Genomic DNA, 141,598 nt, shown 5'->3' with positions numbered 1-141,598 from the left:
TGATATTATTTTTTTCTAATTTTTGCATAATTTTAAGTAACTTATCTCTTTTTTTAATTTATACTGGGAGATAACTAACACCGTTTGGATTTAAAAAGTGTTTCATCTCATCTCATCTCATAATTACAACTTTCTCAAACTTCCACACAAAATAGAATAAACAATTCAATTTTTTCAAATCCCAAAACAACAATAATATTAAAAAATAATATTTTAATAATATTTTTTTTTATAATTTTCATCTAAAACCATCTCATCTCATCTCTGAATCCAAACCAGCGAGAATGAAAAAAAGGGGTATTGGCTTTATTATTTGAACTGAAGGTTAGTTTGAAGAAATTATTTCACCTTTGTGCCGAGCCTCTGTCTGAACTGATATATAACTAGAAGGTCATCTGGCTCGAAGTCGTTGCAAGCTTCTTGAAAATGGGACAACTTTCGTTTTATGCTTGAAAACTGATTAAATTAGCCCTAATGGGCTCGTGTATAACTACTGTTTTGGTAATTGACCGTTTGTTTTTAAATAAACTATTTCCTTCACCTCCAGCTGAGGAAAAAAAGAAAAAGAAAAAGGCGTGATTTAACAAACGTGCTCTACGTTTCTGAAGTTATTCAAATGCTGCTGGACATTTATATTAATACAAGTGCAATATAATTCTTAAATAATAACACAAATTTCTCTGCCATTCTGTTAGCTCAAGTTGACTGATGCAGCTAATCCAAAAATTGTAGTAACACGCTGAGTACCTTCCCATGATGCAGAAAAGCCAGAAATGTTTCAAGCCAAGGCTAGCCAGCAAGTGGGTTAGCATGTATTGTGACGCGATTGAGTCTGATCTCTGCTAGTGGCCGATCTCCCGGACCCGTTTGAGTCTGCGCAAAACCAAGTTTTAACTCAGTAATGCCACATTTTTCGTATTTGGAGACGCAAGCTATTACAGTACAGATCCTAGATAGTTCGTACAGCCTTTAACCAATATCTATGTTGCCAGAAACTTTACTTCCTACCAAATAGCAAAAAAAGTATTATTTGCTTAGGGAGCGCAATAATGTACCTTTTCCATTAGATCAAGGACTTCAAACCCATGAATCACTTTACCAAAGACAGTGTACACCCCATTCAGATGAGGCTGCTTCGCATATGTTAAGAAGAACTGGCTTCCATTAGTATTGGGGCCACTATTGGCCATTGAAAGTATCCCCCTTGCGTTGTGCTGGAAAATAGTTAGAAAGAAGGGGACATCTTATGCTTAAACATCAAGAATAAAGTATCTTCAAAACTAAAAACTCAATTGTGAATATCCCATGCAACAGTGTGGGGATATCCGCTATTAGGAGATGATAAGAACTGTGCTTGTGGGCACACACGTTCACATGGAAAGTGTAGAGAGTAAAGAACACAACCAGTAGTGATTTAATAAGAAAGTGGAGAATGCACCTGTGCAACCGAAGTAGCCAAAAGGTTCACCCAAATACTACAATCAACAATCTAAGACTACAGACAGCTCAATAGCATAAATGTGCTATTATCCCCAACAAATCATCCGTACCGGACAACGAGGGGCTGGGTTCCAAACGAAACTACTTCCATAAGGTTGGCAAAATAATGTTGGAAGTTCTGGATTAGGGTCACGTTTATTATGGTACAGCTAAAATCTTGCAGCCAGAAAAGAGACGGAAAAAGGGCGCAAAAATTGAGAATTACTAGACCCAAAAGTTATTATTCAATATTCATAGTCACAAAGAGCAACTCCACAGCAAACTAGACTATGGATCTTGCTGAAGCATATCGTGCCACTAATCATGTTGTCATAATTCAAGGAGAAGATTATGTCGCTAGTCCTCTACGAATAACAATACCATTTACTAACCAGGTTAAGATCGTGGAGTACTTTAGCTATAGTTTTGGTTTTGTGAATAAATTCAACGATCTTGCATTAATATAGCCGTTGCAAATATACAAACCAAAAATGGCGGACCCAGAAAACCAATAAAATTTTCCATTAACCTGATGTGGTATACCTGGGCTATGCCTATCTTTATATCAATAAAATTACCGTGACCTAACTATACCTCGTACATTAGACTAATTTACCTTGAGAGATTCTCTTATCTCGTCGCTGAACTTCTTCCCCCATATACTGGTTCCCCCTTGCCTGTACCTGTTGGGTCTCCACCTTGAATCATAAAACCTTTGATATTTCGGTGAAATATGGTCCCATCGTAATAACCGCTTGCACATAGAGCCAGAAAATTCTGCATTTGAATGAACCATGGCTACGTCACTACTAAAAACAGCTGCTTTTTAATGATCAGCCTAAGTTTTGTTTGAAAGGCTAAGGTATGCCGATTTGAAATCCTTCTGATGAGCTGTGAGAGGGAAAAGAACTTATCATACCTTTAATTATTGTTTTACAAACGACCAAAGTATTTACAACAATACCTTTTTAAGTCAAACGAGCTATGAGACTAATGAAGTGGATGAAGATGATAAGAAAATGCACCATGATACAGAGCAAACAATCAATATGAAGAAAATTACAGCGTAAAAGAAAGCCTGTAACTGGAGTGAGAATATCTAAATTCTGGAGGTGGGAGGAACTTACCTCGGCGGCCTTGGGGACCTCGTCGCAGAAAATCTCACACTTGATGTCACCGAGATTCGTGTGCAGCGTGACCGACTGGGAAACCCCAAGGAACAAAGAAAAAAAGGCAACAGCGTGAATAATCACGGTTTAATTCGTAAACTGAAGGTGTTCGATGAAAGTACGCAAAGAAAGACTAACCATTATGTTTCGCGCAAGTTGCGTGCTTTTCTAATTCGTCTTTACAGCGTCTAAATTTCGAGGGCTTTACAGAATTTGACGAGCTTTTTGTTCGACCGAGATCCTTTCAGAAGGTTAGGCACCGCATTGGCGCATTCTATTTTCAATGGGTGAGAGAGACTGCGAAACTAGTTACTAGCATACGCAACTAATAAAATAAAATAAATAACTAATCATTGGGTTGCCTTGATCCATGTCGTTTGAGTAGCCCATATGGAAGTTTTCGGGCTAGTCGATGAGGAAGTAGTTTTGGGCCAAGCAGTGAGCATGTCATTTTACCACCCATTAATAATTTAATACGCATGCCGTCACGTTTATAGGCTCCCAAAACACAAAGCAGTTTGGATAATGATGAGTTTATTATTATTTTACTACTTTATTATTATTTTATAGTGTATTTAAAATTTTTATTTTTATTATTTTTTTAACATCCTTAATCAAAATTAAAAAAAATATACAAATTCACTAATAGTCACTTTATTAACCATTAAATAAAAAAAATAAAAAAAATAATAAATAAATGGTAGGAAATAATAAGCCTATCATTATCAATTATCACGGACAGGTCTCTAAAGGATGTTAAAGGCCATAATAATAATGAAAATAATCTACTCAACGTCCTTACACTATATATTTAATTTTATCTTTTTTACGTTTTTTTCTCAGTATAAGGCCTAGGCTGCTGAGTATGACAATAATAATTAATAGAAACGAGTGTGGGTGGGGCAAGCAATCCACCAAGAAGATATGGTTCCCTTGAAATTCAAATTGGAAGATGCTGGCTATTTCACCTAGGAACTCTGGAGTTTTTTATTTGGAGACAAGATTCAAATCTATGCCCCAAAGCCACCACATATTTATGGTCCCAGCTCCCATTATACTTGTCCTGCCCCCACCCCCCCCCCCCCCCCCCCCCCCCCCCCCCCCCCCCCCCCCCCCCCCCCCCCCCAGCTCTCTAACTGCTTGCTGAACACTAATGGCCAAGTTCATAAATGATAGCGGGTCCAATGGTTGTTGAGGTAAATTACGGTGCTTCGGTGCTTTATGTCTTTTAACTCTCTCTGATGAACCTTTTTATTTTCCTTCAAGGATTGAAGGCATGTGAAAGTATGGAAACCGTGATGGCCCCTAAAGCACTCAAAACGGCATATTCCCTCTCCCTATTGCCACGTCTTAAAGTTGCACGAAAGGCCTGCACGGACACCACAATTGTTGAGGAAATTTGCGGACTGCGTCTGTAACATATACTCTATTACTTTATTCACATTTTATTTTATTTATTTATTTCTTTTCTTAGTACATTCACATTTTTCACAAGTTTGAAGGGTAAGATGAGAATTTTATATTTTATTTGAGAGTTTAAAATATTATATTTTAATATTATTATTGTATTGAGATTTGAAAAATATGAATTGAGATTTAAAAAAGTTGAATTGTTTATTATATTTTGTATATGAATTTGTAAAAAGTGTAATGATAAGATGAGGTCATATTAAAATTTTATGTCTCATCCTATCCTCCAAACCTGCCCGCAAAACCAAACTCATCTTATCTTTTTCTATTGTCTTGATTAATGTAATAGATAGAAGTAATTTTATATATCGACCTACATGTATTTTGTCCGCATGCACCCAAGATAGATTCATTCAGCCTTCAGAATTCATAAAAAAGTGTACTTTTATAAATTCATAATTTGTGTTGGGCTTATGATAATTTCTTTTTTTATTTTATTTTTTGTGCGTCATGCAAGCCACTACAGAATCATCCAAAGCTCTAAAAATATGATTTCAATTATTATGCTCTACAAAACTACGACTCTCTTGACCCATCGCTGGCTCGCAACGAAGTCGGGAAAGGACCCCAAGGGCCAACACCGCCCTGATGCGGTCAAACAGCTCAAGTAAGGAAGGCCACAGCTGTATATGACACGACACTACCCATATGCTTTTGGCTTCCCAACAACGTGAAACCATGACTGCGTGTCTAAATGACATTTAGATTAAGAAAAATGTAAAGGAAGGTGATTTCGTGTACGCCTTGCGGACGAATATGTACTTGACATTCCAGGTCATAAGTTAAGAGAAAGTTGCGGGGGGAGGAAAATTTTTGTCAAAACCGTGCGTTCGTTATTTTTGTGAAACAATGCGAGAAAAGCCTTCATCCCCTTCACGTTCTTTTATTTGCATTTTGGTGTTTGGAAATTTGGTGGATTTTTCTAGAATTTAAAATCCTAACTACAGATTTTTTGCAAGGTTTGCAACGTTTTCTTTTCCTTCTCGGTCATTCTCAATCTTTACCCCTTCCTAAAGGATCTCATGGATTGTTAAAACCGGACTTCAACCATTGCTCTGTGGTCGGTATTGTTGGCCTCAGTCTTCTCGCTTGTTTGGGTGAAGATAAATCCTTTTGTAGGCGGTGCTGATACCTCAACCGTTGCCCAAAGCTACATTTCTATAGATTGTTAGGTATCTCTTTTTCTCTATTGATGCTTCCCAGGATTTTCCATCCAATATGATGATGATTTTGATTGCAACTTATTAAAGTGGGAATCATGCTTAGCTCTTTGGTGAGTGTTCCAGACATATTGATGTAAGTTTTGGACAAATACGAATTGATCTTTTGAGTGTTGGATAATCTATTTGTGAATTGAGAAAAATATTTTCTTTCGTGAGTTGAAACTCTATAGAGAATGAGATGTCAGGAAAACACCTGTCGAAAAAAAAGAAAATAACGCAACGAACGCAGTAAGATCCAAATCTCCAACATCCTCGCCTTCTACGGCTATGGCGTCATCCGTGACCCTTCTTTCCTGGCCGTCGATATCCTTCCCTGCTGGAATCTTCGCCTCGTGATGATTATTAGGTTTCAGATTGTCTATATCATTGCAGTTTCGACACCAAGGCTGTGCTGGCAAAGTCGCCCGTGTAAAGTCATTCCACGATCCAATCCCTACGATGTTTGAGCTCGCCACCGAAGTCCAAAGTCACCACTGTTATGGCAGTGTCAACATCAACACGTCAACCCATATCTGGTAAAGGGAATGGAGACAACTAGCTTAGGAGAGACGATGTACAAAATGCCAAAATCCTGTAGCATTTTTTTTAATAATATAAAACAAGCCACGTGCAGCGTGCACAAGGGGTGCCCAAAGTTGTCTGTATGTACTGTTTAGATTATCATCAACGTTCTCGAAACATCCATCCCCTCCCTTGCCACAAAGTTACAAATACCAACATCAAAACAGTGGTCCTCCCCCCAATGGTCGGATCTAGCTCCGCTCTTTGATTGTTAGAACATCAACAAAATCACAGGTATTTTAAATGGAAGCACGCGTAGCACCCGATAATTTCACAATCTCCTAAAATAAAACAAATCAAATACACCAACAAAAATGAAAAAAAGGCTGAACAAATGCAACATTCACACCTCAACACCCAGTGGCTGCTAAAATACGCAACTAGCTCACTTTACCCCTACCTTCCTTCACCCATTAATCAAATAAATTTAAGCGGTAAAAAGAAAAAACTCCTAGCAAAATAAAAACACAAAATTTCAGACCCTCCGAATTTACCATTTAGGACAAGACAATGGGTGAAAGTACAGTGATGGATAGAGTGATCAGTACTGCCACCAATGCAGATCCCTTAACGTGACCAGCTCCGTTATTTGAGGTGCTGTTCTGCGACTTATGAGAAGGCGCGTCTACCGGAGCACCTCCCGGTGTCTCTGTCTGTGGGGCAGGGGGAGATGCCGACAACGGCAACGGCGCCTCAGTCACCGGAGAAGGTGCCACAACCGGCACGGGGCTCGGAGACGTCGGTGATGGTGCCGGTGCTGGAGAAGGTGATTTCCCGAACAATTCGGTTGGAAGAAGCACGCTATCCACGCTGAAGATCACCAAAGGCGTTGCGTCGAGCACCGTTTCAGCAACTCTGGACGAGTCGACTCCAGTGTGAAGCGTGACCGAGTCACCAGCTAATGTAACGGTCAGGTCATACTTTAAGGCACCATTAGTTGCTAATGTAGTTAGGATCCTTGGTGGTCTTCAGCGCCCCCTCGTACATTTTGATCACACCGTTGGCAACAATTAATGATGCAAAAGTTTTGCAACCAGCCTTTTCAAGTGCAGCCGTGATGTTTACGTCCGAAGCCGATGGAGCCGGTGCCGTCAGGAGCCCCGGCGAGTCGATGAAGGAGCTGATCTCAAGGACGGAGATGTTGTAGGCGATTTGCTTGATGGACTTGGTGTAGATGGAGTTGAGCTTGGAGCCCGGAGCAACGGAATCGAAGCCGACCTTGCCACCCCGGAGATCGGTAATGTTCACAAAACCCAAATTCCCTGGGACATTTCCGGTAGTTTGGTAGAGAGTGGTAGTGAGGGTGGAACCCTTGGAGATTTGATGGAGCTTAGGTGGGTCATAGTAATCAAGGAGGACAAGGAGGCGGAGTGTGTTCTTGATAACGGAGAGGGGGTGTTTGGAGTGAGGGCGGACATGGCCCCATTGTTCAGGATAAGGACGGTGATCGTTTGGCGGGTGTTGATGTCGTCGGCGAGCTTTGTTTGGGTCAAGAATTTGTTGTAGTCGGAGTATTCCGGGAAACTAGAGAGAATCTCGGTGATATTGTGGGCCAAAACGGAGGCGGTGAGGGCAGTAAGAGCGAGAAACAGGAAGATAGGCAGTAAGGCGGCCATGGTTGGAAGTTAGGAAGCAGGACTGAAGAAAGAGCTGGTAGAGTAAGAAGAGAGTGAATCAGTGAATGAGTAGGAGCAGGTATTAAAGAGAGGGAGAGCTAACTAAGGTCAAGAGTTGTTTGTTAACCATGGTTGAGGGAGGGTTAACCAGGGTGAGGTGGCGGCTAGGAGGTGGCCATGTGAGAGGAGGCAGCAGAGTTTGTTCACAGCTGTAAATGAAAAGGGCGTTGTGTGGCATATGTTCTTTGCTAATTGCATTGCCGCTACCCTGCTACTTTGTCTCTTGAGTGGAATTTACGGAAATGGGCCTTTCTTTTTTCTTTTGATTTATGACATGAAAAAGGAAAGAGGAGTTACGATGAAGATGGTCGGGTGCTGTGTAACGGTTATAGAGAAAGCCCAGATCGAGAGTTTAAGGAACGTTGGGTGGGGCCGGGGCTCAGTAAGTTGTGGTTTTCAAAACTTTTACCTCCGTGCGTACTTGCATAAATGTGGGAGATTGATAATCAAATTGGCCTATTGATTACACGAAGAAATTTCCAGTCGTGTACTATACAATCATCGTATAACTTTTGCGAAAAAAATATATAAGAATTATAGGAAAAAATATTAATTTTTTAATAATATAGTTTACTTTTTTTAAAAATAATTATACGATATTTGTATATTTCACGATTGTCCATTACTCACTATCTTCTAACCTTTGTGATAATTTTGAATCAATTATTGCCTAAAATTGGCACAACAAACCAGAAGAGGAGAAATAATTATTCTTAGCTTGTTATAACGATCTGGACCTTGATTGGTGTCGTGTTGAGCCCCCGATAGTGATCCGGTGTGGCTGTATGGTATTCGTGTGCACGTCCATGTCAGTGAACAGTAAAATAAGTATTAGAAAAATAAAGAGAGGAAGACACAGATTTAGGTGGTTCGGCACTATGTCTATGACCAAAGGGGTTCGGCCTTTCGAGGAGAGGATAGTCTACTATAATATGCTTGTTTTACAGTCTCGCATAGTATCTCATCCTCACTGTACAATGGATATCGAAGATATATCTCTGGTGGAGACCTCATCGCTGGAACTCATGTTGTGAGGTTGAAGAAGCCCCTGTCGAAGTTGTGCCAAAAGTCCTTGAATTCCTTTGGTTCCCCCCTTTTATCTTTTGTCCCCTATTGCTTTATGTCACTTTCCCCCTCTTCCTCGTGACATTTTTCACTCTCTAAGCCTTTTGTCCATTCAATCTCTCATCTTATTCTTCCCTCCTGACTAATCCTCTATATTGGGTTGAACCTAGGAAATATCATAGGTCTGTTAAATTTTATCTTTTACAGTTGTCCACAATTTTTAAGAGCAATTTGTTCCAACAAAAACTTTGAAAATCTTTAAAGATAAAATATGCAATCGAAATAATCTGTCAAAGTCCATAGAGAAATAAATTCCAGGCGCAGATTCCTAGTTATTTGTTCCTATCGCATTAAGCAGTAAAGATTTTTTAGCGCGGGAGAAAGCTTGACTGCGTGGACTGCGAGTGTGGGGCTAGTCTTGGCTAGGTGAGCAGGAGATAGGCTCAACTGCATAGAGTGTGAACATGTAGCTCGTCTTGGAAAGGTGAGCAAGAGATAGACTCAACCGCATAGAGTGCGAGGGCGGAGCTCGTCTTGGCGAGATGAGCGAGAGATAAGCTCGACAACATAGAGTGTGAGCACAGAGCTCATCTTGGTTGCCATGATGGTTCTTTGGCGTGATAGTTGCCGTAGGTTCTACTTGCCATGAGGAACCAATAGGGCTTGTGATGGCTCATGATGGTTGCATGGTATCGGCTTGATGCAGTGGCGTCAAGGGATGGATAGTTGCACATGGTGGCGCTGCAAAGAAACACGTGAAGGCCTTCGGACATGGGGTAGTTTTGAGGCTTCAACTCAGTGTCATAGTGGAGGAGTCGTGTGGCGTGGCTCTATTTTTTGTTGTATAAGAATGGAGGCTATGTTGGTACACATGTGCTAGTTTTGGTGGTGGAAGCTTGAACATGGGACTGTGAGTTCACATTTCACATTCGTGGAGGAAAGAGGTAGCTGGGCGTGAGGGAGGAGAGAGAGATCTTCCGTGCATATACCGGTTATTATCCCCACAGTGGCATGAGGAGTTGCCTCAATGAAGGAGAGTAAGAGAGAAAAAGAAAGATTGGGAGAGAGAGAGTTGTGCGTGTCGATCGGTCGATGGTTGGAAGGGAATAGAGTTATTGAGGGAGGGTCTGCAATTGAGATAGATAGATAATGTTTCAATGTGGATCGGACGTGGGACGGTTACAATGTGATCGTCATAACGTGATTGCTGATGAATGATTGCTAGAGAGAGAGATTAAAATACTTAAATACATTTATGCTATTAATAATTAAATTTAATCACACAAATAATAACAATAATGATAATGTTAAAATTTACAAAATGTTATTGATAGAATTTAATTAGTAATATATTAACAACAAAAATATTTTTGATAATATTTTAAAATTTAAATAAATAAATATAGGGTCTAATTTAGACTCAATATGATACAACCTAAATAAATAATAGTCCATCAGCTTATTTAAAATTGACCCATTAAATCTAATTTAGGCTCAATAAAATTATCTATATCTCAACTTTAAAAATATTACGCCAGATAGTTACAATAAACTTGTAAGCCCATGGAAATAAATGACTAATAATCAATAGAGAATATTGAAACGCAAAAAATCACTTAAGTAATAACCACCTAACATCACAAACATTAAAAAAAAAAAATAAGAGAGACAGAATTAATAAAAATGAAGAGTGATATCTGCAGTTTAGGTATTATCATCTTTGAACCCATCACGAGCATCTACCCTCGACAAAACTTGATGGAATATATAAAACAAATCATACCACGTAAATCTCACTAAATCTCTCCGGAGTCCGGAGACTTCCTTCCATTAATGCCACAAACAAGCATTTAAAGTCGGCTCGCTCAGTCATAAAATTTAAGAATAAAACATACTTACATCGAAATAAAATGCATATAACAAATTTTGAATTCTTGACATCAATGATGGTGACGAGGAAACAGAGTTTCGATCGACACTCGGCAGAGAGAGGGAGGCTAGGATTTCTTCAAAGACACAAAGAGAGAGAGAGAGAGAGGGGGTCATGAAGGGATTTCGTGATGTAGATTTTAATCTCTGTGTCAAAACGACGTCGTTTTGGGGAAGTTGTTTTTTTAAAAAACATGGGTACCAGGTGTAACTGGATTTTGCCATGCAGGTATTGGCCCAAAACCCGTAACCGGAACTCGATTATCGAGGTTTCAAACCGGGTTGAAAAAAAATTTGGCCTGGATGAATAGGCCTAACACCTCTGTAGGCTAGGATGACTCTTTCTCCCATTCCATTTTGTGGTGCAATTTTTTGTTGTAACATACCATGTCTAGTATGGTTTTCATTTATGTGTGGTTTTGATAGTGAGTTGAGATAGTATGAGATGAGTTAAAATGAAAGTTGAAAGTTGAAAGTTGAAAGCTAAATAAAATATTGTTAGAATATTATTATTTATTATTATTGTTGTTTTGATATTTGAAAAAGTTGAGCTGTTTATTATATTTTTTATGAGAATTTAAAAAAGTTGTAATGATTAGATAAGATAAAATGAGTCTTGTATCCAAACGAGACCTAACAAATATAAAACGTATATATAAAATTATATATATACGCGGGTTTGAAAATATTATTTAAAACTATTTTCATATAGAGAGATGTGGGTCACATATAAAATTATTTAAAACGTATTGTATTAACAAATGTCTGAAAATAACAAAATTTAAAGTAAAGACTAGCATTATATTTATTTCAATTGCAATCTAATCTTATACAGTTTAAAAGATGGATGTTACGTTAAAGGGCTGTAACCTGATTGACATAATTCTCAATCTCTAAAATAGAGATTTAAAATTCGAAACTCCTCTCCCACTACAAAAAAAAAAAAAAAAAAAAAAGAAAAAGAAAAAGAAAAAGGACGTTACACTTGAAACTTGCAGCAAAGATCGCTCCTTGTGACCAATCACACACTGTTTGGGATGGGCCTTAGACTAGCAAATTAGCAATTATACAGATGGGCCTTGCACGGATTTTTGAATTCCAGAAAAAATCTAGGGCCATCCCGTAGCAGTACTTAGTACGGACAATCTGCGGGCCCTAATAGGGCCCCTCCTTTCAGTGAATCATGTACAAGTGGGTCTCACTAGTGAAGTATCTGACTTCAGCCCGTAGCGGAGAGCCCGTTGATGTGTCCTCCTCACTCCTCCGTCTTAGACTGTTACCGGACAAGAACCCTGACATATCTTCGGTTATCCCTAGCCGCTATAGTTGTTGGTGTGTTTATAACACACTTGTCTCATTGGGAAAGTACCACTCATTTTTAAGAGATGAGATAAGATTTTATTTTATTTATTTTATTTTTCTTAAATCAAGTTAATTTCATTAAACAGAAAAAGTGATACATGAGAAGGGGAGGGGTAGGGTTTCCTAACAATCACCCAAAAGTAATAGAAAACAGTATAAAGTGGTGATACATGATAAGGGATGGGATTTATTTGACACTAATTTCTTGATCCCTATCCCTGTTCTACAATATGACGATGTTTTATAGAAAGACGAAAATGTCTTCGCAAAAAAGCGAACAATAGAACTACTATTGGTGACGGTAGTTCCTCCGCTGGAAGAGGTGAAGGTGGCGGGTGCACTGTCACATATTATCTGGAGTTGATTTTTTTAGAGGTCCACGATTCCTCTTACAAGGTCATTAGTTAAAGAAAGTGGTAACATATAATAGCCAGAATCCAAGCCAAGTCGGCGGCAACAAACCAACATAGGTGGTGGTAAGGCCACCTAAAGAGGTGAATGGATGAGCAAATCTGAAGGACTTAGTCATTTGAAGCTAATGGGGCTGCGCATGGCCGCCAAAGCCATTTTGGTATGCAACTGCAATTATGAAACCCACACGGCTATGGCCGCACGTGTATCGAATGCTCGTGCATTGAAGATTGCCGATTAGAGAGGCTGAATTGGTGTCGCGTGTTGGTCGGAGGTTGCCGAAAGGCAATAAATTGGGGAGGATCAGGGCTAAGGAGAGAAAACTAGAGGAAAAGTTAGGAAAAAAAAATACAAACAACAAACCATATACATTGAAAAGCCTCTGTGGCTGGTTAGGGGAGGAGGTGGTCGGAGCCTAAGCTTCGAACCCTCCACCCAGGAAAAATGAAGGGTCTGTAAACTTTAGAGAGAAAGAGAAGTATGAGAGAAAAAAAAAAAGAGAATCGTGGAATACTCTTTTATTTTTTTATTTTTTCTAGGGATGAGATAAGATTAATAAAAATTATATCAAATAATTATATTTTAATAATATTTTATTTAACTTTTAATTTTTATCTTATTAATCAGAGATGAGATAAGATTAATAAGATAAAAGTTAAATAAAATATTATTAAAATATAATTATTTAATATAATTATTATTTTAAAATTTTAAAAAGTTAAATTATTTATTATATTTTCTATAAAAGTTTAAAAAAATTATAATAATTAGATGAGATGAAATAATTTGTAAAAACAAATTAGGCCTGACTACCCCTCTTTTGATTTTTTTTTATTTTTATCATAATAAGCATGTGTTATATGAATGATCGATAGAACAACCTAATTAATTTAACATGAATAAAATAAAAATAATTTAAAATATATATTGATTGTGGCGTGAGATACTGAAAAGCATAATACATATTTAAAAAAAAAATTATAGTATGACATATAATCATCGCTCATTTATATTAGTTTTATTTTTTAATAATTAAAAAGTTAATTATTAAAAAATTTAAATTTAAATTTTATATTCATGAAAGATATTTAAAAGATAAATAAAAAATAAATTATTTATATTATTGTACATATGGAGTGCACCTAACATTTCCTTTTTGTTTTTTTAAAATTTTCTTTTCGGCTGAAGAGAGAGAGAGAGAGAGAAAAAAGAAAGAAAAATATAAAAACAAAAAGAGGTAGAACTAGAAGGCTGAGAACGTCAGAGTTTCTGTCGCTCTGACACCCACTTTAATCTCACGTTCTCTCTCACAGACTGATCAGACCAGGTGAGAGAGAGTTTTCTTGCTTTTGGATGATTGAATTTGAGCTTGGCACGTCAACGTGCCTCAGTTCCTTCTCTCCGGCCCTTAACTTTTTTGGGCTTTTTTGGCTCTTCAATTTTTTTCCTGTTGTCTCTGTCTCTCTCTCCCCAACTCCGCGCTCTCGATTTGCTTCCTTTTGAAGCTCATGTGAAATGGAAGCTCTACCTTTTCAATGCGTACCTTCTTCCCATTCTGGTTCTCTCTCTCTCTGCGTCTATTTTCTCTTGGCTTTATTTAATTTTTTGTTTTTGAGGTTCATAAACTTTGTTTTTCTGTTGGGTAATTTGAATGGTGTATGGCTACTGTGGATAAAAATATGTGATGTGAAGGGAGAGGAGGAGGTGGAGGTGGTGCTGGACCCCAGAGGATGATTGACGAGGAGGAATCGACGGTGGAGGTTGAAGAGAAGAGGAAGTGTCGGGCGGTGAAGGAAGCACAACCACCGTGGATCAAGCTGGGCCTGGGGATTGGTTCAAACTCTGCTACTGCCGCTTCTGCACAGAACCCCGTGACTGAACACGGAAAGCCTGTGGTGTTGACGCCAGCCCAGTTGCATGAGCTTCAAGGACAGTCCTTCATCTACAAGCACTTAGAGGCTGGTCTTCCTGTTCCTCTTCACCTCCTCGTTCCCATTTGGAAGAGTGTAGCTAGCTGTTTCGGGCCCTCTATTTATAAGCTATACCCTAGCTGTAAGTCTTATTTTTCTTCCTTTCAATTGCTTCGTAGCTTATTTTGTGGTAATTTTTATACGCATTTCCTTCTTCTTTAAGCCCCTGCATTTAAACGGATAGTAATCTGATCTGTTTAGAATTCATAAGGCTTGTTCATCAAAAAAGTTGGTGAAAACTACTTTTAGGCTTGGAGTTGAACCGGGTTTCTATCACATGAGACGGGTTTTATTTTATTAGACTAGAAATTAATGGATTTATTAGGATTCGCTTATTTCGTTTTCTTTCAATAGATTTTTCAGTATATTTTAGCTGTGATTATTTTTTAAATGCATGTGTGCGTGCGCTGTATTTGAGTTGAGTTTTAACTTTTTATACCTTATGATAAACCCTGATTTTTCCTGGGAAGGTTTGTTTAGAACATGTTGCATGGATATTGTTTATCTGAACAGTAGCGTGGCTAAACTTAAAATTTGGGATGGGTTTATTTGAGATAGGATGATCTTCTTTTTTTAATGGGCATGACATCGAATGATCACTCTTTGTTTCTTTGAACTTAATTGAGAGACATTGATCTTTGGAATGATGTATTTCTGTCTGTTGAAGAAAGTTCTCGGGCTATAAATTTTTAAATTGGTTTTTGTCAATTAGGTATTAAGTTGTTCTAGAAAATGTCAGTTGAAAGATTATGATCGGCTTTTGTTTCTTTTGGTTGATTTTGTTCAGTTATAGGTTATTTTAGTCCTCAGGGGTTTGACTATAGGACCATGATGGATCCTGAACCAGGAAGGTGTAGAAGAACTGATGGGAAGAAATGGAGATGTGGGAAGGATGTGGTGCCGGATCAGAAATACTGTGAGCGCCACATGCACAGAGGCCGTCAGCGTTCAAGAAAGCCTGTGGAAGCTATTGAAATTTCATCTCCAGATTCAGTGCCATCTGGCAGTGGCTGGTCAAATGACAAATTAGGGGAGTCAAACCCAAATCATGCCACTTCAGCCACTATAGGACTTCAACTCATGACCCAATCCAGCCATGATCTGACTACCATAACCCATAGCAGCATTACTGGAAGCAAAAAATATGCGAGTTGCGACGCTATCACCACCAGAACCCCATCCCTGCCGTTGCAGTGACCATGACCTCCATACCTGCCACTGTGGCCATGGGAACCACCACTACCCTTGCCACTGTATCCACCTTCACTGCTAATGTCAACCAAAAGATTGAACACATTTCTGAAAGCAAAGACAGAAGTGGCAACGATGCAGTTTACAATACCACCATGAAAAGCAAGAGCAACAGGGTTATATCACCGGGATTGGGCTTCTCACCGAAGAGTGTTCTTCAAGGTAATATTAGTAAGATCAGAGCACTTTTGTCATCTGATTCATCAACTTCTTTTTGTGATCGGAGGGGTAAGTTAAGATCAAATCAATTATGATGAAATAGTTAATGAGTAGAATTTTTGCCCAATGGTCTTGGAACTGTGTCACTTGATATTAACAAATATTGTGTGCTTTTGAAGTTAAACCAGGATTAGATGCTGATGCTTTATCCTAGACAATTAAGTTTGGAGGCATGAGGGTTAATAACTCATGTATTATTATTTTCAGTTCAAACTTGCAACAGCCAATGCTTCGGAGTTCAAAATGGCATTGAACTCGAACCAGGGCGGTGTAGAAGAACAGATGGGAAAAAGTGGCGGTGCAGCAGGGATGTTGTTCCTGATCGGAAGTATTGTGTACAGCACATGCACAGGGGTGCCAAAATGCGCTTGGCAGCCTCCCAAGCAATTTATGTTCCCGCTACTTCCAGTTCTACAAGTCAAAGAGCTTCACCATCTCTCCGGATAAACATACCCAAGAAAGCAAAATTTCCATCTCCGAACACAGATCTTTCCATCTCAATCCAAGCAAGCCCTCAGCCGATGCTTGATGAAAAAAGTGCCTCCATCAGTAGCAGTGACACTACTACTACGGACACCAGCATCACTGCCAATGAATACGGTTATGTTTCGGCATGAAATGTTGTCTAGAAGACCAACCCTGTAAACTTCCAAGCGCTTTTGTAACATTTCGAGCGGCTGAGAGACCAGTTTTGATGCACCGTTTCACTATTTTGTTAAATGGAAGCATTGTGTTTGACTTCGCTGTTTTGGTTTGGATGAGAAATTAGAGCAGGAATTGCATGAACTCTTACTTCGGTTGTAGGTTTGGATCATGGCAATTCTGAAGCGAATGTTTGGGAAATTCATTGAAAAAAAGAACCAGGAAAAGAAGATGGCGTCGCCCGGACTCGAACCGGAGACCTTCAGTGTGTTAGACTGACGTGATAACCAACTACACCACGACACCTTTTGACGAGAAACGGCAAGCTTATAATATACATTGTTTTTTCTTGCTTTCGGCTTTTTTGTTTTGGTTTCGCATTATTCTCAATTTCTCATGAAAATGAGCCCCAAAGTTATTTTTGCATTTCGTCTTTTTTTTCTCGATTAAGCCCAAAATCCCAATCTTGCTTATTTTGCAAATAAATCTAGATATTTGCATTATTAAAAAATGATAGTTATAATCGTGAATGTGCAAATACCGTATAATAACTTTGAAAAAAATAAATAAATACAAGACCCACAAAAAATAATAATTTTTTAATAATAAATCTCACTCTTTTTTAAAGCGATTGCATAGTACTTACATACTCTATGATTGCATATAGTATTACTTAAAATGGGAGAAAGAAATGCTAGGGCTACCACATCGTGTACTTCATAGTGCTCCGATCAAAGGCCTACTAACCATTAGAAGTTGGAACTATTTTGTAAACCAACAAAGAGAAAAATAAAGTTTGGGACAGCCATTACAACATTAATCTAGTATAGATACCAAGATACCAGCGGCCTTGCAGCTGGATGGCATTTGCCTCCCTCTCACTGAGGCCCCTACCCCTAACTCCCAACAAAAAGTTAATCTACTGAATAGATCCGAAACTCACGCAGGCAGTGCCTTCAAACATGCTGTAATTAAGTTTCTATACTTGAATCCATAGTCGCAACCTAAGATGAACAAGACAGTGAACATATTCTCACATAAAAATGGCCTATGTTGGCATATTGGAGGTTACAATGATGAACTCTAGAAAAGTTGCTTCATTTCGCCAAAAATTTCACCATCAGAAGCATATTTCAACCATGTGAATCCCTCAAAGCCATGGCAGAGTCAGATCTGAATTAAATTCCTACTTATTGCAAATACCTTCAGGATCTGCATTCTTGATTATCCAAGAATGCTCCATGATCTTCTGAAGAGAGAGCCTTTTTGAGGAGTCTTTCACCAGAAGCTGCACATATTTTTAGATTACAAATTCAGGAAGGCAACTAACTCTATTCACTGACAGCATTACTTTATACTCAGATATCAATATGAAAAAAGCCATGAACAAACTTACCCGAAGAATGAGATCCTTGGCTTCGGCAGAAACATGAGGGGTGGAAGGGAAGATCAGATCAACCTTCACTATCCTGGGTTAAAGCCAAATACAATGAAACTACCTACATGTAACACGGTTCATGATATTTTCATCCACACTAATCATTGTAAATCTACCGTACCTTTTAAAGGTATCACTCTGACTCTCAGCCTCAAATGGAGGGACACCATAAAGGAACTCATAACAAAGGATACCCAGAGTCCAGTTATCAACTGCGTAGTCATGAGCTTTGTTCTCCACCATTTCTGGTGCTAAATAATCCAAAGTTCCACACATGGTGTGTCTCTTGCTTCTTGACTGTACAGACCATCCAAAGTCTGCAATTTTCAGTCGACCCTACGTTATAACATAACTAAGTTAAAAAAGTTTTCTGTAATATGTTTCATGCACAGATATAGCAAAAATTATGTTCAATTTTTTGAAACCACTCATTGACAAGTTTCTTTTACATAAATCTGAAACTTTTGAAAAAACAGTCCATGGAAGTTGGTCCACAAGCAAGCGCCAAATTATTTAGAATTAGAATTTAGTAGCCCTTGTGGATTCTCCGGAATCTGTTGTCAAGCTCACACCGCACGACGGGAGTTTGATAGCTCCTACTGTAGGGTTAAGGTCCAGATAGTCCCTACTGCAGTTGTATTTATTGAAATGGAAGCTTTTGGCAAAGCATAGGATAAACCTAAAATATTCATATGCCTAATTGGGGTTGAGGTCCATACAGATGGACATTTTTTTAATAGAATTTAGCATCGCTGGAATTTGGCTAATCTTTTGAGCCAAAAATCCAGGAAGTTTTAAGAAAGCAATAGAAAACTCCTACATCTCTGAAATTAACTGCCGAGATTTTGGAGTAAACTTGTCAAGTATGGCTAATACAATTTAAACCAGCAAGGAGTTTCCGCGGAAGGTCACCTATCAAAAGCCAAAGTTCTTAGAGATTTGAAAAAAAAAAAAAAAAAAAAACTATTAAGACACCAAGCTTCGTTTATGACGCACCAGCAAAAGTCAAAAGACCCTTTTGCATATTCAACACAAATCTAGGAAAAATAATAGGTTCGTAGGTAGAACACAACATAATTATAGAAAACAAAGAGAAAGGTGTCACTAGGAGTTTTAGCATACCTCGTGATCAAGCAACAGATTTTCAGGCTTGATGTCCCTATGAATCACATGCTTCTCATGACAATACGCCAATGCTTGTGTGAGGCTTGAAATGTACTAAAATTAGAAAAGGGATACCCGTAAGGATGTTTTTTTTGGGATGAAGTAGTTGAGACCGAAAAGTTTGTGTACTAAATTTCAAAAGAGAAAGAAACAGCATAAAAAACACAGAAATATATATACATATTTTTTATAACCGTGAATGTCTGGTCCAGCTTGCGCACACCTTGACTAATCTCATGGGACCCTGAAGTTAACGACTAGATAAACCTCCGGTGGCCCTAAGGGACTCGAACTGGTGACGGGAGCAAACCCAAGTACGCATAACCAGAAAGCATCAGATGTCTAGTTGAAGCAAATCACAGCAACACCAGGTTACAATGAAACTGCGAAACCTATTTCTCCCTTTTCCTTCAGCAGATAGATCACGATCAAACTTCAGAAACTTATAGGGGTCCTAAATAGAAGAAAACAGGTTCTAGAATCTTCATTATCGGGGCTCTCCACAAAGTAGATCTCCATATGTTAATTCTACCTTTTATTTTATTTTCTTCTTTCCTAAATTTCTCAGCTACCAACCAGAGTGTAAGTGTTTACAGGGAAAAAAAACTTGCACAGAGAGAGAGAGAGAGAGAGAGAGAGAGAGAGAGAGAGAGAGAGAGAGAGAGAGAGAGAGAGAGGGAGGATTACGGTGGCAGCTTGATTCTCGCTGAGATGGCCACTTTTCCTGAGCTTCCCATAAAGCTCGCCGCCATGAGCATATTCGAGTATCAAGAAAATGCGTTCAGCATCGTGGAACCACCCATAGAGTCGCAGTATATTTTGGTGCCGAAGGCTGGTCTGAATCTCCATTTCTCTCCTCAGCTGGTGCTGAATTCGATACTTCTCTATTTGTTCCTTGAATATCACCTTCAACGCCACTATGTATTTGCTCTATAACGTTGGGGGAAAAAAACAGAGAGAGATTTCAAATACAAGAAGATAACTTTAGGTCGCGAGTTTTGAAAATTGAAACTACTTACCTTCGCTTCTCTAGCGAGATAGACCCGGCCGAATTTTCCCTTTCCGAGGGGTTTTCCGATCTCGAAGTCTTGCAAGGACCATTGCTTCTTCGGATTCGCTTCTGGTGCTTGGGTGCTGTGAGGACTCATTCGTTTGATATTCTGGAAAAAAGAGGGCTTACCTTCCGATGGAAATCGAAAGTGCGAGACGACTCAGACGAGAGAGAGAAAGAGGGAAATTTGGGGCGAGATCAAGAGGGAAATTTTCGCGTTTGAAAGCTCTCGAGGGATTTTTAAACAAGATAACGGCTAACGAGCTTTACGGAAATTTGAATTTCGGCCGAAACGCAGAGTGCTGGGCCACGGCCCACCTTCTTCATACAGCCCAACATTCTGATTTTGCTAAGACAATAAATTGTCAATAAAAAAGAATAGAAAATTCTTCTTGCAATCGAGTTTGCGTACCAAATCACATACTGATGTTAATGTATAAAGAATCAATTTAATAAAACGGTATAAATTGAAGATGGAAATAACTTTTGTGAGACAGAAGACTTTCTTCTTCTCTCAATTTTTTTTCTTTTATTTTTCCTTTTAATAAAGAAGGTAATATCAGTGAGGTCGCGGTTTGGGGCGCTAAACCACTGGTAACTAATAAGGCTAAAAAAATTTTATTCATTTTTCAACACTAATTTAGGAATGTTTGTACTTGGTTATGAGAATGTTTCTTTTTTCTTTTTTACGAATATTGACTTCATTAATTTATTAGATAAAAGTTACATCCATAATCGGATACATACAGGAAAATTCTCAAATCACAAATCAATTACTACATTTGGAGCTCCACTAGTACACAAATTCCTTTGTGACTGATATGGTCTTAACTACTGATGAAGCTTTCTATAGAAAAAACCGTCTAAGAGATAACACTTTGCCTAAAATAGAAATTCATACCCCACCATCCATAAGAGGAGATAATAGAGATTCATACCCCACCATCCATAAGAGGAGATAACTTAATCTCTACGGACAAAACATCTAAGAGATTATCTTCTTCTTTTTTTTTTTATTTTTTTTTTTATTTTTAACTAAACAAAAGGAAACAACAATGAAAATAGAAAGATATATGTGAAAATGATGAATTATAGTTTAGATCTACTCTGATAGACTTTGAAATCAGCCATAAAAGTCAGATTTGAACGATCTGATCCGATGATCCGCCAATATCTTCCCAACGATTGGCCTAGGAAGTATCTTGTGCTGCTTGTGCTTCATCAAAGGCAAAGGTACTATAGAGAATTGTAGATCTGTCTTTTCAATCTCGAAAGAAACAAAATAAATTCAGAAAAGAAGAGAAATGAGTGAAGGAGAGGGAGAAAATGAGGGAATGAGGGATAGTAATACGAGGGAAAGAGGGGGGAAATGAAAAGAGGAGGGAAGAGGAAGCCCTCCTCCTCTTAACGATTTGGAGAATTTATATGGATGAGGTTGGTTGTAGTTTGGTTATGAGAATGTTTCTAAAGATTGCTTTTTTAATATTTGTGAAAGTGATAAAAAATCCATTACAAGTATATTTGGATCGAGAAAAATTTTGAGAGATGCTTTAATTAAGATTGGAAAATGTGGTGGGTATATTAAACATATATTTTTAAAGATTTTGAAAAACTCTTTGCTCCCAATTATGACATTAATCACACGAAAATGTAAATTGAGACCAGATTAGGATTAGATTTAAATGTTATGTTCCTCGAGTCCTCTTGCGTCGGAATATATTAAAGATATTAGTGCAGGCAATTCGACTAATGCTCTTTCAGTAGTTACCCTGCACACCCACCTCTAGTGTTGTCCATTAAAAGAAAACAGCACCATTACAATAAATAGCACTTATGTGCAGAAGAATACAAATGATTCGAGTTATATTTGTAGAGTTCAGGTTGCGAGGAGGAGTGACATTTACATTTTACAGTGTAGTTGCACTATAATTTTGCTTCTTTTCTTCTTTTTTTGTTTGAAGTTCACTGCAAAACAGCTTGCTTTGAATCGTTAGAATCTTAATACGAATTCAATTAGATCCATACTCCTGGTTCCATTGTTCAAGCTCTTCATACTTGCTTTTGTTTAAGCTTGGTCTAATGACAGTCATTGCCTTCTGAAAATCTTCATATCTCAGCGGTCTTACCTGATAAAACAAATTTGTTGACATTAAAATGCTTGACATGATTTCTAAAGATATGTATTCTAAAGGACTGCTTACAATGCAGGTCCAAGAATCTTTTACCAACAAGTAATCTTTTCATACACAAGATAGAGAGAATTCTGGAACCCAAAAAATTTCGCATTTTCATTTATCAAATGCCGCCTTTGCAAAGCTTCTAACTCAGAAAGCTAGAACAAGAGGGATTCTGACGAACCACAACATCCATAAAAACTTGCATCATAAAAAGTATGACAAAATCTCTAAGCTGCATTGGTAACTGTTGAAAACTGCCTTCTGATTCCCCAAAACACTTGCCAATAATTAATTTTCACAGATCCAAGTCATAGAAGAGCTGGTTAACAGAGTAGAAATAGGGTTACAATCATGTTCTAGTTAGATTACCTGATTTTCCTTGACAGTTAGAATGTTCGCACCTAGCTCTCTGATTGGCATCATTGCAGCTTCTTCACATAAGGCTTGTAGATCACTTCCAGAATATCCTGTACATCAAGAACAGCAGTTCCTAAGTTTAATTGGACTAGAAACGTTGTTTTGGATTCAGTTCCACAACATCTCTTAGTGACATAAGTGCATTGGCTGCAAACCAGTAGCCATTCCAAGCACAGAGCCGCCAAGGTTTGAAGAGACACCAAAGGGATAAGTTTTTAGCCAGATTAGTATGCCAAAGTCATTTTTCCAATTCATGCACAAAGGAAAAGATTAAAAGAACGAAAGGCACTTCTTCAGAAGCTATGATCTGGACAGTTATCTTACTTTCTGTCTCTCTTGCAAGCCTTTCTAGATCTCCACCTGTCAAAAACATAGAAAAACAGATGATCATGCAATTCATAGTGCGTTACAGTTAAAGGGCTACTAACAACAATTCACAATCACAAGAGTGATGCTTGCCCAATGCAACTTTTCGTGCAATATTAAATGAGATAACATGTTTCAGTACGATCATAATGTGTGGAAGACACAAAATCACGACGGGTCAAACAAAGAAAAAGGATCAAGTCGTCAATAAATGTAACAACTGAGCCTCAACAAAACCTCAACAACTGAAGAGCAGAACATATGGTACAATGTAATGAACCCAAGTAAATTGGGCCGAGCTTGATGGGCGTCCAAATTAGTTGTTACTTTTTATTGTATTTGAGTTGTTAATCTGTTTAGTGGCACATGGGCTTAGTTGGTTATGGTCAATTAGAGGTGTTGGCTCAAGTATATGTAGTGGGGAGTCCTCGTGGGAGGGCATCTTGAATCTGGAATATATTTGTGTTGATCATTTCTGTAATGGAGGTTGGGTCCCTCGAAGAACCCGTAGCTATGAATCAGTGGCTCTTCTGAGCTTTTTATCAAACAGCTTGTGTGCCCTCTGTTTCATTACTGCAATCGTAACAATTCATCTCCTCCACATTCCTTATTACAACAACAAACATCATTCCATTACACAGCAGCAGCCATCCCATTTCCTCATCTCCTTCCTTACAATAACATATACAAGGAGGTTCATAACATACAAATTATCTCCTCAGAACTAGAATAACTAATCATCTTAAAAAACATTTGTCCATCTAAGTAAATCCCTTTGTGTGCCAAGATTCAAGAACTGCTAGCTAGCTAAATATAAAACCTGATAACAACGTGTCAGAGTTAAGGGACGGGCTGAATGTAGCGAATGATGATTTATTTAACCACTAAAATGACAAAATAGGGCCAATAGTATTTCTTATGGGACTCGTTTCAAACTTCCATAAAACATCTACTACTACACTTACTTAGCAATTTGGGCAACCTTTTTTCTATAAGTTTAGCATAACCCATAATTATTGAAAACATTTAAGAGAGATTTGGATAGTGAGTTGAGATGAGATGAGATGAGTTAAGATGAAAGTTGAATAAAATATTGTTAGAATATTATTTTTTAATATTATTATTGGTTTGAGATTTGAAAAAATTGAATTGTTTATTGTATTTTGTGTGGGAATTTGAGAAAGTTGTAATGATGAGATGAGATGAAATGCTTTTTGCATTTAAAGCTCAACAAGCTTACATATATTTGGCCATAATCAAAGATACCAATGAATTTAAAAACCATGAAAAAGAGCACAGCAACTATAAGTAGCCCTATAACTTAAAGCATATTGATCAGCAGTATGGGAGCAATCAATTCAAACTGGGGCTTTAAGATACTATACTACTACAAGAGTATATTCTTACTGGGTAAGGAAAACGCCTGGCCCTTGAGTTTGTTCTTAAGAAGTAGTCTCCTCACATTTTCATCTGGTAAAGGTACATATATTCTCTTCACCTGGTTCAGGGTTCACATTAAGCACAGTCAAAAAATTGAAAATAAAATTTTAACTAAGTTCCCAATGCTATAAACATTGTGAAAGTTTTCAACAAGAAGCAATTGAGAACAACTTATTTTTAATATACCACGCTAGCTACTTGCCATGTCATATCTTTCTTCAAATTATAATCTTTTTGAAATTTAATACATAAATAATGAACATTGATGAACATGCAGGGAACTAAGTATGGTCATCACGAAGGTGCCTGGGGCTCTCGGCAATTTCAAAAGGCGCAGACCTGGTGTTTCACAATTTGGGAAGAACTTATGTTCATTTAATTGACATGGCAAAACAAAAAAAAGAAGATAATGGCATTTGAGATGTGAATCTAGGTGAAATCTGAAAATGCCAGATAGATGCAAGGCTCTCCATCTGCCATCCTTGCATCTCCATCAGCCATCCAGTTTACCTAGACACTTGGTACAAATTTCCTTTCCTTTTAGTCTCAGCACCCATATCTTCACTTCACTCTTTTTTCACTTGCAAGTCTGTTCCCACAATTATATAGCAATGAGGCCCCAAGTTAACAAAGGGCTAGGAAGTGGTAGCACGAAGAAAAGCGTGGTTAAAAATGAAACAGATTTCACATCGAGTCACATTAAGGCTAAATCTGATCACAATGCTTCCTTTACATACGAATATTTCAATATTTCACTATAGATATGGAAAAATAAAACAGTAAAGTATTAACCATCATTTGTATGATATTTTTCCTTGAAAGTAAATTCTATAAGCATCTCGCAATCTTAAGTTCCCAGAAAATTGAATTTCTGGACATTAATGCGATAATAGACTAACCAATCTCCTAAGAACAGCATCATCCAGTTCTTGTGGCTTGTTTGTAGCACCTGCATGGGCATAAAAGCAGAGAGAATTTCAGCAAGAAAATGGAACATTAGATATGCGATCCAACAAATTACACCAACATAAAGTAGAACCAAGTAGGGACGCCAAAAGAAGTGTCCACGATGTGGGCATGATGGTTTACCATTGAATAAGAGACGTGGATCAAGAAAGAGTATCATTGTAGAAAAAGATACACGAAACTGACCCTAAGTAGTCAGGATAAGACTCGGCTACATTAGATATGGAGCTCACCAATGACAATTATGGCGTCATTAGGATTAGAGGTCACCCCATCAAACTGTATTAGAAACTCCGACTTTAACCTTCGGCTTGCATCATTCTCATTAGCCTGCCTTGCTGACAGGATACTATCAATCTGTTAACAATTAAAAAAAAATAAGGTTAATCAATTACAACTTAGACAAATAGACACCCACTGGGGCACAGGGGAGAAAACAAAAATGGAAAAAAAAAAAAGAGAATAAATGAGGTTGAATAAAGAATAATAGGAAATCTTAGCCTACTAAGAACAAACATTACAATGTCAGTCACAAGGAAGAAGGTTGAAGGACCAACAACACCATTAGTGCTGGTGGTGGTCATGGTGGAGTTGCGGGGGCAAAAACATATGTGATGGTTGCATGTACAATATACAATCAATTACATTTATTTCAAGAATATATTTATTAAGATTGGTATATCAAATGTCGGCTTGAGTTTCAAACAAATATTACCAGATCTTAGTTCCTCAAATTGTTTTTACAACATTTAACAATTTAAAAGGTGATTGGAAACAGCAGCAAAATGCAATGTTTGTGCAGTTCCCTAATCAAATACACAAATCTACTTTGGGTGTGGAAGATATAGAATACTTCACAACAAATTAGCTATATGAAAAAGAAGTATGGTTTCTAATAGATTTGACCCTCACAATGTAGCAAACAGAGAAAATAACATACTTCATCGATGAAAATTACAGATGGCTGTCTGGATTTAGCCACCATGAAGAGAGCCCGAACAAGTTTCTCAGCTTCACCAACCTATTCAAGTATAAATAAAACTTCTAAGATCTTCTTCAACAATGAAAATAACAAAAAAAAAAAGAAAAAAAAGAATAATAACCAGCACAATCTTTCAAAACAAAATGATACCAAGGACAGAGACACACCCATTTTGATGTCAAGGAAGAAGCAGATACATTAAAAAATGTTGCCTCAGACTCTGAAGCGACTGCTTTGGCAAGCATGGTCTTCCCATTCCCCGGGGGACCAAAAAGAAGCAAACCTGTAACAACATCAAAATTTGTTTCACGAAGCATATTTTTGGAGTGCTGGAATATCACCGATTTGTAGGAAAAAAAGTACTCCAAAGCAATACCTCTGGCTGGCCTCCGAAGACCAGTGAATAAGTCTCTTCTTTTCGTTGGTAAGATAACCATTTCCATTAAAGTTTGCTTTGCCTTCTCAAGGCCAGCTGAAAACAAACTTAGACGAGTCACTCTGTTAATTAATGCATTAAATGGCAAGCAAAGCAACAAAAAATGAGAGAAATAGCATAAAATAATTGCTCACCAACATCTTCCCATTTAACAGAAGGACTTCTATCCACTATTGTAGTATTTATCATTTCAACCAATTTTGCTTCACTACCAGTGTTAGATTCTTGCATAGTTTTTGGGCTTACAACTTTATCTGTCTGATTTCTCATCACTGGTTTGCCAATTCTAGAGCCACGGGACTTTTGTAACATATCATTTCTAGCATTTATTGTTGCTGGCATAACTGCAGCTGTTTGAGCTTGAGTTAAGGTGCTCTGAAAGAAAATAAAAAATAAAAAGCGCATAGGTGATATTCAACATCGGAAAAATAGAGAAAAAAAACATACAGAATATATATAAAGCGGCAGTCCTCCGTTCAAAATGTTCTAAAAAGGGTTCTTGAAGAAGGAAAAACAGTGAGGCTAGCTGAAATAAAAATACATACCTTACTTGTGGATGTACCACCTGAAATGAGAAGGGGAAACAAAAAGGGAAAAGAAAGTATAAGCACTGTCTAGAAATCCATATCAGTGTTTTTTTATTATCCCAACAATTAGTCATATCAGTATGAGATATGAACCTGCACGCCTACTCAAAGCTTTTAACCTTTCCGAAACCTGACCCTGCCATTTTGATATTTTTTGACGATAGGATTTCACCTTCTCTTGTTCACTGTCACAAAGACAGATTTAAATTGTTAATGTAAAAAATAACGTGTTGGCTTATGATGAAGCATGATTTTCCATACGTTCCATAAGCATACTTCCATCTACTTGGCTCCCCAAGCCAATCCCCCCCCCCCCCCCCCCCCCCCCCCCCCCCCCCCCCCCCCCCCCACAACAGACGGATGCTGTCTTTACTGCTTGTATTGCATGTAAGACCCGGTCTTTGCATCATTCGACAGCTAACCTGTTGATAACCTCTAGTTTCTACCTTCCTACAATCTACATTTAATTATCAACAAATAGTTTCCAGAATATGCAGCAGCAAGACCTACAATGGAAAAAAGGGGGCCAGAAGATCATAAATACCACCTCAAAATATCTAATAAGTTCTGCCACCTTAGACTCAAATTGCAAACAATATATGAGTGCCCTTATCATTTGTTCCTATAGTCAGCTAAGCAGAAGCGAAGCTCAGAGAACTCCCATCCAGATAGCATTTACCTGATCAGTCGTCGAGTATACATGGGGAAAACCAATTAGTTAAGTTTATAACTAAAATAACCCTATCGAGTGGATCTTTCGTTATCCTTAAACACAGAAGCATAAGGTACATATCAAACCAGTATTCCAATTTGTTTTCATTATTCAATTTTCTCGGTATCCACAGAATCTAAACCAAAGGACCAGCAACAGTTGCTGGTCCACCTTTCACAAACCAATACGAAATATCACCCACCACTTCATCCGCTAGAAGACTACCAACAAAGAAGCAGACCATTAATTAATAGCATTTTTCTCCCACCTCGAGCTAATATAAGAAGGCGCACTAGTCGAACTAGCTTCGACGAGGATCCGCTGGGCGTTCTTGTAGTGAATAATGGCGTCGTCGACTAAGCCCCACTCTTCGGCCCTAACGGCCTTGGAGATCTCTTCCTTTGCCAAGTCGAAGTATCCTTTGAGCTTGTATGCTACGCGCTCGTTCGAAACCGACGATCCAGCTACACCATCCATGGTGGAAGAAGAATTGGGAGGGCCGGAGTTTGGTTCAGAACCATAGGTTGAGCTAAAGATTGAGCCAAGAGAGTCGATAAGTCCCTTGAGGATACTCATGTCTGAGAACAAAGGAAAATTGACGGGATCAGAAAGAAAAAGCGAGAGAGAGAGAGAGAGAGAGAGAGAGAGAGAGAGAGAGAGAGATTTCTCACCATTCTTTCATGTGTGGCAATTTTCTGGGAAAATCATCGAACGGAATGGTTAAAGCGGCTTTGGAAACACGAATTGAACAACACAATTTGAAGGAAAGTCGTTACGTACTCTTCGTAACTGCGATCAAATTCGTGCTGCCCAAAGCAATTTTTTGAAAATGAATTTCTTTTAGGGAAAGTGTTTCTCTAGGGGGATTTGCTACGCACTCATGTAACGCGCTCGCTCGTTCATACCTTACCAATATTAAATGTAAGGTATTTTTTTAATTATTTTTATAATAAAAAAATTATATGAATGTTTTTTTTTTTTTTAAAACAAAATTATATGAATGTTGGTTTGCAGTTTGGTGTGTTAAATTATCTAGCAAATCTCTCTTGTTACGAACTGCTTTAGCAAATCCTCTTAAAAAAGAAAAAAAGACTGCACGCAAATTCAGTTATTAAGACGAGCTTTGTGGCCGACTCAACTAGTTCTAGCGGCGATGAAGTTGTGAAATCGACCCATTTAGCTTAACAATCCGTGCATTGAAACGTGGAACGCGAGAGAAAATATGCACATCAGCCTATAGTACACCATGTGCTGAGTTTAAAAAAATAAAAAAAATTTCATGTGAGGTGTGCGGAGCCGCACTCGGAACACAATCCGCCTCAATACTGTCGAATGTGATTTTCTTTTTAAATTGGTGAGCACACCATCACATATCACTTAAAAATAAAAATATTCAATTTGTATTTATAAGATTCAGATTTTAAATTTCATCTTTTCAATCAAATTATATTAAGTAAACACTTTATTATATATGTTATATACACTAACTTGAAAATATAAATTAAAAAAGAAAAATGATATTTACAGTCGTATAATATATGAGTCATGCAATCATTTAAAAAAAAAATGAATAAATACGATACTCACAGGAAATAAACTAATTTTTTAATAATAGATCACATTTTTTTTTCAAATGTAATTTAACTTTGAGTTGTTCTACACCCACAAGCCGATAAATTCTCCCAAGAATGTCAAATGACTTTTTTTTTTTCCATACATTTTTTTACGCCTTTAAATATTTAAAAAAAATCACAATATCATTTAAAAATATTTAAATAGAAAAGAAAAGAAAAATCGATATAACTCTCGAGATTCAGATTGCATTTAAGTAATGAAATGATCTTAAATATTCTGTAAATAATAATAAAAAAATAATAATAAAATATTAAATAATAGTAAATAATAATAAAAATTAATAAAAATAAAATATTATAAAAATATTTAACTACTTAAACTAGCCCTCAATCTCGATAGCCAAAGCATTCTTTTAACTTCAATCAGAACTTGTAAGTCTTGCCTTTTACATGGGTCAAATCCACCAAAAATAAAAAAGAAATTATAAAATAAAAAAATGATGGCTGTCCACCTTCCATGCCGTATCATCATTCTACCATTATCGATCCTTTAAGTCCACCTTCCGTGTTGTAGGATTCATTAATTTGATTTGACTCCTCCAGTTGGGTTCTTAAGTTGTAGATATTTTTTTAGACTTTGACTGCACAACTTCTACTACATTCTATATTCTATATTTTTTTAAAATTTAAAATTTTTAAATTTTTAATATTTTTTTTAAATATTTTTTGAGTTTATTTTTTTAAATTATTTCAAATTTTTTATTGATTATTTATATAATAAATATTTGATAAAATAAAAAAAATAATAAAACTTTAAAAAAATGTAAAATGTAGAGTGTGAAGATTTATTCATTTATTTATGATTGGGTATTTGGATATTCTATTCTATCTAATCTGGGCCCAACTTTAAAGAGAATAACAAATTAGTCTTCAAGATGCAACAATTGGCTGGGGCTTTCACCCATTTTATTCGGATCACCTCGAGAGTTGCGAGAACCCAATCAGTCTTCGTGACCTTTTTCTCACCTTTCAACGTATCTAGTTTATTTTTGAAAAATGCTAGAGAATCTGATTTAGACTCTTTTTTTTTTTTTTTTTTTTTGCCCGATTGGGCAATTTTTTTTAGTTTTTTTTATTTAGTGATAAAAAAATATTATTTAATATTATTGTGAATTTTTTATTTTTTTAAAAATATTGAAAAGTGTTAAAAAAATAATGTGAGGAAAAAAAAAACTTTCACTTTATTTTTTTAACACTTTTAAATATTATTAAAAAAATAAGAAAATTCATAATAATATTAAATAATATTTTTGTAATTATTAAGTAAAAAAAAACTAAAAATTAAAATAAAATGCTCAATCAGACAAAAAAAACAGGAGCCCAAATCAGACTCCTTAGTATTAGGCTTTATTTTTACGATGAAATGAGATAAATTAAAATAATTAAAAATAAAATAAAATATTATTAAAAAATATATTTTTTTAATATTATTTTATTTTAATATTTAAATTGTTTATTAACAAACGAGGCATTAACAATCAGCAAAACAGTGTTGAAAAAAAAAAGGGACAAGAGTTTAGAAAAATTTGTGCAAACCCTGTGAAAAAAGTGGGATGATTTTACTTTTTTTCTAAAACTCGTATGAAACTTATACGCTCCAGAAGTTGTAAGACTTTACGAAGGTGACTCAGGAACTCGCAATTTCCACGTATATGTTGACCGGAATGGGTTTTTATGGGTTCGACTAGTTTTAATTTTTTGGTTTTATAATTTATGTCGAAAAGATTTGACACAAAGTCGTTGTAGTATAGTGGTAAGTATTCCCGCCTGTCACGCGGGTGACCCGGGTTCGATCCCCGGCAACGGCGTTCTATTTTTGCACACAGCCTGCTCGAACAAATGTCTAGAGTCTCTAGACACCAAGTTATTCCTTCCAAATTTATAGACCTTGATGATTATGGACTGGATGTGTTCCTGAAGACAGAGGAAACACTTGGATTGGGAATTGGCGCAATTTTATTTCTATTTCATTCCTCCAAATTATCCTTCTACCCAAACACGGCCTCCTGGCAAACTTTTAGTGCAGTTGAGAAACTTACCGAGGAGAGATCGGGAATGCACAATGTTTTTAACTTCTGCAGAGAGTGTTTGTTCTTAGTGCACGTCAAAGATATGCCGTTAGTTACCCGAAATTTTCCAGTTCTTTATGATACAACACATTAGGTTGTGGTCGAATTGAATATCGGTATAAATGATGTCTGATGGGTGAACGTTAATCCCATCGAAAAGTTCTATTTATCATTTTCTATACCATAAACCAACATGTGATTTGTCATTTTTGTCATTATATTTAAAAATTCTAATCCAACCACATAGTCATCATGTTGTCTCTATCGCATACATATATTTCTGTGAAGTGTTGTTTGTACACATTTATGAATAAGAGCATTTTCCTCTTGTCACTACGGTGAGTTGATAGCAACAATTTATATTTATAATGATAATAATACATTGGACAATGCTGTATAAAACAATTAATGGGTTTGATCATGACTTTCTCAATCCTCATGAAGAACTCAAGGACTCGTTCCTTTCCTTAGCCTTGCCTGCTGACATATAACAGATGACCGTGATTGGTTTATAGCCATTGAATTAACGATGATTAACAAGTTTAACCAATCAAGTCCTTTGCTTACAAAATGAATCCTACATGTAATTGCTTACCCTTTAAGTATTAGAAAGAGACTTCCTTATCTATATATATGTGTCAGAGATTCATATTGTGTATATATGTGAATAGCTACAAACGTCCCCTGAGCCACAAAACCAAAGATGGACATCCTTTCCGCTGTCTTGACTTTCATAGCCTTTTCGCTACTCTTTGTCATCCTAACCTTATCCGTTCTCCTGATCAGAACCTTCACCGGAAAATCCGTCACGAACCAGAACTACCCTCCCGTGCATGGTACTATCTTCCATCAGCTCTTATACTTCAACAAACTCTACGACCACCAAACAGAATCTGCCAAAAAACAGCGGACCTTCCGGCTCCTCACTCCTGGACAAAGCGAGATATACACGACGGACATACGAAATATCGAGCATATACTAAAAACCAACTTCGACAAGTACTCGAAAGGCGAGCATAATCAGGATATTAGCACTGATCTCTTTGGCCAGGGGATATTCATTGTGGACGGGGAGAAGTGGCGGCAGCAGAGGAAGCTTGCGAGCTTTGAGTTCTCCACGAGAGTGCTTAGAGATTTTAGCTGTTCTGTGTTCAAAAGAAATGCTTCTAAGTTGGTCAGAGCTGTTTCTAAGTTATCGGATGCTGGCCTTTCCTTTGATATGCAGGTTAGTGACTTGAAAAGCATGCAATATTACTGCAGGAGGATGAACAAAGGATGTCGAAAATAGCCTTTCGACTGAAACGCATGTGACACGAAGTCCTATGATTAATTCATGTTGTTCTAATATGGTTTCTTTTTAATTTGTATGTAGGACATACTAATGAGATGCACTTTGGATTCCATATTCAAAGTAGGGTTTGGGGTAGAACTAAATTGCTTGGAGGGGTCGAGCAAGGAGGGAATTGCATTCATGAAGGCTTTTGATGATTCAAATGCTTTGGTCTATTGGCGCTATGTCGATCCATTCTGGAAGTTGAAGAGGTTTCTTAACGTTGGGTGCGAGGCGGTCCTTAAGAAGAACATCAAAATTATCAACGATTTTGTGCACGAAGTGATTAGGACCAAGAGGAGACTGCTGGCAGTGCAACGAGATTGCGTGAGTTTCAAAGTTTCAACACTTCCATTTTTCAATTTCTGGAAATATTTGTTCCTGTGAGAAGTATTAGTTTGAAATTAACCTTCCAATTTGGTACAACAAGATCATGTGCTTTTGGTAATCAGGGAATGTTGATTTTAGTTTAATCTTGAAAACTTGTTTGCTGATTTCCAGGATGAAAAGGAGGACATGCTTTCAAGGTTCTTGGTGGAGAGCACAAGGCAACCAGAGATAATGAATGATCAATATCTAAGTGACATAATTCTGAATTTCATGATAGCCGGCAAAGATACGAGTGCAAATACTCTCTCATGGTTCATCTTTATGCTTTGCAAGAACCCTCTAATCCAAGAAAAAATTGCACAAGAAGTGAGAGATGTCACTGGTAGCCATGGCGAAGGAGCTAATGTGGATGAGTTCGCGGCGAATATAACTGATACAACACTGGATCATATGCATTATCTTCATGCCGCATTGACAGAGACCTTGAGGTTATACCCTGCAGTTCCAGTGGTAATTAACCCGAAAAGTTAAAACTTTATTCATTTTTAGTGTTAGGCACCAATTTTACTACCTGCTACTACTTGTTTAATTAATATACAGTTTGGTTACAGGTTTCTATACAAATTTCCTTTGCCTTTCCTTGTTTTCTTCCCCTCACCTGCTAATCAGCTTGAACATTGCACTTCATGTCAGTCATTATATGACTTGAATCCCTTATAATTCTTATCCAAATATTAGACTTGAAGTAAGAGAAATATAGATAAATGAAGTAGGACCCACAATATTTTATAATTGTCTGAGTGAATTTCTCAGACAGTTTTAAATCTTAATATATGTTGTACGGTCTACTTCATGTGTCTATTTCTCCTCCATTTAGGCTTTAAAGTAGATATGAATGTTATACCTTTGTATAGTTGGTAACGAGGTCTCTTTGGTGTATTTGAAGGATGGAAGGTGTACAAAAATGGATGACACACTTCCTGATGGATATAGACTAAGAAAAGGGGATGGGGTATATTACATGGCCTATGCAATGGGCAGGATGCCTTATATTTGGGGAGAAGATGCAGAGGAGTTCCGACCTGAAAGATGGCTCGAAAATGGGATCTTTCAACCCGAATCACCGTTCAAATTCATAGCATTTCATGTATGTATCATCTTTATATAAGTTATTGCAGATGATGAACATGTCTGTCTATCCAACAACAATCTCTAATGCTTTTTCACCCATGCTTTTGATGTGTAGGCCGGTCCTCGAATGTGTCTAGGGAAGGACTTTGCTTACAGGCAGATGAAAATAGTTTCTATTGCTCTTCTCCGCTTCTTCCGATTCAAACTAGCTGATGCTACCAAAAATGTTACCTACAGGACGATGTTCACACTTCACATTGATGGAGGCCTCCCTGTTTGTGCAATTTCTAGGACAGAATAGTGAACTCTTGTTTATGTACTCCCTTATCTTTAGCTGCGTAACAATAATTGAATTTTACGTAATATAATTTGATTTATAAGATTTAAATTTTAAAATTTATCTTTCAAATCAAATTATATCACGTAGATGGTAGGTAGTGTAGAGACTTTAAAATATAGTTATTTCTTACAATAATATGGGAGAACTAAGATGTTGGAATTATTCTATTTTATCTGTGTTTATTTATTGGCTTTATTAATTTGTGAAAAAGAGTGAAAAGATTATGAAAAATATTAGAATTTACAGTACAATGCATTATTATTGTCAGCAAATCAAGTCTCCATTAAGTTATTAACAGCTTTCAACAAGAAGATAACGAGTTGGAGTGGACGGTAGGGATTATTGACTCCTAGATTATTCTATTAAATATTTATATTTATAAGTCTCTATCTTTTATCCTAATGAAATGAAAGGTGCAGTGCAGTCACAACCGTCAACGGCACGTTTCTAAGAATAGAGGTCCTACTCTGCGGTCTGCAGTTGCCTGCTCATTATGCTGTCTAGTATAAATTATATATATATTTTTTATATATTTTTAAATATTTAAAAAAAATAAAAAAAATATAAATATATTAATAATTACTTCCTTAATTATTAAAAAAATTAAATATATAAATGATCAAAATAAAAGAATAAATTGAGAAGATATAATAGCATTATTTTTCTAAAAAAATAGGTTATGCCCATTGGTAATAAAATGCAATTTGAGGCTATCCCGATTTATAGAAAATGACATTTACCAAATCATTGTATAATTTTTACACAATTATTTATTAAAACTCTTATTATTTTTCAGATTTCAAATTCATCAAAATTAAATAACTTTAATAAATCATTGTGCACTAATTATTTTTTCTTATTTATTACTTATCAAACATAATAATATAATTGTTAATATGATATATTTTAAATAAGAATATTACTACATATATTTATAATTTTTTCTATACTTTTTCTTATAATACTCATTTTAATAGTTTTTTTTAAATTAAATTTTAAATTTTAAATTTCATAATTTTCAATATATTAATAAGTAGATTTAATATTTTTTTTAAATAATTATCGTTTAAGTGATATCTCTACGTTAAAAAATAATCTGAAGAGAAGTTACTGTTACGAGACACACCATTGCATGAAGCAAACCACTTTTCTGTAATCTAAGGATGACATGACATGTTCACTAATCTAATTCTACAGTACGGATATTAGCTTTGTAAACGAAAACCTTTCATCATTGATCGGCAACTTCCCTCTTCAGGCACACTTCGAGTACTCCCACGATACGACCTCCCTCCGGCTCCATCCATGGATTTCCTCTCGAATCCCATGGCCATGTCCTCCGCCGCTTTGGCTATTATCGTTTCTTTCCTGGGTGTCCAGATTCTAGCAAGGAAAATGAAGAAAGATAAGAGAAAGAAGAAGTACCATCCTATTGCTGGAACCACATTTAACCAGCTCCTCAACTTCCATAGGTTGCACCACTATATGACTGACCTTGCCGGAAAGTACAGGACATACAGGCTTCTAAGCCCTTTTAGGAACGAGATTTACACTGCGGACCCAGCAAATGTCGAGTACATACTCAAAACTAATTTCGACAATTATGGCAAGGTATATCCCTTATCTCTAGCTAGTTCAGAATCCAGAACATCCTAATATGAAGATTCTTTCTTTTTAGTCTTTATTTTTATTTTGGAGAGTTATGACTCAGAATATCTAGAAAAAATTATAGATCATGTAATCTGAAAGGAATAAGAATGATTCGGAAAATTAATTTACACCAAAATCAATTTTCCAAGCAAATTAGTGTGAATTCTTCTAGGTCCACTTCTGGTAAATTATTTTAGTTTCGAGTCAAATCTAGTTTTTGGTAGGCGTTTTCCTCGAGCACTGAGTATCTTGTACTATGGTTTCTACGAGGATTGAATTTCAATTTTTTGGGAAAAGGCCCAAACCATGAAGTAAATTATTAGGATTGAAGACTTGTTTGTTTTGTTCCTTGAAACCTTGTGCAGGGATGTTATAACTACGTCATGCTGAAGGACCTTCTAGGAGATGGGATTTTCACAGTCGATGGTGACAAGTGGCGCCAACAGAGGAAGATATCAAGTCATGAGTTCTCCACAAGGGTGTTAAGGGACTTTAGCAGTGAGATCTTCAGGAAAAGTGCTGTAAAACTGGCTCAAATAGTGTCTGAAGCAGCAACTAACAACCAGATCATCGATCTTCAAGTGAGTTTTGGACATGTCAATGTTCACGAAATGACTAATTCCATATGATGTTACATGTTGACTAGTTCTAATTATTCATGTAGGATCTATTGATGAAATCAATCCTGGATTCACTGTTCCAAGTTGCATTTGGAATCGAGTTAGACAGCATGTGTGGATCAAATGAAGAAGGAAGGAATTTCAGCAATGCGTTTGATGATTCAAGCTCAATGACCCTTTTTCGTTACGTAGATATCTTTTGGAGAATCAAGAAGTTTCTAAATATTGGATCAGAGGCCACCTTAAAGAAAAGTACCAAAATTGTTAATGATTTTGTGTTTAAGCTGATACACAACAAGATTGAGCAAATGAAGAACTCAAAGGATGAATCTTCCGTGAGTGACAATGGCTAAGAGTTTCTATCTTTAATTGATTGTCCAGCCATGAGTTAAATTTCTCATAGCGTGTGCAATGCAGATAAAGAGAGAAGACATCTTGTCAAGATTTCTACGAGTGACAGAGAATGATCCGACATACTTGAGAGATATAATTCTTAACTTCATCATAGCTGGCAAAGACACGACTGCAGCCACCATTGCTTGGTTTATTTACATGCTCTGTAAGCATCCTGCCGTGCAAGAAAAAATTGTAAAAGAAGTGAAGGAAGCTACCACCAATAAAGATATCTCAAACTATGCTGATTTTGCTGCCGCTATTAGTGAAGAAGCTCTAGAAAAGATGAATTTTCTACATGCGGCAATTACTGAAACTCTCAGACTCTATCCTGCAGTTCCCGTGGTAATGAGAATATCAACTATATGAATCATAACCACTAAATGGTTGTGTCTATAAATACTACCACAAATGCTCTTTTCTGGTATAATTTCTCTTTGAAATCAGTATGTGAGTGGTGATAGAGTGAGATTTACCATTGTTTTTGTTGAGAATAACTGTAGATCTAAGACTAACTCGAAGTATAGTAGCGGAACTAAACGAAAGAAATTGATGACAATCACACAGAAAGAACACCAAGAATTAAGTGGTTCGAGTCAAAATGAGCCTACGTCCACTGGTGGGGTCGGTATCGAAGATTTCACTATCAACAGAGATGGAGTACAAATGAATACAACAAAACTTCACAAGGAAGTTATCTCTCAAACTCACTCTAGACTTCTCTCTCAAGAAAACACTTAAAACAAGACAAAATGATTTCTGAAGTCTATCTCAAAGAAGTGGGCGCCGTTTGATATTTATAGGAAAAGTGAGAATTCACTTTTGTGAACATTGGCTCGAGCGAACGTCGAGCGAGTGTCGAGCGAGTGTCGAGTGAGTGTCGAGCGAGCGTAGATTTTCTGCACTTCGCTCAAGCCAACAATTGTGCGAGAGTCGAGCGAAGCTCTCTGCCTGAACTCGCTCGAGCTGGGTGTCGAGCGAGGGTCGAGCGAAGCTTTCTGACTTGGATATTGCTCGAGCTGAATGTCGAGCGATGCTTGAGCGAAGCTCTCTGTCTGAATTCGCTCGAGCTGAGTGTCGAGCGAAGCTCTTTGTCTGACTTCGCTCGAGCTGAGTGAACCTCCGCTCGAGCGAACATACGACACAGGCACTGTTCAATCTGAATTCAAGCCACCTCTTAACAAATCTCCACCTTGGCTTGAACTCTGCCAAAACACAAAAAAACCTCCGACCACAAAACCAATCCCCACCACCAAATCCCTTAAGGGAATAACAAAATGCGAACACCAATCAAATCCAAACAAAGTTTGAACTTGTATGCAGCAACTGGCTTAGTCATCATATCTGCTGGATTCTCTGTAGTAGCAATCTTCAGAATCTGTATAGCACCCTCTATAACAATCTCTCTGAGAAAATGGTACCTGACATCAATGTGCTTCGTTCTCTCATGATACATTTGATTTTTGGTCAAATGTATTGCACTCTGACTGTCACAGAATACTGAGATCCCATCTTGTTGTAAACCCAAATCATTGACCAAGCCTTTCAACCAAATGGCCTTCTTAACAGCCTCTGCTGCTACCATGTACTCTGCCTCGGTAGTTGATAAAGCAACAGTGGATTGCAGTGTTGCTTTCCAACTAATAGCTGACCCACACAGAGTGAAAACATAACCTGTCAATGATCTTCTCTTATCTAAGTCTCCAGCATAATCAGAATCAACAAAACCAGTAACTTTGGAACTGAGATCGACATCTCTATCAAATATTAACCCAAAGTTCAGGGTTCCCCTCAGATACCTGAGTATCTTTTTCACAGCCTGCCAATGAGTCTTACCCGGATTAGCCATATACCTGCTAACTACGCTCACGGCCTGTGAAATGTCTGGGCGGGTGCAAACCATTGCATACATGATGCTGCCAACTGCACTTGAATAAGGAACACTAGCCATGAACTGTTCCTCTTCATCTGTCTGAGGAGATAGGCAAGCTGAAAGCTTAAAGTGCGTAGCAAGTGGTGTACTTACTGGTTTGAAATCAAACATCCCAAATCTCTGAAGCACTTTCTTAATGTACTTTCCTTGGGACAAGTACAACTTTCTAGCTTTCCTATCTTTGAAGATTTCCATTCCCAAAATCTTATTCGCAGCACCTAAGTCTTTCATTTCAAACTCATTTCTGAGTTGGGTCTTTAACAAACCTATGTCAGATATGCTTCTAGCAGCAATAAGCATATCATCAACATATAATGGCAAATAAATGAAAGACTTATCAAATAATTCCTTATGATAAACACAACTATCATAGTTACTTCTCAAATAACCATGATCAATCATGAAGGAATCAAACTGCTTATACCATTGCCTTGGCGACTGCTTCAAACCATATAAAGACTTCTTCAATCTGCACACATGATCTTCCTTGTTTTCAACAATGAATCCCTCTGGTTGATGCATATAAATGGTCTCTTCAAGTTCACCATGTAGGAACGCTGTTTTAACATCAAGTTGTTGTAGCTCTAAGTCATACAATGCTACTAAAGCAAGTAGTAATCTGATCGAACTGTGTTTCACCACTGGAGAGAAGACTTCAGTGAAGTCGATGCCTTCTCTCTGACTGAAGCCCTTAGCAACTAAGCGTGCCTTGTATCTTGCATCTGTATCACCCTGGATTCCCTCTTTTCTTTTGAAGACCCATTTGCAGCCAACAGTCTTCACCTTCTTTGGCAACAGAACCAAATCCCATGTTTGGTTTTTGTGAAGAGACTCAATCTCTTCAGTCATAGCTGCGCACCACTGTGCAGATTCTGCGCTCTTGACAGCTTCTGAATAACTGGAAGGCTCCTGACCAACAATATTCTCTGCCGTAGTAAGAGCATACATCACCATATCTGCATGAGCATATCTCTGAGGTGGTCTAATCTGCCTCCTCTGTCTACCAGTCGCTATACTGTAGTCTTGCTCACCTTGTGCGCCGCTACTCGAATCAGAATCATGCTCATCTACAATAGCATGATCTTGGGCGCCACTGGGCAGCCCTTGTGGTGCTTCCACCTGAAACTCCACCTGCTTTCTAACATCCTGTTCTTGTCCTGTAGACTCAGTAATTTCCTTTCTCGGACTAAGCATGGATTTTTCATCAAAAGTGATATCCCTACTGATCACAAACTTGGGTGATTTAGGATCAGTACACCACAACCTGAATCCCTTCACCCCACTGGCATACCCAATGAATATGCCCTTCTTTGCCCTTGGCTCAAGTTTTCCATCATTAACATGGAAATATGCAGGACAACCAAAAACTTTCAAATTTGAATAATCAGCAGGAGTATCAAACCATACCTCATTCGGAGTCTTCAAACCAATCGCTGTGGCTGGAGAACGATTGACCAAGTAACAGGCTGTGTTGATTGCTTCAGCCCAGAAATCCTTAGCCAAGCCTGCATTAGAAAGCATGCTGCGAGCTCTCTCCAAGAGAGTCCTGTTCATCCGTTCAGCTATCCCATTTTGCTGTGGAGTATGTCTAACTGTACGATGTCTGGCAATACCCTCATTTCTGCAGAATTCATCAAACTCACCTCCGCAAAACTCCATACCATTGTCAGTGCGAAGTCGCTTGATTTTCTTGCCCGTCTGATTTTCAATCAAAGCTTTCCACTGTTTGAAGTTAACAAATACATCACTTTTCTGCTTCAAAAAGTAAACCCAAACCTTCCGTGAGAAATCATCAATGAACGTAAGCAAATATTGAGCTCTACCTTTTGACGGGACGGAAGATGGGCCCCAAAGATCAGAATGAATATAGTCCACAGAACTTTTGGTTCTGTGAACCCCTGTAGAGAACTGAACCCTGCACTGTTTGCCAAACACACAGTGTTCACAGAAATCCAGTTTCCCTATCTTCTGATTACATAGCAAACCCTGCTTACTCAAAATTGACATTCCCTTTTCACTCATATGACCCAAACGCATATGCCACAAACGAGTGACATCTGAATCTGGATCATCTGAAACTGACACTGCAGCTGCACCTGTCACTGTAGAGCCCTGAAGGAAATAAAGACCATTTGTCTTATCTCCTTTCATCACAACCATAGAGCCCTTACTGACTCTGATAGCTCCACCTTCACCAGTGTACTTGTAGTCCAGAGAACCAAGAGTACCCAAAGAAATAAGATTCTTTTTCAACTCTAGAATGTGTCGAACATTAGACAATGTCCGGACAATTCCATCAAACATCTTAATTCTGACTGAACCAATTCCAGCAATTTTGCAACCCATATCATTCTCTAACAAAACGGAGCCTCCGATGACCGATTCATAGTTAGTGAACCAGTCCCTCTTGGGACACATATGGAAAGTGCAAGCTGAGTCCATGACCCACTTGTCACTAAAGCGACTATTGGAGTCGCTAATTGCTAGAACAAGATCTAGGTCGTTAGGCCTATCATCAGCAACACTAACGGCATTAGATGAACTAGTGCCGTCCTCTCTGTTTTTCAGTTTTGGACACTCGTTCTTGTAGTGGCCAAACTTATGGCAGTAATGACATTTGATGCTTTTCTTACTAACCGTTGTTTGTGAACTGCCCCTGGATTTCCCCTTATTCTTCTCTAAACCCCTGTCATTCGATCTTCCCCTGCTTGAGGACCCCTTAACAAACAAGCCACTAGCTTGTTCATTAGTGTTCTTCACACTCAATTTATTCCTCAACTCCTTAGAATTCAAAGCAGACTTTACATCTACCAAGGAAATTGTATTTCTACCATACAACATGGAATTCACAAAGTTCTCAAAAGATGTGGGTAATGAACATAAAATAATTAACGCATGATCTTCTTCTTCAAGCTTAATATCTATGTTCCTCAGATCCATAATGATTTTATTAAATTCATCTAGGTGTTCAGAAATAAGAGTACCTTCCTTCATTTTGAGAGTGTATAACCGTTGTTTCAAATACAACCGGTTAGTGAGAGATCTCTTCATGTACAGATTCTCAAGTGCCGACCAGAGACTAGTTGCAGTCTCCTCGTCAGCAACCTCTCTTAAAACTCCATCAGATAGTGACAAAAGAATAGTACTGTGTACCTTTTCTTCTTCTTCTTTCGAAGGAGCTGGAGAATCGTCAGATACCGACACTTCTAATACTTTTGACAAGCCCTATTGTCGCAGTAAAGCCTTCATCTTGATGCGCCATAAACTGAAACTGTTCTGACCGTCAAATTTCTCCACTTCGAACTTAGCCATAGCCATCCCTCCAGATCACCCTGAGCCAAGCTCTGATACCAGTTTGTTGGGAATAACTGTAGATCTAAGACTAACTCGAAGTATAGTAGCGGAACTAAACGAAAGAAATTGATGACAATCACACAGAAAGAACACCAAGAATTAAGTGGTTTGACTCAAAATGAGCCTACGTCCACTGGTGGGGTCGGTATCGAAGATTTCACTATCAACAGAGATGGAGTACAGATGAATACAACAAAACTTCACAAGGAAGTTATCTCTCAAACTCACTCTAGACTTCTCTCTCAAGAAAACACTTAAAACAAGACAAAATGATTTCTGAAGTCTATCTCAAAGAAGTGGGCGCCGTTTGATATTTATAGGAAAAGTGAGAATTCACTTTTGTGAACATTGGCTCGAGCGAACGTCGAGCGAGTGTCGAGTGAGCGTAGATTTTCTGCACTTCGCTCAAGCCAACAGTTGTGTGAGAGTCAAGCGAAGCTCTCTGCCTGAACTCGCTTGAGCTGGGTGTCGAGCGAGGGTCGAGCGAAGCTCTCTGACTTGGATATTGCTCGAGCTGAATGTCGAGCGATGCTTGAGCGAAGCTCTCTGTCTGAATTCGCTCGAGCTGAGTGTCGAGCGAATGTCGAGCGAAGCTCTCTGTCTGACTTCGCTCGAGCTGAGTGAACCTCCGCTCGAGCGAACCTACGACACAGGCACTGTTCAATCTGAATTTAAGCCACCTCTTAACAGTTTTTGGATTTCTACAACAGCAAGTTAATTACAATTGTTTCCCAACTTCTGAGAGCTGCTATTCCCTGTGGTTTTAGCATTATCCAAGCCTAACCCCCCCTTTTTTTTTTTTGCTTACAGGATGCAAAGATTTGCTTTTCTGATGATACTCTACCAGATGGCTACAATGTGAAGAAAGGAGATATGGTAGCTTACCAACCTTATGCAATGGGCAGGATGAAATTCATATGGGGTGATGATGCCCTGGAATTCAAACCAGAGAGATGGCTCAATGAGGATGGAATTTTCCAACCAGAGAGCCCTTTCAAGTTTACGGCCTTTCAGGTTAGCATAAACTCAGTTGGGATATTCTGTTAAGCCACTGATTCTCCCAAAAACTTAATAGTGGGTGGATTTAATCATTTGAATTATATTCCCTAAGGAAATATAATTCAATCAGCACACAAACCTAAGGAAATGAAATTGACATTGAAAATGATTTCATGAGACCAGTGAGGTTTTTAAATAAAATTGGAGTTTTGAAGGGGAAAAAAAAAAAAAAAAAAATCTTCTACAGCTTTTCCATTTCGAGAAGTTTATGCTTCAAGCTCATCTTCATTACAGGCATGTCTTTTGACCTTTTGGAAATATGTTGAAATGCCTTTGAAGTAACAGTAGATGCCAACATATTGACCTTTTTTTATGCGAACCCACATTTTTCTGTAGAAACCTTTACTATGCTTGTGAAGAGAATCTAAACAAAATTTCTACCGGTTCACAGGCAGGCCCACGAATCTGTCTTGGAAAAGAGTTTGCCTACAGGAATATGAAGATCTTCTCGGCTGTCTTGTTAGGCTGTTTCCAGTTCAAAATGAGTGATGAAAATAAAACAGTCAATTACAGGACAATGATCAATCTTCACATCGATGGAGGTCTTGACGTTCGCGCCTTCCACAGAAATGGAAATTAGCTCGGTAAGCAGAGAAATAAAAACTTTTCAATTATGTGAGAAGCATCATCTGTCTAAAATGCCCGATTGAAAGAGAGAAAATATAGCGTATATGCAAAGAATAACAATGCTAGGTAGGAGCTTGTTGTATTGATAAGTTTTACTCGTTTCTTCTTAAATAATGATGTTATATAGGTGTATGCATTATTGAAGGCTAGGGCTAAGAAACTGATGCTACAAATTTAGTTTTTGTCTTGGCTGTCATTGATAACAAAAATCAAGAGGCACAGACCCACTGACCATAATCACGAAGAACAATGATGGGATGATATGCATTACGCTGAAACCAAATAGCGGTACTGAGAGAAAAATGGAGGAAGCTGAACCTGGGTTCTGAGGCCCAGTTTAGGCATGAGGCCCATCCTCGTTGGGTAGGCTTGGACTTTACAATTCAGGCCTGACTTACCGGACCAGTCCTCACGCCTTGCAAAGAATTATGCCACAATTACCATTTCTCTCTTGGGAAAAAAAGGAAAGCAAATTGATTATTCAGCTTCATTCGGTAATTATATAAAAAATTTTAATGTATTATCTCCCTATCTTACTGTGTTGATCTGAAATTATTCATCAATCTGCTATATAAAAAAATGAGAAATGATTGATCTAATGGGACAATGCCACACCAACACGTGTGATAAGAATAGGATGGAGACACAGACACGTGTGAGATACGATTTTAATCAAATTATTATTTTCTTTCATTTTTAATCAAATGGAAACATATGGTCCATAGCTGAAAAAAGAAAAAACCACCCACCTCCCACTGAAGTTCAAGAGGAAAAGATCAGACACCACTTGACAGTTAAAGACTGGTGGTCTATTCGTGAAAGCTATTCAATTCTCCGTCAACGGAATTAATGGGTTTGAAGAAGCTTCGATGGTAAGGAATACAAAGAACCTGTATCACGATATTTTCATTCCGATTTTCTACCAAAAAAGTCGACGGACAAAAATGAACAGCTCTGATGTCAAAAGCTTTAGAGCTCACAAATCTCAATGACAGCGTACTTTTTATTCAACCGAATAATAAACTAAAAACAAAGCCTGCAGTAAATCTAATAACCTGGCACTCTCTCTCTTCTGCATATTCTGGTATTCTAATTTTAAGGTTACACCCACATAGACAGCTTCAAAACTAGGTCATGAAATTGACTTGATTTTGAGCAAGGCAGCCAACATATGTCCCTTGCAATATCTGTCCAGGTGGCATAATAGTATTCACTTTTGTCTCCTGTGTTCCTTTTTCCGGTGAGGTGACTCCAAAAAATTCAATGGCCTACAGCTACGACTTCATAAGAGGGCTGAGCCCATCGCCTTCCCAACCAAGCTTGAGCATGTGATCCAACACTTTCAAACTCAACTGCAAGCGAACAGCAAAAGAGTCATCACAAGGTTTGGAATCGGAAATATGCATTTTAAATCATAATCATCAGCCCTTGGCCATTGTTAGCGATTAAAACCTGTTTTATATTAAAAGAGAGATTTTCTTTTGCCAGCAAAATGTTAATTCTTCTCTTCAAATCTAGTTTTAGAAAGCTAAATATTAATTTTAACTAAACAACTTTACCTGAAACAGGAAAGTTATCTGATAGAGTAAATCAATGTGCAATTATGAGAATCAGACTATAATGGAACAGAAGTAAGAAACCAAACAGAGTGATCTGTTACTAGACTCAATTAAGCAAATAAAAGAAGATTTAACAGAACAATTGAGGATGCGTTTATCCCATCAACTAGTGCAATTGGGGGGGGGGGGGGGGGGGGGGGGGGGGGGGGGGGGGGGGGGGGGGGGGGGGGTGTCAAAGAAATTTACAAGCTCAAACAGTACATATTGCTCTGGGAATTTCTTTCTGAGTAAGTACTCTGTGATTTTTTAAGCAATAACAAAATCATACAAATGTACAATGAATAGACCCCAAATACAAAGAGTAACGGAACATTTAACTTACAGCTGGATCGGTGAATACTATCAACTGTCTATCTGCAGTTGACACCAAAAGATTTGTGTTATCCTTGTTTAGAGCCAGGGCAGTAATATCTTGTCCTTCTCCCAGCTTCATTATATGAGATACCTGAAGGATCAAGTAATTGCCTGTTAGTGGGGCAGGAGCAAACCAACTTATGACACCATGTTAAATATCACTAACTTGCATAGTGATGCTTCTGACATGCTGGCTGTAAGACACGTGCAAGATGTAAACCAAGAGCAGAACAGAGAAGAAGAATGCACAAGAGGTAAAGACTGAGCACAACAGAGAGGATAAAGATCCCGAGCCATTATGTTCTGTTTCGTCACACGAATATTATAAATATTTGCAGAAATCCAATGTAGAAGCAACCTAAGTTTTATGCAAACTAGATCTCAACCCATCGTATTGCATGGAAGAAAAAGATTGAAAACTTCAACAATTTAGTGGAGTTCCTGTATCTCAACAACACCCAGCACCTAAAAGTACCAACCAGGTTTCAAGTAACATGAGCTACCTATGTGGTTACTACTGGTAGTATATAGAAGGACAAAATGATGGATACTAGACCCAAATCCTGGTGCACTTCCCCTAAGGTCTCCTGTCAAATTCCCCCAGAAGAATTGGGTTATGGTTGAGCCAAGTCCACTTTTCCTTTTAAGGAAGCAATATAGGATGGATGTTTCCATGAGCAGTAAGAAGCAGATCTCCCCTTATTTTGGGAGAGCTGGTGGCCGCAAGTGAATTCTTTCAAGGCAAGGGGCAGCCTGATTTGACATTGTTGTTTACTCAGATTATTTTCAAACGTTCCTTATGTACTAACCAGTGAAATATTTTATCTATGTCTCATACCTTAAGAGTATGCAGATCCAGGAAGCAAATTGAAGGTGATGGAATATACAATCTGTTATTTTTTGCAGTTTCATCTGAGTCTAGATCAAGGTCTTCAGTCCCAGGCTTCTTTAACTTCAAATCCCAGCTATCGTTTTCCAAACATGAGTTCATTCCAATTAAAGCACTCTCCCCGTCCACAGAAATTTCCATGCAACAGACACTGCCAGAGAAACGAAGGGGTGCTTTGGCAATCAAAACCCCATTAAGAGAGAATGTACTGAGAGTTTCTTGTGATTTATTCCAAGCCATTACAACCCCCTTGGATGAAAGGCAGACAGCGTGGGCCTCCACGCCTGCCAGCCTTCTCATCAAACGACCCCTTCTTATAGAATGCAAAAGAACATCTGAAGAAGGGGAGCATGAAACAACAACTCCAAGATCTGAGCTGACACAACAACTGAGTATTTCCCTGTGGTGGCCGCGAAGAACATGCAGGGGACCTTCGATACAACGCCTCCGGCTTTTGTCTGACAACGTGCTTGATAGAGTAGTACTGCCGGTTGATGTCGGTGTGCCTGTCCCAGTGGAAGACTCCGATATGTTGCTTGAATGAGAAGTAAATACTCTATGTATTCTCCAAAGTAATACTGTCGTGTCCCTGGATCCAGTCACAAGGTAATTGCTATCAGGTGACAGACCAAGGCAAGTGACTGGAGCACAGTGCCCATGTGCTGTTTCTAAGGTTTTTGCTCCATCTGATGAAATTAGGTGAATACTATTATCCGCGTGTCCACCTAGTTACAAAACAAAAAGTACAGAACAGGATATCAGTTAATCCAGAAGTAAAAGGGCAAATACTTACCTCAGTCATCACATTCAATGGTGACCCGGGGGGGGGGGGGGGGGGGGGGGGGATCAGCTAAAAGACAATGCACCTTCTCAAGTAATTTGGTTACACAGAAGTAGAAAGAAAGATTGATAACATGATATGATGCACATCTAGTGACTTTATGATATGATGCACTTCTGGTGACTTAAAGATTGATAATGTGATATGCTGTTACTTTTTTTCTAGGAGATAAGTTTTCCAGCTCCGACCGGGTATTATCAATGAAAAATTCCATTGATAAAACAAGTACTACCTATTAATCATGAATAACTTACTGCTCCAATCAGTTTTCCCCATCTTTCTGGTAACACAACAAAGCACATTGTGGTATCAATAGTTTTAGTCAACCTTGGATCATCTAATAGGGATTTCATATTCTTCAGACTCCCGGTGCCGTGAGCGATAGAAATGCCTTTTTATATAGATGAAAGGTGTGCACGAGAGAAACTCAATCTTCTAAAATCAACACAAATGGTGCAGATATTCCTAGGTGTTAGAAAACATTAAAATCATGATTGGCTTTTTCTAGATAGGAACAGAGAGAACCGAGAACAGAATGAGTAGCAAGGTTGTAAAAGCAAGATCATACCATTAGATTAAATATGTACCAACAAATACTCAAGGAATACCTTGGGAAAGTGTCTATTTGGCAATGAATTGATCTTCATCAAGTCAGGGACTTCTCATGGGAAAGGGAAGCACTATACTTGATACGTTAAATTCCCACATACGTAGCTAAAGGAAGAAACACGAAAGCTATAGATGCTTACCAGTAATAATTTCTTTGTCACATGTAATTGCAACAATAGCTGAGCTTCTGATCCCAGATGTAGCAAATGCTAGAGCTTGGGGAAATTGCCACTCATCAGCCCCAGATCCAGCTGGTCCTTTAAACATGCGCATAAGTGTTCCACCAGTGGAGCTTGCTGAGGCCCTTCCATGTTGAAAGAGGAATGGTGTACCCTGGCCATCAGGGGTGTTGGGCTGCCACTTGTGCTGTGCAATGTGTGCTGCTGGTGCATTGATGTCAACAATTACAACAGAATCTGAAGAAGCATGAATGGCAGCCGCAGGTAGATTGCAGCGTTCGGGTGCTGGAACTACATATGGTTTGACTTCGTTTGGATTGCGAAAGATGGTCTGACAAGCGAAATTAAAATCCATATTATTTTTCATCAGATAACTGGACACCCTGACAGCAAAAGCGTCAATATTTCTTTTTATAAGTAAAAAATTATATATATCAAAAGGAGAAACCAAGTACATTGAATGTAAACAAGAAAACACCTTGCCCAAAATGACCCAAAAAGCCCCTAATGACCCAAAAAGTCTGTGGAAAAACAACCCAAAATACACCAGACTCGACCCCAACCCCTTGTTTCCTGTAGAACTAAAACTCTACCCGAACACCCAATCCCAACCCCTTGATTCGGGGGTCTTCACAATGCCCTCCCTTTAGACTTCCCTCTAGTTGAAGTCTATGCGAGTTAAAGTGAAAGGGTGCCATTGATATTAAGGATATGGTTACTATCCTTATACAAGCCATTTTAATCTGGTCAGTGCAGACAAGTTGGTGACCTTTACCCATTTCCAGAGGCAAAACTCGCATCAATTGTAGGCTATTGGTGAAAAGCGAGCGCTTCTGATGGTAAATTGTTTTGCTAACCAGCATGTAATTGATCACCAGAAACTCTTTACTTCATCTCCTAGATGGTCACTGTTAAATGAATATGTCTACAAAATCCTCATCACAATGCTCTTCTTCTTATGAACTCGCATCACATAGAGCTCTTGCTTGTAATGTAAAAGAAGATTTCATATTTTCTCCCATTCCTTGATCAGGAGAGCTCTTGCTTGTCTACATTCTAAGACAGGTTTCACGCACTCCCATTGTTGGCTGACCTTGTCGTACATCTACACTAGACTTATCTGATCACATGCACTTGCTCTGGCTTCTAAACTTAAGAAAATTTGAGGCCCCGTTTGGTTGCAAGACTCAGCTGAGATCAACTCAATTCAGTCTAATTTTAAGTTGAGTCTAATATCAAAACACCCAACTCTCAAATTACTAAACCCATCTCAACTCAAAACCTCCTTACACATGGGACCCACAACCTTTTTTAACTCAACATATCTTTATATGTAGGACCCACAACCCTTTTCAATTTTCCATAAATCGTACTAAACTCATCTTAACATCCAAACACATTTTAGATAGGCCCCAAATAACTCTACCTACTCAACTCACTACTATTCATAAAAAACTCAACTCAGCTCAACATCCAAACGTAGCCTGAAATAGTTTTAGGGGGCACATCCCCCCTATATTGTTAGCTAAATCAAACTGTCTCTACCCCCTCACATTGGGATTCACTCTGTGAATCCTTGTCAATTAATTGAGGCCATTCTAACTAATCCAAAATCACATACACTATCTTCTCCCAATTTAACCGATCATTCTTTGCTATTTCTATACGTTATTTTAAGCTTCCATCAACTTTTTTTTTTGTTTATTTGAGATGAGGAGCTTCCAGCACCCTCTTTTCACACCACTTAAATTAAATCATTCTCTCACACGTGCATTAATCGATGCTTGTTACACGACCAAAATATCCTACATGGCCCTCCTCTGCCTTTGAACAGATTACTTTATTTCTAACCCTTTCTAATATTGTCACGCATCCATCATCTTTTGCTCAGTAACACATCCATGTGAACATTCTCATTTCAGCTACGCGCATCTTCTATTGTTTCTTAACACCCAACATTCTATACTGTAGAACAACAGGTTTTCATAGTTTTTCCTTCAACTTAATAGGTATTCCATAGCCACATAATCCTCCAGATACACTTCTCTGCTTTGTCACTCCATTATTATTCTATGGGCTACATCCTTCCCAGTTTCTCCATCCTTGAACTTTTGATCCTAAATACAGATCTTGTTCTTTGGTATCTATTAACCATCAACTAATACTCCTATCCCTCCCTCCATCTCAATTTCTACTTTACTTTTACACTTGCAATATTTAGTTTTAGTCTTATGTAGCCTAAAACCTTTAATAGAAAACATCTTTTCAAACTTCCCATCAGTTAACACAAATCATCTGCAAATCCACCACCAAAGCTCATCTTGATCCATGACCAACGTAATGAGATAATGACTTCATGCAAATCCTTGACGTAAACCTACCGGTATAGGAAATTCATGATACCTACATCCGTTCTTACACCAATTACTAATCCATTAGAGGAGCTCTTCTCCTTTTCAAATCTACTCTTTATCTCCCTCGGTACCTTATGATACACTTGCTCTACATCAATAAAAACCATGTGAAGATCTTCCTCATTTCTCTAAATTGCAGGCCATCCTGGCAAAAACTAAAACTGTTGCTTCATGCCTTGAACCATGGTCAATCACTCACAAAGTTTAGTGCGGACACTCATAACCTTAATCCCACCTGGGTTTGGAACTATCACGAAATGCATAAAACTCAACCAAGAATAAATGAGTACAAGTAATGCCGTAAAAACCTAGGTGGCAGATATGGAATGCTCTGATAAAATTCTTTGATGACCTGAAAGCTCACCAAGGCAGGGCCCTTAATGATGTGGAATGCTCTGAGAAAATTAAGCAATAACATGCAGCACGGATATAGAACTCTATCAAACCTAAGATTATCAAGGTTCAGCCAAATGAAACTGATTATTACCTGCAAGTGAAGAACATCAGCTAATGGCAACTTCTTCAAGTGGGGGACAGTCAAAAGTTGGGATGGGGTTTGTCCAAAGTATGCGATCTGGTCTTGTGTAGCACGCTGTTGTACCTTTTGTGGGTACAAAGGGAACAAAAATACAAAGAGATAAGTAAGAATTTGCCCAATGTAAGACAAATTAAGGCAGCAAAGTTGACTTACTGGGTCCAAAATCTTATCAATATCAACTGTTCCTTCATAGGTGATGTAAAAAAACACATTATTTGCCAATATAGCTTCTTTGCCTCGTTGCTTATACCTGAACATTCCAATCCAATGAAGTAAAAACCAGCTGAAAAGAAAAGCCTCACAGTTGACTTGAACTAAACTGTTTCTAACATTGCTACCGTTAGTCACAAGCATATAAACATTACAAATGAAAGAATAGAGCACAATTTTGCAGAAAACTATAATTTTACTTGATAAAAAGGTGAAACTTACCCAAATAAAAGATCAATCCACTCATGTAAATGAGCAGATACATGCTCACTCTCAAGAGCCATCCGATGCTTATGAATGAAATCAATTGGATTTGCAGCCCAAGGAGGAAGTTTAACAGAATCTGATAAGGTAAATATTAATCACAATAGATCTTTCAACTTCAGTTTGGTGCCCATCAAGGTTTATCTCAATTCATAAAACAAAGAAATTTCAGGAGCATACCAAGCTGTCCACCTAATTGTGTTGTACCAAAATCAATTGCATTTTCATTGGTCAAGATCTCAGGAAGGTAGAACAGCTCAGGAACCTAAGGTACAAAGAAAAGAAGAACAATCAGTCCAAAACTCATAGCTACTATAGGTGATTGACAATGCAAATGTAGATGAGAGCAGATGAAGACTCTAACTGATGGAAAAAAAGTGATGCTTCATAGTAATGGTCAGACACATACCAATTCCTTCACATCACTCATATCCTCAAGAACTCCATTCCATGTAGCAGCAATATCTGAAAACATCCTATCTGCATGATCAAATTTGCCGCCTTGCAATTGAATCGAGAGAGTTGTAAATGGTTCAACTCTAACAAGGTAATATAAAACCTGTAAAACCAACAACGAGAGTCACATAGAAGTGTCATCACAGTGTCTACCAATAATAAAGATATTCACCCAATACTTACTAAATTTGATTGGCACATAAAAAAAAAAAAAAAATTGTATAAATAATTATCAGAAATGTCATGAGTGCAATTTTTTATCAGGCAATTGTCAATTTTCCAGACATCCAAACCATCAAAAAAGAAAAAGGTGCACTACTTTGAAATGAAGTTGACATCTGCAATACGAGGAAATAGCAACTCCGGAAAGCAAACTAGCATAAATCATCTGAACTTTTAGCAAGAAAAGCTTGAGTTACTTTCAAATTCAAGATTTAACACAATTAATACAAATCTAGCAAAATAAAATCTAGGGTAGATTTCGAATTTTCAGTGTAGATAGCCCAACTACCGAAAAAAAAGAAGAAAAGGTGGATCAATTTGAAATAAGGTTGAGATATGCGTTTTGGGAGAATGGCAATGTACAATTGGTTAAAAATATCATTTGATATAAGGGAAAATGAAATTTTGCACCCTTGAACTACCACCATTTATTTAATTTTGCACCTTTAGTTAGGATTGTGCCATGTCCTCTCTTTCAGCGAGCTTAACAGTTAGATCTAAACTGAGGGTCAAATTGCCAAAATTTGATAATTTCATATGCAAATTTATCCTAGATAGAATTGTATCTAGGATAAAGACAATTGTATTTACAGGTAAAATAAAGGGAGTGGAAAATATAGTTTCTCCTAGATATAATGTAATGCAGACGACATATGTACAATGTCAGCGGGAATGTAGTTTTCAGTGTACATATTTTAGTCATACCTTGCTTATTCAGAACATATTTTATATTCCTTATTTAGACAATATTTCCTAGTTGTAAATAGCTTGGTCACAGCCTTATTTCATTTCATGTAAACTTTTAGCTAGAAAAACTCAAGATACTCTCAAACTCAAGGGTTACCATAAATTTTTTTTTCTTTATAAGTAAACGATTGTATTGATGATAAGCATAGCCCCAAGTACACAAGAAGGATACAAGAGATAAGACCTATCTAGGTCGCAGCAACTCAGGGGTTAGCATATTTCGGATCCTAAAATCAAAGAGCACAAATTTCCCATACATAAATAAGAGAAGTTCTAATTATTGTTAACGCATGATATACAGTAGCAACATTTTGAGATTAAAAGTTCTACAAAAACGTCCGAGAAACAGATAAACTAAAGAGATTAACAAATTCAGTGATAGAAGGTGCACAGCTGTCAGTCTCTCAACTTGAGACAATTATAACATACACAAGAACATGTAAATGAACTTTTAAAAATATAACATAAGGGAACACCTACTGTTCCAGCACTCGAGTAGTGTGAACCGTAATGGAATTTGGGGATGGTGGGATCCTCAAAACTAGAATATCTCTCTTGGAATTTTCTAAGACGATCAGGATTCAATGCACCAACAGGCTGCAAGAATATGAGGCTTTAATGACAGCAGAAAAGATGAAATTCGAGAATGATTTAAGAATATATTCAGATGATACCACCTTTGAAAGATCTCGATAAGAAGAAGGATCATCAAGATCCAAATTCTTTGAACTGTAGTCAGAAATTATCCAAGGGAAAACTGGATACTGCAGGAAACAAAAGAAAATTAGAAATAGATCTAGAGAATTTCTCCATATAACATAAAAAAGTTTGGAGAAAAATCCACCTGTGTGATGTCATTATAACTACGCCCAGCCAACGTATTTAGCTGCATTAGATATTCAAAATTGCCGATCTGCACAAGAGTTTTGCTTCTACAAATTATAACTCCCATCTCTATATGGTGCATATTAAACTCAAACTTGAGAACATGTAGGCACTGAAAATATATAACTGCAAACAAGATTCATACCTCCCACCTTGCCCAACGTTCCATGAGCTGAGTTCTTTTCAGGAGTTGGTCAGGTCTCTAGAACAAATAAATAATTGCATTAGTCCTTGGCTTTAAACAACACAGATGAAGATGAAGATGAATTCGATGCACTCGTAAAAAAAAACACAGATGAAGAGGAAAAAAGTGTTGTATGAATCCAGAATTAAAATTCCTCATACACATTAGATCACACCAGGTGTAAAACTCACAATCGGATTAAATGTACTCCAAATGCCTGTCATGTACATAAAATAGTATATTGATGGATGCTGATCCATAAACTCATGATTCATATGAAATTATCATAAAACTTTAGTTTGAGCACTATCTGGATGGGAAAGCTCTATATTTTGAACTATTTTGATGTTTGGTGAATTTGGCATGCATGAGAGGATATTTAGTCCAACACTGATTGACCAGATGTGGTTCCCAGACAAAGTTACAGTTGGTGCAAACCTGAGTCGCCAGATATATATTGTTCAAATGAGGAGGACGTGCTTGAACAATAGCTCGATATGCATTTCTTCGGCCCTCAACACTCTAATAAGAAAAGAATAACCGGGGAAGAAACAAGAAAAAATATCAACAACAGGTTGATTAGCAGGCAGTTTGAAAGAATCAAAACCATCAAAATGCTTTAATTTACATAGGCACAAAGCAAACGAAATGAAGATGCATATTTCAGACAAATATACCCCGAAATCAAAAAAGAAATTTGAGCGGTCAACCATAAACAGTTCCAAAGCACTCCTCCTTAGAAGATATCTGTGAGAAAAATATCCAAGTCAAAAGAGACGGAGAGCAGAAAATGAAACAAACCAATATCAAATAACAAAACATCAGGCTGAGAGGCAATGGCTACATTGTATCATACACAACCATACATAAAATAATACAAGAACAGACAGCTTTTGAGGCATAAGTGAGCAAACAACTTTTGTGGCATAAGCAGCTTAATACCTTTGGTATTGAATAACTATCACGACATATCACACAACAGTAAGTTCTCACCATTTCTCAGTCTAGTCCATTGTTTGGTGCTTAAGGACTACAGGTAAAAGAGAATTGAACTTAGATAGTTTTGGTACATAACCATCCAATCCTTCAAAATATCCAATCTTGGAAAGAGACAAATTGTGAAAGTTCTTTTATAAGCAAAACTAAGTTCAAGAACAGCAAATATAGTAATGAAAACATAGGGCTTTTAGTTAATGAATTTTTTTATAGTATTAGTTCATGAGAATTTTTTAGTTTAGTTTTCTCGTTTTAGGTGAAGACTGTTCATTAGCACATTATACTGTCCACAGTGGAAAATATTTTCTGGAAACAGAGATGAAAGAAGGATCAGTTTTAACCATTCTCAAAACTCAGAACATTCTGCCCAAAAGAAAGAAAAAGTTAGAGCATGGCATCTAGAAAATTTGAAAGACACAGTGAAAGGAGGCACTAAAGTGGATTGTTCCAATTTTTGCCAACGAAATGCGCTTTTTTGGAAACTACAATGAAATCATAAATACTTTTCAGATAATTCTCACCGAAAATTAAGAGCATTCGATGTTCAGGAACCAAAGGCCAATCCTTCTGAATTTTTAAATTTTTCTATACCCAGTTCCCCAGTGACAAACATTTTTGGTAACCTAGATTTTTATTTAGTTCCCTAATGATAAGCATAATCTATCATGTGTTACATATGGCTAAAACTAAATAATAAGCTGCATTATTCCACTTTTTTGTAATTTTCTAAGAACCATGGCTAATGCAAATGCTTAACTTATAATATTAAACAGCAAACAAAGCGACTTATTGAAGTCTTGCTTTTACTGCTGCTATGTCGGGAGTTACTCCACGTATTGCTTGATGTAAAACAGATAGTGGATTCGTTTGTCTTTTGTTGAATCTTTTTCATAGCTCGATAGATATTTTGATAAGCCAATGATTTTTTTCCGTGTTTCAGAATACGGTTAACCAACATGTTAACTAATCGATCCCGATAAATTGGATCGGATTTTGCAGTTTTTTCTTCTGCAGTACCTCGACGTGACATGAGCGTGAAAGGGGTTCAACAGTTCAGAAATTATCATGCTCAATTTACTTCATTGCCAATAAGAAAAAATATGAAAGTAAAATAAAACCAGCACAAAAATATTGTGACTTCACCTTCTACTATACATTTGATGAAGAGATGAGATCAACCAGCTATGATCCTTTTCTTGGTCTCTCAATGCCGAACTGCATTCAGACCCATCTGCTGTAGTGTTGCTCTCACTATTATCAACCATAAAATTTATTCTCCTATTTGTTACCTGACAGGACACATTAGTGTCTGTGCTTAGTAAAAGTTATAAAGAATAATTATGACCAGTCAAATTTATTGGGACAATTATAGGACTGAAATATTGATATCAGTTTCCCATTCTCATGATTCTAAACAACAATAATACAATACAAAGTGAAATAACATAATACCAATCTATTGGAGTCAGAAAAAGGGTTTGGCAATCATCACCGAGCAGGAAATATATTAAAATAAAAGAATAAATTAATAAGAGTGCAATGTCTCCACTAAAATGGGACAGATAAAGAAGGGTTACCGATAATGCATTCTGGTTTTGCAAGTTGGACATGAGAGAGGGAGGTTCTTAAACTAATATCTTTCAATGCAAACCAGATTTGGGTCTATAAGTAAATTTTAAGTTTAAAAAAATGGCCACCATGAGCATTTGAACTCTATATCAGCACAGGACCAGACCGTAACCGAACATTAGAAAATAGGTACCAAACACCACCATTGTTCAAAGCACTAAGGGCTCATTGACTTGATACAAAAATAAATTAAAAGAGACAATGAAACAATTTGAAGTTGACCCTTGCACAAAAATGGAATGGTGGATTTTTTGCCAATCTAAAAAATTTCCTTGGTTCTAACTTCTTGCATATACTTCTCGGACATTGATATGAAAAGCCACAAAAACATTTAGTATGTACTATCCGCATATGACAGGAAAAATATCATATTATGTAACAAAAAAAAAAAATCATATTATGTAAATAAAAGGAATGTCAACCTTAAGCTCATGTAACTTACTTGAAATGTCCCTTGTATAACTCTCAATGGCCGGACCATTGATGAGGAAAGCTCAAGAACAATTCTTTCATCAAGTTCACTGGGAACATACCCAGGTACAACTGCTGATGAACTTTGGACCAAGTCTTGGTGGTCAAAAGCAAGTTGACTCTTACTCTCTAGAGATGCCTGCAGGGTTTGCTCAGCTGTTCCAGAAGGTCTTGGCTGATTATCTGCACTTTGTTCTGTTTCATGGGCCCTCCTGACATCCAACTCATCAATTTCCACTTGTTCATCTTCTTCATTGACAGGCTCCATTGAAATGGCCTCAGCGGCCAGAATAGGAGCATTTGATGAATTTAGGACGTTCTGTTCATCCTGTTTCATTGCAATATGATCCTCATAATTGGCAGTGACACCAAAGTGATCAGACCCTTTATAGTTCCTCCTCAAACAAGGTCTCATCCTTGAAGAAGTTTCCATTAAGTCTAGCTTCCAAAAAACCTACAGATTCACAATATTTCCTTTCAGATATTATTTTCTATATTATCAGCCAACTGGTCATAAATGATACGCCAGGTGTAAGGCCATCAAATCATGAGAAACTAGTACAAATGCAGAAACCACTTAAGAATGGAGTTAACAGAAATAGTTTATCTCACAACATACACGCGCAGGGCTGCATAAATGATCCCCAAAAGATCCAAAGAGACATTTCATATCTATTAAGCAATAGACAAGTTTGCACCATGCACGAATTCCAGTTGATAAATGATGACGGGCTACTACATCAACTTGTGCACGCCTATCAATCTGGAGAATCAGAAAAAAATGATAAATCTGGTAATGCTTCCCACATCAATACAGATAAAACAAGGACAAGCACTACTCAAACCTCTGATCGTTGCATGTTCCTTGCTAGAGCAAAGCTTGCAACAAGGACAGCTATAAATTTGTAGGAAAGAGCATTAAAATCTTTCCCATAAACTGATCTTGTATCAACTGGTTGCAAACATTCCATCCAGGCAACTCCCATGGCTTCACAGACATTCCATCTCTTCACACGTTCCATGTCACTGGCATTCCTTCGTTGTGCAGAAGTGGCCATTGCCACAGCACTAAGACCCCTTCCAGAACCAATCTTTGCATTGCGTTCAAGATCACGTGCAGCAACCAAGGCAGCCGCTTTTGCAGCAGCTTTGTCCTTAGCATGATCAGGTGATTTGTTAGGCATCTCCAAAGGTTTTTGAAAGCTGGAAAATGTATGTAGCCTAACTGTTTTCCTCTCAAGCAGTGAGGAGTCACGCCTAAGCTGTGAAGATGTTGCAGGAACTGAAATTTCACCACCAGAAGCACCAGCAGCGATCATTGCCAATGCCATTGCAGCGGGAGGTGATGCAAAAGCAGCAGCCCAAGCTGGAGATATCATGGCAAGAGCAGCCTGCAAGGAATAAAAACTATACATCTCAAAAGATATTTCTGATAGGTAAAAACAACAATCAGACCAGGATTGAAACCAAAATGTCATCCTCGACCTCATATTTATTAGGGCAGGGAGGACACGCCACTTGATCCACAGACCAATGCCAATACATACATATCAAGAAGCAGCAACCTAAAAAGCGTATAAAGAAAAAGTATAGAGCATACCAGGATACTATTAATAATTTAATACAAAAAAGAACTAACAAAAGGGCATGAAAAACAATCCTCTATTTTAACTTCTAAAATTCCAAACTTTGAGTGCATGAAAGTGTATACGAAAAATGCAGTCTTCTGGAATCTAAAAGCGGGTTGCCTAAAATGCTATGAGAAACTGCCAAAATCTTTTTGTTAATAAGTAAAGCACTTTTATGAAAAAGTGCAAGGGGGGAAACCCTTGTATAAGTCACGAGTGTGACATTTATGCATCTTTATACCCATGTCATTGCAGTCCATAATACCTGAGAACAGAATAACCCGGTTTGGGGGGGGGTAAAGAGTCAAGGGGTCCTGCTTGTACTACCGCCAAACGGAACTTATTCACATCAATTTTTTTATCAGTAAAACTTATTCGCATCAATTTTCTTGATCGGTAAAACTTATTCACATCAATAGACGTGGAATGGAACCTTTCCAGGAAAATAGAATGATACTCAAAACTTTGAGTTGTGTCTACTACGGGTACGAAATGAGCAGAGTATGTCAATATCAATGAACAGACAGCATCTTTTCACAGAACAAATGTTGACAAATGAAAAGGAGTGCCAGGGCAACCATTCACTAGTCTTTTACGGCCAGACAAATGGTGTAGCCAGAAAGCAGAAATATAAGAAGGATAGCCGTTGAAAACCTCTATTGGCAGGGCATCAGCAGCCAAAGCACGGTCATCAACAATAAGAGGATTCAAACCATCAGCAGTTGCAAGTTCATGAATACCAGCCAAAAGTGGCCGCCACCTCCTCAGAATGCCAACAAATGGCGGTAAAATAGCCTCAAGGTACCACTTGCGAAGAGGCTTTCCGTCCCTACCAACAGCATGCCATACCTGCAACATACATGCTCAAGAATCAAGGCAGAAATAGCCCCCATGTCTCTTGATTTAAGTGGAAGGAAAGCAATAAACCTTCTATTATGATCTCATTGAAACATCCCAGGAGGGGAAAAAAACATATCACTCAAATAAAAAAATGCAACGAGCTATGAAAACATGAAAATGGCACTATAGCATGTCAAAATTAATTCCCCACTGAACTAACCTCAGAATAAAGAACACAAGATGCTACCAACACTCTTTGTCTCTTGGAATCGGAAATTGGCATGTTTAGGACGGGTGAAAGCACACTGTACATCAATGATATGTATTAGTCTACTGCAATGAAAGAAAGCTTGGAACAGCAGGATAACCAAAGAAATTACACTGAAGCTACCATAAATACAAAACTCATGTAAAGCCAATCATAGACGGACTTTATTCACCATAACAGCTACGCATTTTTATTTTGTTCGTGGGAAGCCAAGAAAAAAATATGTTCGTGTGAAAACTCAATGGAACAGGAGGATAAAAACCCAATTTCATCAGTGGATTACCAGATGGCTTATTTGAGTCTTAAGAACCTAACTAAACCCTTACATTACTTTCCAACTTGGTGCCATATATGGTGTTCACAAAAGTATAATTTTGGTATCAAATTGAATAAAAAGATTCAGGAAGAAGGAAAACAACCTTAAGGGCATAATTGTAGCCAAATGCTCATCAAACTGTCTGGAATTGAATTGAAAGCATTATGGCCATCTAAATAGAGAAAAAGTAATCCTTACCCAAAAAGGAATTGGAATCATTAGGGCCAACCTAAATGTCTATTGCAAACCCACCAAAATCTTGCTCTTTCAAGAGCTCTATAGAAATACCAAGTTGGGGGTGTTACCAAAATCTTGCTCTTTCAAGAGCTCTGTAGAAATAACAACTTAGGGGTGGTAAGTGGTAACACAAGTTTGAAGGCACCATTGTAAATTGGGTAGGTACATCTTTGGTCAGGATATGGTATAAAAGTAGATTTTACACACTCCAATCACACGCCACAATATCATGATTCTTTTTTTTTTATATATATATAATTAATAAGAGATTTTATTACCAAGAATAGGCACAATCCAAGTTCACATGAAGTATACAAAGGAAATACCTACTACACTCTAGAAGCAGGAAAAAGACTAAAACAGATTCAGCACATTATCATCATCCCTTACAAAAATCCTAGCCCACAAACACAAAGTAGAAAAGAAAAAATTCTGAAGTTCTCCGAGAGTACGTTCTTTGTCTTCAAAACATCTCTCATTCCTTTCCAGCCAAATACACCACATTAAACACAATTGAATCATATTCCATCTGGGAGCTACACATTTCCTTCCCTCAAAACCTCTCCAACATGCAAGAAGATCCACAACTTCCTTTGGCATCACCCAATATAAACATGTCCGCCTCAAAACCTCATACCATAAAGACTTTGCCACCTCACAATGAAGAAAGAGATGATTTACAGAGTCACCATCCTTCTTGCACATGGCACACCAATCAGCAATGCACATACCACGTTTTCTAAGGTTATCCGTGGTCAAAACTTTCCCTAGAGCAACCACCCAACTGAAAAACGCCATCTTAGTAGGAGCCTTCACGCTCCAAATGGTTTTCCAAGGGAAAGCACAACCAAAATGACAAGTCAGCAGCTTATAAAAAGAACTAACAAAAAAATACCATCCCATAAAAAAAAAAGATAAGCCTACGGAGAGAGAAACCCTATGGCACCCAAACCTGCCGCCACCCTTCACCCACCCTAGACCGGCAAGTGACACCTCACCACTGGCACAGACAAGGCCGACGGGCATGGGCGACTTCACTGAGGGCCGTCTGGCGTAGGTCCTCCCTTCGGCAACCTGGACATTCGCAAGATTCTCTCTCTGTCTCTCTCAAAGTCGACATCAATCATCGAACCTGTGCCTCCACCACGACCACCGCCACAGACAAGACCGACGGGCTCTAGTGACTCCATTGAGGGCCCACCGATGTCGATCCCCCTCCGGCGACCGAGATTTTGATCTGCATTTTATTTTCATCAGCACAGATTTCGTGTAGTACCTATTCTGATCTGCTTTTTATTTTCGTATAACATCTTTTTCCTTGAGATGACAAAGCAAGATGATCCTGGGAGATGATCTTGTGATTTCGGATCAGACAATGACGACGCACGATGTGGATTCGTCTCAAATGGAAGGTGAGAGCTGGTTGAAGGTGGAATAAAAAACTTTCGTTTTTACGAAAGAGGGAGGAAATAGTTTTTGCATCAATGAACGTAGTAAAAGGATGGCTAAGTTCATGTGTCTAGGTGCAACAGCAGCTTTGTGGGTGGCTAAGTGGATAGAGGATTGTTTGGAACTCAACTGTCATAAAGGATTCTTCAGGGAGCTAAGGATGGGTAATGAAGTTCTCATCATTCAACATCATATTAACGCAAGGGGCAACTTTCTGCAACTCTCAGAATTCCGGAATAGAAAGAGGAAAGGTTTGTTGGTGATTCTAGAAGGCACAAATGGCATTGGATGGAAAGGTTTTCTGCAGTCCATTCGAAGCGTTACTGGGTCCAAAGCCGTTATTCTGAAGCATGCAAATAGAGGGGAGTTTGTTGATGGAAAGACGGTGGGAAGGCTTTCCTCGGTCAAAGGTGCCTCGTACGCTTCAGTGTTGAGGTCACTAGTGAGTAGTCCAACCAAGAATAGCTCCGCGGCAGAAGGAAAGGATAAGGCACTTGTAGGAGACAAAGGCTGTCAGGTGACATTGGGAGAAGTGGAAGGGGTATTGTGGGCTGTCAAAGCTCAATTGAAGGGAGTTATGGAGTATGTGAGTAATCTCATGATTAAAGTGGATAAAGGGTTGGACCTAGTCGTGGGTTTGGGTGGTGGGTCGAAAACGGACAAGGGGGGGTGGGGGGTAGACCCTATGGGTTTGAAGGCCTTACGTGTGCGGGCAAAGGGCGTTTCGACGCCGTCACAGATAGGGTTGTTGGACGCCGACATCACTGTTCATGTCAATGTCACTCAGGACATCGGTAGCTTGTCGTCTGACTACCCTCAGTCACCAGTTGCTAATGGGGTTGGTACTTTTTTCCAGGGTTCACTTTCAGTTGAAGATGGGGTCCTTCTAGGGTCTTGAGTAATTTGGAAGAAACTGACGAGCTCTTTTAGAAGATGAAAATGAGATAACAAAAGGTAGTGCTTCCCTTACTTGTTCTATGCCTCCTGAGGGAGCAGTAGAGTTTGACAAAGTGGCACAAAAAGGATCGTTGGGGGTTGTAGCACATACAAGCAATGTCCTCATCGATGGAGAGGAGGAACCTTTAATGGTGAAAGCAACAATGAACAGCAACCATATAGTTGTTGAGGAGGTTCAGGATTTGAATGCAAGATATGGCTGGAAGGAAATTATGGGTTTGTTGTTGGTGCCTTGTGAGGAGGAATGTCTAGGGTCGAGAGTGCAGTTGGGTACTGTGTCTAGGGATAATGTTGTTCCCCTGGTTTCTCTTCCTCCGATAAACAATATAACGTGTTCACCATCGGATTGGGTTCTGCATAAGGTAAACAAGATTCAGCATATCATGGGGCTTTCACGTGGAGGATGTGAAAACCAATTTAAAGCACTACTCACTGCGATTGAGACTAACTACTCGCTTGAAACCAAATCATGTTTTCAGAAAAGCATGGAGTTAAAAGCGTCTTTCTTGGGCAATCAACTACGACGCTAAGAGTTGTAGCTCAAGTCGAGGGAAGACTAAAGGGAAGGCATTATGAAGACGTTCTCGTAGAGGGAGTTTCGGGTGAAGTATTAGTCTTACGGGAAACAAGGGGTTGGGGTTGGGGGGGTGTTCTATTCCAATTCGGGCTTCGTGTATTTTGGGTAGTTTTTCACAGGCTTTCTAGATCATTAGGAGCTCTCTAGTATGGGCTAGGTGTTTTCTTGTATACGTCTAGTGTACTAGGTTACTCCTATTGATATATATATAATATTTTTACTTATTAAAATAAGAAAAAAAAACTAACAGAAAACCTGGACTTTCCAGCATTGTCCCACAATAAACTGTCCTCTCTTCCCTGCATCACTTTTGAATTATAAATTCTTCCCAAGAAATCAGAAACATCATTCACTTCCCGATCATTTACCTCTATGATAAAATTAACATTCCATAGAATATTATTATCCGTATGTTGGAAATAATCTGCCACAGCAGCATTTTGATCCCTTGCAATCCTAAAAAGAGAGGGAAAATCAGATTTGAGAGCTGATTCCCCACACCAAATATCATGCCAAAAAAGAATCATCTTCCCTTCCCCCACTTTAAATGTAATATGTTTCGAAAACTCCCCACAACCTTTCCTAACAAACTTCCATAAACTCACCCCATACGCTCCTCTAACTTCATTAGAACACCAATCCCCCCCCCCCCCCCCCCCCCCTCCACCCTCTCCCATATTTTACAGCAACAACATTCTTCCATAAAGCATCTCTCTCTAAATTATATCTCCAAAGCCATTTTCCAAGAAGTGCTTTGTTAAACATTCACAAATTTCTCACCCCCAATCCTCCATAAGAAATTGGTTGACAATCTTGTTTCAACTAACCAAATGAAACTTTTTCTCCTCTCTTATACCTCCCCATAAGAAATTGCGATAAATTTTTTCAATTCTTTTCGCAACCCCTGCTACCAAAGGGAAAAGTGAAAGAAAATACGTGGGAAGCTTAAACAGCATACTCTTTATCAAAGTAATTCGTCCCCCTTTAGACAAGTATAGCTTTTTCCATCCAGCCAACCTTATCTCGATCTTCTCAATCACCCTTTCCCATATGGAAACAAATTTGTGAGAGACACCCAACGAAGACCAAGATACTTCAGTGGCAACGAAGAAATCTTACACTCCAAAATATTAGCCAAATCTGAAATATTGGCTACTGCATCCACTGGAACAATTTCAGACTTGTTAAGATTAATCCTTAGACCTAAGACAACTTCAAAACATAACAACAATACTCTCAAACATCGAAGATGTTCTTGATTAGGCTCATAGAAAATTAAAGTGTCATTGGCAAAGAAAAGATGAGATAATTTAATGCTATTCCAATCCTCATTTCCCACCTCAAAACCCGACAAGAAGCTTCCTTCTACCGCCACTTCAATCATTCTACTCGACACATCCATAACAAGAACAAAAAGAAAGGGAGATAGCGGATTTCCTTGTCTTAAACCACGAGAGCTATTAAAAAATCCAACCGGGGTACCATTCACCAAAATAGAAAATCGCGCCGTCGAAATGCAATGTTTGATCCACATACACCATTTCTCTCCAAAACCATACCTCCCAAGTAAGTACAAAAGGAAATCACAACAAACATGGTCATATGCCTTTTCCATGTCCAATTTGATCAAAATTCCAGATTCATTTAATCTAATTCTGCTATCCACAAATTCATTAGCAACTTAGACCGAATCAAGAATTTGTCGCCCCCTTACAAAAGCATTTTGAGATTTCAAAATAATTTTTCCCAACACCACACTCATACGATTAGCTAACACCTTAGAAATGATCTTATATACCCCATTCACCAAACTAAGAGGCCAAAAATCCCGCATCTCCACAGCCCCTACCTTCTTGGGAATAAGAGCAATAAATGTAGCATTGAAGCTTTTCTCAAATTTCGTAAATGTATAAAATTCAAGAAAAACCTTCATAATATCATCCCGCACTATTTCCCAACAAGCTTGAAAGAAAGCCATTGAGAAACCATCCAGTCCCGGAGCCTTGTCCCTTGCCATTCCTCTAACCAAATCAAGAACTTCATCCTCTTCAAAAGCTCTCTCTAACCAATATGCACTAATTTGGTCAATGGAGTCAAATAACAGTCCATCAAGCTTTGGTCTCCACGAGTATTCTTCCCTAAACAGCTTCTCATAAAAATTCACAATGTGATCCTTAATGACCTCTTGATCTGAAAGGATGTTATCACCATCATGAATAGCCTCAATTGCATTATTCTTCGATGAAAGTTCGCCATGCGATGAAAAAATTTCGAACACTTGTCACCTTCCTTCAGCCAAAGGACCCAAGATTTTTGCCTCCATGAGATTTCCTCCATTAAAGTGATCTTTTCGAATTCATCCACCACCGCTTTTTTCTCTCCAAATCCTCACTGGATATATCCCCCATCAACTCCCTTTCCTCCAAACTCAGCAACTGTTGCATCAAAAGTTTCCTTTTATTTTCTGTATTTCCAAACTCCTCCACATTCCACTTCTTCAAATCTTTTTTTAAAGCTTTAAGTTTACTAGCCAGCACAAAGCTCGAGGTACCAGAAAAAGAGTACGAAGATCACCACGACCTCACCCTATCCACTAAACCTTCATCCTCCAACCACATATTCTCAAATTTAAAGTACCTATGCCCTCTCACAATGCCCCCCACATTCCGACATTATAGGATAATGGTCAGAACATATTCTCGATAACTTTTTCTGGCTCAAATCAGGAAAGTGAACTTCCCACGAAGCCGAAACCAGAAACATGTCCAGCCTAGACCATGCTCTTCCATTGGACCATGTAAAACCCCCACCAACCATTGGTAAATCGATCAAATCCAGCTCAAAAATAGATCTGAAAAAGTATTCATGGCCTGAGAGAAATAATTATCCCCCACTCGCTCACTAGGAAACCTTGTAATGTTGAAATCCCCACCAAAGCACCAAGGAACATCCCAACAGTAGCTAACCCCCGCCATTTCCTCCCATAACATCCTTCTAATATTATCCACATTAGGATTGTAAAGTGTAAACCCCCCCCCCCAAAAAAAACCCATTCATATCCATCATCCACACTCTTGAATCGACAATAATACCACCCTCCTATTCAATGCCACCATAAATTCTCCCACATAATAATCTATCATATCCACTACCCTCCTATCCCACATAACAATAATACCACCCGAAGCCCCTTTCAAGACTAAATCAACCCATCCCACACTATGACAACTCCATAAACTGTTAATGATTGTTTGATTAGCCATTTTCAGCTTAGTTTCTTAAAAACAAATAACATCGGTCCTCCACTTACGAATCAAATTCTTTAATCGAAGACGTTTTCTATAGTTGTTCAGCCCCTCACATTCCAAGATATAATCGTTGGTTTCATGGTTGACTATAGACAACCCTCTCCTTGCCTTTATCTCTAAAGGCACTTCCACCCTTTGAGTTGTAATTTATAGAACATGATAATCTTTTCAATTCCCTCTCCTTCTTAGCAGCAGATCTAGCCAAAAGAGGTTGACCAGCCTCTATAGCTATTAAAAGTGCTCTAAACTGTTCCTCAAAGCCGATACAAGATTCCCACACATTCCTTAATTTCATCCACTTTCCTCAACACCCAATCAGATGAATTATTGGGCCAAACAATTTCAAGGTGGATAGAACTCAACGGATCAGGATCCAAGTCATCATCAGACTCCCTCAACTCCCATGACTCACTTGCCTCAGCTTCCTCCTCCCCACCAAGAACCATCTGCGTCTCAGCATTAAACATTTGGGTACAAGGGACCCCAGAAGCATACTCCACGATAGTCCCAAAGACATTACCACTCAGATCCACTTCTCCCGTTACATCCTCCACTTCCACCCCCTCAGACACCTGCTCAGAACCTCCAGAACACAACTCAATAGAATCCAAAGGCTGCTGAGAAGAAAATCTCCCATTGTCGAGAGGATAAACTCCCTTCAAAACCTCGAGCTGAGATGAAATCGACAATCCCCCCTTCGCCGGAGTTAGACTCACCACCGGAGAACCCCCAGAAGATTCGACAACCACCATCGACCCTTTCTGTGTTGAACTCACCCCCATCTGAGCCATCGAGGGTTTGATCTGTGCCTTCTCAGATTTTCAATTCTCAGATCTGTATAAATGGAGATTCGTTGTTGGTTGAGCCACCGTCGGAACCACTCGACGACTCGCCTACCATCGTCGACCTAGATGACAAAGTGCTAGACAGAGCCACCGAGCCCTTGGGCTGGGCCTCCTTGCCACTCGGGCTGTTGGGCTTCTATTTCTCATGTAAAGGCTTTTCCCTCCATTGATCCTGTCTGATAACTAGGCCTCGATCCAGTCCATTAGCCTTCTTATCATTATAACATTTAGGCCCACTCCACTACTTCAGCTTCCTTTTTCCCTCTTCCTTATCCACAACAGAAAGGCCCAAACCAATAAACAAACCCAGCCCTTCATCTACCTTCTTCAACAATGACTCCATCCTACCTATTAACTCTGCCCTTACGTGCCATAGATCCCTTCAACTTCTCCAAATTTTTGCAGCGCCTCTAAAGACCAACCACTCTTTCTTCCATCAATCTGCTTCCACCACAAAGCTTCATTTCTTTTGCTACCATCCAGCACCTACTCATCCTTCCTGATTTTGCAATTGCCAATTAACTATTGAGGACCAGAAACCTCCTGCCTAGAATTCATTAAAGCCGACAGGTAAGAAGTATCACGATGATGATTAACACCTTTAAAAGATGTATCCGAAATCACCTTCTTCCCTTTGATATCCCTCTCACCACCCCCATTCAAAGAAACAACTCTGTTACCAGGAGCTGAAACAGAGTTTCTATAATCTATCATCTCTCTCACTATTCTTACAAAACCTGCCCAGCCACACCCTTTCCTCCCTTCTGGAATCACAATGATACCCTTCCCTATACCAGTACCAAACTCAGTCAGCTTCACAAACCTCCCAAACTCATTCAAACTCATTCTGACGTCTTTGGACCATAAAAATTCTATGACCCTCCCTTTTTGTCTGAAAAGATTCCTTTTTGCCCAATAACCTCAACCAATCCTCCACAACCTTTGCCATCCAAACAACCATTCCTCCATTGAGAAAAAGGAACTTAGACAACTTCCTGCTCCTCTCAATAATACAAAAAAAGTTTCCACCTTTCCTACTAATCACGAACCTCTTCGCTTCAACCAAAAACTACACTCCATCTTCAACTAACTATTAGTAAAATTAAAGAAGAAAAAAGAAATTGAAATAGGAGAACGATAACAGAAAGATTAAGGATCATCCCTGGCAAGAAGCACCAGGAATGGAATATGAAAGGTCATACTGAGAGAGGAGAAAATTAGACTGCTATAATTTAAAAAAGTAAAGAGTACAATATCATGATTCTATCAATCCTACAATGAACTAAACTACCCTGACTTAAATTTTTGTAAAAGGAAAATTCTAAAACCCCAAAATATGAGCCTTAAAACTCTTAGAAACCTTTTATAAGTAAAAATATTATATATATATCAAAAGGAGTAACCAAGTACACTGAATGTATACAAGAGACAAAAAAAAAACTCTTAGAAACCTTAATGTTGATTGTCTTAAGAAAATTTGTCACTATTCCGGCTGTCACTCGAGGTGGTGACCACCACCCCAAGAGGATGCCAGAGTTCCGGCGGAATCCGGTGGCCGGCAGCCACCATTAATTTAGAAAAAAAATTACATGTTTTGATTGTGTGTGGGTGGGTGAGTGTATTTTAGTTACGATGAAAAAGCTAATGGGACAGATTTTGGTTGGAGGGTATAAAATCCCTTTTACATCCTGATTTTCTATTTTTCCTTGTAAAAAAAAAAAAAAAAAAAAAACCAAACCTTTTATCTATTGTAGATTTTTCAGACTTCACCTTCATCACGTAGGATCATCCAAACCTCAAAGCTTTCAAAAATAAATCTCCACATTACAGATATTACAATAGTGCATTTATCTATTTTTTGTAATAACTTTAAAAAAAAAAAAAAAAAAAAAAGATATTACAAAGGTATAGGTATGCCTAGATCTTTACCATGGTAGATTTACTAGGATGTCAAAAATCAGGAAACTCATTGGTTCTAAGCATTTTTTATCAACAACGATATTCTGCTTAATGTGGTTAATTTACCTCCACAACAAAGCTGAGCGCGGTTTCCTTCCTTCTGGCATGCCTTCCTCTACGCCTACATTCCTCATAAGCATAGTGTCTTCGCCATCATCTTCTTCCCTCATTGAAAGAAGCACCATCCGGAGCATGCACAAGAAAGGTTGGTCACTGTCCAGTAACTGGTAAAGCAATGTCATTCCTCCCATTCCAGTACCAGATCCCCCACCAATACCAAGACCACCACCAAGTCCAGACTCATCTAACAATAAAGCTTGAAGCATTGCAACAGACTTCTTTACAAGAGGAAGTTCAATCCAGCTTCCATTTGCATCTTTTTCCAGAGCAGATTTCCAAAATTCCCAGCCACTGCCACCACCACCAAAGACAGTTTCATTTGAAGGAAGGCCAACACCATACCATAATCGGCTCCTGTATTTCCAACCCTCAGCTACATCCGTAGCACAACTGCCGTACGACACAAAAGCACATGCAACAGACTCATAAGGCTCAGCTGCTGCCGCTGCAGTAAGGCGTTCCATCACTACTGCAGAAATTTGCCCATTTGCATCAGCCATTGAAGCAAGGACCTGATTAATATTAAAAAAAAAAAAAAAAACCCTCAGCCCTATGAATAAAGAAGTTACTATTCTGATAGAGGAACAAAACAGAGTGATAAGAAACTAGACTACAAAATTCAAACTGATATGATAACCTACTCAAGAAAAGCAAGCTGAATAAGAATAAAACTCAGACAATAATGACAAAATAACATTCAGAAGTAAAGCATAAGAATAAAACATTTCAGCAGCTAAGAATCATGGACCCAGGTGACATGCGAACAACACATTGATAGCTTAAGGGGGATCATTGCAAATTGGGTAGTAATTGAGTGAGCGTGAGTATCTAAAATATAAAAGGTACATAAAAGAGTTCTACCAATGCCTGACTATGTTATATACATTGGTATATTGATAAGAATCATCGATATAATTAACTATTCTCGTTGTGGTTGTATGTGTAAGATGTGGTGTTGGGACAAGTGCATACGTACATCAAGAGGGAGCCCCCCAGTATCACTAGATGATCTGCGATTGCCCGTAGCTTCTAACGATTCTCTGCCAGTTGTATTTGATGAATTTGAGTGGTTATTCAAAGGAGACACAAGAGAAAGTGGAGATGCAGAACCATCTGAAGCACGTGAAGCGCGGGAGAGTTTGCTCTGTAACCGTAAATGATCCTCAACAAGCATTAGTATAACTATTGCATTCTCAACCAGAGCCACGGAAAGTTGAGCAGCATTCTCTGCTTCTGCTTTAGCATCTTTTGGTGACAATCCCTCAGCTGCAACACCAGCAGCAGCAGCTGCAATAACTTGAGTCTGCTGTGAAAGAAAAACTGGATGTAGAAATTATAGCAGATTTTCAATTCTTTTTTTTATATATAGGTAAGCAAGAACTTTTATTGATAGCAGATTTCACTTCAATTAAACTAGAAACCACAAAAGCTCACAAGAGCTTTCAAAGAACATTAAGAGAGATGACTGCTAGTCATAAGTAGCTCCAATTTCCCCTTAAATTACCCGATGTGCACTTGCAGGAAACTCCTTGCCAAGGGCTTGTGCACCCCCGGGGTTAGTTGAGATGCTGTTCTCGAGCACCCGGTGCCAATAATAATAAAAAAATAAAAAATAAAAAAAGGTAGCTCATATGGTGACGGAATGACAAGAGGGGTAGGGAGAGAATAATGAGATATGATGTAATATGCCCCATTCATGATTAAGATTTTAAGCATATAAGGGGTACATTTGAACTACACAGCCCTTTTCTAGAAATGTTCAATAATTAGTGTAATAACAGAGAAGACATTAATATCAGACAGACTGACAAAAGATCTACAAAAATTAATAAAATGCATAACACCTGACATCATGTTGCTAACAAATGAGGGGAACTTAATATGCATAACAAAGGTTACCTGAACCTGTAGTTCTCTTGCAGCAAAGTCCAGCAAGCCACTCAACAGCCTTCTTTTAAATATAGGCAATGATTCTTCGCGTCTTTAAAAGTTGAAGAAGATAACCAAAAGTTGGTTGACAAATTATTAGAGTTCCAAGATGAAAGAAAAACATTAACTGTTGCTGAAATTTTTTAATTCAAATATATATTATAAATTAGCCTCTGTGAAATTCATTTGTATGCTTTATATAGTTTTTTGCTAGACAACTAGAAAACGATCAATCATTTTATTCTGAAGCAAGCCAACCAAAAGAAGCATTTAAGTTGGAAAAACCTCATGAAAGTTAATATCAGAATGATAGAGAAATATTCCAATAGTCTTTGACAGACCACGAGTTAAGGCACAGGACTCTGTAAATATCAAGCTAACCATAAATCCTAAATATGATAGAAAATTACAGTTCTAAGGGCCGCTCTGTATTGTCCTATTTTTCTGTTCAATCAGTTCTGCAAAGCCATTTTCACCATTTTGCTGTGTCTCAATCCAGCACCTAAAGTCAGATACCAATGCACGTGTTTGTATTTGTTTTGATTTATTATAATAGTATTTTTTATAAATAATAGAGAATGAGCCAATGCAAGTGAAACCAGGTGATTTCAACACATCAGCAGACAATGAACAGACTTCAAATGTTCCAAAAAAAAAAATTTATTTTTATTCCACACCCAAAACCCTCCACTTTCCCAGTTGAACCTTAAACAGCAACCAATACCTCTTCAAAACAAAGAGGGGAAAAAAGAGACAAAAATCTTGTCGACTATGGAGTCAAGGGAGTCAAGAAACAGTGTAATCATGGTTATGATCTCCATACAAAACTTGTGTGCGTGTTGGTGTGGAAAAGCATCTCGCTAACTATGGAGTCAAGAGAGTCAAGAAACAAAAGCAGAGTAAAACAAAGGGAACAAAACAGAAAAGTAAAATATTTACTGAAAAAATACTAGACAAAGTTTGCAGAACGGGCCAGAGATAAATAATAGTACCTGATCCGCTGGTCTCCCGTGCTAGATCCACCCACAATAGAAAGCCATTCTGCACAATGAATTGTAGCTTCAATATCCTGTAAAAAGGAAGTAATAACCAAACCATATAAATGAAACTGGCCTGTTAAGAGAGTAAGGAAGCAAAATCTAATGAAGATGATAATAACCCAACTCCAAATTAAATGCAAAGAACATGGCATGTTCAATCTACCATATTACAAAACGGCATCATATCGAAGTCATTAATATAATAACAACAGAACCGATAAGCATGAGCATCACTCAAAATCAACGGAATTGATAAGAAAATACTAGTGAAATAACCTTCCATCCATCCTTCTGGCGCATTGAATGCTCTAACATGATAATCAAGAAGTTGTGTATGATGTCCTCTATGTCTCCTAAGCTTGTAGAATTAGAGTTTTTGGCTGCAAGCATCTGTAAAACAGTACAGTTAGAATCTATAAAACAAGGATTGGTTCATATTGGCATATTTCAACAAACAAGATCAGGCATCACCACTAAAAACTAATATTTCCGTATCCTAACTAGATGTCATGTTTTGCACTTTATTTGTGTGACTAAAACATTTGAGGTCTTAAAAACAAAGAAGATAGTTCAAACCGAAGTCTTCTTGTATCACCTCATAATTAGAGATAAGAATTTCCAGAATCCATTCTGGCCATTCTTCCATTTTTGTCAAACTGCTTCTATTTTCAGGATGACTGCAAGCCAAAAACAGAAGATCCTGAAACCATATAAACGACTAGCTTAGAGCTAAAATAAAGTATCAAAGAAGAGCCAAAATCCAGAGAAGCAAAAAAGCAAACAATAACAGCAAGAATTTTTTTTTTATAAGTAATAAGAGGATAGCAGCAAGAAATGTTAAAGAATATAATTCAAATTATTAAATTCATCATTTCCCATCAACTTAAGCTTTGGGACAAATAGAATTTAACATGGTATCAAAACAGAAGTCATAAATTTGATCGAACTCTGACTTCACACTTCACCTGCCACTTCAATTAAATATTTCCATGTGTTGGACCCACTAGTTAGAGAATATAATTTTTTTTACAAGTAGTTAGAGAATATAATTTATACAATTAAATTAATATTTCCTATTAGTTTAAACTCTCGGGACAAATGGTGACTTAAGAAGAAATTCAAGCAATTAATACTTGTTGTAAATGGATCACAAATGCAAGCCATGAACTAAATTTCATGAAAGTGTTGCCGAGAAAGGTAAGAAGATCGGAGAGTCCGTTGAGGAAACGTCGAATCATAGTCATGTTTTAGACCTCTAAGGGCAGCATTTTTTGTATGGACAGCTTCTTTGGGGAATATCCTCACTCTAGATAACTTGAGGAAACGTCGAATCATAGTTATGGATTGGTGTTGTATGTGCAAGAAGAGCAGAGAGTCTATTGACCATCTACTACTTTATTGTGAGATTGCCATGACTTAGTGGAATGAAGTCTTGATGGGATTAGCTTGGATGATGCCGAGAAGGGTAAGCGACTTCCTAGCTTCTTGGAGAGGCATTGGGGGCAACTCTCAAATTGCATCAATATGGAAGATGGTTCCAATATGCTTATGGTGGTGCATTTGGAGAGGGAGAGAAATGAAAGAAGTTTTGAAGATTAAGAGCGGTCAACGGATGAGCTTAGAAACCTATTATTCAATACTTTACTCCATTGTTCGATTGTAATTGATTTTCATGGCATGACCTTTCATGAATTCCTTGTATCACTAAACTAGCACGCTCAGGCGTTGCTCTTGTATATGTCCCGTATACTTGGGCTCTTGCCTACTCTTTTGATCAATAAGATTTTGTTTACCGATAAAAAAAAATAATGAAAGTGTTAATCTTTATAGCAATTGACAGTGCACCATAAACGACCTCCAACACTTGGCTGGAAGCAAATATGTGTGCATACTACTATTGGACGAAAAAGAAAAGCCTCAGTCTAATATAGAGGATATAACCTCCAATGATCTCCTTTACAATGAACAGCCATTAACTAATTTTCATGTTAGTTCAACCCATCTGGCAATCCTTTCTATGCTTCCAAGATTTAAGCAAATTGAAAATCTTATAATCTCAATATTATTGAAGTCTAATGACCTCCCTCAAAAATCTGAAAGTACTCTGATTCTCACTTCACTCGACAGACATCCGAAAACAAGGCCATAAATAATAGATTGCATCAAAATCTGCAAGCATAATTCATGCAAGTGGTAAAGTTTTTTCTCTTTTCAATACAATTTTGATAGGTGAAAAAAAGAATCTATAAGTTGAAGTGCAAGAAACAAGAAAAAGTACCTGTAGAGCTCGAATTTGCAAGCTCCTAGATGCATATGGAAGTGAACGCAAAAGAACCAACAAAATTTGTGAATGTTCAAAGCGATGACCAGAATCATAAAAGTTCAGCCCATCATCGGTTGAAGAAGCATTAATCTGAAACAAAAATAAACCAGGAAAAAGTAACCAGATTGTTACTTTCAAAGATAAACCTGCATAGCTCATAAAGCATAGATAATCCCCCCCCCCCCAACCCGAAAGTGATTTTTCAATGGTGTTACAAGAGACCCTCAAAAGAACTTCTATCAAGCACAATGAAATTGTGTGGACATAATCTCAACACCGAAGATTGCATTACTAACACAACTAACCCTTCGAAATTAAAAGGTCCTTAAGAAAGATGGAGAGCAAGAATTGCATTTGTAAATCAATTATCCATCCAAAACCCAATCCATACAGAAAGCATAACAATAACTTGAAACAAAATGCAACTTAAAAACTTATTTAGAAAAATGCGGAATACTATGATGGCAACTCCTGCAGCCAATAATAAAATATAAGGAAAGCAAAATTTCAGGACTGCAATTGTATTAACCATAATGCAAACTATCATCCAGATGTAATTCATCCAATTGAATACTAAATTTACAGCTAAAGGTACGGTGCACGGGACCGGGGTTTACTCTGCAGGGGTGGGTCCGAAGGGCCCTGCCTTGGAGAGGTTCCCCGAAATTACAAAAAAAAAAAAAAAAAAAAAAAAAAAAAAAAAAAAAAAAAAGAAAAAGAAGAAGAAGTTATCTTGATATAAATGGCACCGTAAGGGTTCAGCAAAGACTCGAGCTAGAGCCATGGTAAATGACACCATAACCTTATCAAAAGCATTAATTTTCAAACAGGGAAGAACATGGATATGCAAATAATATCATGTGGACCAAACAATGGAAAGTGAAGACCATGAGAACTTTCATTGTAATATAAAGAATACTACAGCATTAGGAATATGAATATCACGTACACATTCCTACCTACATACATGATACCTGATTACAAGAGAGACAGCGAGCAAGAGAGAGAGAGAGTATCTCTCATGCTAGGTCAATGACATATTACCAAATAAATATATATAACAAAAATAACAAAAACCATAGGAACAATTGCATATTTGGATTTTGTTTGAACCATGATTGTCAGTATTGAACATGATCAAATACAAAATAATCAGTGAGGGAAAAAAACAAGTTAAAGCCATACCGAAGCCCCCAGTAAAGCTGTGTATACATTGCTGGTCATGAGCCTATTTGGTGCCGCTTGGAAAGCTTTCTGTAAAGCATAAAATAGAAGCGAAACTTTATCATCAAACATAGTATTTCCATCATGCAGCCCACTACCGAAAAGGTGGTTTGTTATCTCCGTCGAAGCACCTGAACCAAATTTCAGATGCCCGGATGCTACTAAAGCACCTAAGAGCCCTATGATCCCAACAACAATCCCATCGGTTTTGTCAACATTGTAAACATTATTTCTAGCATTGTCAGCACTAATAGATAGACTTATACCACCCAAATCCTTAATAAAAACATTCTCAGAAGCAGAGGTCATCCTTTCGATTTTCATATCAGGGGAAAAAGCAATAGGGCTGATACCACTTTTGAGAGGTTGAGAGCCATAATCTTTCTCATCTGAAACAGGTTCCTTATCCTCTGTGGGTTCCACATCATCCCAAGTTCTCTCAAGAACCCCACTACCACAATCAAGTTCAGGTCTATGGACCGGCAGACTTTCATCACTCTCAGTCATGCTTTCGAATGCACTAGAGTCACCAGCTTTAGCTTCCCGTTGCAGCAGAACAAGAAGTGTCTCTATCCCACCACATGCAAGGAAGGCCTCTGCAAATGTTTGAGCTCGAGATGTATTCGGCTGTACTACCAACCGATACATCAGATGCAATACCCTAGCAACCTGGATGAGGAATATAGGAGTCACTTCAAAGTTGAATAAATAAGATAGTTCATACAGATACTTTTTTTATGAGTAAAAATTTTTTGATAATAAGGATAGGCAATAACCCAAGTGCACGGGACATGTACAAAAGCATCACCTATACATGATCATACAGATACTTCAGACAGATTCCTTTCGAATTTCATCATGAACTGAACACAACCCATATTCGTGAGGACAAGTAGTGGACAATTTGTTACTCATCACTGCCTAGTTCTAAAAAGAAAAGGCAACAAAACACAGATTACAGAGACTCCAACCATGCAAAAGTAGAACTCTTTCTAAGAAATATAATCAGAGTCTATCAGCAGCAAATTCCCCATACAGATAGAGGCGCCTATCAAAAAGATACTCCGAAGGCTTCGGGATCGAGGTATCATTAGCCGAAGAAGCTAGTCCACGCTATTTGGATGGATATGAGTAAGTGCCGGCAGTCTCGGGATCGAGGTATCATTAGCCGAAGAAGCTAGTCCACGCTATTTGGATGGATATGAGTAAGTGCCGGCAGTCTCGCCTTCCTTTCTGAGTGTACAAGAGCAAGTCTCCGTGCTACTTTCTCAACAACAAAAAATGTTCTTTGACAAGGTAACTAGATTAACCTATTGACGTAGTTTTCAACAGTCAGTTTAGCACTGTGTTACACAGAATAGTTGTCCTTTCTTTAGCAGCAATGAAAATAACAGTCTTTGTAAAATGCATATAACTTTGATCTGTTTTCTCTAACAACAACGAAAAACTTCGCCACAATCACTAAACTCATTCTGTTTATTTTACTAAAATCTACAGCATATTCTGCTAAATGGTCAGAGGTTCTGGCCAACAAATCAGAAGCACGGCTTTTAACGTTTGGACCATTGAGGCTTTTCAATGTTAAAAATGACTGGGTGGCCACCATATGAAGCAATTGGTCGAGAGCTTCTACATTAACTTTAAAGAGACAACTCATGCAACAGTTAAGAAAGAAGATTATTTGAACCAAGACTACAAAGCCCCTTCATATTGTTCTATAATTTGTATTTCAAATGAAAAATAAGAGGTAATCAGGCAGCACAGAAGGAGAAAGGAAGTACATTTATGAAATTAAGATCAAATTGTCAAATAAATTCTTGCAATCAGATGTATTCTTTTTCATCTCAATTATCTGAAGGAAAAATCTAATTATAAGCGATTATGCGCACTAATACGCGCACCCATTCAATATGATTAGTCAGAAAATAGATTTTATTGAAAACAGTGCTAATTTGAATTTAGAATATGAAGGCAACAACATTAATACGCAAATTGGTACGCAAACTTGCTTGTACATAGCAAAACTCTTATCTGAATCACAGCTTTGGCTTAGAACTCTTTCTACTTCACACGGAAAATCTTATAATCTAACAACACAATTGAAAGATACAAGAAAAATTTGAAAATTAAATGTTGAATGGTTCGTGTATGTCTATCTCTTCATACTAGAATGTATACATACTTCACACATAAAAGATTTAGCAATTTTTTTATATGTTTTTTTTATCAGTAATTTTTTTATATGTAAAATTTAACAAATTTGCAATCAATATAATTTATTATCTCAATTAACTAACTCACTATTTTGGCTCAGAACTCTTTTTCAAATTCCTGCGCAAAATCTTAATCTAACACAATTAGAAGATACACGGGAAAATAGCAATTGCGTAAGACAACAATCATTTACAGAAAAAAAAAAAAAAAAGAAAAAAAGAAAACTAATGCTAAATGCAATTGATGCAAAAAAATAAAAAAATAAATAAGGCAGGGAACTCATGTACACACAATATATATAGATACACAATTGTGAGTTGATATGTGCATGTACCATCAGAAAGGCCTTATAATGATATTATCAAACCCATGTCAATACATAGTTTTTTATGTCTAAAACTCGCAAAGAAATATATCATTAGCATTTCAAAACGAATAACAAAAGACCCTGCAAAAGCAAAAGTCAACAATACTTAAACAAAACAGAGAAGAAAAACAGAGATTAACAGCATCAAGCAACGGCCACCCCAACATGAATCCTACTAGAGCAAAATAATCTTCCAAATTCAAATGTTACCTGATTGGGTTGTGGGCAGTCAACCAAGAACCCTAGCAAACAACGGACATCATCCGAAGCCATAGAAATAGGTGCTGCTCCAACTAGAAGTTCAATAATCACTAGGAGCTCATCAACCAAAGCATTCACTTCACCAACTGGACGCGTTGCATCATCTAGAGAAAAAGTATTCACCGAGTCCTTTTCAGAAATCGTCCAATAGCATCTTCTGCAGTTATCTAGAAGCATCTGAATGGCATTTGCATCTCTCATTACTGATGACTCTGTGAATACCATGTCTGCAAGGGATGATAGAAGCTTCTTTTGCAGTCCATAGTTACATAAGCTCCAAATTTTCAGATCCAATAGCAGCATGCTGAAAAGCTGCACTTTGAGAGCATGATTAATCTTTTGAGATTGGCAAAGGGAGACAATGGCTGCAACTAGTTCCTCATTTCCAACACCATCAGGCTTTCCAGCATCAAGAAAAGATAAAGTCTGCAAAAGATAATTCAAGATTCTTGACAGAACCTCAGGCCCTCGGGTACGACACAGCTCTTCATTGTTCCAAGGGTGATGGACAGCCATAGAAATAATACGGAATATTGGGGCAGCAAGAGTAGCAGTGGCCAATGAAAAGGGAAGATTCCCCGGTCGTGGATCTAGGCTATCTTTATCAACATCACTTACCGTCAGTGGAAGCAAAGACATGGGGCCACCGTAGGCCAAGGCCCACAAAGCCTCCACTGGTCGCATTCGTGTAGCAACATGGACTTGCCCAAGAACCTCGGCTGGTCGTCGAAGGATGCCTGAATCATCACTAATGGATAATTTAGAAGGAATTCACAAGCAGGCTAGCACAAGGCACAGCACAAGAAATTTCATATTCCTTAAAAGTAAGAAAAGTATATGACAAATATTTGTGTGTGCATACATAAACGCTAAGGGTTTACTTGATTTATACACATTATTAAAAGTATTTCTACGGATTCATGCATCAATTCCCTAACAAGCACCAAATGATATCTGAAAGCTATGTATACTTCTGTATAACATCCACAAACTTGATCATTCTGTTATAACTTCTATAGTTATCTCTCAATCTTTTTTTTTTATCGGTTATAGTTATCTCTCAATCTTCTCAATAGATAATTCCCTAACTTGAGACCTTTTTTTATATTTCCCTTAAACCCCTCTCTGCATATGTAGGGTTGAAAAATAATCTTCAAAAAGTAATTGCTCTGCAAAATATATTCGTCTCGTGCTAGCGATATGTAAGGTCAAAAAGAGCACTAGACATCAAAATCACCACAAAAAGGTTGATATTCCATGCTAGAAAGCAAGAAACAAGTAAGAAAATAACTTTATTTCCTGAAAATTTGCCAAATCTAAACACCAATCTGATTACCATCCTCGCAAGGACCAATCAAATAAGCATTTGAACTACGACTTGATTAAACATTATCCATGATATAGAACTAATTCAAATAATTTTTCTGATAAGTAGAACTAATTCAACTATCATCCATAAATTCCACCAAATAAGCATTTGAACCCATCTTCTTCAATGTCTTGCAAAGACCAATCTTCCTTGATGTCAACTTTGATAAGCCCTTTTAGAAAACAACTTTTTCCCTAAATGCACTACAACTTGATCATCTTTTTTTTTGACAAGGAATCCCGGAGACCATGCAAACGCAACCTCTTTTACCCGGTTAAAACCCCGGACCCATATAACATATCCCCATCACACGGTAAATCATCGGCTTTCTACCGATGGGACATGGCCTTAGAAATTGTTTGCACCCAAGGGTTCAAACCCTAGACCTGGAGGGAGCATACTACCAAGATCAAGGCTCTTACCACTTAAGCCAAACCCTAGGGTTTACTACAACTCGATCAGATCAGCTTTCACGCTCTTTAAAGAGCAAATGTTGGTCAACCCCTTTAGGAAGCACCTCCTTCCCTAAATGTACTACAAATAACCTTCCTCACTCTTTGAAAAACCATAGAAATACACGTAAAACCGAAAAAATAAAGAATTCTGCACTGAACCATGTATAATATCAACGCTAACGAAAAAACTAACTTCTTCTCCAAGCATTTTTAGCCATTTACAAAACATTAGAATTGAGTAAAACAACTATTGTGTTGGATAAGGTCGATTAACAACATGGTAGAATAATAACTTCTTTGGTAAGCAATAAAACCCCATTCAACTAAAAATGAAAAATATACACGAGCAACATTGTAAGAACTAGTTAAAATAATACTGTAAGATTTAAAGGGAAACAATCTTATGGTATGAAACCTTACACCATGTTTGGTTAACAATGTTTTCAAAAAAAATTCATAAAAGTTTTCAACTTTAAACATATTTCAATCTCAAAAAAAAATTACAAAAAGTAAAAAACACAAAAAGAAATTTTTGATAAGTAAAAAAGTAAAAAACACAAAAATCAAAACAACTTTTACAAAAACTACTCTAAAAAAATTATATTCAAACTTTTCTACTCTACCTATCCACTTTCAGAAACCCCAATACAAAACATATTCAAAAAAACAATATTCAAATATTCTTATCTACTACCACAAAACCCAATAAACAATATATCTCAAAAAAATTCTCAAGAATCCTCAAACATTCTAAAAATTTTACTTAACCAAATATACCCTTCTTCTCCCAGCCCCCACCCACCTCTCTCCCTGGCCCAATAGTAATTTACTGATGCTGCCCCCAATGCACATGCATCTGTACAGGTAAAAATCTACTATTTTGAGTACCCTGTATAAGGTACCAATGGCTTGCTATGCAGATGTAAATTTCACTGTTTATATTTAACGTGGTGTTATTCAAGATTTTGTTAAATAACATAGAAATTATTTAACCTGCAGCACCAGATGGAGAAGCATCTGGACAGAATCTCCCACTCAGCAAGCTGGGGTGATAGAGAAGGTGAATGTATCCACCAATTTCTGCATCCAAAAGGGAACTTTCCTCTGCCATGCTTTGGACATGGTCATTTGTCGCTAACCATGGTAATCCTGCTCCATTACCAAAAGAAGGCAGCACATCCCCTCCTCTAGAAGCTAAACGTGCCATCCTTTCTGGACCAATTGGCTCCTTGAAGATATAAATAGGCCCCATTTCAGCAAATAAAGGGCACTGACGACGCCGACGTTGTAAACCAGCAATAGTAGGAGGGGGGTTAGTACCAATACAACAAAATGCAAGTGATTTGGATATCCGAGGGAAATCAAAAGGACGACTTTCATAGAGGGCTCCATCAATATACAGTCTCAGTTCACTCTCTGATTTCCCAAGTAGCCCATGCCTGCAAGTATGCTCCAGTCCAATAAAGTACCAGCACTGCGGCTTAAACGCATGAGTAAAATGCAAAGAAGCCTTCTTTCCCTTTCCACTACCACATTCAACCACTAAAAACTGTGCATGAAAGTATGCCTCTACCCCCTGACTATCAGCAGATAAGAAACTGAAAAGCCGCGGCATGTGTGCCGTGCCTTCACCAGCAAGTGCACTAGCAGCAGCAGCAGCTGACATAGCTGATGATTTTCCAGACTTGGCTGCTGCGGCAGCAGCGATTGCAGCAGCAGCAGTGGCGGTATTCAACGTGTCTGCAAATGATTCGATATAGATCCACGTTGCAAATGCATAACCATTGGTGAATGGCCAACGACTCTCACCTGGTCCAAGCAAACCAGAGCTTTCACCATCAAACTCAAATGTACGCGCTGGCCCCCTTGACTCCTTTCCACCCATTGCTTTCTCCAGTGAAAGCATTAAGTGAGTAGCCCATACAGTGGTAAGTGTTCTTGTAATGACTCTCAACCATCCATGCAAATCAACAACACTAAGAGAATGCCCAGCTAAGTATTGGATGCAGTAGCATAAAGGAGTTCCATCCCATTTCATTTTCTCGGTTGAACCAACCTCCTTCACAAAAATACTCTCTGCCGAGCTTAGAAGAACTCCTAACAAACCAGCCATAGAGCACATTGCTCTGTTTCTAGTGCAAGCCTGTAATATAGCAAGCAATCCTCTAACCATCCGTGTCCTAGGTGACATGCTAACCTTGCTATCACCTGCACAAGGAAGCGAAGGAATGAGATCACCTGCCACTATGGCAGCCCGAGAGTTTAGCATAACACTAGGAGGGTTGTTGTCCTCATCCTCTTCAAAACTTTCAACACCACCCATTGTTGCGAGAAGCGAATCAACTACCAGGAAAGCAATTCCGTCCATTTCATCCCCACTTCCAAAATTCTCCTCACCACTTACAATATTCTTTAATTTTTCCAGACTTTCAGGCTTCCCCATAATTGTGGAATCAACTAAATGCAACAACTCAGGAGAGACGTTAGGCATAACAGCTTTTGGTCTGGGCTTTGGCGGTGAATTCATGGGAGAATATACCGCATCCATGTATCCAGAAGAATCAAGACTAGTCGACGAGGAAGATTGCTTTATTGATTGAGTTAATTGTTTCTCTCGCCCAGGGCCAGATATAGTGTGATCATCTTTCATCTCAGAAACTGCAGAAAAATTAGTTTCTACCCCGAATGTTCCTGATAATCGAGATGCATCTTCAAATTGATCAGATGAGCTTTTCACATTATCTGAATTTGAAGACCAGTTTGAATCAACATCAACGCCCTGAGATTCACCAGCAAACTTCTCATGATCCTTCAAAGATACTTGTTCGAACTGTTCTTCATCTACAACTGTAGTCACAGAATCAACTCCATGCACGTCTACATTTTTATCTCCAATCTCAGTGTCAATGCCAGGGTCGGCATTGCTATTTTCTTGATAAGACGATCCCATACTTTCCTGCATGCCGCTGACAACTTCATGACCATCTGAATCCTTCATGGAAATTTCCATAAATTCTTTTGTTTCTTCTTCTTCTTCCATATTAGTGTTGCTTCAAAACTCTAGCAAATACTGGCTCAAACAATTACATACCGAGTTACCTACAAATATTAGAACAAACACTAGATAAATATAGTCATCACCAATTCGAAAGAACAATCCGAGTTAAATATGGTCGTAACTAATTCAAACTAGTGAAATAAACAGAATGTGCCCGTTGTAACAATTTAAAACTAGTGATTAATCACAAAATGTAGGTAATGGATCATGAAAGTAGTCTTTTAGTTAAAGTATTTAATAGGTAAGGGGTAATTCCTCTAAATATGATCGATGAATGCTGCAGTAATTCCAAGACGACACCAGAAGCAACTCCATGTAAATTTAACGAAGCCTTCAGGAATTGAAAATTAACCAACTGATCCAACAAACTACAAGAAAAACCCCTAGAAGAAACCACATTCGTTAATGGAATGCAAGAAAAAGAAACAGATAGGATCTATGGCCCAGCTAAGTGGGGCTTTCCATTTTCTAAGACCCATAACCCAGAAGTAGACTATTCAACACATCATACTCTGCTCCTTGCCAAGGATTTCTCAGGAACCAAACGAAAGGGAGTATTAAAGACAAAAAAACATAGATCAACAATCGCGTACAGGCAAACAAGTGTACATCGAGATACATATCCAATTACCAAAACCACAAGAGATCACATCGCGTTAAAGAATAGATCAATGCAGCAAATGGATCTGGCGCATGAGACCGGCTTACATTGATCGATGGGCAATTCCACAATGAATAAGATCGGATCGAGCTTTTTGAAATTAAAGAATGGAGAGAGAAGAGTGGATGAAATTACTACCTCGAGAAATGGATCCCAAAAGAATTGAGTCGGGTTCGAGTACGTCTTGGTTTTGCAACGAGAATCTTATTGAAATCGGAAAAAGTGATTAAAATAACGAATGAACGGAGAGGGATGGGGATAGAGAGGGAGAGGGATGGATTGAGAAGGGGGAAGAGGGACGGGGAGGGGAGGGGAGGGGAGGGGAGAGGAGAAGAGAGAGAAGAGGCGAATTGGGCGCGAGAGAGAATGAGAACGGTGGAGGTGGATTCAGGAACTTAATAGGCCAAAGGACTGTTGCTTTTGCTTTGCCCAGTCAATTTTTTATTATATACAGTACCGTGGCAACCATGCTGAATGGTAATTTAACCACTTCACACGACACGATTAGTTTTTGTCCGTTGCACCCTGAGGGTCTTTTTCTTTCTTTCTTCTTTTTTTTTCTTTTTTACAATTGGCTTGCAAGCCAAGACACAATGGCATCGCGAGTAAGCTCAACAACACCACTGGTGTATTTGGTTTTTTATATAATAGTAGTACTCATCTTGATCAAAAAAAAAAAAAAAAACTCAACAACACCACAATGACTGTGGGGTTGTTTCGATTTGTGGGATTGTTTGCATTAGCTTTCATTTTTTCTCATTTTATTTTATTTAATTATTATAATTTTTTTAAATTTTTATATAAAATATAATAAATAATTTTATTTTTTTAAATCATAAAAAAAATATTCTAACAATATTTTATTCAACTTTTACTTATCAAAAAAAAATATTTTATTTATCTTTTAATTTTCATCTTATCTCGTCTAAACTCACTATTCAAACCTCTCGAATAACTCAAAACCATCAAACAAAAAAAAAAAAGGGACACACAAAATATACCCTATGTTTTATTTATAATTCTATAAATATTGCAAATGGCCTCCTAAAAAAATTTACGATTCCCTTATGTTCTTTAAAATTTTATAAAATTTAAATATACCTAAAAATGTCTTTCTTCAATTTTTTTTTCTATAGTTCTGAAATTTTTTATAATTTCTATATATTATTTATTTTCAAAGATGTGGCCTCACCAAAACTAAATTTAGAAAAAATAATAAACTTATTAATATTGATCTCCAAGTTTTTTTTGTTATACAATATTAAATTTCTTAGTATGGAATCTAAAGTGAAAATATAAGAAAATCATTTAAGCTGGTTGATGATTTACATGAAAAATAATTGAGAAGTTTTATCCTTTAAACTTTATTGAGTAAAAAAAAATTATTTAAAATCTCAATTATAGCATTATATACTTAATGTGATACAAAAATATTTAGATTTTGCATGAAACCTGATAAACTAGCTTATATAGTAAAATGAAAGATGACATTTTAAAATATCATTTGATAGTTTCTACGAAAAAAATAAATTTTAAATATTTCATTATAAAAATAATAATAGATTAATATTATTCCATGAAACATTATTGTGAGAATTTGAAACATATATTAAATTGTGTTTTTTAAAATTTTATTTATGGATATATGTAACAAATTATTGAAATCTAATTTTATATATAATTAGATTTTTATGATTTTTCAGTTTCTTTTTATTTTATATAAATATGTCACATAATACCTTATAAAAGTTTCTGGTTCCGCGACTGTCTCCAGGCATGGCTAAAGAAGCATTGCAGAAAAACGACCAGGCCTTCTCCAGCCGAGCTATCCCGGACACAGCCCGAGCATTCAACCACGACAAATTTTCAATGGCGTGGCTACCCGGGTCGCCTCAGTGGAGGAAGCTCAGGAAATTTTCAGCCATGCAAATGTTTGTACCGCAACGCCTTGATGTAACAGAATCCATTCGACTGGAAAAGGTGCAAGAAATACTAAACAATGTTGAAGAAAGTTGCAGAAATGGTCAAGCGGTAGATATTGGTCGAGCAGCCTTCACAACAGTGCTTAATGCCATATCAAACACTTTTTTCTCCGCCAACTTGGCCCAGTACTATAGTTCAAATTTGTCTCAGGAGTTCGAGGATCTTGTATGCGGAACTTAGGAAGAAGTCGGAAGGACTAACATTGTAGACTATCTCCCAGCACTACGTTTACTTGATCCACAAGGTGCACGTCGAAGGATGACAAATCGTTTCGGGAAATTTTTTTGTATTTTGGATGGCATCATCAACGAACGACGACTAGTGCAATTAAAAGCCTCGTCGGGGGAATCTCTAAGGCGGGCAACGATGCATTGATTCCCTCCTCAGTCTTATTAGACGAAGACAAGGCAGAATTGAGTTGCGACGATATCAAATACTTGATTATGGTGATTGACTTCCTTCCTTAATCTTTCCTTCATAATGCATATATAGTTCTCATCTCTTCCGATTATGTTTTGGCCATAAGAAAATAAAACTAAATTCGTATTTATGGAATGTTAATTTATTCAATATCTCACTTGGTATTTTTTTTTTATTTTTGTTATATACAGTTATTTTTATATAATTCTTTCACACTCCATTAATGTAATTAGTAAGAGAAGTTATTTATATTAAAAATAATACGCAGTCAATCACATTAGTATAATGTGTAAAGAGTACGTAAAAGTGATTGTACATAAATTTTTTTTTTTTTATAAGAGAAGTACTACAGCCACAAAGAAATTTCATAAAAATAAATTCATAAATTGACGTAGGTTGTTGTGATACATTATATCTACTTTATAATTAAAGAAGTTTAAAAATCTAACATAACTCATAAAACCACGTCAATTTGTCGGTTTATTTTTTGTGAAATTTATTGTCAATCTCGTTTGTTTTCACGGATGAGATGAGATGAATTAAAATAAAAGTTAAAAGTTAAATAAAATATTGTTATAATATATATTTTTAATATTATTTTTATTTTGAGATTTGAAAAAATTGAATTGTTTATTTAATTTTGTGTGAGAATTTGAGAAATTTGTAATGATTAGATGAGATGAATTGAAAATAGTTGTAAAAACAAACAAAACAAATTGCCCCTATGTACTTCTATTGTATAGCTTCTCTCTCTTTTTGGAGTGTACTTCTTAATTCATCTCCCATGCTACTTTTTACTAGGATTTATTTGTTGGGGGCATCGACACAACATCAAGCACGGTGGAGTGGGCAATGGCAGAATTACTACACAATCCTGAAAAAATGGCAAAAGCCCGAGCAGAGATTGCTGAAGTCATTGGAAAGGATGGAGTTGTTCAAGAATTAGACATGTCAAAGTTCACTTATCTACAAGCGATAGTGAAAGAATCCCTTCGTTTGCACCCACCAGGCCCTTTCCTAATTCCCCACAAGGCCGAGACAGATGTAGAAATGTGTGGTTTCATTGTGCCAAAGAATGCACATATACTGGTAAATATATGGGCAGTGGGACGAGATCCAAACACATGGCCAAATCCAACTATGTTTCTGCCTGAAAGGTTTCTAGAGAAGGGCAACATCAACTATAAAGGCAAAGATTTCGAGCTCATTCATTTTGGAGCTGGAAGAAGGATGTGCCCTGGATTGCCTTTCGTTAACAGGATGGTGCCCTTAATGCTGGCCTCTTTTATCCACCAATTTCATTGGAAGCGTGCGGATGATATGAAGCCAGAAGATATGGACATGAATGAGACGTTTGGACTAAGCTTACACAAGACAGAGCCCCTCAGAGCTATTCCCAGCAGCTCTGTAAATACAATCGTTGTGGGTTTGAACGCAATAATAGCAATTATTAGGGCTTTACAAAAAACGTTAGAACCCGGCCCGTCCGTGCAGCCCGACCCGACCCGACCAAAAAAGATGGTTGAAGTAAGTTGCGGGTCGAACCCGCTGAAACTGATATTATCAGAAATCTCAAAATAAACTTAAGTCATTTAACCATTTGAATCCCGCAGAACTCTCCAGAAACACTTTCTCACACTTTCCTATCTGCCAAACAGCCACCTATTCCCATGGCCTTACTTCAGATCTTCTCTTTTTTCAAGTACTTCGACAGCCTCACCGTCGTGGCCATTTCGTTATGCACTGCCATAGTCTACGAGGCTATCTCCTGGCTCCTCATCTAACGCATCAACTCCTACAAGTCGAGGCCTTCAATTGACAAGGCTACCAAGAAGCTGGAGACAATGAAAACTGAGAGTCTCAAGGAGTCAAGCCGCGACCTCTCCCTTTTCAAGTTTAAGTCCGGCGTCGTTGTCGCCCTTGTCCTCTTCGTCTTCTTCGGTCTTAGGGTTTTCACCACCACACAGTGCTAGCTCCGGCCTTTTCCCCATGCCAGATTCCAAAACCAATTGACTTGGTTCACTGCTACTCTTCCTTTAAATTCACATTATGATTGTTATGTTCTAGATCATACGGAGTAAGGTTTTGATCGAATTGTATAGGGATAGTGGGATTTGTAATTTTTGCCTAATTTTGCATTTATCCATGGATTCTCGAGAAAATGAGCTATGTTTGTATTGGATGATGCTGGGTTTTGATCGGATTGTATACGGATAGTGGAATTTATAAGGTGTTTTTTTGGATATATTTGTACACGATTTGGGTTCCTATTACATGCTTCCAATCTCGGGTCGAGTCAGCCCATATCGGATTCGTTTGTTCTTGAGGCGGGTCGGGTCGGGCTCATATATGAGGGTTGATCGGGTTGCAACCCTAGCAATTATCATGAACTTGTTCTATAAAGATCTTTAACATAATTATAGGTAGTTCTTATCTTTTTAATCCAACATTACAAAATTTGCTGTGAACTTGTTCCACAACTTTTGCAGGAAAAATAATTGTCGAGAAACGAGGGGTATTATTATGAAAATAGATGGAGATAAGTTCAAATATTCATCGTCGGATTTCAAGCAGGTCAACTCCGCGACACCAACGTGTTTATTGTGGGGACGGACCTCATTTTTGGTAATAAAAGAAGGGTTATTTAAACCAATGACCATATTTTCTGCTTCGAACACAGTCATGAAGAAGACATTAGAGCACAAGAGCTGCAAACTTCATTTAAATACGTGAACACGTTTACTCGAACATTCACAACAGGCCACGAGCCTCCGGACAACATTAATAAAATCAAAGTTCCAACCTCTACTCCACCTGACGAGCGTCTTCATCGTTGCTTTCTTGTTGAGTTAGTAGCATCGTGTCAAGTATAACTTTGCTATAACGATGTGGATTAAGATCGCGTAGAATTTTCTTATTCTAAGTACTTTTTATGATTCGAAGAGAATAAGACTTTAATCTACTGATCCCACATTTTTAAATATTTTGTAGATAATATAATTTAATTCTTAAACTAGTGTGTAGAACATAATATTCATATCACTTAAGTAATAAAATTTGATTTGTAATATTCAGATTTTAAAATTTATCTTTCAAATCAAACTATGACATATAAGCACTTTAATAGACGTGTTCTATATACTAGTTTAAGAATATAATTTTTTCAATATTAAATTAGAATAATTATAATCATAGATTTAATTTTTTATTATATTATAAACAAATATATATATATATATATATACATGTCAAATACTTAGATCTGAAATTGTAAAAAATCTTGAGTTATGTACAATTTGTTGCCAAATAATAAAAAGAAATTAAAAAATAGACATAATTAGTGAATTATAAACTATTTGATCCTATAAAATTCATGGTTATTCCAAAGGAGTATGTCGATTATTGTTTGACTAACAAGAAATATTAGGATAAAAAATTCTGTTGTCAGCCTGTCACTAGTTGTGCAGGAGGAAAAAAAAAAACATATTTACGAAGTCTTTAACTACTAAAGTGGTTTGCAAAAGAACTCAAAGGTTGCATGTCAAAAACAAAAACAAACAACCGGACCACCCACCCCTTTAAATCAAAGTAGAAGTCATCAGGCCTCCGGGCACCCAGACAGCCTTACGGCAATGGCGACGGCGACCTTGGGGAATCTGACGGCCATCATTGCGCTTCTAATAACAGCCGCTACAGCAGCATCGGACGCCCCTCCTGGCACCGGGTACACCAATCATACCGTGGGCGGCGCCGCCGGATGGTTCTTCAACGGCACCGCCAACACTTCCGCCACCAACTACTCCTCTTGGGCCGCCACCCTCACCTTCAATCTCGGAGACTTTCTCAGTAAGCTCCGTACTCGACTCACACGGTTCATTGTTTCTCTTTTTGGAGGATGCGACGATGATTAGGGTTTAGGTCTGCTGGTCCCATTTTAGTTCAATCTACATTCTCAAAAACAATTGAATTTCCTCGATTGTCTCACTAAACAAATGCTTCTGTACTTCAATTTCCACTGACTCTTTTGCCAATCAATCAATTAATTCTTACGCTTTCTTATTGTTTTTCTGTAGTTTTCAATACCAATTCGAACACGACGGTGATCCAGACATACAACGATACTACCTACTTGAGCTGCTCCGTGGATGATGCAGAGGACGATGATACCTCCCAGTACAACGGAGGCAGCACGCAGTTCGGAGACAAGATGACCGTGGCGGTGCCGTTGACCATCGAGGGCCCCAACTACTACTTCTCCGGCGCCAACGACGGCGTCCAATGCCAGCAGGGCATGGCCTTCGAGATCCAGGTGAAACACGGCCTCGGCTTACCGTCCAGCCTCAACCAGCCGCCTCCGCCGCCGTACATAGAGCCTCCTGGTCCCGACTCAGTTCAGTCGCCACCGGTCAGCGACTCCCAGAACGGCGCCTTTAGAGGTGGCGCTAACGTGGGCGGTGTGTTATGTCCACTTCTCGCCGTGTCTGTTCTGTTCTAAATATCCTACTCGGCTGGAAGGTTGGGCCGGTTGGGATAGGGATGGTATTTTGCATGTTTGTGCTAGTTCGATAAAATCACGTCGGCCGGGGCGGTTTCGGTAACTTGGTCTTGGGCGTAAAGGAGAACATTTCCACGGATGAGCATGTTCTGGACGGCTTACATTTTCTTTTTCCTTTTATATTCCTATACTTGCTGGATTATAAAACAAACTTCCCGCGTTGAGAGGGAAGAATGATTGGACCTGATCTATTTTATTTTTCGTTTATTATTGATTTTATTTTTTTGGAAAAAATTTGTTCCAAGTTGCAAACTTTAATACATAAACTTTTCGTATGCTATTGCAAATTCTTTTTCTTTTTTTTAACATTTTGATCGCCTTTCGTTAAAAATGAGAAAGGAATCGAGAGTGGTGGTGCATAGCATTCCTTGAAACCCAAGGCTAAGATTGCCTCGTAGTCTTTTGACTGCCCAGATTTTTAGAAAAAAAGAAAAGAAAGAAAGGCCTTTTTGTGCAAAATGGATATCAATTGCAGATCTGTAATGGGTCAAACCAGCTGGTGCATAATTGATATTAGATAAAAGAAAAATACTTGTTGCAACTATCTGGTACAAAGCAAATGTGGTTAATGTGAATATACTTGATAAGAGAGAGATGAGAATAGCTGAGGAGAGAGAGACCGAGCTGATAAAAGAGAAAAACTTAACTTATGAGAAAGAGATCGAGCTGATGAGAGAGGAAGAATTCATTTTAAATCTGATGTGACATGGACGATTGCACGTCAATTGTATCTATCGACTATATATAAAAGAACTGCAGATAAAATGGCAACAGACATGATTATAATTATTATCAGTTCAAGAGTATCCTCCAGAGAGAGCACTTCAGTCTGTACATTGAATTCGGAATGAGAGGTGCAAAATGTGTGGTTCGAGCAATGCCTTTCGATTTGGCTCTATTTTTTCTCATTCCTTTCGTGTCCATGTACTTGTAGTAATAGTAATGATAATAATTAATGAAAACAAAAGAGCATCTTCACAAAAAAATAAAAAATGCCTAAAATATAATAATATTATTGAATGAAATAAATTTAGACAGACGTTAAATTTTTTATTTTAAGAAAAATTATCATCATTTATTTATCAAAAAAACTTATCTCTATGACCGAATACGTGCAAAGATATCCTCATATCAACTATTACTTTATAAATCAAATAGTGCATTTGAAGTTCTACTAGTATACTGTTTTCTTTTTGTGACTGGTCTAGTTTTCACTACTGTTGATATTCTTTACAGATAAACGTCCAAGAGACAGCATTTTGCCTAAACAGAGACTCAATCTCACTCTTTATAGAAAGAAAATACTCAATCTTTATAGACAAACGTTCAAAAGATTTTTTTTAAAATTTTTATATACTAAACAATAAAAAAAGCGGTAAGAAATATGCGAAAATAGACAAATTACAATTAAACTAATTTTGATAGACTTAAGAATCTGTGCCGATGTGTAAAGGCAACACATTTATCTTTTTTTAGCCACAAAAGTCATGATAGCGGTTTCAGTGATCTAGTGCATGTGGTGAGAAAAGCTGCAGAAAGTGATGGCACGTGAGGATTATGCATAATGATTTTTACAAAATTGCCACTATCCTCTGAAAGATCTGCAACCTGATAATTTTTTTGTGCTGCACATGTATCTTGAGAGTTGTCGAAAAATTATAAATTTATCTTTTTCAACCTTAAAGGAAATAAAATAAATTAAGAAAATAAAACTACCTTAATAAACAAAGTAGGTAGATGGAGAAACGAGGAAATGAGAGAGAGAAAGAGGAGGAGGCACTTCGGCAAAAATAAAATTTGGAGGCTTTTTATGAGGAGTATTGATACACATAATATATTTCACAACAATATTGTAAGATAAGAATATTTTTGTAAAATAATGTTATTTTTATAAAGTGTTTTATAAAATCATCATTTATTTAATATATTATTGTAAAATATATTGTGAAAAATATTATGTATAAATGATTTTCCTTTTATGAGAGAGAATTTGCCTTGTCGAGAGAGAGAGAGATCCGGAAGACGTTAACTTTTATATAATTTCTAATGGTTCATAAAAAAACTTGAGTTATGATATAAAGTCTTGCATTAAAAAAAAATAATGCAATAATGGATAGAATTTTCTTTAAAATATTATGAAACTTTAAGAAGTAATCGTCTCATTCACGACTACAAGGACGTTAAGAATATCCACAGAACGTGAACGGCCGGAGGTATGCAATCAAACAAAATTCTTTAACAAAGATTGTAACGTATAGCTTGAATTCAATGCTTCGATTCATTTTGTTTGGAATATTGGGGGAGGATATTCGGTTGCCGAGACGATAGCTCCCAATGCGTACGAGACCAGAATACTTGGAAAAATGAAACCGACCCTTTCTACAGAGAGAAACTCACACGATACGAGCATTTTTAACTTGTAGAATCTAGAGCGAGAAAGTCACGCACTGGGTTCGCTTCCAATCGTACGTGTTCCAAGTCTTTCTTTTCCTTATCTATTCCCTATCTTATTACTCTGTAAGTCTCTCTCTCTCTCTCTCTCTCTCTCTCTCGTTTTTGTTGTGGAAATATCGGGTTTGGATTTTTAGTGATTTAATTATTTATTGGCGAATTGTTTGTTTGGAATTTGGAAAAAAGAAAAAAAGAAAAATGGGGCTGATTTCGGGGATTTTCATGGGGATGATATTCGGGATTGCATTGATGGCCGGATGGAAACATATGATGCGGTACAGAAGCACCAAGCGAGTTGCTAAGGTATGCTAATTACCAATAGTTGGAAATATTCAAAGTTTTCAAATATTCGGAAAGCTTACGCGAAAGACCAGTGGATAACAATTCAAATATATCTTGAAATGATTATTTTGTGATGCGTAAATTAGTACAAAATATGGGCAATCCTTGTTACTTCTGGTTTGAGATACATTTTCAGGTGTATGCATTGTAATTATCATTTTACTACTCAATGTAAAAGATACATGTGCTTGATTTGTGGTTGTAAAAGTATTTTAACCTGCAGTCAGTGTAATTCCTTGATAATACACGCAAGAAGCCAATTCTTTGCTGACTCCATGCCGAGCCTAACCTCAGGCCTGTTTATGAGAGCCAGTTGGATAAGCATATTTACTATTTAGACCTGTGGGAGTTGGCATTTCATACCTGTGCTTTGAGCCTTTGATGTATTGGATATCATTTCACTTGGTGTAATAATCTTCGATATGATTCTTTTCTTTTGTAGGCTGTCGATATAAAACTTCTTGGATCTCTTAATCGAGATGACTTAAGGAAAATTTGCGGTGAAAATTTTCCGGAATGGATATCTTTCCCCGTTTTTGAACAGGTCGGTTCTTTTTATATGTATATTTTTCATCATTTTGATTATTCCATTGTCTACCAAGGCTTGAAATATTTTTTCAACTTCTTTTTTCTTTTATATAATGAACAGAGATGACACAAGAAATCATATGATTTGCTTTTATTTGGCACGTGTCTGTGCAATTTGGTGCTTACCATGCTAGGCAGTGTGTTCATTTGTGAATTTATTATAGGGTGGCTCAATGTTATGCAAATTTCTTTGTGTTATTGGTCTACTTATGCTATACTTTGTGGCATGTTCAGGTGAAATGGCTGAACAAGCAACTGAGCAAATTGTGGCCATTTGTTGCAGATGTAAGCCTCTTTTCTTGCCAATATACTCAGATAAAATGCATATTACTGTAGCAAGTTCTTCTAGGATACTTTTTCTTGGTCAGAAGGTAAAACAACCAAGCAGATGTTAAGTTTGGCACCATTGCTGCACTTTGTTCCCTTCATTGCTGTTAGCATGGTGGCAGTGAATTTGCTATTGCAGAATATATCTTTAAGTCTCCATTTGTCTTGACTGAAATTTTCTTGGAATTATTTGATTTTCAGTTTGATCAAGTTAGGTTTTCCAAAATGAAGTATGTATTGTTTTATACTAATTATAATATTTTTTATTAGGCTCCATAGTCACATATCCCTTGGATCAAATGAGGCTTTATAGAAGTATGTTTGGGGAAAGGTTTTGTGAAAACCTCAAAATTTGAAGATGCTTGTAGAAGCTTGAGTTATAAAATCCAACATTTCTTTTTAACTTGTCATGGTGCAACCTAGTAGTCAAAGGGCAGGTTTGGAATGAGCTGTAGACTCAGACATCTTCGGTTCAATTCTGCCCTAGGGATTCCTCTGGACTACCTGATACACAGCTCTAGCAGTTGGTGTCGTGTATTCGAGGTTTACTACCTAGGGTTGGGTTCATAGGACCCTGCCTGGTGAGGTTCCATGTCATAATAAATAAAATGAAATCCACCATTTGTTTGAAGATTTAGATGTAGAAGTGAAAAGAAAATGCAAATCTTGTAAACAAAAGCCAAGCCATTGGTAGAAGGTCACTTTCAATGGTCCTAGGATAGAGGAGGAGGCCATCATGAAGTGGGGAGGGAGATATTATGTATTGCTGAGGAAAAGAGAACAGATAAAATTCAGCAACTATAGTGGAGGCTTTATTTATGAATTATTGTGGATTTTTTATTCTCAGGCAGCTGAAATGGTGATAAAAGAATCTGTTGAGCCACTTCTGGAGGAATACCGACCACCTGGAATTACTTCGCTAAAGTTCAGCAAATTGTCTCTCGGTAATGTGGCACCCAAAATTGAAGGTATGAACCGTTAATTAGCTTTTAGATCAGGCCGCAAATTGCTTGCCCCTCATTCAGTTTAATAAAAATTAAATCTTCATTTACTAATGAACCTTTAAGATGGGTATTTCTCATCTCACAAATTCAATGTAGAAAACCCACTTTCATGTTTGTTTTTGCTCCCACCACCTATCTTGTTGCCCATTTCTTTTCTTCCATGTGTTTTCCATTTGCTTAAAACGTTTTTACTCCGATTGTCGAACTCAGCCAGAGGTGGCTTTAAAGTAAGGGGAATTATGGAGTATGATGAATTATTTGCTAGGCAAGGCCAGAACAAGTAAGATAAAAATGTTTGCATGAAGAGCAAGTGCTTTTTTGATTAAATGGGCCAATTTTAACAAGAAAAATCTATTCGTTAGATCAAAGACCATGATTTCCCAAGAATGCATTATCTTGTATGGTACATTTTAATCTTTTGTAGGAAATTATGCCTCAAGGATCTATAGTCCTTGAAATATATTGTTTTTAAGATACACTTACAGTTTTTAGGGTATTCATGATATGCATGTTTTTTTATTTCTTATGATAAATGGCGGGCTTTTTTTCAATTATGTTTTAGTTCTCCTAAATTTCTTTTCTTGAAGTACTAAATTTTCATCGGCCAAGTGGCTTTTATATTACATTTGCCAATTGTAACTAAATTGCTACTATTTTCCCATATATTTATTTCAATAAGTATTGTCAGCATATATTTCCTGATCTCTTTAAATTGTTCAAGGTAGTTGTTAGACTTTTATCGTCCATATAACATAAAAATTCAATCCGTATTATACATTTTTTCCATGTTATGTGCCTGCACAATTGCTTAATTTGATGCAGGTATTCGTGTTCAGAGTCTTAAGGAAGGCCAAATTACAATGGATATTGATTTCCGTTGGGGTGGTGATCCAAGCATCATTTTAGGCGCTGAAGCTGCTCTTGTTGCTTCAATACCCATTCAGGTTGGTACATCAAGCACTTTGAACTGTATCTTTTGATTGCATATTGGTTTATGTTTACAGCATTATGTTTACTTATATAAAAAAATTGTTTATAGCAAATGAATTTATGGAATATGAGAGTATTGAATTAAGTTACTGTTATGATACCACCTGCCACAGCTGAAGGATCTTCAGGTTTTCACTGTTGTTCGTGTTATCTTCCAACTTGCTGAAGAGATACCTTGTATTTCTGCTGTTGTTGTTGCCCTACTTTCAGAGGTACTTCGGTGAAGATTCTTGCAAATATACATGGTTTTGTTAAATTGTTCTTGGCTTACTATATTCGTGCTTTACTCTGGTTCGTGCATAATTTTCGCTAGTGCTGAACCTGTACAGGTACCTACTATTTGTTTATCTGACCGAAAGCATTTGTTGATATATTTCTAGAGTAGACAATATCCTTGTATACCATGCATATCGCAATGTTACCAAGGGGCAAAATCAATTGCTATAGTATACTGGGAATGACTCAAGTTTGACTAAGTAGGAATTGGAAGTTGAGGTGGTGGTCAGTTTCTAAATTGAAATTTTGAACCATTTCTCCTCATTGTAATGATGATTATGACATGACGTTATGAATGCCATTTTCAATTTTCAGGGAGTTGCCATGTCTGACATCTTTGTTTATGAGTGTGATCTCTAATTTTTGTTCCATACAAATGATCAAGTATACTTTCTGTTATATGTAAAAGAAATTTCATTGATTCTTAACCTGTTGTAAAATTGACTGATCTGCACTAGGAAAGTTTTTGCAAAAGATAGCAATTTGCTGGCTTCTGCACTGAAAATTCTAGGTTTTGATTGTTTTTTTCTCAACACAACGCACAAACAGATATTGTGATTTTTTTTCTCTTTCCCCCACCTTTTTTCTCCCAAGATATTAAGCTTCAATTTACTATATCGTATGATTGGAGATTTGGTGTGAGATGACATCAAATGACATGATGAGTTTCTACCACTTTTATCATTAGTTGATTCAGAATGGACTAATATCATATACTTTAATCAGCCAAAGCCTAGAATCGAGTATAATCTGAAGGCTGTTGGTGGAAGCTTAACAGCTATCCCTGGACTTTCAGATATGATTGATGTAAGTTTTGTTGTTGTATCGAACTTATTCTTTCAATCCTCCTCATTGATTTTGCATTGCCACTTAGGCTCGCTCATTATGCGGTTACACTCTCTTGTAGGATACAGTGAATTCAATTGTCACGGATATGCTCCAATGGCCCCATAGGATTGTTGTTCCAATTGGTGGTATGCCTGTTGATACAAGGTAATTATGTTATTGTTTTGGTCTTTGTTTGTTAAGAAAATTTGAGAACAAAAGTAGTGGAGAAAGAGGCTCATAAGTGTGGGGCCTAAGCCCACACCAAACTCTTAGGGTACCTTATAAATTTATTTATTTTTCCTTACCTCAAAACTCCATGTCGTGGTATATCAACTTGCAAGCAAAACTGTGTAAAACGTTTATATCAGGAAGGAAGAGAAAGGAAAAGAGAGATTGAGTTCAAAACTTGGTCAACAAAGTTTTCCTGTCAATACTCTTTCTCCTATTCACTCGATTATGGTCAATATATTCAGTGTCTATAATAGAGGTTATTTCCTCTGGTGTTCAGTACATCTAAATAATATTCTCTCTCTTTCTCTCTAGTCAAGTGTGATGTTTCTCTTTGTTTTTTATGCAGTGAATTAGAGCTTAAACCACAGGGAAAGCTTACCTTGACGGTTGTGAAAGCGAATGATTTGAAGAACATGGAAATGATTGGCAAATCTGATCCCTATGTTATTGTGTACATTCGACCTCTATACAAGGTCAAAACAAATGTTGTTGAAAACAACCTCAATCCTGTTTGGAATCAGACATTCGAGTTAATTGCAGAAGACAAGGAGACACAATTCCTTGTGTTTGAGGTTTTGAATCTTGATACACTAGCACTCCTTTTTTTTTTCACTTCAGCCAGATTTATATGTGCTAATTCTGCATGAATCTAAAATTGCCGGGATAGTATCATAATTATGGTGCAGTGTTCTGTGCTAGTAACAAACTATTTTGCGGTTGATTTTTTTTTTTCCAATATAAATTGTGTGAAAAATGCATCTTTTTCCTCAGAAATTTTCCTAAGAGTTGTTGACCTTTGAATTTATAAATGTTGTTTAGAAAAAAAAGTTCTTGCATGCAACTGGAATTGAACCTTCGTAGCCCCCCCCCCAAAAAAAAAAGGAGGAAAAAAGCAAAGTGATGACACGTGTACACTTTATGGAAGAAAATCGATATACCCATTAATTAAAATGTTTGTATATTCACCTTTTTTGGGATTATGAGCATATAAATATTATTAGAAAAAAAGTAATAAAACTTTCTAGTGTATGTTTGTAATGGCAGCAAATGCATAGTGAAAGGGTAGTGGAAATAAAAAGAACAAAGTATGTTGATAACTCTGACTTTTGAGATCCTGAAATTTGGCATTTTTAATGAAGGCTGGGAATGGATTGCGGATATTGCACGAGGACCAGAAAAACTTGACTTTAATCAAGTTTCAAGAGATGCTATGAGAGGTGTCACAGGACACATGCATGAAGAGTCACTATTTCGTGGACGTACATTAATCATCGTAGATACCGTTTGTCTTTTTTAGATCCACCTAAGTCAAATTTTCACGGCTCCAAATATAGCATTTTCTTTTGTTATTCATCCCCTGCCCTTTCCCGCCGTTTCTCCTGTATCTGACCCAGGATGTTTTTTGGCTTTAACCTGTAAATCTCATGCAACTGTACATTTATAAATGTTCATGAACTCTTCTAACAGGTTTGTGATAAGGACATTGGACAAGACAAGAGACTGGGAATAGTAAAGCTACCTTTGATTGAGCTGGAAGCTGAAAGCATGAAAGAGTTTGATTTGAGATTGCTACCATCACTGGACATGCTGAAAATAAAAGATAAGAAAGATAGGGGGACTATTACAGTGAAGGTAGACATCTGATCAAAAAATTTTATCAATTGATGACCCCGTGAGTGTTAAAATTTCTACTGTGAGCTTGATGATAAAATGTGATAACTTTACTCTGCTTCTCATTTCTATCAATGCAGTGTCATCATGTATGCATGACGTGTAAATTCCCTTTTTGCCATGTATTTTTTTAAGAGTATTTGTATTTAAGAAAATTTTGATGTATGACTTTCAGGTTTTGTATCATGAATTTAACAAAGAAGAGCAGTTGATTGCTCTAGAGGAAGAGAAGAGGGTCCTAGAGGAAAGAAAGAAACTGAAACAAGAGGGAGTCATTGGGAGTACGATGGATGCACTTGATGGAGCAGTATCACTGGTTGGGTCTGGTGTGGGAATGGTGGGTACTGGTATTGGTGCTGGGGTGGGGCTTGTGGGAACTGGCATTGGTGCTGGGGTTGGGCTTGTGGGAACGGGCGTTGGCACTGGAGTTGGGATTGTTGGGAGTGGCCTTGGAGCTGTGGGCAGTGGAATGAGCAAAGCAGGAAAGTTCATGGGCAGAACCATTACAGGGCAATCGAGCCACTCCAGGAGGAGTGGTTCCACAACTCCAGTGAACAGTGTCCAAGAAAATGGTGGTGCCAAGCCACTGTAGTCTTCCTGCAAACTTGCTGCCGGAGTATGTGAGCTGACCTGGTTTGTGCGCTTTAATGACTGGATAGACAACATATTTTCCTTTTTCTCTTGTTACCACTGTATCTTCTCCAACTCTACTCTATCTGCTGGCATGGAAAATGATGCACAATTATTGGCTATTTTCTAAATTCAGCTGTCTCATCCCAGATTCCCAAATGGGTTCCGGATAACAGGATATGCATTCTCTCAAACATAGCATTCTCTGTAATTTTTTGATCCAGATATTTTCTTTCTTTGAACGATTGGGACAGAAAATCCGGATTCCAGAGAGAGAGAGAGCTATCTATGGCAAAGAATGTGGCCTGCAGCCCGTGGCAGGCACCTTCAGCTTTATGAGCCGAAAAATCCATGCCAGCTTTTGTCACCAACACTGAACATCTATACTACAGTCCAAAAATAAGAGGCCAAAGCAATATATGATCATATGTACACACACATAATATAAGATGGTTCCATCAGACCATTTGTAAAAAAATTTCTTTATTTTTAAATATTTTTTAAACATTTCAAACATTTTTTTTAAAATACATAAATTTACTAATAATAACTTCTTTAATTTTAAAAAAAATTATATATAAGTTTGTTTAAAAATTATATATAAGTTTTATTGGTAGGATGTATAGATTTGATTAGCATTTTCATATATATATATATATATATATATATATATATTTCATTTATATGGGTGGGCACGTACATAAGGTAATTGGAGAAGAAAAATGATAAACACATTACTCTTCATAACACATTATACAATCAGATTTTAAAATGAAAGGTAAGTAAAATATTTTATAAAAGTAACATCATTTTATAAAAATATCCTTACTTTAAAACGTATGTTATGAAATATGTTGTGTGGGTATCATTGCTCATTACAAAATAATTATTATAATTAATGGCAAAAAAAATAATTACAGCCATTAATGCGAAAATTCTTCATAACATTTATATATATATATATATTATAAAAAATTTTATTTATTATTTTTATATTATTAAATATTTGATATGTAGATAATGAGTAAACAAATTATTTTAATTTAATAAAAATAAAAAATAAAAAATCATATGTGTGGAACGATGAATACGTGAAAAATGAAAAATTATATTTCTAAATTTCATACACCACACATCATATTTTTATGATTTTTTTAATTTTATTTTTTTATCAAATATGTGGTATATAGATTATAAGTAAAATAATTTAATTATTTTAAAAATAATAAAACTAAAAAATCTTTAAAACAATTTTAAAAAAATAAAAAAATTATTATATGTAACGTATAGACTTACGAATACAATGCTCGTGAAAAATATATAATACTGTTCAGAGAAAACGACGAAGCAGGCCTCGGAAACATCAGCCTCAGGAGTCAGCCCCCGACAAGCGTGGGTTCGACTTCTTCTGTTGAGCGAGTGAAAAAGCTGGGTACGAGTGGGACTCACGCGATCTCAGTTTCTCTCCCTGTTTTATTCTTTGACCTCTTCCTCTCAGAAAGCTGCTATTTTTTAGTATTTTGTTATCATTCAGAAAGCTGCTATTAGCTAACGTTTTCTCTTTGATTCTTTAAAATGTTAGCTGTACCCAAAGTCAAAGCATTAAAATTAGATATTTTGGATAAAAGTTAAATTCATTCAAGTATATCCTAATGGACTAGGTATCTATAACAGCGGATTTGGAGAGAGATTATCTTAATTTATTTTATTATTATTAAATAAAGTGTTCAATGGAAAGAAAAGGAGACCATGTCTTGGGCTGAGAAGTGACATGGGATTAAAAAAACTTAAAAGCTGAGCAACGTATACCGGCCACGTCAAATAAAAAGAAAAAACGGGATGAATTGCATTATCCTTAAAAAAAAAAATCCAAATATAAAGATAAACGACCTAAACTTTTGTCATACCAATTCAAAGTGTTTAAACTTTAATTTCCGTCACGTCTTCCTAAGTTTAATAACCAATCGCTCTAAAAAAAAAAAAAAAATAACCAATCAAAAAGGGTTCAGTTGACAAGACTTGGCATTTCAAAAGATATTTTATCGTCAAATGGCACTCGAAGATTATTAGGCAACGGACCAGTCTTCTACAAAAAGTCATCCCTGGTGTTCTATCATCTATGTGCCAATCAAAACGGGCCAGGGTTTTTATTTCGGATAGTGAGAGGACTTGCTATATTATTATTAGTACTCATTTATTATTTTATTTCAAATTTGTTATTTTTTTATTATTTTATTTTAAATATTTTTTAACATTCTTATTATTAAAAAAATTAAAAAATAATTTTATTAATAATCACTTTCTTAATTATTAAATAAAATAAAATATAAAATATAAAAATAATAATAAATAAATAGTAAAAGAGTTGTAAACCAACCATTTTATTTTTATTTTTTTCACCTTTTATTTCATTAAAATAAAAATAATAACAAGAAGGTTAGTTTTCACCTTTATTTTTTCTATTTATTTATTAATAAGATTATTTAAAATATTAAATTGCTGCGTCTCCTTCGACCACTTTCCTCCTCCTCAACTCTCTCTCTCTCTCTCTCTCCCGTGTATGCTGTTAACAGATAACAAAACTTTAAAGATGAAATAGCCCTTCCATTGTATTTACAAAAACCATGCCGTCACGTCCATCTCCACCACCTCATGACCACCACAGACACCATCCTCCGCTCCTCCCTATATTCCTCCCCATCACCCGATCTCTCTTTCTCATCCTCCTCTTCGCCCTCCTCCTTTTCCTTCTCCTATATCGCAAGCTCTCCCTCAACCGCACCACTCCATCCGACAACCACCAGCGCCACTTCTCCTATTCCTTCCTCCGCCGCTCCACTTCCTCCTTTTCCTCCTCCACCCTCCTCGGCCATGGTGGTTTTGGTTCCGTCTACAAGGCCATTCTACCTTCGGGCCAGTATTTGGCACTAAAGCTCATGGACTACCCCAGCTCCCTCCAAGGCGAGCGCGAGTTCCACAACGAGCTATCCATTGCCTCCGCTCTCCACTCCCCTCACATCCTCTCTCTCCTCGGCTTCTCCTCTGACCCCCGCCGCCACAAGCTCATCCTCGTCTACGAGTACATGCCCAATCGTAGCTTACAGAACGCGCTGCTTGACAACAAGTGCTCGGAGCTCATGGGTTGGAAGAAAAGATTCGACATTGTTCTTGATATTGCCACTGGTCTGTCTTACCTCCACCATTCCTGTCACCCGCCGGTAATCCACGGCGATATTAAGCCCAGTAATATTTTGCTGGATGCTAATTTCAAGGCCAAGATTGGGGATTTCGGTTTAGCGAGGTTGAAGACTGAGGATCTTGTAGATAAGAGGGAAGGCGGAGTGGTTGAGGCTGGAGGGGATAACGGGTTGATTTTGGAGGAGACAGAGAGCGTGACGACTGGGTTCGATGAAGATGGTGGGATTGCTGTCGATCGGTCCCCGGAGAGTTGCGTGGTTGGAATATTGGATTCAGAGGCGTCGCCGGAGTATGCGGCGGTGTCATCGGAAGCTGGGATCGATAAAGCGAGCGCATCTGAGGGGTGCTTCGATAAAATCAGCGTCGATAGCGGCAAAGATTTGGCCGGTCACAGTAGAAAGAAAGGGGGTTCAAAGAGGGATTGGTGGTGGAAGCAGGACAATGGAGGTGGCTCTGAGTCTGGTAGAGTGAAGGACTACGTGATGGAGTGGATTGGTAGTGAGATTAAGAAGGAGAGGCCCACCAAGAGTGAATGGATTGCGTCTCCGAGCTCGGTGGAGAACGATAGGTTGGGTTCAAAGATTGAGCAGAAGCAGAATAAGAAGCAGAGAAAGAGATTGGGGTGGTGGGCCTCAGATGAGGAAAGGATGTCGAGAAGGAAAGAGAAGAATCGGAAGCCGAGGGAGTGGTGGAAGGAGGAGTTTTGCGAGGAGCTCTCGAAGAAGACGAAGAAGAAGAAACGAGGGACTGGACCGAGTAGCGGTAGAGAATTGTGGTGGCAGAGGGATGGGGATGAGGAGGAGGATGTGATGGAGCAAGAGAAGAAGAAGAGCAAGAGCAAGAGGAGTAGAGGCAGCATCGATAGGTGGTGGGACGGATTGAGCGGCGAGCTTAGAAGTGGGGGAAGAAATAGTCAGGAATGGAGAAATGGAACCGAGATACCCAAGAGCGGCGGTGTCAGTAGCACCCCAAGTATGAGAGGAACCGTGTGTTACATTGCTCCTGAATATGGCGGTGGTGGTGGGGGGCTGCTCTCCGAGAAATGCGATGTTTATAGTTTTGGTGTTCTGCTTTTGGTTATTGTTTCGGGGCGGAGGCCACTCCAAGTGACCGCCTCGCCGATGTCAGAGTTCGAGAGGGCCAATCTAATATCATGGACACGACGACTTGCTCGGAATGGGAAGCTTTTGGAGCTTGTTGATGTGTCCGTACATTCATTGGATAAGGAAGGGGCTATGCTTTGCATTACGATTGCACTACTATGTTTGCAGAAATCGCCTAGTAAGCGACCCACAATGAAAGACATTGTGGGGATGCTAACAGGGGAGGTTGAGCCGCCACATCTGCCAATTGAGTTTTCACCCTCGCCGCCTTCGAGTTTACCCTTCAAGACACGCAAGAAAGCCCGGTGATATCAGCTTGTTGCCTATTGTCCTTGAAGGTAGAGAGTGTGCATGTTCTGTTGTCGGTTATCTCTTGTTTTGCATAAATCGAAGCCTAAAAGAAAGGAAAAAAATTGTTTATATTTGATGAATTTCAGGCCTTCTTTTTATCTTAGATTTGTAGTTATCCATTTATTTTTTTGATTCACGATTCACTTTGCTTCAAATAATACAACAGAAATGTTATATACAACCATCATGCTATATACAATCGTCGGAGTAACCTTTGGGAAATCTTGCCCACGTAGAAATCAAACAGTCAGCCGATATATATATTTATTTTTGTTAAAAGTCTGAGCGCGTCGCTGTTATGGCAGAAGATGAGATATATGCAAATGAAGACAAATTATAAACAATGGATGCAAGATGATATGCAGAGTAAAACAAAAACAAAAATAAAAATCATCTATTAAATTAAATAAAATGAAAAGAAAGTTGGAGATGAGGTGAAGAATGGATGCTAGCTGCAGATAATCTTTTTGCAGAAAATTGGCCTTGAAAAAAAAACCTCATTAACCCAACTACCTCATCTTCATCTTCTTTGTGTAACATTTCTTGTTCAATATTTTCGTCCTTCGTTTTTGGCTTCTTTTCTTTGTTATCTTCTCTCTACCCTTTTGCTCCTTCCTAGCATTTATTGCTGGGTTTGCTTTGACGAGTTTTTATCTAGTTTTTGGAGAGAGAAATCACAAATGTCTGTGACTATAACTTCCTTGGGTGTTGGGACTCACCTCAATGGATTTCACCCCAGTAGATTTCAGCTTTGAGTGGATTAATAGAAGAGGGCTGTGATGGTTTTTATCGTGGGTTTGTGGAGACTAGATCTGAGTGGAGAAACGAATGGGGTTTGAGTAGACCAGCTCTGAGTGTAGAAGACAAAGGGGTTAACTTCGTGAGTTTGTGAAGAAGACAAAGGAGCTTCAATGGTGGTTTCGTAGAGACCAGATCTGAGTGGAGATGAGAATGGATTTCTCTGAGTGGAGATGATGAAGTGGTCTTCGATGGTGGCTTCGTGGAGACAACCGGGGGTGGAGAAGACAAAGAGAAGGGGAGGGGTGTTGAGTCATTAAATGAAACGGAACGTTTCATATCCAAGTGGGCAACGGTTTCTCAAAGATTACTCAAGGCGGTTGTATATAGCATTTTTGATAATACAAATGGTAGGTTTGAATAGTGAGCGGAGCTTATATGAGTTAATCAAAAATTACATAAAATATTATTATAATATTTTATTTTATTTTAAAAAAATTGAATTATTTATTATATTTTATGTAAAAATTTTAAAAAATTATAATAATTTGATAAAATGAATTGGATGACTTTTGTATCTAAATCGGACTATAATTTCTACAACAAAACTGAATTCAGAATATTTGAATTATCTTATCTTATTTCGCCTACAAATTCCTTACCATTTTAAAATTTCGGAGACCTATCATACAGGTGCTGCTATTACTTTGTAATACAATCTTGTCCTGTGCCTAGGAGTTGTTGGGTTTAAAAAATCCAATGGTTTTTAGGGAAAGCCTAAGATACAATAATTTTTGAGTTTCAGGTGAATAATAATATTTTATAAGTTTCGTTTAGATAAATTTAATATTTTTAGGTTAAAATGTATAAAAATAAGTTATGATAAGTTTAACTTTTTATGAAAAGTTAAAAAAATAGTAAATCTTATCAATAATTGATTTGAGATTAATTAAGATGAGTTGAGTTTGATTCAACAATTAAATACAACCTAAAAGGAGGTAGGGAAACATTTTTGTAATCGTATTTTCCGTTTGAAATGTTGAGGCCACCTGGGGAGATTTTGGTATGGTTTAGATGATGAGATGATATAAGATAATTTTAGATAAAAGTTAAAGTTGAATAAAATATTATTAGAATATTATTTTTTAAAATTATTATTAATTTAAAATTTAAAAATATTAAATTATTTATTATATATTATATAAAAATTTAAAAAAATTATAATGATACGATGAAATAAAACGAAACATTTTTACTGCTCAAACGGGCCGAATCAGCAGTTGACTTCACCTTATGACTTCGGGGCCCCCATTCACGAGAAGTTGCTGCTACCTTTCCAAAGCTAGCTGATTTATTTATTTATTTATATTTTTTTTGCGCTCAAATAACATCAATTTCAGTAAAAAGGGGCAAGTCTTTGGTCCCGGTCATCTTTTGGAAAGCGATTATTTTGTCACTGCATGTATCAAAGTGGTTGATCCGCTGCATCTATTGGATCTCAGCAACATTAATTGAGTTACCCATCTTGGATGGATTTGCACTTATTCCCTATACAATAAAAGAGAAATGATCGAAGGTAAGTTCAAAATATAAGAGAGTTTATATATAGAAAGATAAGTAATTTCTGCTTTTACCTTGGTAACTACATCTGGTAGCTAGTTCTACTGTGTTCATCATCCAATATCTCCTAATTTCGATTTATTCCTTGCTTCTTGTATTTATGAGACACCGATCGAGTAGAATTAGTTAATCTAGGATTACGTACTGAAGTTCCTTTAAAGATTATTTGCAGAGAATTAGTACCATGCATATACTCATACCATAAAATATAGAAAAGCGAATGATCATTTTAATTATTCAATGATAGATGCATGAGAGAACCAAAGGTCCAGAAGTTAATGCTGACAAATGGTTTAATTAGTCTAAAAAGAATTAACTCAGAGACGTGGAAAAAAAATATAATAAACATCGATGATATATCATCATAGCTAGCTACTAGTAAAGAATCATGTCAGATCTTCAGGGTTTAGAAGCAAGGCCAGCCTTATAATTAAGATTTTGAATAGTGGCAACGTCGGCCTCGATCAAGGATTTAGCCAAGACATTGTCATCAATGCCGGTGGTGAGCAAAGTTTTGGGAATTGAAACAGTTCCGCATTTGCACTTCCAAAAGCTGAAATTGCCAGATCTGGTTTTTTTTTTTTCACTAGCGTTGTATTAATGAAAGCGCACACAAGCCCCTTAGGAAACACAAACATTTCACCCAATTGTAGCGTCTGAGTAAAGAGCTTGTTGGTTGTATCAACAAACCCTACCTAAAGGGTACCATCAAGCAGGAAAAGGAGCTCGGCGGAGCTCGATCGGATGAGTGTGAGGCGGGTTGGTGGTGCCGGAGAGGATCAGTGGTGGACCCACGTTATACCATGGGGTCGTCACCCCCCCACCCCCACCCCCCCCCCCAAAAAAAAAACTTTTTGAAAATATAAAATATCCCCTAAATTTTATACATAACTCTACAAATATAGACAATCCCCCCCAAAAAAAAGAATTATAATTTCTATATGCCCTCTCTAAAATTTTTTAAAATTTCAATATATTTAGAAATGTCTGTCTCCACTTTTTTTTTTTTTTTTTGCTTATAGTTCCATTTTTTTTTAATTTTTATATATTATCTATTTTCAAGGATGTGGTCTCTCAAAACCTAAAATTAAAACTAAGTTTAGGATCAGAAATAATAAATTAACTTATTAATATAGCTCCTAAAGTTTTTTTATTATACAAGGGCTTCTTAATTTGGAATCCAAAGTGAAATACAAGAAAAATTATTTAAGGTTGATGATCTATATGAAAAATAGTTTGTAGTTATATTTTTATGATTTTTCAATCTCTTTTTAATTCACATAAGAGAATTGATGTTTGAAGTCTTAAGATGTACGAGCTTGGCCCACTCATTTTGAAAAAAGTAGGTAAAGTAAGACTCACATGAAAAAAATAATTTTTTAATGATGGATCTTATTTTTTTTCAAAAAGAATGCGTAGAGAATGCATACTCTAAAACTTTATCTAATATTACTCTTTACATAAATATGTCACGCCATATAAAAGTTGGCCCCCTCAACAGAATTGCTGGTTCTGCCACTGGAGGAGGATGCCTGCATCTCCGGCTGTTGCCATTTGGATGATGGCAAATGAAGAGATTAATATTGATCAGAAGAATTTCTTGGTGAAAATTTTAGAGCCCATGGAAGAGAACTTGAGGCAAGGGATTTTGATATTTTGATGATGGTTTTAAATGGTGTTTGTACTTTGTACTCCTTCTGCAGGCCTTTCGAATGACAACTAGAAATGGAAAATACAATGTCATTTTTGTGGCAGCTGCAGTTGTTTGGTTTGGCTGGCACACGACACCAACAAAAGTGCAAGTTTTACTATCTTATGATTGGCATCCAATAGCTAAAATTATGTTGCGCATTAACACTACTCCAAAAGGAAGGGGGAAAAAAAGATTTTAATTCTCAACTGAATCTTATTTGGCCCATATATGATCAGTTTCTAGTTATGAAACTGCCCTTGAAAGGGTTTTTCCGGATCATTCGTGGGGTGTTTTTCAACAGAAAAACCCCGTAGTTTTTTAGACTGCATTATTAGAACTTCATCTCTGTTTTGCATAGTAGTCGAAGGCATAGACCCACTTAGTGCACGAAGATCACATTTAAGAAATAGATTTTGCCACCAGGGCTGAGATCTAAGCAATTCCATTATTATATAGACATATTGGACCGCAACAGCAGACTTCTTTTTTACAATGGATATATCAGCTTTCTTATTTTCACCTGTCCAAGTAGAATCGTCCACGCTTTCGCATATAGCCGGAGGCAAACAAGAAATAACAATCTTTGTGAACAATAGGTACTCGATCCCATCTGGTATTAGTCTGTGAACTGACTCCGGCGTTACCAAAAATCTGTCTTTTTCCATTCTAGTTGTGAGTTGCAAAAGAAAGTAATTATCATCCAGATATCATCATGTCCTCCTTTAGATGAGCTCCATTAAACTATACAGACATTGACGTACAGTACTTCCTCACTTCCACCGGAATGCGTGAAATAGTTATCCAAACCCCACCAACCTTCAGGGTGACAAAAGCTGGCATGACAGAGTTCAGATAATCTCTTTCATTATTCTCCAATACCCTCAAGGAGCAATCTTGCCGCATTGAACTTAATTAAATTCATATAGAAACTTGACTAATGTCCAAATTACATGATTACATGAGCAGGCTCAGAAAGCTAGGGGAAAGAAATTGCATAAACTGCATGATGGTTATGAATGACATTGACATCAATTATGGGGAGAGAGTGCATGCAGCAAGCTAGCTATTCCATAAAATGACTGGTCTATGTTTTTTTTATTCGACGTTGGGAAGGAAATCCATTGGGTAATAAGATACAGGTTCTCAACATTAGAACAATATTCATTTGTGGTTGGGGTAGTAAAACCGAACACCACTACATTATTAAAAGAAACAAACTAACATCCAATAATGAATGTTTTGATCGTATCTACTAGTTCGGCGGCTCGCTGAGGGTCCAGAAGATGAATAGCATGGAACCCAGCATCATCGAACCATGCACTTACATTCGCCCCGGACGTTGCCAACATCGTCACAAACTCCTGCTGCCGGTCGATCGTTGGGTCGGTATAATATCCCACCACCAAACACTTGGGCAGCCGGCAGATCTGACTCCTGTGCGGACCCATGATCATCGGATTACAATACCGATGGTCACGATCGAGCCCTTTTGGCAAAACGAGTTCCCACATGAGGTCGAGCACAGGCAGAGGCAAGATCTCGTCGGCGGCGTGGTCTAACTCGGATTTGGTTCTTTTTTCACCACCAAACAGGGGTTGGTTCATTATAAGCCCGACAATCTTCAGGGGCTCCAAATCCCGCTCAAAAGACCTTAAAGCTGCGGAGAAGACGATGTTTCCACCACATCCACAACCGTAAAGATAACACCTCGAGAAGTCTCCGTAATCTCTGAGCCACTGCTCACCTTCGGGGTTTATTGCCTGGTTTTTTACCCAGCAGATTGCGTCCATGGCGTCGTGGTACTGTGCCGGGAGACGATTCTCGGGCGCGTGGCGGTAGTTCACGGCTACGACGATGGCCGGGAGGCGACTGGAAAAGCGCAAGCATTCCCTGTGGATGGAGGCGTCGTCGACACTAAAGAGGACCCAGCCTCCATGGCGGAAGTAAATGATGATCGGAAGCCGGGCGACGGTGTTGTGATCATTGGAAGGCAATTTCGTTGGCAGAACGATCCGGACCCATGTCTTAGTCTCGACGTTGATGGTGACGTCCTTGGAGACCACAACGTCATCGGGACCGGCGACAGGGTTTGCCTTGACCTTCGGGAGCTGGAGACAACGGGTGATCGAACCGTCGGAGTTGAGAGCGATTCTGAGGTGAGTGTAGGGATCAAACTTCGACATAACTGTTCCGGTATTAGCAGTTTTTAATCATGTAATGGTTCAGGTTCTCTCTTTCACGTAATTCTCATCGTGAAGCCACGAAACGAAAGCTAGCGTACGTATAAGTTGGAGATTATGCCTTTACTCTCATTGGACGCGAAAAATGGTCTTCATTCTTCACGAACAAACCTTCCGTGTACCGCGGAAAATGAGCTCCAAGAAAAGCCTCGGACCCATGAAAATGTGGTGCTTCTGTCGCCTGAAAATGTCAACGGGGGCTCCTATTCCGTTGCGAAAGGTGGGGGGATTTCATTTACGATTTTTTTGTTTTTTTTTTGGATGGCAGTTGAAAACGAAATACTTTGTCAGGAATTCTGTCAAAAAAAATATATATATATATATTTTGATGACCAGAACCATCACGACAGAATCATTATGACTCGCTATAGAATTTAAATTCAGGAGAGACTAGCACAATAATTCATCATTTAAGGTGTTATTTGTTTTTTAGATAAGATAAGATAAGAAAAAATTAAATAAATAGAGATAAAAATTAAAAATTAAATAAAATATTATTAAAATATATTTTTTTAATATTATTTTTATTTTTAAATTAAAAAAATTGATTGATTTATTTTAATTTTTTTTAAAATTTAAAAAAATTATAATGATTAAATAATAAAAATAAAATAAATTTTTTTATAAAAGTGAATGAGTCATAAATCGCAATTTCATATCAGAAAAAATTCGTACGCACGCACAAGTATTTAACACGTGCCAGCTTAAGCTTGTTGCCTAGACCGGAAAAATCCCGAAATTAAGCTCACACAGAAAGAAAATAGGAAGCTGTCTGGGCTAATCAAGAAAATGGCAAGGGACTGTTTTTGACTGAGGACTATTAAAAAATATTATAAATATAATAATAGCAGCTTTTGTTTAACTACTTCTTTCTAAGAGTAATGATTATAATTTTTTAAAATTATTTATATGATTATATTTTAAATGAGATATATTTTTATAAAATAATTTATAAGAGTATCATTATTTTATATAAATAACCTTATTTTAACACAAAACCGTAAAAAAATTGTACGCTAATCATTACTCATATAAGTTTGTAGATAGCTAAATTTTCTTTGTCCCCACTCAATGTTAGTAATCTATTTGTAGCTATTATCCTATTTTTATCTTATTAAATAAGATTTGACATATTTATCACTGTTAAATGATAAAGAAATGATAGTGTGATATATAGAATTTTCTATTATAAAATGTATTATATACATCTTATTACTCTTAAATATTTTATATTAAATAGATATTATTGGTTTCAAATAAAATGAAAGGAATTCTATTTCCTTTAATAAAATATCAAGATGCCCAAGCTAGATGTGAATAAAAGTGGAATAAACTATAAGAGAAATCATATTTACAATCGTAGGATTGTAGAATCAGGCCGGATTTTTTTCCGATCCGGTCCAAAACTCGGAATCCAAATGCATTTGGGCGGTTGTCGTTTGGATCCCTTTTTTTTTTCTTCTAGCTTATACTCTCTCGAATCATTTCACTTCTCTCTCAAGTCTCTCGAGTCCAGAATCGACGAATCCTCTTAGCTTCTCTTACCCATTCGATTTTGTCATTTTATTTTTCTTACCTAGTTGAGCCATATTTTGATGAGGTAATATTGAGTTATTTTGCTTAGGGACCTTACTCCCGACGGGCTTTCCTGCCTAATTCTTAAGAGTTATCATCACTATTGCTCGTGGAAGATGGGTCGAGCCCATATTCGCTTGTGGCTCCATATTCACTGCTTCCATATTCCTGGCTCTCCAATGACATCTCCCTAATTCCAAATTTAAGATGTGGAGAGTAGTAGATTGTATTACTTTAATTAGTTGTAATGTATTATTATTTATCTTGTTTTTTGTAATTTAATATTTTGCATCCTCCCCAATTCCAAATTTATTTTTTGTAACAATAATATTATTTATTTTGTCCTTTATTTTGTTTAAAAAAACTTTTTAAAAGTGTTTAAATGATTTTATTAAAAAATCTGGGCAATTTAACATGATCTCATAATTTTTTTAAAAAAAGTGCTATAAGTTTTAAATAGTTTTTTCTATTTTTAAAAAAAGAGTACTAATAAATCTAGATTAAATCCAGTTATAATTTAGATTAAATTTGGTTACAATCCGGATATTCAGATTTATAGTAGAAAAAAGAAAAAATATCCGGATATCCAGTTACATATTGAATCCGATTATTTGTCTGAATTATTTCTGAATTAATCCGGACGGATAACTGACTGGTTTTAAGAATCAATATCCAGTTATCGCCAGATATTCGAATTTAGAATCGGTTGCACACCTCTATCCAATTGTAAAATATGTATGTGCTGCATATTTTTTATTTGAATAAAATATCCTATTTTTTAAAAAAAATAAATAAATATAAAATTTATATAAAATAATAATTTTTAATAATACACTTTTTTATGTTTTTTCAAAACAATTCTACAACAACCATGCAGCAGTTACGCAATACGCACTCCACGACCGCAGCATTGCTCAATTAAAAATTTAAAATGTAACAGAGAAGCGTCTGTGTTACCGTATGATGTAAATTGGATGGCTGAAAACGGCCACGATAAGGCAGTAGGAGTTTGATACAAGACGAGAGAGAGTTGCTGAAACTTGCTAGTTAAGTAGAGCGTAGAGCCTCGCCCAAAGTCTACTCTCAATGACCGGCGGCGTAGGTGAACAGACGCCTCCTCCGGCGTCTAACGGCGCTGATTTCTTACTCTCTCTCCTACAAAAGCAGCACCATTGCCACCAACAACCCCAGACTCATCCACAACAGCAGCTGCAATCCCTGGCCGTTGATCCTGCCGTCGCAGCCGTGGGCCCAACTCGCCCCCTAGCTCCACCTCTATGGCCGCCCAGCGGCCTCGATCTTCCTTACGTTCTTCCTCCTTGGCCCCACTCTCTCCCTGGCCCCCCGGGCTTTCCATCAAACTTCCTTGGGTTTCCGCAAAACCTCATCCCCCCTCCTCGGAATCAATTTCCCGGAAATCAGATATCAGAAAATAGTACTCTCTTCGGTGACGACTTGAGAAGATCAGGGCTTCCGGGGTTTGATACTAGAGGTAATATTGGAATCGAGAATTTTATTGTGCAGCAGAAACATCAAGAGCACAAGCTGAAGTTCGGCTCTTTTCCTAGCGAAATTCATCGCTCTGAGGGTTTATTAAGTGGGAATTCTGGGAGTTGGAATTCTGGGAGTTCTTTGGACAATATACATTTCACCACTTCGAAGGAGCGGGAAGCAGGTCCTGGGAGCAAGAGCTATAACGGGTTGGATATCAATTGGCCGTTCCAGCCGCGGGTGAATTCTAATACAGATCCAAATTCAGATGCTTTTAGGCGTGGGAATTATGATTCTCAAGAACAAGAGCGACGAGGGGTCGAATTGGGGAAGCAGCACCACAACGGGAACTTTAAGCCCACGCCACCACCGGGGTTTCCGAGCGAGCCTAGGGGAAAAGGAAATTGGGATTCTCGGAATATGAGGAGAGGATTTGAGAACAATGTGGATAAGGAAAGGGCTAATCATTTTGAATTTGGTAATAGCAGCTTTTCCTGGGAAGGTGAGGATGAGATGATAAGGAGATTGTCAATCGAAGATGGTAAGACTCGCGGTGAAAAGCCAGGCACATTGGGCCTCAGTAGACAGCTTGATCGTCCTGGGCCATCAACGGGAAGTAATCTCCATTCACTATCGGCTTCAGATACTGAAGAGTCCGTATCGAAATTGCATAATGAAATTGATGAATTTGAGAACGGCAATAAGTACCGGGGTCGAGACAGGTTGAAGGAGGGAAGTCATGAACTAGATGATTTTGGGGAACAGCTTGTCGATTCGTTGTTGCTTGAGGATGAGTCTGATGGGAAGAATAGCGCAAGTCAACATCGTAATTCTCGCGAGAAGGTCGACCTTTTTATGGGTTCTATTTCCTTTTATCCTTAAATGACGGCTCTTAAATGGGCTCAAGTTTTTGGAATTTATATTGAATGTAGATAAATGCCATAAACATGATGTGTAAACACTACGTTTTGAATTGTAACTTCTATAAACTTCCGGATTCTAGTTAGCAACTGTTTGTGAGAATATGTAAATCATTGCGTATTGTCATATCTCTAATAAATAAAAAGATGTTGGAGTTCTTAGTGTTGGAGAATTAATTGGGAGGGGAAAGGTAATTAAAAGAAACAAGCGGTTTAAATGTGGGATTTACGTTTTCCTTTTGCTATTTATCAGGATGCGAGGTCAGATAGCAGAGGAAAACGGCTACTTAGCCAAAGGATGAGAATGATAAAAAGACAGATGCAATGTCGAAGTGACTTAGGTAGATTAAATGCGCCTTTTCTTGCAATTTATGAGTCCCTAATACCTGCAGAGGAAGAGAAGGCAAAGCAGAAGCAATTATTGACATTATTGGAGAGACTAGTTTGCACGGAATGGCCTAAAGCTCGGCTTTATCTTTATGGATCATGCGCAAACTCGTTTGGAGTTTCTAAAAGTGATATTGATGTTTGCCTTGCAATTGAAGACATGGATGTTAACAAGTCTGAGATCTTACTAAGGCTGGCGGATATTTTCCAGTCAGATAATCTACAGAATGTGCAGGTATATCATCATTCTGATTATCAAAGGGTTGGTACGTTAAGTTTTACTTAATTGAGATGTTAACAGGTATGTGCCGTTGCATGTCCTGAATAAGATTTATGCTCCCCTTTTCTGGTTTCAGATTACTGGCCCTTAAAATTAATTTGTGATAAGTTTATTCACTATTGTATGCCATTTTCCCTAAAAGATTCTTCTTCTTCTTCTTTGCGGCTCTTTCCATCTAAATCTGAGTTTGAAGGCTTTTCCTGAGAAATTCTAACTTGGATGATACCTCTGATGAGGTTCGCAAGTACAAAATACTATTCATGAAAAGAATATTATAAGATTGTCGGCTTATATACTTTCCTCAAGCACTTGTTAAAAAAAAAAAAAAAAAAACCCGTGCACAGGGCGGTTGTGAAAGAACATTCATTTGTTCATGCATAATACATCATTAACTCATTTGTTTTGATTTTAAAGTAAATTTCTTTATGGGTCCTTGATTCATGTTTTGTTCACAGGCGCTGACACGTGCTAGGGTCCCCATAGTGAAGCTTATGGATCCAGTGACTGGGCTTTCCTGTGACATATGTATTAACAACGTTTTGGCTGTCGTAAATACTAAGCTTCTTCGAGATTACGCTCACATAGATGCAAGATTACGGCAGTTGGCTTTTATTGTGAAACATTGGGCCAAGTCAAGAGGAGTCAATGAAACTTACCAAGGAACCCTGTCTAGCTATGCGTAAGTTAGCTCTTAAGATTCACATATATTCTGAAACTTACCACTTAAAACTGAGCAACCTTTATCAATAATGATTGTAGGTTGCTTAACCCTTTTGAGTATGAACAAAAGCATGAGAACTTACCTATTAGGTGGGGTCTACACAATAACTCTTCCCTTCCCTCCCCCTCAAAATCGCAGTCAATATCCTTATGATGACAAGTTTTGGAGATCTTTATGTTCCGTTAATCAAAAATTGTTTACAACTATTTCTTTTGGAGAGGAATTCGGGGCAATCGTCAAATCACGGCTGTTTGGAAGATGGTGCCTCTATGTTTAATGTGGTGTACTTGGAATGAGAGAAATGGTCGTTGTTTTGATAATAGGGAGCTTGTCGGGAGGGTTTAGGGACTTTTTCTTTCATACATTTTTACATTGGGCTTCGGCTATTGTATTGAATGAGACTAGTTTTAATGACTTTTATGCTGTTTTTCACAGCGCTTAGCTTGTAATTAGGTTCATCTCCTGTATAACTTCGTGTGTACTTAGGCATTGCCCAGTTGTGTGGATTAATAAATTCTTCTTACTTACTAAAAAAAAACTATTTCTTTTGTTTCAGGTATGTCATAATGTGCATACATTTCTTACAACAGCAGAGACCTGCTATCCTTCCCTGCCTACAGGTCTGTATTCATAATTTGATTCAGTTGCAAGCATGCAAGGCACATGTCATCCCACATTTACTTGCCGACATGTTTCTATTATGTTGTAGCAATGTATTATGATGGCCTACCAATTACCAAAATAACAACATAAATTGATGATTTGTTGACTTTGATCATTCTATATATAGTTTTTTTTTTTTTTACTCCCATTGAGAGCGTACCTGTAATTGTCCCCAATCATTTGATGAACTCCTTGTTTGGTTTTTACTTAGAATGCTTTAGCATCCTCTGAATTTTCTAGGATAACTCCAGTGTCGACTTCTTAAAGTCCTGACCATTGTTCTCATTTAAATAGTTTAGATTTTGCTATCTCAATATTTGATATCTTTTGAGAATCCTTAAAAATGTTCATTATTATTGCATCTCATGTAGTTTGTATTGAGATGATAAAACCTGAACCATTTAATTAACAAATGACTTTGGATTTTAGGAACTCCACTGTGGGTTATTCTAAGAAATCCTTTGTTTTCATGAGTAGTTATTCTAAGAAATCTAGAGGATTTTGATCATTTCCCTTATTATGTGTCTGCTACCGGGTCAAGATCACAGTTGAGGATTCAACTTCAATAAAATTAAAAAAATAAATAAAAATGAATATCTGAAAAGGCTGAAACTTGAAAACTGCTATGTTCTGTTCAGTCATATCTCTAACTTATCCAAAAAATCTCTATGTTGGTGGGATGTTGCTTCTGTTTGGGATTGCCATGGGAAAATTGAATTATAAATTATTTTTCTGTAGAGTGAACTGTTGTTTTACATCAATTATATTGATATCATAGTTTGGCCTCTTATGTCCAAACTGGAAGAAGTGCAAAAAATACTTTAGACGTAAAATGGAAGCTTTATTATATTATGCCACAGATAATATACAGAACCATTCCTGTGCATGTCTGTTTGCAACTGCTGGTTGCCACATCAGTACAATAGTTTTGCATCTTTTATTTGCACTTCTGTATTACATGTATATTTTAGGTCTTTAATATGACAAAAGAGCGTACTCAACAACTGGTTTTGGAGCAGCTTTTGTTGCTCAGATATGAACTTATACGGCCTTAAATGCCTGTACATATACTATGTTGTATTAGACATGATAGCTCTTCCTATATTCTTAATACCTTCTGTCATGGACTTAGTCAGGCTATTCTCTAATTTATTCCCGGTTCATTCACTTTCAGGAAATGGAAACTACCTTCTCTGTGACTGTAGAGGGTGTTGAATGTGCTTTCTTTGATCAAGTTGAAAAGCTACGGGATTTTGGATCCTGTAACAATGAAACTATTTCTCAGTTGGTGTGGGCATTTTTCAATTATTGGGCATATCGTCATGATTATGCAAGTTCTGTCATATCCATTCGTACCGGAAACATAATCAGGTTGGATTTAAACTATGGTAGCTTTATTAGAATTCTGATGCATACAAATTTGCTACTTTATCATTTTGAAAATGAATGTGGGAACTGTAATAAATCTGTGTGTCGTAATTGTTTTTCAATCTCATTGTGGCTTCAGTGCTTACAAGAATAAGAAGATATATTAACATGCCATTTTCCCAAAAACTCATGCCCTATCGTTGCCCCTGAATTTAATCCCTCCCTTTGAGGTCTGTTTTACATGTTGAAGGTGTGGTTCATATGTATGCTACCGTCCTTTTATATGGTATATACTAGTGCTGACTTTAGCAAGCAATGCCATGAACATTGGAAAGTTGAAAAAGTGTTTACAAAATGAGTCAAGGTACTTCGCTTCAGGTTTTGAAGGCAGTTTTGTTTAACCTGTAAAAGTTATTTTGTCGACGGGGAGATCTGTATAAAAGATGGTTGATCAGAGGCTGAATTTAGAAATGACATGTTAAAATACTTGTCTAATTTTATTGAAGGTAAAACTTTAGCCGGGACTGTTCCTGTTACTGACCGAATAACGTTCACTGTTAACATGTTCAGCAAGCAAGGGAAAGACTGGACTCGAAGAATTGGGAATGATCGCCATCTGATATGCATAGAGGATCCCTTTCAGGTATCTCACGACCTGGGTCGAGTGGTGGACAAGTACAGCATAAAAGTTCTGAGGGAGGAGTTTGAACGTGCAGCCGACATCATGCAATATGATCCAAATCCTTGTGGGAAGCTCTTTGAACCCTACTTTCATGGTTGAGTTGCCTTTACCTTGGATATGTAATTATTATGGTAAAGTAAACAGAGTGTGAAGTCCCCACATCTTTGTCTTAGCGTTTCTCATTTTGGTCCTCGCACGATGTCCGTAGTTTGTTAGGCTTTTATGTAAATATCCTGTAGTGTAAGGAACCTTGGGTCTATTTCATTTTTCTACATCGGAGATGAGTTAAGGGGGCTTTCAACTTCCTGTGCTTGCAACGTGCATGAGCCCTGTGGAGTTTTGGGGAAAGCGGCTGGAGTAGTTTAAAATTAAAATACTTAGATTGGAACGTGACGGTCTGTATGCATACATGTTGGCAATTTATTAATCCCTGAATATCGCGGTGCATTAATTGTGATTTTTCTTGTGTGACATTTGGTTGTTGGAGCAGCAGCATGTTGAGCTCCACGTGCAAATAATAATAATAAATAATAAAAATAAGATAAGATTATGCAAAATTTAAAATTCAAATCAAATTGGAAACAGCTTAAAAACATTTTAATATATATATATTTTTTTTATAAAAGAGATATTGTCACATTGACCGATTATAAAATAGATTGCAAAATAATTATGAAATGCCTTTTTTTCACAATGCATTCTGTAATCTGTATTTGATAATTCGTTTGAAAATCAATCGAGTTCAGAATGACTTGAAAAAAAACACTACCATGGAAAGGTCAGTCACAATATTGCTAGTTTACGAACTTCATGAGTAGATAGGACATCAGTATCCATACACATCCATTAGTTCAAACCGAGCAATTTCAATGAATACAGCTACTCAACTCCTATTCCTGTCCAAATCGGACTAACCTCCAAAGTGAGATACAATAGGGGTGTTTTTACAGGTCATGAGGCATTAGTTACTACGTTTCGATGGGGGTGAGGAATGAAATCAATGAATTACAAAGAAGAATAAGCAATCATGTGGAAAAGAGAATGAAAATGTGGGAAATACTGCACATAAAAGTGAATATTATCCCCCATGCGCTTGAGCAAACAAAAGCGACGGTTTAGTTAGAAGAGACTTGATCTCGCAGTATTGACTTTCTACCACCCAGTAATCCAGATCATTCACTTAGGTTGCAGGTGCGAAGGTAGGGATGATCGTACCTGATGTACTTAGTCCAGTACGACCGATATCTTGTCATTGCCAAGTCCAGCCAGGGTTTCATATTGCCATTATAATGTATAACTGCAGCATTCTCAATCTCGGTGCGATCCACGCTTGGATTGTAACCCAAACCAAGCACATGCCATGACTTCTCAAGAGGATGTGTCAGCCCATAGAATGTAATTAATCCTGGAGGTAATGTCCCTAGCTTCCAAAGTACCCTATCTTCATTCTAAAGCCAACACAGACAAGGACAAGGTAAAATAATTAAATGAATTATTATATGAAGCTTTCTATACCAACAGAAATTAAAGCATATTTGGTGAAATATTAGGTCAGATGCATAAAATGCCTCTACATGGAACAATGAATGAAACACAGACGCAAACTAATGCAAGGTTTCAAAGCCTCACCATGTTCTGCCACTTATGATATATGCCAGTAATATCCTTCTTTTTCCATTCCTTTAGATCGAAAACGTTCATCCCATAAGCCCAACCGCACGCATTTGGATCAAAGTTTCTTGCAATATGAGGATTTGTAAAGTTAAGGTACTTGTCAAAACGGTGAAAGCTCTCACCACAGGTTTCCACTGCACCATTAACCTTTCCATGGAGATCCACAGACCACAGTCCAGTCAAGTCTTTCTGAACAACAATGTCATCGTCAAGAAAGAGGATCTTATTCAACTTTGGATAAACCTGTGGTAGATAGAACCTTAGATGGTTAAGCATTGACAAATACTTTGGGTTCCTGTACTTCAGATTAGCAGCACCAGATGAAAGTGTGGTTGGATGGCCAGCCTTGAAATAGTACTCTTTCATTGCAGCAGATTCGAGTTGACGTAGAACTGGGCAGTAAGATGAATTGAGCCACTTAAATTCATCAACATTTTCAACATGGATTGTGGCTTTTCCAGGAGGGTTCAACAGAAACCACATATTCATGGCTCCAAAGTTAAGTTTATCAGTGACAAGATGAAATACATGTTTTGAAGAGTCCTGCAATGCAGCCAAGAAGCAGATTTTAGTCAAGAATGAGAAAACAAGCAAATTGCATCTAAGCTTCGATTCAGAAGAACAAATTCTCCATTATATGTGGCATATGTCCAATGATGTCAGGTCCACAAAGATATGGGCCCCACTTAGAAGAATTTCATAAGATCAACAATTTAAGCGTCTGCTTAATGTTGCATTTCAGCATCCCAAACACACACGTTGCGCCTCAAAGCAGTTTCAGAGTGTTTGCCTGCATTTAGAAACACAGCTATATGGGACATCCTTCCCTCATGCCTCATCCCACCATTTCCAACCAAATAAATTTTACACCAGGCAACCATGGGAAACCGTTTGTGCAAAGTTCCCCTACCAAAATAAAAGGATTCTGCAAAGCTCAAAGCAACGCTAAATGGCCCTGATTTGTCTGATTCAAAGGCTTATTCTCCACATATTTCTCAACAAGAGCTCCATAATTGCAAAATCAGCTAAAAAACCTAACAATTAGTTAATGAATATATCTCAAGTGCAGAAATAACAATTCATATCAAATGCAACCAATCATACCAGAGATGGCAAGCCCAAATATGTCAAACAGGGACAAAAATGATTAAGGAGCATCAACAGACCATGTTCGATGCTTTGGATGGATACCCACCAAGCCATCCACATACACAGGAGCGCATTTAAGTCAGCAAAATAGAATAAGATACTCTACATCACCTTAGCATTTGTGACAGTTGAGTTTACAACCACTGATGCAGCCAATACATTGTCTGAGAAGAGGGCATAATGATAAAGATTTGGATTTTCCAGATTCTCCCTTCTGGGGAACTTCCGCTTCTCTGGAGGAAGGAGGTAGTATTCAATGGTTAAGCGCATAGATAAACAGTGGATTGCATTTGGAATGGTCTTGGCAGCTAACTGACTCAAGAATGTGCTCTGCTTTTTCAAGCTCCTAACATGTTCATCAGCTGACTGAAGCATTGCTCTCAGCTTCCCTGTAACCAAATTGCAGTCATACAATTGCTCTCTTGCTTTTGACAGAATTTGGCCCATAGCTTTCATTCTCTCAGGTGCACTAGAAACAGATCAAACATGGAACAGGGTAAAAAGTGCCAAAATACCAATATACAAAAAAGAAGCGGCATTCTCAATGACATTACATGCCTGACATTTATTACCTGTGATGTAGATCGGCATCAGTGGCAGCCTCTCCTAGGGCCCGCTGGCTCTCTTTAAGCCGAGCCTGTAGTTTTTGGTACAAATCAACCTTGTTTTTCATCTTTGCAATGGTTAGATATACCCTTGCCATTATCATTTGATCCCGCATCAAGCGTACTGTCGAGTCAGAGTTCTCGTTTTCGTTTTCTTTCCTCCATATGCTGTATTTTCCCAGAACAGCAGAGTCAACTGATTTGGAGCGTTCAATGGCAGCATTTTCAAGTTTTACAATTGCTTCATCATCCTGTTGTATCAACTCAGAAGCACGCTTTATGCGTCTTTTTTCTCGCAATTGCTGCAAAATAGCTTAAAGAAGTATATATCAAAACTCAAGAACTAATGAAGTTAATACACTGGGAAAATACTTGAAGAGCAAACGTTATAGTGATAATGTTTACTTCCTTTATTTTATAAGTGGAAAATATTTAACTACTCCAAGTCAAAAAATATTTTGAAGTGGAAGACCAACATCGTGACAAAAACATGCAAGCATCCAAGGATGACGATTACCCTTCGGACTAGGTCTGCAGGTTTGCCAATAAGTTGAGCATGATCATCTGCACAGGACACGATATCAAAGGTAAATAATAAACATCATTCATTTGGAGATGTGCCACTATGAAAAAACATCAAAACTTCAAGATTGAAAAGCAACTAACAGAGTATCCCGTATGCAGATGCTAAAACAAAAGATATTATCACCTGAAGAATTTTCCTTGTTGCCCTTGGGTGTTTCTTTTCCAACAACTGCAGCTGCTTGGCTTGGCTTTGAAAACACAACCAAAACACATCAATAAATCAGCAGCTATTAATTGACGAGCTTTCAGTTGCAAAATAAAAAAAGTGAAAGGGATAACAGTGAATTCAAGCAGATGCATGGTCATCCTAACCTCAGAAGAGTCAACAACTGAAGTGTCTGTCCCAACGACTTTCCATGAGGCAGACAAGTTGTTTTTCTTAAAGGTATCAAGACTCAAAGGCCCCATATCACTTGTGCTGGCTGTGATAACATCAATTACCTAAAACAAGAATTTTTAAAAGTGCCAGCTAGTAAGGAAACCTTGACATTAAATAAATACCACTAGTATTATAAGACGTGGACAACACAATTAAATCTTCATCAACCTGCACTTTACCTCTTTTGTGAAGAGAGATTTGAAATGCTGCAATGCCAATCTTTCTCTCCAATCCACATTCTGCACCATTGCATCAAATTTGTTCTTCTTTTTAGGATAAAGAAAAAGAAGCAGAAAGAAGCCACTATAGAAAAATTATATAATCAGCACTAGAAATGAACTGCCTAAAAAGTTTACCTGTTTACCAGGATCAGTTGCAAGATCATCCAGATCTGTGCAATTAATAACAACAATAATTATAACTACAAAATGATGAATACAAACATATATAAATACATGCTACAAGCATCCGGAACTGATCCGGAAGATGGTATGCTAGGCTAGTGGTATGCTATGGTACCTTTGCTGGCGAGTGTACCGATTTTCATGTACAAGTTAAGTCATTGTGGAATAATATTTTGGACTTCATCTGAACCTCATAGTAGAATAATATTAATCATAAGGTTTTTAACACTCATATCAGCAACTAACGAACATGCATCATTCGCATTCCAAAAGGTCCCTATCCACAACTTCACTGAAGCACTATTTTCAAAATCAATGAATCATCAACTTTCCAGACTCAAACAATCTCCAACCAAACATTGCAATCAGGGGAACGGCTGGATATGATATTTTCCCAAGAAATTTGACTCAAAGTAGACTAAAGGATTGGAGAAAGTCAACCTACAGCACAAAAAGCATTGCACAAAGAGCAAGGTATATTACTTCTCTAAACCTTGAACCCAACTGGAAGCAATTATCATCTATCAAAAGCAAAACCACAAAACCGTAGATTGCTCCAATCAACTTCGTATCAGTCATCCACTGGGTCATGGCCATTTTTTCAGAAATGTGCAGCACTGAATTTCCATCAATGAGCAATCATGGTCTAATATTCAGAAACAATACTTATAAAAAAATATTCAGAAACAAACACTCACTATCCAAAACTTCATCATGTCACTAACAAGTTGGAGGAAATTTTCTCGATATTCAATTTGCAGTTTGAGAAGCAGTTATCCTGATTCCCGAATGAAACAAATATAGAGCTCTTCAAAGCAATAAAAGCACTAGCAGAACGCAAACACAATCAGTACCAAAATCTTGATCCAGTAATGGGTATGCAATAGAGTTTAATTAAGTGAGATCCGGAAACTAAGCTCCCATTGTAGGAATTGGGAGGTGAGAAATACAGAAAAGGTTTTAGAGCTGACCAGTGGGGTGGAGTCCTCGGCCGACGAAGAAAACCAAGGGCACGAGCACTACGAAGAGAATGATAATTGCTAAAGGGAACCGAGATCCACCGCCTTTGTTCCTGTGGATGCCCGCGCCTGATAGTCCCCGCTTCATCGCCTTTTGCGAGTCAAAACCTAGAACATTGAGAGAAAAAGTTACTCGAGTGAACCAAAACATAATAACCACGAGAGGGAGGGAGGGAGGGAATGCGTGTGTTTGTATTACGAGTGGGATTGGGAGAAGATCTTGGGGAATCGGGCGGCTTTTTGTGCTTATTGCCGGTGCAATCCCGTAAGATAATAGAAAAAGAGAGCGGAAGAAGGAAAATGCAGCGAGTAGAGAGTGAATTCAGAGGCAAATGGTTCTAGAATTTGTTTCGGTGGGGAAGGGGAGTTTGTAGCTTTCTTGCTCCAGGCAAATATAAAAAAAAAAATCCAGTGTCATGTGCCTTTAATAGCGGCACGAAGACGACGTCGTTGTCATGAGGACTTGGCTGTTCCAGCCGTATTATTTTACGGGCCGAGTTTTCTTCCGACTAAGAAACTTTTTTTCGTCCGCTAATTAAGAAGAAAACCAATAATCATAGTCATACAGTCTCAGAGAATAAATAAATAAATAAACTGACGCATGCATTCTACAAGTCCTAGCCAGTAAGTAGATCACGATAGCTACATGAATTTCTCACTTTTCGTTTTCTTTTTAAATTCTATTTGAGTCGAAAAGAGATTCCCACCTTTGCTCCTTTCCGGGCCATAACTAACTATATGAATACTACTGTTAGAATTTTATTACATTCAATCACTTTTATATATTCTTTATATATTTTATTAATATAATTAATCAAAATAATTATTTTATATTAAAAAAATAACGCAATCAATCACATTAATAAAATATATAAAAAAATACGTAAAAATAATTACACATAAAATTTTTGATACTTTTATTGGAACCGAGAATTCTAATCGATGCTTATTATTGAAATTATATTTTTTTTAAAATACTTTTCTAACATCTTTAAGTATTTTTCAAAAAATACATAAATCAAATAATATTAACTTCCTTAAAAAACTAATAATAATAAAAGAGAGAGAATCCGTACAAATCATCACTCCAATTTATTGGTTAAATAAACATTTCCTCTAAAACTATATTATTTGCTCACGCTATTAAATTATTTAGATGGAAAAGGCTATAATAACATATCGTTAGCAATGTCAAGTCTAAAGTTTAGCTAGAATCTCAATATTTAGTTATAGCATCAACTTTTAATTAGGTGAATCCACATTAGAACAACAACTATTCGAACCCATGAACTGGAATCAAATGCTTGTAGAACAAAAGCATCCCAAGACCATAACCACAAAATAAAGAAGATGGGTCCCAAGACAGCACCCACAACAACTTGGCTGACTGTGTGGAAACAACAATGCAATAGAGCCTCCACCATTGCTTGTTTGCAAGCTTCCAAAACTATCAATGGACATGTTGGATCCCTCATCAAGTTTATGGTAAAATACTAAAATCCTTGCTATAAATTATTGTCGTTGTTGTCATTCTTGTTCAGGCCTATCATTCTAGTGAATCTTGCACCACCTTCCAATATTTTCATGCCTGGGCAGTAAAATCTTCAAGTTTTTTAATTTTAACATTAGAAATCCCAAAATCAAAACCGCCTCAGCAGTACCCTAAACTACAACAACCCACAAGATTTCAGCATCAAACATTCATTGTAATAAACAAAAACTTATTTTGCAAGTAACTTCTAGTTTAAAAGTTTTCTCAATTATTAATTTTAGAGGCAAATTTGAAATTTTTACGAAAAGGAAAATAATCACTTTGATTGCCATTTGCTGGGATAGAAACAATAAAGACAAGAAAGAAAAAGAAAATACAAGTTGAATTAGGCACCTCCATCCAAAATTCCAACTGCACTTACTAAATCTGGTTGGCAAAGATCAGCTGGTTGTTTCATAAGTTGATAAAGGAAACAATATGAAAAATAAGATTCAAACTTTCATATTTCCTTCTTTCATTGGTTTTCGTAACAGTTTTTGACATATTCAAACTTTCATAATACCAAATAAAAATCACAAATTTCTTCCAAAATAAATTTGTTGGTAAAAAATGGAACAATTAGCTCAAAACAAAAATCTCATACTAAACTTTTCTTTGGGCCCAACAGAATTTCCCCACTAGATTCTCATAATCCAAAATGAAAATGAAACTAATAAGATAAATATAAATAAATAAATAAATATATTCAAAATGAAAGCCCCAAACGGAGACGAATGATCATCGAACCCAAATGAAATCACATTGTCCTATAGAACCGCTTGGAATATTAACATTTCTTGTAACGAAAACTTCAATTCACAGATTAAGATGAAACATACACATCTCAAAAACAATTATATATCTCCAAAATAATGCGAAAATTTTAGTTAACCAAAGTAATTGAGAAACAGTAAAGAAACTCGCTCAGATGATTCAAGAAACAATCGATGGGTATGCATCTGTAATAGATGATTTCTTAGGCGGTTGGAGTAATACGTGATTTTTTGGATGAGACATTCGAACTGAGTGATGGAAAGAGAGAGGGAGAGAGAAGTGGAACAGAGGACTTACGACACTATGAGAAACCGAGAGACGACGAGTGTGGCTGCAACAACTTCAGCCAAACGACGACGCGAGGAAACAGAGTGCTGACAACCACATTTAGAGAACCACTGCGTTCAAGATTTGGTGAAACCATGAAACACATACATGCATAGATCATGTGAAACCAAATAAATAAATGAAGAACTACATACTATCCATGAGTCAAAGCTCGTCGAAGAAGATGCGCGAGGTTGAGACCCATATATTGACACCCACAAAAATGGAGGAAATCTGGTTGAGGAAAAAGGGAAAAGAAAACAGAGGTCTCTTCAGTGCTTGCAATTGAAGAAGACGAGGGACTCAAGACAGAGAGAAGGTTTGTTCGCACGTTTCAGGATGAAGAAAGGAAAAACGAGGAAAACTAGATGAAGAAAGAGAAAAGAACAAGAAAAAGTCGATAAAATAATAAAATATAGGTTTCAATGTTGAACAGTAACTTGCTATATTTGGAGAGGGGTCCAGATTTACTATAGCTTAAGTCTTAAACTTTGGATGTTTAGCTAGTCCAATGTAAATATTTTTTCTCACATATAGCTAAATTATGGACTTGCATTAGCATTTGGTTAGGCTATTGCCAATGCTCTCAACAGGGTTTAGATCATTCCCCTTAATATAATATTGGACTCGACTTTGCAAGGATGATGCCTACGTTCTCCTTTTTTTTGTCTAATTTTTTTATCCAAAATTTTTTTATTATTATAATTTGAAGAAATATAGACATAACATATATGCAAATTTCAATGAATTTAATGGTGACTGTGGGCATCATTATTTGACGCATAAGTATTCATATGATATGTTTGAAGGGGATAAAAATAATAGGCCCATATCAAGCCCCGCTCATTAAAGGACCATCATTAAGAAGCAAATGGGAAGAGACAAGGAAAATAAAATGTCAGATGAGAAGATAATAGGGGAAGGTAGGACGTGTCAAGGAAAAATGGTGGAAAAAGATAAAGGAGGGAAAAAACATGTTAGACACATGAGATGAGACGTAAAGCAGCCCTTCATCACCACTCCCAATGGCCAAAATAAATAGAGATCAGATTAGATTAAAGAGAGACTTATTCCAAACGGCTAAGTGACTATTATAAGAAGAAGAGCTCTAGAACATCATCTTCTCTAGAAAAGAGGTCTCTGACCTCCATTGTACATAGAGAAATGAGATATCATAAGAGACTGTAAAACACTTATATTATACTAGATTTTTCCTCCAAACGACCTGTGGATATAGGCCCTATGTCAAACTACATAAATTTGTATGTCAATCTCTATTTATATTTTCTGTATTTGTTCTCTATTTACTATTATGAATATATGTACAGGCTCTATACCACTATTCCGGACCGCCACCGTGGGTTTCGAACTGTCTCATCTAGTCTTGGTGACCACCTCAATAGGTCGAAAATGACTATTTTCTTCCATTTCGGCCTGTTAGGTGATTTTTTTGACATTAACAATATATATGTATCTCTTTAAATTAGAAAAATAAAATAAAACAAAATTGTAACAAGAAATTTTAAGAAATTGCTTGGCTAATAGGCTCGTATGCTGTCTCATGCTTCATAATATTACTTTTTCTCTCCTGGAAGGGAGAAAATGTTTTTGGATTATAGGCTTGCATGCATTAATTGCATTAATTCCCAGTCCAACGTACTGTCCCAATTAATTAAGCATGAATCTAAGAAAGTTTAGAAAGCCCAGTTGCATGGACATTCTGATTTGAAAAAATATTTAATGGGGAAGAAAAATGGAAGGGTGTTTGATCATGCATCAGGGCAATGCAAGGACATGCATATCCAGTACTGCTCGCTGGAAATAAATATGATCAGTTCATGGAGACTTCACATTTTTCTGCGACTCTGAAATTGCTAGGGTTTGGCATTATTAACGCCCAGTAACAAACTAGCTAGGTCATGGTGGGTACCAAACCCTTTCCACATATGTTCAACTACTGTCTAGTGGGGTTTCTAGCTAGCTATAGTAGTTGGTGGCATGCACACGAGAAATTTTCCAACGGATTGTGAACAATACAATCTAATTAATGAAAATAAATGGGCTTAAAAAAGACCGGAGGAAGAGTCTAATAAAATGCAGCAAGATCAAATAACAAAAATCACAGCTTTTACTTTCAGCAAACAAGTACCAAGTTCTTACAATTTGCCTGCAGAGGAAGTACTGCAATAATATTTTAGTCGTGCAACGATTTGATTCAGATTATTGGAAAGAGTGATTATATTTGCAAAGATCGACCTGCATCAAGTTGGTAGGGTTAAACGCTTTGCTCTCCTTTCCGGAGGTCCGATGAACAATTCAGTCTCCACATCTGAGCTTGGATTACTTTCTTCATAAGGTGAAATTTCTCTGTGCTCGTTTGCTCCTTGCTGTAATTGAATACCACACTGCAAAGGTAAGTTTAAGTTAATAATACAGAATAAAAAAAAAAACAAAATGCAAGTTTATATATAAACCAATGGCTGCCGATCAAGCTCCCTAATTGTAGGTGGAATTACATTGATTTCTGTAGCTGGACAAGCCAAGCTGAGATTTATTTCTAGTTAACATGCAGGATTCTGATCAGAATATTCAACTTAAAAAATTGTAGGATTGCCAATTTCTGTTGTTTGTCATTTCCTTACAGAATGGTTCAGGGTGCATATATAGACTCCAAAAAAGTATGAGAAGTCTTCCCCCCACCCCCACCCCCGGCGCCTACCGACAGCCGGCGGAAGTGCTCTCTTCTCAAAAGAAAAAAACCTGCACTGTCCCTCCTCCCTCCTCCCTCCTCTCCCACCTTCTCCTCTTTGTAGGAAATGGGTTCTTGTTGCTCTTACGCTAATCTACCATGCACCACCAGCAGAACAGTTTTCTACAGGCGCAAGGGGGTGCTACACACCGCGCGCCACAAGCAGTACTGAGTTCTATCAGGTGAATTTGCACTGAGGATGCAAGAATGGATAGTGCACTATTTTATTTGGTTTCATTTTCCCATCTATTTTTCCTCATTTATGTATTTTATTTATTTTATTAGGGTCGATTTTTGTTGAGACTCTCAGCCTTTCTTGTGTTTCTCTTCCCTAGTAATTAATAATAACATGACTTTCATTAAAAAAAAAAAAAAACAACATTAAATAACATTAATAAAAAAAAAGCAGAACTAAAAATAATAATTACAAAAGTATACCTTCTCACATAGCCTTGCGTTTTCAGCTACTAGGGCTTTCTCCTGGATTTTAGTTAGAAAATAAAGCACAAAGGTAAGCAACTGATGAAGCATTCTCTCTTAGAAAAATCAGCATATAGTGTCCAATTTGAGTACTGCAGAGAACTGATCTTAAGGAGAAAACAGAAAAGAGACTTGTAGCATATGCATTATATCCGGCCAAGAGGTTATAATATATCACTGGAGCTCCTAATTGAAATAATTTATATATGAAACATCTCTCTCTCTCTCTCTCTCTATATATATATATATATTATGAGATTTGTTAGATACAAGTGGTTTGACGCACCAAACTGCATACCAATACTTATATAACTTTTTTTTTATTATAACAAATAAATAAAAGAATGCCTTATATTTACATTAGTATACAGTTTGGTACACAAAATTGCTTGTACGAAAATTTTTCCATATATTATATAGCACATAATTACTTAATCAAGAAAATATGGACTATATTTAGTACACCGGTAAAGTGTACTAATCAGTACGTATTTTTTTAAAAAAATTGTGTTTATTTTTTAATATTTTAAAAAAATACGCACAAATGATTTTTTTTTTTAAATAAATGATTTACAAATTATCAATCAAATTACATTTTACCTTCTCTTTTAGTTTGTCGATCTGTTCCTTGAAAACTTGAGTCTGAAAATATAGATAGACGAAGATTTAATTAATTAAGCATGTTAAATTTTTATTTCATGAAATTTGCGAAAACTCGTATATTAATTAGCAGGATGGTTTTAAAATGTACCTTTCTTGCTCTAATTTTGATTACGCTGCTCTCCAACTGTTGTTCTATCTGTTGTAGTTCGTCAAGGGAGCATGCTCCCAAACTTTCTCCAAGGAGTTTTCTGAGGCATTCATATATATTAATTGAAGGTGCATATAATGATCATTCTTGAATTAGTACGTACGTAGTGTTAGACTAAATTCAAACGATAAATCAAAGGTAAAAAATATAAATAAAATAAACTCGCACTGGCGCAGTACCGTTTTGAAACTTCAAGAAGCTCAATCTTCTTCATCATGTTTGCTGCTTCATGCCTCAGGTGCTGCCATTACATATCGATATCAGGCATGCAATAAGAACAAAAAGAGAAGCGTGATCATGAGCACCAAGAATAGCATGATGACAAACACCAAGAAAATCTGGAATCTTCTTCGATCGTACAACTACAGGATCGAATACATACGTATCAATATGTTATATAAAACTTGAAGAAGGAGACAAAAAGACAAGTTGCACTAACACGTTCAATGTCAAGTACTTCCTCACTTTCTCACATTCAATGAGACGCAGGTTCTCTATAAAATAAGATAATTATAGGCATTAAAGGAGACTGAGATTGCAGCTAATAGCATTATCAAAGAGTAACACACGTCCATTTGCTTTTATGGAGCAACACACCCAAACCAGCCTGAAGGTATTTAGGCTGCCAACTGAGTTAAGAGACTGTATAGTTGTCTATTTAGGGTCTCCAACAGCATTATTTTAATTAAAAGCAAGATAAATACATGGAAGATATATGTACGGCCAGGTCAATAATATTGTTGCTTAGAAGGTGGAAAGCCATGACAAGATAGATGAATTAATCGATCATGTCTGCCAATTAGTGCCAACAAGAATACTCGGACCATGCCATTTTAGATGTCATTGGATATCAGTCTCAATGTTAATTAGCTAGGTTGCAACAAACTGTTCTGAACATTTCTTTCTTTCTCAAAAAAATCAAGAAAATTGGTACAATATTCCAAGGAAAATGAGGCACAACCTGCATGTTTTGTTCAACCGATTTGTTGATGGTTTGATTGTCTTTTGTGTGCCTCCGGTAGCGATCTATTGTCTCCTGCATGCTGAACAGTTAAACCCAACATGACTGCATTCAGTTATTCTACTCTTTCCAAATACTTAACAAGCTGGATTATCTAGCAATTGCATGTAAATGCATCATATAAAAAGGGTTACTATTAGCAGACAACAACTGCATGTGTGCATGTTTAATTAGATAAGGATTTTCAATCAAGAGTTCAACAATGATTGAAATAATGTTAATGCAACGTGCAACCCGTTAAGATATAAATTCTCTAAATATTTCCATGCATGCAGGGTTGTAATATTGTATCTTTTCAATTGACCTATTTAGAAGGGCAGGCAAGATTATCTCCTCAACTTTGTTAATTTGCTACTTCCCATGAGTGTAAAATCTGTTTCCAATCATGATCTTCATGTCGCTCTTCTACTCTGATTCTCATGCTAAAGATCATTCTCTAACATCGTAGGCCATTTCTGTGCATGAGTGGCATACTCAGTATCTATTTTCATAGTCTTGATCAGTACTCTAAATCAATGTTTTGGAACAATATTTCCCATAAAACACACAGTTCAGAGCTGTTATTAACCTCATATATGGGAGCCAGATTCCCTTTTTGAAATGAAGTAGAATTTGTAGATTTCAGACAAAATCCTTCAGACTACGTGACCTTTGGCGATATATATAAGTTCTGTTATTGGTAAAAAATAATGCCCATCGGATACCTGGCCTATGTAATCATCATTCTTTTTTTGCTAATCACTTAATTTTTTCAACATTTTCGTAGATAATGCAAGCTAGCACTCATGCAACATGAGCTTACAATCAGTCAGCTCACATACAAATCCAGGGTATTGAAATATCCCAGCATGCATGCACTCAGTCCCCATTTTTCCAAATCCGCATTGCACTGTTACGTCTCAATGCCACCTATCGTTAAAAAGTTGGCCTTGATAATTCCATTTGTCATGATTTCATAAAAGAATAGCCACACACACATACGTACGCTTATACCTAGCCCAAATAATTATTTATACAATCCATGCAAGTCTTAGAGCATGCATGTTTGGCAAACATGAAAATTTTCAAAATTCTCAACATTTTCAAAATTTCTAATAAATTTATTTTCAAACATCATTCAAATACAAAATACATTTCTATTTCAGAGTTTTCATTTTTTCATCTAATCAATACTCAAACATAAAAATCAATACAACTTTTATAAACTTCAAAACAAAATACAAAAAGGTCATCAATTTTACCATCAATGTATCTTATATGAAATTTAACACAAATAAGAAGTATAATACAAGATTGGCGCAGTTGATTTTTGAAATCAGGGATTGGTGAGATCGATCTTTATAAAGGATGATTAACTTATGGATGGAGCTTCCTTGGCATTTATTACATGTGCTAGCCTACATGATCTACGTACATTAAATTTGGTGAGGTCGCATTGATTCCGTCTCTTTCTTTTTTCTACAATGACAAGTCCAATATATATTTTCTGGTTGTATAAATGCAACCGATAGATCAGTTTAAAAAGAGTCTCTAGCTAACAAGCACTTGAAGAATGTACTAAGGTTCCCGAGAAAATGATGGTTATTTTCATCATGAACTAATTGCATTTGAGCAGGTCACCCCTCATTCAATGCTCCAAAAAGCCATTGTACCTTCTAATTATAATAGTGTCTCGTTGCAGACCATGGACCTAAAAACACAGCTTCAAGGCCGCACATGTATTTAACATAAAACTGTCTATAATATCAATTACGAAACGTACGTCCTAGATAATGAAAAAAGAAATGCATGACCCTTGTCATCACTAATCATTAATGATAGTTAATTCCCACCGATTATTCTAGCTAACCATGTGATTTTTTTTTTTAAGTACCAACTATTAAGAAAGATAGGAGTTTTTTTTTTTTTTTTTTTCAACTGTATAGCTAGCCTCTCTTGATTATGCAAGAACTAGATTGTCAGAAAGTTAAACACACACCCAATTTAACATAAGCGATATTAACGTTAACGTTAATAATATTAATTACCACTATTAATTAAGGATGCTTGATATAATCTATCTCTTAATTTCTTGTGGCTGGATAACTTCTCTCTCTCTCTCTCTCTCTGATCTCTATAAACATATTATATAAATTTCAACATCGATCAGCTCTCTCTTTCAGAATACATGTCAGTGATTAGAACAAGTTGGCTAGTACACTAGTCCGACCCACTTTCCAAGCTGCAAACATCTTATGTACTATATATGCTCCACAAATCAACCAAAGAAGTACAATTTATATTATCTACTTTATTAATGATCCCAAAAAACTTAGTTATCAATACAATGTAAAAAGTTCTTGTAAATTGTGACATTTGAATTAATTGCCGATCAGTTGCCAACATACAATGTATATTTGATCCAAACAGATGAAAAGGAGCAGACATTATAAGCATCTTATTAGGACGGAATGTATTATATATATATGATCCAAAACCAAGAATACAAGTTCGTGATATAAACTCTAAGCTCTTACCGAGTATATATCAGCAATAAGTTCTTCCCTCTCTCTCTCTCTCTCTCTCTCTCTCTCTTCTTCTTCTTCTTCTTCATTTTTTTTTTTTTTTTGTGTGGCGGTAAATAGCAATAAGCTAGTTAATATTTGGGTTTAGTTAGCTATATTTTTCTTTTGCTCTTTTCTATCTTTCTCCGTGGATATAAACAAGTAGCTGGAGTATTAAGGATTCCACCTTGTCTACAGAGTAAGTTTACTTAAGGCCATATATACAACCCTAAAGTGCAAAAAAAAAAAAAAAAAAAAAAAAAAAAAAAAAAAAACCCATATCAACATATGCATGAAATCTATTATTAATTAAATAAACACAATAACAGTTAGAATTCACTCCTTCCCATATACTAGAAATATTGAAATTAATATATAAGGTATGAATAACACAAAATAATTCAAGAAAATGTTGCAATGGTCCTACCTGGAACTTGCAAATTCATAGAGCTTGCTCCTGGGAGAGAAAATTATGAGTCCAACCTCAGCATCACAAAGAACTGATAGCTCAAACGCTTTCTTTAGCAGCCCATTTCTCCGCTTGGAGAAGGTCACTTGTCTGCTTGTGGCATTCTCTATGCGCCTCATCTGAGTCTTTCCTCTCACCATTTCTACAGCCCTGAGAAGAAAATGAAGCTCAGTACTATGACCGTAAACACACACAAAGTACTAATCTCTAATGCACATAGGAGTTGACTTTTTAATGTTATTTATAAAAAGGTTACAATTACACAATTCAAAGGGAAGTGAGAAATTCTAGCAAAAAGAGCCAAACCCAGAAACTATTTGATGAGAAACAAGGAAGAAGATTCCAGAGAGAGAGAGAGAGAGAGAGAGAGAGAAGACAACAACAATACCTAGGTTTGTAAAACAACCAAGCAGACAGATTAGAGGAGTTAGAAACCAACAGATCTTCTTCAACTGATCAGATTATAGCTGTCAACAAATTAATAAAAAAATAATTAAATAACGTCAAGGTGAAGAAGGGTGCGATAAGAAAGGATATTATTTAGTCTTGCAACAAGGAAAAACCCAGAAAGCTTTTTGGTGGAAGTTCAAAAAAGGAAAGAGAATAAAGGAAACTGATCTGAGATTTCTGAGCAAAGAAGTGAATCTTTAAAACACCCAGAAAGATGCAAATTTGGGTGATTGATTGATTAAAATACCAGAAGACAACACAAAGCAAAGGAAATAAGCTCAGCGAAGACACTAATCAGGAAAAGGAAAAATAGTTAAAAGTGGGAAGAAGGAAACCGTACCAAATAGGCAAAAAAAAACCCAGTAAGCTCGGAGAAAGAAGAGACCAAAAAAAGAAAGAGCCAAGAAAATCGGAGGACTGTGAGATCAGAAACAAAATCTCAAAAAAAAAAAAAAAAAAAAAAAACAAACAAACTTGAAAAAGAACACAGAACTGAGAAGACCCAGAAGTGGTAGGTGTTTTGCCGTTGATTGTGTTTACCAGTCTTTTCTAAGTTTCTTCCTAGCAACTAGGCGAAACACATACACACACCGGCCTTTCCTTATTCATATATCTGCTCATCTCTCTTTGAAACCCCACTTTGTATATGTGTAATAATAGTTACTATAAATCCAAAGGTTGGCAACAGAAAACCTCATCCTTTGCTTGTTTTGGTAAGACCCAAATAGAGATCCAAAAAGATCACAAATTTTTTTTTTTTTTTTAATTTAAGAAAAGGCAAAAGAAATAATGGAATAAAAAGGATAGGGCGAAGGAAAAAGTCACGAGAGAAGACAGAGAAAGAGAGAGAGAGACTGCGTATTAGCATTTCTATCAACCGATCGGGTACTGTTCTGTTCTTCTTTATTTATTGGCATGATCAAAAAGTACTCACCAATAAAAATAAAAATAAAAAACACAGACAATGCTGGATAGAGAAAAAAAAGGAGGGCGAGCAGCCTTAAAATAGAGTGAGTGAGTACAATGTTAGAAACACGTCAACTTCATCCGTACTAATCCGTACGTAACGGACCAATCAGAAGCCGAAAACACATCGCTCTGCGATCATTACATCTATTTTCTTTATTTATTTAATATGCCATAAATTTGGTAAGTATTATGGCTCGATCAGTCCCCACATTCGGTCGTACCTTTGTTTGTAACGTCAAATCAGTATCGGTATTTTTTCTGATTTTATAAAAATAAATTTATGATTTTAGGTAATCTTTAAAAATAAAAATAAATTTATAATTTAATATATTATTTAAAATATCATATAATAAATTATTTAAAAGTTTATATAATAAATTCCGTGGTCCGATTCGAAAAAAAACAAAAAAACAAAAAACCCAATCTCAAGACAATCTTTCTTGAATTAAGATCAAGTGATTCCTCAGTCGGTCTAGTTCAAACCGACCGATAGATTTTTCCGGTCGAGATTCTTATACCGTGGTCCCTGATATTAGTTCTGGTATTAGCTCGGCTTGCATTCCGTAGAGTTATACACTAAATAAAAAAGCGAGTTCCATTCTATTTACTCAAATCAATTTAATAAGAATACAAGTAATGATCGTGCGGATTAATTCATGTAAATCGTGAATAATTCAAGATACACATTTAGGATTAAAAATATTCGTGTAAGTTTTTTGAAATAAAAAGTAGATTCAAGGTAAATATATATATATATATATATATATATATATAATATGTTGGATGCAGTTAGGAGTTGTGCAAGCGTGGTCACGCATTCCTTTTGAAAAATAGTGGAGTCTATAATTAAAAAAAAAATTCATATGGATCTCATATTTATTCATTTTTTTTAAAAGAATTGTGCGAGATTTGTGCACTCTATGAATGCAAATTTTATTTCTCAATATATATATATAAGAATAATGTTATTCATCATCCATCTTGTCATCATTATCTCATCATCTTATGATATGATATATATTAAATAATTTGAGATTATTTATTATGTTTCAATTAAACCTATCATTTAATGCATCAAATGATGTCAAGAGGATGATGATAAATTGATTTTTCATATATATATATATATATATATATGTAAGTGGCTCTACGACCATACATGGAGGATCCCAACAATGTAATTTTTATTTCTCTTTTTTATATATTTTTTTAATGCTTTAAAATATTTATTTAAAAAAATTATAATATTATTAAAAAATAATTCCTTAATTGTTAAGTGAAAAAAAAAAAAAAAAAAAACTGTCGGAGCTCCCATGTGTGGCTTTAGCATTTCTCTTTGCGTGTGTAAATATAGAGACAGGGGGCCCGGGGGGGGGGAAGAGAGAGATTGAGTGTGTCCAATTCACGGTGAGTGGCAGATTGGCTTATTTTGTCGAATAATGTTAATACGTCTTCTCATTTTGTTATATCATTTTAATCGTTTATATATTTAATTTTTTTTAAAAATTTGTTAATATTATTAAAGAATTGATTATTAGTATATTTATATATTTTTATTTTTTTAAAATTTTTAAATATATTTAAAAAACATTTAAAATAAAAAATAAAAAAATATAAATTACACTAGATGGCACACAAAATAGACATGCTCAGACTACAAAATAGCACCACTCTATTTTGTCTCTCCCCACCTTCTCTCTCCTTTAAGCTTCGTGCGGGGGGCACCCTTTACTCTATGTTACGCAAAAAGGACGCCTCGCCTCTTTACATTTGCTGCATTTTTTTTGTTTGAACCTGTCACATGTTATTACGTTAGTGTTACTGGAAGTGGACCATCCTACTCCACTCGTTTTTTCCATTCTTAGTATTCAAGTTATGTTAGTGAAGTGATTTTAAGATATACAGATTATTTTATTATTATTATTTTTTATTATTTTTAGATCATCTCAAATCACTTCAACATTCAAATGTAACTTAATAATACAAAAAAGAAAAAAAAATAACAAGACTTTTATCTAGAGAAAAAAAAAAGCAATATACAAAAAAGTTTTTTCTTAAGCTAAGTTTAATTACTTTGCTTAATATTTAAAGGTTTTTTTTTTGGTAATAGATAATTTCTAAATATAACTGAACCACAAAATGATTTTTTTTTTGGTATGAAATGCGCATGTATATGTGATTTAATAAGCCGCCCCTGAATCATGACACAATCATTGCTATTTATGTGTTTAGACTTGAGTTAAGTTGAAAAAATAAGTTGACATTGAGTTGAGTTGAGTTGAGATGGGATGAGAGTTGAAAGTTGAATAAAATATTGTTATAATATAGTTTTTAAATATTATTTTTATTTTAAAATTTGAAAAATGAATTGTTTATTATATTATATTTAAAAGTTTAAAAAAATTATAACAATTATATAAGTACCAAGTAGATAAATTATGCATAAGTTTTTATCAAATAGACAGTCTCATACAAGTATTTATAAAAAAAATAGATTATATTTTTAAAAAGTATAAAAAAATTTATTATTTATTTTTTAGTAAAACTTACTTTTTATTATAAATAACTTACACAAAATTTATCTATTTAAAATTGGTGCACGAGATTACTCATTTCGAAAGATGTTTACTGTATCTGTAGTGATTGTGGTGGTCGATCTTGTTACTTATGGGGCCCGACAAGGTGGTGGCCTCGGGTGCTTTGGTTCCAAAAGTTATGGTTATTAAAGTTGGTGATGTGTTCAATAGCCTAATCGTAGGACGTGTTAAAGCCTTAGTTTTGAGATTAA

The 141,598-nt window shown here is 37.0% G+C and overlaps 15 protein-coding genes, 1 long non-coding RNA gene, 2 other non-coding genes and 1 pseudogene across 23 annotated transcripts; 9 read left to right on the top strand and 10 right to left on the bottom strand.

Moving 5' to 3' along the window:
- Positions 1-610: 610 nt before the first annotated feature.
- Positions 611-2,998, bottom strand: LOC121247895 (peptidyl-prolyl cis-trans isomerase CYP18-1-like). Its single transcript, XM_041146360.1, is given in 6 exon segments — positions 611-873; positions 1,056-1,214; positions 2,096-2,154; positions 2,157-2,256; positions 2,607-2,681; positions 2,787-2,998. Coding segments are annotated over 6 exon segments (480 nt in total). The 5' UTR covers positions 2,790-2,998; the 3' UTR covers positions 611-789.
- A 3,173-nt stretch (positions 2,999-6,171) lies between these two features.
- Positions 6,172-7,682, bottom strand: LOC121247894 (fasciclin-like arabinogalactan protein 10). The gene is given in 3 exon segments (XM_041146359.1): positions 6,172-6,853; positions 6,855-7,305; positions 7,308-7,682. Coding segments are annotated over 3 exon segments (1,116 nt in total). The 5' UTR covers positions 7,519-7,682; the 3' UTR covers positions 6,172-6,399.
- A 6,045-nt stretch (positions 7,683-13,727) lies between these two features.
- Positions 13,728-16,571, top strand: LOC121247565 (growth-regulating factor 9-like). The gene is given in 5 exon segments (XM_041145925.1): positions 13,728-13,903; positions 14,038-14,397; positions 15,103-15,507; positions 15,510-15,728; positions 15,993-16,571. Coding segments are annotated over 5 exon segments (1,437 nt in total). The 5' UTR covers positions 13,728-13,860; the 3' UTR covers positions 16,403-16,571.
- Positions 16,572-16,659: 88 nt separating this feature from the next.
- Positions 16,660-16,733, bottom strand: TRNAV-AAC. The gene has a single exon. It is a non-coding gene; the product is annotated as a tRNA-Val (tRNA).
- Positions 16,734-17,176: 443 nt separating this feature from the next.
- On the bottom strand, positions 17,177-20,331 carry LOC121244644 (serine/threonine-protein kinase Aurora-3-like). Its single transcript, XM_041142808.1, has 6 exons — positions 20,049-20,331; positions 19,717-19,959; positions 18,988-19,083; positions 17,987-18,201; positions 17,824-17,896; positions 17,177-17,715 (listed from the first exon to the last, which is right to left on the bottom strand). The coding sequence occupies exons 1-6, from the start codon at positions 20,175-20,177 to the stop codon at positions 17,614-17,616; spliced, it is 858 nt and encodes a 285-aa protein (XP_040998742.1). The 5' UTR covers positions 20,178-20,331; the 3' UTR covers positions 17,177-17,613.
- A 1,513-nt stretch (positions 20,332-21,844) lies between these two features.
- Positions 21,845-29,015, bottom strand: LOC121247030 (spastin). Its single transcript, XM_041145363.1, has 15 exons — positions 28,997-29,015; positions 28,835-28,932; positions 28,432-28,741; positions 27,545-27,636; positions 27,410-27,429; positions 26,999-27,239; positions 26,805-26,900; positions 26,596-26,711; positions 26,387-26,467; positions 25,680-25,803; positions 25,380-25,429; positions 24,448-24,538; positions 22,999-23,034; positions 22,627-22,724; positions 21,845-22,206 (listed from the first exon to the last, which is right to left on the bottom strand). Exons 3-15 carry the CDS (start codon positions 28,737-28,739, stop codon positions 22,090-22,092), a joined length of 1,470 nt encoding a protein of 489 aa, XP_041001297.1. The 5' UTR covers positions 28,740-28,741; positions 28,835-28,932; positions 28,997-29,015; the 3' UTR covers positions 21,845-22,089.
- Positions 29,016-31,533: 2,518 nt separating this feature from the next.
- TRNAD-GUC lies at positions 31,534-31,605 on the top strand. Its single transcript has one exon. It is a non-coding gene; the product is annotated as a tRNA-Asp (tRNA).
- Positions 31,606-32,521: 916 nt separating this feature from the next.
- LOC121245290 (cytochrome P450 704C1) lies at positions 32,522-35,119 on the top strand. The gene is made up of 5 exons (XM_041143517.1): positions 32,522-33,091; positions 33,239-33,523; positions 33,698-34,036; positions 34,473-34,673; positions 34,773-35,119. Exons 1-5 carry the CDS (start codon positions 32,570-32,572, stop codon positions 34,956-34,958), a joined length of 1,533 nt encoding a protein of 510 aa, XP_040999451.1. The 5' UTR covers positions 32,522-32,569; the 3' UTR covers positions 34,959-35,119.
- A 1,099-nt stretch (positions 35,120-36,218) lies between these two features.
- LOC121245306 (cytochrome P450 704C1-like) lies at positions 36,219-44,777 on the top strand. The gene is made up of 6 exons (XM_041143518.1): positions 36,219-36,608; positions 37,013-37,228; positions 37,312-37,602; positions 37,685-38,005; positions 43,758-43,961; positions 44,398-44,777. Exons 1-6 carry the CDS (start codon positions 36,303-36,305, stop codon positions 44,584-44,586), a joined length of 1,527 nt encoding a protein of 508 aa, XP_040999452.1. The 5' UTR covers positions 36,219-36,302; the 3' UTR covers positions 44,587-44,777.
- Positions 44,778-45,513: 736 nt separating this feature from the next.
- Positions 45,514-85,943, bottom strand: LOC121245141 (BEACH domain-containing protein C2). Of its 2 annotated transcripts, none has more exons than XM_041143450.1 (32): positions 85,684-85,943; positions 82,820-84,925; positions 79,952-80,739; positions 77,122-77,829; positions 75,892-76,026; positions 74,209-74,313; positions 73,890-74,003; positions 73,566-73,642; positions 72,544-72,625; positions 71,621-71,950; positions 70,591-71,156; positions 60,829-60,913; positions 60,423-60,617; positions 58,986-59,531; positions 58,760-58,903; positions 58,112-58,594; positions 57,184-57,329; positions 55,722-55,791; positions 55,483-55,566; positions 55,006-55,062; positions 54,820-54,888; positions 54,653-54,739; positions 54,456-54,572; positions 52,960-53,109; positions 52,731-52,815; positions 52,509-52,629; positions 52,230-52,326; positions 52,026-52,139; positions 49,086-49,455; positions 47,445-48,220; positions 46,575-46,697; positions 45,514-45,985 (listed from the first exon to the last, which is right to left on the bottom strand). In XM_041143450.1, the coding sequence occupies exons 2-32, from the start codon at positions 84,864-84,866 to the stop codon at positions 45,908-45,910; spliced, it is 8,949 nt and encodes a 2,982-aa protein (XP_040999384.1). In that variant the 5' UTR covers positions 84,867-84,925; positions 85,684-85,943; the 3' UTR covers positions 45,514-45,907. The 2 variants fall into 2 exon arrangements, with proteins under 2 accessions (XP_040999384.1, XP_040999385.1); XM_041143451.1 differs by having other exon boundaries at positions 71,621-71,947.
- On the bottom strand, positions 61,684-62,347 carry LOC121245443. Its single transcript, XR_005936779.1, has 2 exons — positions 62,060-62,347; positions 61,684-61,989 (listed from the first exon to the last, which is right to left on the bottom strand). It is a non-coding gene; the product is annotated as an uncharacterized LOC121245443 (long non-coding RNA).
- Positions 85,944-87,321: 1,378 nt separating the features above from the next.
- On the top strand, positions 87,322-89,732 carry LOC121247474 (annotated as a pseudogene).
- A 1,664-nt stretch (positions 89,733-91,396) lies between these two features.
- Positions 91,397-92,781, top strand: LOC121245427 (cucumber peeling cupredoxin-like). The gene is made up of 2 exons (XM_041143528.1): positions 91,397-91,794; positions 92,022-92,781. Exons 1-2 carry the CDS (start codon positions 91,581-91,583, stop codon positions 92,441-92,443), a joined length of 636 nt encoding a protein of 211 aa, XP_040999462.1. The 5' UTR covers positions 91,397-91,580; the 3' UTR covers positions 92,444-92,781.
- A 1,955-nt stretch (positions 92,782-94,736) lies between these two features.
- LOC121245274 (calcium-dependent lipid-binding protein-like) lies at positions 94,737-102,064 on the top strand. The gene is made up of 12 exons (XM_041143516.1): positions 94,737-95,020; positions 95,149-95,257; positions 95,739-95,840; positions 96,119-96,169; positions 97,059-97,179; positions 98,038-98,159; positions 98,319-98,417; positions 99,208-99,288; positions 99,389-99,474; positions 99,887-100,112; positions 101,008-101,172; positions 101,387-102,064. The coding sequence occupies exons 2-12, from the start codon at positions 95,153-95,155 to the stop codon at positions 101,801-101,803; spliced, it is 1,575 nt and encodes a 524-aa protein (XP_040999450.1). The 5' UTR covers positions 94,737-95,020; positions 95,149-95,152; the 3' UTR covers positions 101,804-102,064.
- A 2,293-nt stretch (positions 102,065-104,357) lies between these two features.
- Positions 104,358-106,573, top strand: LOC121245240 (receptor-like serine/threonine-protein kinase At2g45590). Its single transcript, XM_041143505.1, has one exon. The coding sequence runs from the start codon at positions 104,466-104,468 to the stop codon at positions 106,449-106,451; it is 1,986 nt and encodes a 661-aa protein (XP_040999439.1). The 5' UTR covers positions 104,358-104,465; the 3' UTR covers positions 106,452-106,573.
- Positions 106,574-111,534: 4,961 nt separating this feature from the next.
- LOC121245354 (probable carboxylesterase 9) lies at positions 111,535-112,915 on the bottom strand. The gene has a single exon (XM_041143521.1). It carries the CDS (start codon positions 112,725-112,727, stop codon positions 111,762-111,764), a length of 966 nt encoding a protein of 321 aa, XP_040999455.1. The 5' UTR covers positions 112,728-112,915; the 3' UTR covers positions 111,535-111,761.
- A 2,409-nt stretch (positions 112,916-115,324) lies between these two features.
- LOC121245213 (UTP:RNA uridylyltransferase 1-like) lies at positions 115,325-121,324 on the top strand. Its single transcript, XM_041143490.1, has 6 exons — positions 115,325-116,693; positions 117,024-117,392; positions 117,893-118,116; positions 118,715-118,778; positions 119,996-120,192; positions 120,760-121,324. Exons 1-6 carry the CDS (start codon positions 115,446-115,448, stop codon positions 120,968-120,970), a joined length of 2,313 nt encoding a protein of 770 aa, XP_040999424.1. The 5' UTR covers positions 115,325-115,445; the 3' UTR covers positions 120,971-121,324.
- Positions 121,325-121,697: 373 nt separating this feature from the next.
- Positions 121,698-127,085, bottom strand: LOC121245233 (polygalacturonate 4-alpha-galacturonosyltransferase-like). The gene is made up of 11 exons (XM_041143498.1): positions 126,886-127,085; positions 126,639-126,794; positions 125,620-125,654; positions 125,443-125,502; positions 125,197-125,325; positions 125,009-125,072; positions 124,817-124,863; positions 124,267-124,601; positions 123,806-124,163; positions 122,501-123,088; positions 121,698-122,319 (listed from the first exon to the last, which is right to left on the bottom strand). Exons 2-11 carry the CDS (start codon positions 126,772-126,774, stop codon positions 122,044-122,046), a joined length of 2,028 nt encoding a protein of 675 aa, XP_040999432.1. The 5' UTR covers positions 126,775-126,794; positions 126,886-127,085; the 3' UTR covers positions 121,698-122,043.
- Positions 127,086-131,431: 4,346 nt separating this feature from the next.
- Positions 131,432-138,728, bottom strand: LOC121245370 (MADS-box protein SOC1-like). Of its 5 annotated transcripts, none has more exons than XM_041143525.1 (9): positions 138,335-138,728; positions 137,781-137,843; positions 137,350-137,543; positions 134,320-134,401; positions 133,538-133,599; positions 133,299-133,398; positions 133,148-133,189; positions 132,506-132,547; positions 131,432-131,723 (listed from the first exon to the last, which is right to left on the bottom strand). In XM_041143525.1, exons 3-9 carry the CDS (start codon positions 137,529-137,531, stop codon positions 131,580-131,582), a joined length of 654 nt encoding a protein of 217 aa, XP_040999459.1. In that variant the 5' UTR covers positions 137,532-137,543; positions 137,781-137,843; positions 138,335-138,728; the 3' UTR covers positions 131,432-131,579. The 5 variants fall into 5 exon arrangements, with proteins under 5 accessions (XP_040999459.1, XP_040999460.1, XP_040999457.1 ...); XM_041143526.1 differs by having other exon boundaries at positions 138,382-138,728; XM_041143523.1 differs by having other exon boundaries at positions 137,781-137,858; positions 138,335-138,727.
- Between the last annotated feature and the right edge of the window lie 2,870 nt (positions 138,729-141,598).

The sequence above is a fragment of the Juglans microcarpa x Juglans regia genome, chromosome 1S (genome assembly GCF_004785595.1).
Source record: "Juglans microcarpa x Juglans regia isolate MS1-56 chromosome 1S, Jm3101_v1.0, whole genome shotgun sequence".
NCBI classification, from domain to species: Eukaryota; Viridiplantae; Streptophyta; class Magnoliopsida; order Fagales; family Juglandaceae; genus Juglans; species Juglans microcarpa x Juglans regia.
The sequence above is the reverse complement of the archived record's forward strand: the minus strand, read 5'-3'. Positions and strand labels throughout refer to the sequence as shown.

Bases quoted from the DNA above. Each gene is read 5' to 3' on its own strand.
- LOC121245427 (XM_041143528.1), top strand. From the start codon at position 91,581: ATGGCGACGGCGACCTTGGGGAATCTGACGGCCATCATTGCGCTTCTA. The intron at 91,795-92,021 runs GTAAGCTCCGTA...GTTTTTCTGTAG, and splicing joins CAATCTCGGAGACTTTCTCA to TTTTCAATACCAATTCGAAC.
- LOC121244644 (XM_041142808.1), bottom strand. From the start codon at position 20,177: ATGAGTCCTCACAGCACCCAAGCACCAGAAGCGAATCCGAAGAAGCAA. The intron at 19,084-19,716 runs GTAATCCTCCCT...TTCTAATTTTAG, and splicing joins GCGAGAATCAAGCTGCCACC to TACATTTCAAGCCTCACACA. The intron at 17,716-17,823 runs GTAAGTTTGTTC...AAATATGTGCAG, and splicing joins CCAAGGATCTCATTCTTCGG to CTTCTGGTGAAAGACTCCTC.
- LOC121245370 (XM_041143525.1), bottom strand. From the start codon at position 137,531: ATGGTGAGAGGAAAGACTCAGATGAGGCGCATAGAGAATGCCACAAGC. The intron at 132,548-133,147 runs GTAAAATGTAAT...ACTAAAATCCAG, and splicing joins TCGACAAACTAAAAGAGAAG to GAGAAAGCCCTAGTAGCTGA. The intron at 131,724-132,505 runs GTATACTTTTGT...TTACCTTTGCAG, and splicing joins ACGCAAGGCTATGTGAGAAG to TGTGGTATTCAATTACAGCA.
- LOC121245274 (XM_041143516.1), top strand. From the start codon at position 95,153: ATGGGGCTGATTTCGGGGATTTTCATGGGGATGATATTCGGGATTGCA. The intron at 99,289-99,388 runs GTAAGTTTTGTT...ACTCTCTTGTAG, and splicing joins GACTTTCAGATATGATTGAT to GATACAGTGAATTCAATTGT. The intron at 101,173-101,386 runs GTAGACATCTGA...TATGACTTTCAG, and splicing joins GGGGGACTATTACAGTGAAG to GTTTTGTATCATGAATTTAA.
- LOC121245213 (XM_041143490.1), top strand. From the start codon at position 115,446: ATGACCGGCGGCGTAGGTGAACAGACGCCTCCTCCGGCGTCTAACGGC. The intron at 116,694-117,023 runs GTCGACCTTTTT...GCTATTTATCAG, and splicing joins ATCGTAATTCTCGCGAGAAG to GATGCGAGGTCAGATAGCAG. The intron at 118,779-119,995 runs GTCTGTATTCAT...ATTCACTTTCAG, and splicing joins CTATCCTTCCCTGCCTACAG to GAAATGGAAACTACCTTCTC.
- LOC121245290 (XM_041143517.1), top strand. From the start codon at position 32,570: ATGGACATCCTTTCCGCTGTCTTGACTTTCATAGCCTTTTCGCTACTC. The intron at 33,092-33,238 runs GTTAGTGACTTG...ATTTGTATGTAG, and splicing joins GCCTTTCCTTTGATATGCAG to GACATACTAATGAGATGCAC. The intron at 34,037-34,472 runs GTAATTAACCCG...GTGTATTTGAAG, and splicing joins TATACCCTGCAGTTCCAGTG to GATGGAAGGTGTACAAAAAT.
- LOC121245141 (XM_041143450.1), bottom strand. From the start codon at position 84,866: ATGGAAGAAGAAGAAGAAACAAAAGAATTTATGGAAATTTCCATGAAG. The intron at 52,140-52,229 runs GTAAGTCAACTT...TACCCACAAAAG, and splicing joins TTGATAAGATTTTGGACCCA to GTACAACAGCGTGCTACACA. The intron at 48,221-49,085 runs GTAAGCATCTAT...TTTTGTAACTAG, and splicing joins TGACAAAGAAATTATTACTG to GTGGACACGCGGATAATAGT.
- LOC121245233 (XM_041143498.1), bottom strand. From the start codon at position 126,774: ATGAAGCGGGGACTATCAGGCGCGGGCATCCACAGGAACAAAGGCGGT. The intron at 125,655-126,638 runs GTCAGCTCTAAA...TTAATTGCACAG, and splicing joins CCGAGGACTCCACCCCACTG to ATCTGGATGATCTTGCAACT. The intron at 125,326-125,442 runs GTAAAGTGCAGG...TTCTTGTTTTAG, and splicing joins AATCTCTCTTCACAAAAGAG to GTAATTGATGTTATCACAGC.
- LOC121245240 (XM_041143505.1), top strand. From the start codon at position 104,466: ATGCCGTCACGTCCATCTCCACCACCTCATGACCACCACAGACACCAT.
- LOC121247030 (XM_041145363.1), bottom strand. From the start codon at position 28,739: ATGAGTATCCTCAAGGGACTTATCGACTCTCTTGGCTCAATCTTTAGC. The intron at 26,901-26,998 runs GTGAGCAATTAT...GTTTGTTTTCAG, and splicing joins TGTTAAATGGGAAGATGTTG to CTGGCCTTGAGAAGGCAAAG. The intron at 26,468-26,595 runs GTGTGTCTCTGT...ATACTTGAATAG, and splicing joins CTTCCTTGACATCAAAATGG to GTTGGTGAAGCTGAGAAACT.
- LOC121245306 (XM_041143518.1), top strand. From the start codon at position 36,303: ATGGATTTCCTCTCGAATCCCATGGCCATGTCCTCCGCCGCTTTGGCT. The intron at 38,006-43,757 runs GTAATGAGAATA...TTTTGCTTACAG, and splicing joins TCTATCCTGCAGTTCCCGTG to GATGCAAAGATTTGCTTTTC. The intron at 43,962-44,397 runs GTTAGCATAAAC...ACCGGTTCACAG, and splicing joins TCAAGTTTACGGCCTTTCAG to GCAGGCCCACGAATCTGTCT.
- LOC121245354 (XM_041143521.1), bottom strand. From the start codon at position 112,727: ATGTCGAAGTTTGATCCCTACACTCACCTCAGAATCGCTCTCAACTCC.